Genomic DNA, 136008 nt, shown 5'->3' with positions numbered 1-136008 from the left:
TGCAAATATCTAACCGGCCAATCATGTGGCAGCAGCTCCATACCTGATATCATGCAGACATGGGTCAGGAGCTCCAGTTAATGTTCAGATCAGAATGGGGACATGACGTGGTCTAAGTAATTGTGACAGTGGCCCGCGAATATAAAGAATGTTTCCAGCACCACAAAGAATTCAGGCAATACTTTGTCTCATTTGTTTTGTGGAATCCTGGCCCATTTGACTTTCCAAGTCTGGAAACTGTCCTCCGGAGCCATTATCTGACATACCCTGGTTTAAGATTATACCTCAATACTGGACATTTGTCCTGAAATGCAAGGTGCAGCTGTCCTCTAAACAAAAGTGTAAAACTAAATGTGAAACGTATTAAATTTCACTTAAGAGTTCAGTAGCATAGACGTAACTGCGTCAGGTCCAATTCATCGACTTCCTTCCCCATAACTTCTGACGGAAACTCCCATCTGTGTGCAGCCAGGCTGCAGTGCGCTCCAAGGTGCACTGCAGTGTGCTCCAGGCTGCAGTGTGCTCCAAGGTGCACTGCAGTGTGCTCCAGGTTGCAGTGCGCTCCAAGGTGCACTGCAGTGTGCTCCAGGCTGCAGTGTGCTCCAAGGTGCACTTCTGATGAACTGTGATCTTAAACGCCAAAAGAAGGGCTGGATGGGAATTAGGTCACATTAACTGGTGCCATCGTACCGACTTAAAGAGATTAATCAGACTGATATTTATTATTCCCTTAGATATTTGCACTCTGAGTGTATGATTTCTTTCATGTCCTAATTTCTTAAATTCCAAAAAAGATTAAATCTGAAAAGAAAAAAAAAGAGTTTAACTTGCTCATTAAAATACCCTTCTATCTACATAAGCAGTTTAGGTCTCACTGAAAACCAAGACACTGGTTGTATTAAGGCAATAAAAGGAAATGATGTTCAAATGATTTTCACGTTGGTGTAAAACTACTTGTGTTCAGAAACTTAGCAGCACAACAGCAGTAACCCGATGAACCTCTGATATTAGTAGCAGTGATATTTCTGCCTGACAATTTACATGAAGATGTAGTAATGTAAGGGAAAGACAACAGAGCCAGCTGTCACGACACGCACGCTGCGGGGCATGTTGAAAGGGGCAAAGTGAAAATCTATAAAATCTAAAGGGAAAAAGTATAAAATCTATTTCTTTTGGAGGGACAACATAATTTGATTAAAAAGTTGATTGGAGAGGGGGAAACATATAAGGAAGTGCAGCAAACTATAGGAGGCTCAGCTAAAATGATGTGAAATGTTTTGAAATGGCAACATAAACCCAGAACATGTGGGGGAAAAAAACGGGTAACTACTGTGGATCAGTAAGACTGGCAAAGATTCAAGCAGTCATGACCTCCAGAAAGATCAAAGATGATCTAAAATCACCCGTAAGTACCGTTACAGTCAGAAGACGTTAGATCGAAGCTAAGCTATCAGCAAGAAGCTCTTGCAAAGCATCATTGCTGAAAAACGGGCATGTGCAGGATTGGTTAAAATTTACAAATGACACGCCGATTGGTCGACAGTGGAATGGCATAACATTCTGTTCTGACTGATGAGAGTAAAATAGTTCTTTTTGGTCTTAGTGGCCATCCACAGTACATCAGGTTTCCCCCCCGGCTACTGAATTTAAGCCACAGTACTCTGTGAAGACTGTGGCACAAGGTGGCACAAAAATCATGGTATCAGGTTGTTTTTTAAGCAACAGTGTTGGGCCCATTTATCGCATACCAGAGATCATGGATCAGTTTGCATAGTTCAAAATACTTGAAGAGATTATGTTGCCGTAAGTCAAAGAGGAAACACCCCTGAAATGTGTTTCAACAAGACGACCACAAACAGGAGCGACATTTTGGTTCCAGACAAAACTGGTTGACATAACCCCAGACAGAAGCCACTTCTTTATAATTCAGTTAATCCCCTGCATATTTCTTACATATCCAATGAATTTGGTTTCCATTAACACACAAAATTCACATTTCTCTAACTTGATAAAGAGACTAGAAGCTTTGGTGAAATGGCTTTCATTACCAAATGAATAGGTCAATACAGAGAATTAGAGAGTACCTCTGAAGGTACTCACGCAGAAGCTCATTGATGAATGCCTGAAGCTCCAAAGGTACAATAGCAAGGCCATAAGGCATCACCACATATCCATAATGGCCACTTTTGATATAAACAGTGGTGTTCCACTCATTCCCCTCACAGATCTGTATCAGATTCATTTCTCTTATCTAATTTTATGAAGTACTTAGATAAGTCAAGGCAAGTTTATTTATAGCACAAGTAATTGTTTTCATTCAAACACATTTCAGTTAAAAACATAAAATGAAAGTTTTTTTTAACAATAAAACCATTAATTAATTGTCTGACAACAGTTATCATTGTGTATTTGCTTTCTTTCAGGAGCAAAACAAGACGATTAGTTGAAAGGACACATCTTTGGAGAAGGGATCATGTAAACATTTTAAAATGAACCCAAAGCCTGCTACTTCTCCTTTAGTCACACTACAGCCACTACACTCCGTGAGGCAGAGCCTTATAGCAGACAGAGGCAGGAAAGTGGGTGGCGTTCGCAGAGGAGGTGACCTCTGGGTAGCCCTCGGATCCGCTCTCGTGCAGTGGGAGGGGAGAAAAAAGGCAGCGGGTGTGTTTTTCTTTTCCGCTGCTCCAGCAGCTGAGAGGTTCTCGAGGGCAGTGCAGACTCTGTCTCTCTACAGCCCGCAGTGTGTCGGAGCAGCGGCAGACATGAATGACATCAAGCTGGCCCTGCTGGGCAGCGAGGGAGCCGGGAAATCAGGTGAGGGCAGGGCGGGAAGAGGACATGCTGGGGGTTGTAGCTCTTCTGCTTTCGTTTGCTTCTTTGCGTCGGTCGGGCTGGTGAGTGTGGGGAAGGTATGTTTGACGTTAAGCAAGTATTTATAGTAAATAAAATACCTGCCTAACTAACACCAGTATTTATTAACACTGGGATGAGGGAGAAAGCTATTAGAATTATACTCATATGATGATGTATCCACTGTGCGGACTGAGGACCATCTCCTTGCCTTAACAAGTGAGTTGGGACAGTGGGTTTGTGAGAGGAAAGTGAGAGGAAATAAATAGGAAATTAGCATTACATATAGCATTTTAGCTCTGCCTGGTAAATCCAGTCCGCAGGGCTATGTTTGTTATTACATGGAGGTGGAAGCTTCTCTCAGGAGGAATGAAAAGTGAAGCACTGGAGCAAGGTGGATGAGATAGCGACGGACTCTGGTCTGCCCTGCCAAGATTGAAGCTGGAGTTCACCAGCTGCAGGGGGACCCAAGGCAAGGGGGGGGGGAGCGGTGGCAGGCATATGGAACGGAAGAGCTTGGGGTGGGGGGCTCTTCAGTGTAATGAAACCTGAGACCTGGCCCGTGCTGGATATTGTATACAGTGGAAGCAGCAAGCTTACATATGAGGGCAAGGAGAGTCTGAAAGACACAAAAGCACAGAAAATAAACGATCTCATACGACAGTCACACCTTAGCGACCATCTGAGAGTTAACGCTGTATGTGTATTGATATGTGCAAAACAAATTCCTTGCACATACTGTACTTGGTGAAATAACGCTAGTTGTGATTCCGGTTCTTGCCAGCCATCCTTGTGAGGTTCCTGACCAAGCGGTTCATCGGCGAGTACGCCTCTAATGCCAGTGAGTGGCGCCGTTTCCTAGCATGACCTCACACACACTCACACCCTTCTCGACTCCCTTCTATAGGCAGCAATAAATCAGGCACCAGACCTCCCTCACAATCTTACACTTAGCACTGACAGAGTCTCCTCCTCACTGGGATTCCACAAGGGGCTAAAATGGTGGCAATGCCATGTGACTTTCTGAGACTGCAAACAGTCGGCCTGCTGTTTACGCCTCCTTGTTAGGAAAGGCGAAGGGATACAACCCAGATGTTACATTGTCCAGAACCGTGCATAATTTCAAATTACTCCGCTTGTGGCTGATTTCCTCAAAGACGGTAATTTGCTCCAACAGAACAGTCATACCATGGATTTTTGGGGCTTGCGGTAATCAGGGGCTCTATATTACAACCTTATGTGCGAACTGGCATTCTCCACTTTGGTGCAGTGCTCATAAACACCTGTTGACTTTCATCCATCAAATAAATTAACTCCAGTACGTGTTCCCCATTAAACCTCACCTCTGACGTGTTTTGTTTACATTTCTCTTGCAGGTTCCTTATACCATAAAAGGTTCTCCATCGATGGCCGACAATTGAATCTGGAAGTTTTTGATCCGTGTTCTGAAGTACATGCTCATACATCATCTTTGTTAATATGACATAAGTGGTCTCTCGAATCTGATACTTATTAAATGGTGCATGTTTGTAGGGTGCTGTAGGATGCTAGAACGGTTCTGTACAGCTGGGTCTCCATCTCATGGTGCCAGGGGGGTGGCGGTAAACTGTCACATGACCTTTCCAGCTAGCGCCTGCAGAAATCCATATGGAAAATAGGTGTTTGATTGGGTGGGTTTTATGAGATTACACTGAATCCTGGTGACCTATTGCTCACTCTTTTGAAGACTGAGGAGTATTGCTTAACTTACTCAGATTCCAGGGAATTCCCAGTCTTTTTTTGCCATAAGACATTACCAGAAAGCAAATCCTTGTCCTTATTTGCTGAGATGTAGGAGAATATACAGTAATAGCAGTTCTACTGCAAATGTCTAAAAATGTGGGTGAACGGAGCTTGTTTTGAGTGTGGCAGGTTATTTTGCCATCATGAAGGGCAGAAAGTGTCCCATTTGAGGGGGGGGGGGGTTAGGTTCCACTCAGTCAGATAGGACAGTGTTATTACCTATTGTTGCTCCCCCCTCCTCTCTGCTTAGGCCGTGCAGAGCAGGTGCATCACGGAGGAACCGGTGGAGTGGGCCGACGGCTTCATCGTGGTGTACGACATTAGTGACCGCCTGTCCTTCCTCAATGCCCATAGCGCACTTTGTCAGATCAAAGAGGCTCGTGCCGAGAACTGCAAATGGTAAGCCACACCCCCGCGGCCCTGTGACCCCTACAACTCCAGGAAGTGTCTAATAAAAGCAGGCTTCTGCCGGGATGTGTACACACTGCTGCTGGGAACACAAAAATCACCCAATTCGGGCAAGAAAATGACCACAGCACCAACTGGGCATTATGATACTCCTAGCAAACTCATACACCAATGTGGATCTTTAAGGATCAGTCACAGTGCCTGCTTGCTGGTCCCCTCAACATCACTCACACCTTTGCTTGTAATATTCTTTTATTTTTGCACTGCAAGGGAATGCTCACAATTTTCGTTGTACCCTTATATAATGACAATAAAGTTTCTGATTCTGAGAAAGCCTCTTTGTACACATCTCTGGCAGAAGTAATGGGTCACTGCAGCAGTGATGTTCAATGAATGAGGGAAATCCCCCGACTCGGGGTTCACCTGCTCTCGCCTGTTTCAGTGAGATGGAGGTGCCTGTTTGCCTGGTGGGGAACAAGCAGGATCTGTGCCATGCCCGGCAGGTGAGCAAGGAGGAGGGCCTCTCCCTGGCCCAGGAGAACAAGTGCTTCTTCCAGGAGGTCTCTGCAGCTGAAGACCACCAGGAGATCTCGAACCTCTTCGCCAAGCTTATCCGCAGTGTGATGGAATACCTGAAACGCCGGGCCGACCGGCGCCGCTACAGTGGGTCCAAGTCCATGGCAAAACTGATCAACAATGTCTTTGGGAAGAGGAGGAAGTCAGTCTGAGGCTGATAGGCGTGAGTGATGGTGAGGGGACCAGCAAGCAGGCACTGTGGCTGATCCTTAAAGATCCACATGTTCTCTACTGTCCTGTGCCCTGCAGACACTCATGACAAAGACCCAAAGACGCCAGATTTACAGATTTCTTATAGTGCTTCCTGATTTATTGTAGTAGCCAGTCCAGCTGCAAACGGCAACATTCTGTGCCAGTCTGCTTAGCTATTTTCATATGGCACTTTGACATAACTATAAGGATAACTAGCAGTAACGGAGGTTTTTCGAAATCACGGCACCGGTTCTCTTCTTACAAGATGCTTCACCAACTAACCTGCTGTGGAGCAGGCCAGCTTTCAGGGTCACATATCTCAAACAGTGCTTGGACCAATCGAAGAGAAGAAGTCAGTATATTTCCTGATGTAACAAACAGGCTTGATGTCCACAGGCAGAGATGCACACCAGACAGTTCTGCGTTTCAAGCCCTTTCACTACGATAGTAACAAGATTTAACAATCATAGTGAAAGAGATAATCTCTGCTGTAACAAGATATAGGTTCTGCTTTTTGGTCTTCCAGATTACGGGCAAATTTTAATTAATATTTATTTTTTTAAGCAAATGATGAACTTCACATTCAATAACTGGTGTTGAATGGAAACAGTGCAATTATTAATAAAGATGTATATAAATGCATAATCTAAAAATCAACTGGGGTGCCTCATCCCACATAGTCCATTGCCTAATCCACACTTTACAGGATATCTGGGTGAAAATTGGCAACCCTACTTTCCTTGTGCGCGTTTCTGACTTTCGGTGTCTAGCCCAAAGACCCGCAACCCGTGACCTAATATTTACCTGCAACTGTATTTACAAAATATCCCGATTGGGCGGGAAAACCGCAGACCTGGCAACTCTGCAAGACTTGCATCTACTGTTTTCAGTGCAGCAAAGCTAGACGTTTATTGGACAGGCTTCAAAATGTCATTTCCAGGGAAGCTCAGCACCCCTAATGGGCAGCGGGCAGGCCAGGATGCATGGAGATTGGAGGAACTGTCAAAATGGATGGACCTCTTTTTTGACTGATAAGAGTTTTGAAATTATAGTTTCGGCATCAGAGCATTTCATGCTTAAGTGAAATTAATGGATTGCCCGTCATGTGTATGTATGTACCCTGTGATAGATAAGTGTTATTGGGTCAATGATGAACGCAGAGGAATGCTGTACAACGTCTTGTTTATTCTGTATACACTAGGGGGCGCAATATCATCACTTTCTGTTATTACGTATTACTTTAGCCCTGTAACATATCACAACAGATACTGCAGGCATCTCAACCAGGGAGTATTTCGGCCTTCTGCCCTAGGCTGCTTGGGAAAGGTCTGTACTTGTAAAAGGTTGGATAAACTAAGGCTATGAAAACATGACAGTCATATGTCTCATGAAGTCCTGTGTTCCTTCAATCAGCTGATGCTTCTGTGAATTGGGTACATCATTCATTGAAGAAGATAGTCTTCCTTGTGCCTTATTAATGGGAGACTTGTGGGGGGGGGGGGATGTGTGGCTCTCTGGGTTTAGACTCTGCGTCTGCAATTGTAAAGTCTCAGATTCAGATCCTGGGGCTGGCAGAGTGATGTCACTGCTGGACCCTTGAGCCTTAACCCAAATAGCTCTAGGGACACTGGCTGAATCTGCTGCCCGATCCTCTCATGTATGTCGCTTTAGACGAAAGTGTGAATAAATGAGAACATAGTATAGTGTGAGAGGTTTGGCTGCAGCTTTCTTGTTTGGCCACCAGACGGAGACACAGTCCTTCCTCATCACCGCTTTGAGTTTTGTTTCAGTTCCTTCTCTGCATGTGTGATGGGTTGTGATGAATTAAACCTGCGTTCTCCCTTGTTCTACGTTGATCCATTTGCTGTTTGCCAAGGAGGAGTGCGGCTGCAGGTACGTTAATGTTTGCTTCCACACTGGAGCAGCCGCTCCGATGTCAGTGTCTAGACAAAGATATGGAAAGCCGCTGCAGACAGGGTGCACTAGACCCGTTACGCTTGTTAGTGCTCGATTCCCGTGGTTTCCCTCTGGTTTGCCGCTGCCCCACCCCACCACTGTCTGGGAAGCCTTTCCCGTAGCTTGTGGATGAGGCCGTTGATTTCTTCGGAGACCTGGCATCCGGCTTATGACACCAATGTCTCGATGTCAGCATAGTAAGACATGCTCAGAAAACACGCAAAAGCGCTATTAAGAGACAATCGCTTTATTATGTGCAACTGCCAGAGAATGTTAGTAGGGGCACAGATAAGGGAAGCCATCAGTACACACATCTAACACAAGGATTAGAAACACATCAAAGCAGGGAAACACTACACATTCGACACGTCACAATAACGTGACACGCTTACATTCACTGACAGAATTACACATCATGGACATTATTTTCACGAGTATTTATACTATTTATAAATAGGGAGAAAGTATTAAACACACTTACTTAAATTTATTTAATACTTACAAAAGCCTTTGTTGGTAATAACAGCTTCAAGACGCCTCCTGTATGGAGAAACTAGCTGCATGCATTGCTCAGGTGTGATTTTGGCCCATTCTTCCAAAACAAGCCCAGGGTAACCCAACAGGGCAAACATCTACTCCCATCAATGCATAACATCGCCTTCGTTAGGGCAGGAGAAAAACCTTGTGACTAGCAGCTGAAGGGTTGATCTATAGAGGCAGCTGAAGTTTATGGAACACATTGCAAGAATGACACTCATGCAAGATTTGATCTTAACGTCGGACTGCTCTAAGCAAAGGGTTAATGTTCCCTGGGAATATTACTGTCCCCTGGGAAGACCGAGTAGATAAGATGGAGTAGGCTCATGATTGCAAGAAGGCTAAATACCTCAAACTGGTACAGGAAAGTAGAAGGCATGGGTGGAAGGCCTGCTCTGAGCCTGTTGAGGTGGGCTACAGGGGCGTTTCAGGGCAGTAGTGCTTATTGCATCTACTGCAGAAACATAATAAAGTGATGGTGGGTCAATAATGCATTTTTACCCTTCCGGGTGTATCCTGGCCATTTGCTCTATGCTCCTGTGACTTTGCATTCCTTCAGCCCTGGTCAAAATGAGTAGTTATAAGATGAATTAATTAAGGCAATACATACATGACAGGCATATGTACCATTAACTCATTAGTTCTGCAGCAGTTACTTATTGACACCTCTCTGTGGCAAGTTTACATTCTCAAAAAGCAGGTAATCTTCAATTGTGCCTTGCCAGTTTGAGGGAATTTTAGCTGCAGCTCTCTTTTCTGATAAGCTTTGAGTTTTGTTGGCTTCTTGACTAAACCCGTGTTTGTTAGAGATTCAACCTGTTTTCCTCCCTATATAAATTCTACCCTAATTGATGTAGTTGTAGTCTTGAATTGAGTAAGTGTTTTGTGAGATTACCCTTCAGTCAAAGCCCCTAAGATTTAAAGTTTATCGGTTTCATCATTCCCGAGAGTCAGTCCTGCTCCGCTATTGAGTCTATATTGCCGTAGTCCTTCCAGTGATAGTTCATTATTGAAACTCTCTCCATTATGGGTTTCTTCTCTTTCATAGTTAAGGATCTCAGTATAACATCAGTTCAGAGCAGGGACATCAGAAGCATTTTGAATGTGGAGGAGACACACTGGCATAAAACTAATATTTTATGTTAAATGTGGGGGGGGGGGGGTCCAAATGAATAATGATGAAATGTGAGGGGGACACGTCCCTCTCAGACTTAATGGTGGCGACGTCCATGGTTCAGAGATAAGAAGACAGGCTGATTGATAAATGATGTGATTTCTCTTCTCGGCTCATTCTCACAAGTCACACAGCAGACGGTCTTGTGTCTATTTTTTTTACTTTTGCTGAACTTCCTCCTTTCTCAATAAGACACATCATAGCTCCTTCGTGCATCCTGTCAGTGCAGCCTGCTCAACAACCACTTCTGTAATAAAACACAACTGCATTTTATAACATTATGCAGAAAAACAAACACAACACAACAGAGCATATGAAGTTGCCCCTTCCCTCAGTTAAATTTTATGCAAACAGTTTATGAAACAATTCAACTTGGAAATATACATTCACACACACAAGCACATGCACAGACAAAAAAGTATGTAAGCAGTACAAACTTGTGCACTCCCCAGGACAAAATTGCATAATGTAACGTTTGCATAATTTGCATCACAGTATGAAAAATGTTTTTTTTTTCCACCGTTTCATATTTTCTCAGGTAAGTATGAGAGGGCATAATAAAAAAAAAAAAAGCATTATCTTCCTCGAGATCCGAACCAATCAAAATGCAGTTTCATTTTGATAAACCAATGAAACTGAAAGAATAGATATTTAAACACATCTGCGCGCAATATTTTGTGTAGTATTTACAATGGCACACAGTTGGTCTGTTTCTCATAATAAATTCAAAATAATTTTCACTGTTAGCCTCTTTACATTGGAGAAGTTACTGGAAGCAGATTTTTTGTGTCCCTGCATTCAAACATGGAATATACTTTTGTCTATGTTATTCTTTGTCATTCCAGGCTTTTTGTTTTGCTTTCTCTTTGCAAAAAAGCGTCCGTGCACCTGTTTTCGTGTACTGAAAACCATTTTCCCAGCATTGGCTTGGATATCTTTGCTGCTGTTTGATGGAAAATATTTTTCATGCGTATGTACTGACTGGGAAGGAGAATATGTCCCTATGGACACTGATACTCTGCAAAAGTGGTGCAAACCACATGATACAAATATAACATCAAATGAAGAAAAGAGGCTTCTCATTAAAAAGTATTACAATATTTCTCAGGTAAGAACTGCACTTAAATGTTGGTACCTTGTAGGTTGTAATGCATGTAGTTCCTTGCATGTAAGCACTATTCTCTGGCATTATTAGTCTGTCTAGTATGTCATGCTGTTGTGAACCATCAGTAAGAATTTCATGTTGATGTTTTCTTTTTTGTAACTCAGACCTTAGCCTTTGTCACTCTTATTATCATCTTGGTGGGAGCATCTATCTGGAAGACACGAAAGTGCTGCAAAGACAACACCCAGCCCGACACCAGTGAAATCACTTCTCTCACAGATAAACAAAAGGTGGAAGAAACCATTGTTAACATCATAAACTCACTGAATGAGAAGTACAGACCACAATTATCAACCAATACAACCCAAGCATAATGACCCACATTTTTTGCTAACTCGGATGCAGCTTAGCATTTCCTTTTGTCTTATTTGTTTGTATGTGGCAAATACGTGATTCAGATTTTTAGTGCAACATGATTGATGTTAGCGAGTAATATGTACAAAATATGAAAGTTGCCTTTTAAGCATTGCGTTTGCTTTTTGTAAGGTTTAATATCCCTGAAATTCTGCAGAATTAAACGCTGTGTGGAATCAACCTGTCTCATCAAGGCCAGAGAGTCATGTATGATATAATGGTCTTTCATATTCTCTCTTCACTCACTTATATGATTTAACTTGCTTTAAATTGTATTTTTATCTAGCAAAACTTTACTTTTCTCTGATATTTTCACATTCACGTTTTCAGTGTGTACTACATGTGTACTTTTTTCATGAATGTCTAAAATTCATTCAAAGCATGCTGTTGTATGAAATTGAATCTTCAAGATCATCTAAACACAAAATCACCTCTCCTGTTCTGTCCTCACACTTTTGTAGCACCTTACAAGACTAGACAGATAGCTAACATCACAAGAAGAATGAAGGAAGCCAATTCTTCATTTGCACTGGCTTTACTTCTACCGTGGCAATGTCCAACAACAGTTTTTCTTCAGCAATATGCATATACTGTTTTTTTTTACTTGTAAAACTGAAGAGAAACACATTTAGAACCCCATAAATTCATTCATATTGGGGCTATTATTGCAAAATTATTTGAAAATGTGTATGGTGAGCTGTGTGACTGTATCTCAGTCCGTGTGCGTAATCAGATTTGTAAATGTGTAATTTGTAAATTAGTAGTGGGATTAGCTAATCTGTACAGGAATCTGTAAATGTGTATTCAGAATCTGTGTGCGTAATGAGATTCATATGCATAATGAGATTTGCGAGTGTATTGATGTTTGTACCAAGCCTTCAAAACCTCCACATGCATTTGCAGATCCGCCACGGCAGAAGTGCAGCAAAAATCACATGTAATAAGACAGCCAATTGAGAGGTATATAGAACTCTGGACTCCCAGAACCACTACCAGCCATCAAAGCCTTAAGTTTTCTTTTCAAAACTGAGAATGAGAGTTATATACTTTGACTTTTTAGCCATTAATACATATGTACCATGGAAGGACTGGGACGAAAGAAAAAATCGACCCAAGCATTTTAGCCCAGACCGGCCCACCACATATGATCACACACACCACCCATCTTTGCGCTCCCTTGAATATGTATACCAACCGTGCATCTCCTTAAAACTACTAAAGCCATGCAATGAGTTAGTGAGAATCAGTGAGAGTGGACATATTAAATACGTTCAAAAAGTGTCATTTATTAATACAATAAAAATGTATACACCACAGTGATGAATCGAAAGTACTATTGAATCCTACTGAAACGTCCTACGGTTTGGTACTACGAACACAATGAAACCATTTTCTCATGTTGTAGAGGCTCATCCCTGGAAACCGTCGGAGAGCTAACAGGGTCAGGCCTGTTGTGGGTCGGGGCTGGTGTGGTGCTGAGGTGTCGCCCGTTGCATGGCAGCACTTGGGTCCCAGTTTGAGGTGACCCATCCCAGTAGGCACATGGAATGTCTTTTCTCTTCAAGATGACCATCTTCCTCTGCTGTCGGGGCATCTTCGCAAACTCCACATTTCTGCGGCGGTCACTGAGGTATGCAGACCGGGAAGTGGCCAAACGGATCAGCTCCTCCCGATGGTGTCTGATATTACTCCTTTCAAAAAGCGTACCATGAGACTGAGACTGAGGCACTCCTTGGGTGTATTGTCTGTTGTCTCAGTGTATGCTCCTACTGCGGTGAATGATGTCTCATAGAGGGAGACATTTTACATGCAACTTCACTTGGTGGTTGAAGCGTGCCCTTGCAGTCACACTCCTCTGGTCATGGGTGACTTCATTAACTGACTGGGAACGTATACACCTCAGAAGTGGTGCAAACTACATGGTACAAATGATGGTACAGAAAAGATGCTTCGCACTCAGAAATATTACATGTATTCTCAGGTAAGACCTGCACTTAAAGTCAGGCTGTTTTTTAGTCATTGTGATGAAGATGAAGACCTTCAGATGAAGATGGCTTACAGGGGTGAACATTTTGGCTAAAATATTTTCCTGACCCTTTCGCTATCCAACTCTCTGTCTGGCTGGGTAAAATCCTCCAAGACCATCACCAACAGCATTCCTTCCTGATTTTTCCTGAGAACCAATTATCTGAAGAAAAAAAAAACGCAATTTCATTTTCAGAAACCAATGAGTTTAAAAGAATAGATATTTAAGCACAAATGTACTTCGCACTTCTGCCCTCATCCTTTTTGTGTGGTATTTTAGAAGATGCCACAAGAATAGCTTACGGAGCTGAGAGATGAACGTGGTTCTCACCAGACTCCATTTGTACCATCAGCATCTCGATACTGGAGTGGTTACTGGGGCAGACATTTTGTGTCCCTGCACCTGATCAGACATATTTTTGAAAATGTGCCCTGCCTCACTTACCTGGCATGTAAACATAGTCCCTGACCTAAGATATTAAACTTTAAAGTTTAATACACTTGTTTATTAGGGATGCATAATACAGCTATGTCATATAATATAGTCATATAACCAGAACTACACACTGCAGCTACTGCTGTGTCACGTCCAAGAATGTGCCAAGAAGGGATATTACAGAATAAATCAATCAGCTTGTCTTCTTAGTATTGAACAAAGGTAATGTTGAGATCCTTAGTTAGGGTTGGAAACAAGGCCAAGAAAGTAACTAACCACCATTGGACGGACTTGAGAAATGCAAGCCCCAAGACCAGAGCAGGTCTGGGAATATGAAACAGATAAACTTTACTGAAGGAGATACAGAAAGATACTTGCTGAAGATAATCACACAAAGACTCTAGATTGCGCAAAGATTGAGCAGAGACTAGGGTAGAATTTATATAGGGAAACAGTTTGACAAGGAAGCTGCCACTTATCTTCTCACATTGTTTATCCTCTGATTGATGTGGCACATGTGAAGATAAACTTCTCAGCTGCATTCTCAGACTGTAACACCACTGTTTGTGCAACTGGCCAGAGACGTACAGTAGGTATTGACTTGTTTCAGTAGGAAAAGAAAACATGCCTGCTTATACATTATTTCATGGGATTTTGCTCGTCACAGCATCCTTGAGGAGGTTGTCTCTAGTAACGGTCCCCAACTGATATCTTTCCAGACTTTGCAAATGAGTACAACTTCATGCATCATCGGCATCATGCATCACTGAGCTACACAACAGCCCACGGGGCTTGGAAATGCAGGAGAAGAACACTAAATGGGATGGCCAGCAGGGGGTGCTGGCCAAACTGGAAATAACACATGGAACAGAGCCAGACGGGCACCAACCCTGACAAGCACGTATTGTCAAAGGACTATGGGGTCTGAAGGAAGACCAGAGAATGAGAATCAGGTTAATTTGGTCCAGTATGTTCACATGTATAGGGAATTTGTTTCTGGTTGTCAATACTCACATACATACAGTATACATACATACTGGCCAAAGGTTTAGGCATGTTACAAAGCTAATTCATGGCTGTCGGAGGATCAGCTCACACACCAATATCCTACCCATGGACAGAGGGATATTTAGCTTGAATTTCTCCCAGCTATTATAGGGGCTGCTGAGATAATAATAAAGTCTACGCACAGTACATAAGATATATATGTAAAATCAATATGAATTTCACAATCTGAACTGATTAATTTCTTCTTATTTGTCTTCTGGCATGTTGAATAGACAGATACTGTAAGCCCTAGACCCCCAAGGGGTCTACAGGATGTGGCATAAACCACAGACATGCATGCTGCTTGACACGAGGAATCATGCTGTACTGAAAATGTATATGAAGATGACCCGGTTAATGTATGACATTTACATTACATTTATTTTTTAGCATGTACCACATTCAGCTACAGTACCCAGCAAACTGGAAAGCAAATATGAGCACAAGCTGCTTCAGAATAAACAAAAATGTCAGTAAATGTTAGTAACTCAAAGTATTGATTCTCAATTAGAAAGGAAACCTTTTCATGTACTTCAGTCCCAGTGGCTTTGAGCTGCTCATAACAATTGTTTTGTTTTATTGTTTTGTTATTTTTCAGCATTTCAGGGATGGCTTATTTCAGTGGTATTTTAAGTCCCGTAACATTTAAACACATGTGTACTCTGCACACAACCTTTTTCTCAGAATTTTTAAATTCCACAAGAATGGCTTAGTTAAGCATTAATCTTGGTTCTCATGATTCAAACTTAATTTTTACTGTAAGCCTCTTGATACAGGAGAGGTTCCTTGAAGCTCCTGGATGGAATTTAGCATTTTCAGTTGCACCCATCGCCATTCCAGCCTTCATATTATTGGTTCTCATGCTAAACACAGGCAACTGTCGTCAAACAATTCAGTTTCTTCAATTCACCATTTGCATGGGCAACTGTGCTGTTGATTGATGGAAAATATTTGTCATGTGAGCTTACTGGGTATAAGTGAATGTGCCCATGTACAAAAGTGCATTTCTCAGAAATGGGGCAAACCGCATTTTGCAAATAAATCTTTGATGTTTCATTCTCAGGGCTAGACTGAAATTAAAACTCAACCTTGTCCTTTTGCCCAAACAGGCCCAGCACACATTTGTCAAATAGCCCCCAAAATATATTTTGCCAAGTGGAAGTTCCCCTACAATGCATTTAGATGCAAGACAACCCATGAGATCTGCATGAGACTTGATACCTGTGAATCACTTTGGGTAAAACAAATAAAGAAGCTGCTTGCATTTTCATTAGTGATGTATTTTGGACCCCCTCTAGCCACCACAATAAAATTTTGCGAGCAGGAGCTCCCCCATGGTGAATTTTGGCACCCCTGAGATTTACGTGACATGGCAAAATGATCTGGAAACCTTGAGACTTGACACCTGTGCACCACCTTGTGTAAAAAAGGATGTAGAACCTGCCATCCCACAAACTCATCCCCCCCCTTGGGAAGATGCTGGTTCTGAGGGTGATATGCAGCAAATAGCAGCTCGGATTATCAGGCCTTCTTTGACACCTAGGAAGGTGACCCTTCTGGGGACCCCATTGTTCTGCTGGGTAACTGATTGGCTGAAGTATCGTCACACCTGGGTTTGAACAGCTGACCTAAAGGTTATCCCAGAAACCTGCACACGCACCGGCCCTTTGCGGATAAGACTGGCCACCCCTGTAATGAAGTGTGAGCAGTTTGGCTGTAGCTTTCTTGGTGGATCACCAGAGGGCACCATAGTCTTCATCATCACTTTTTTGAGTTTTGCCATGGCTTACTGTGATCAGTCTTCAGTAAGTGTTTCTGTATCTATTTATTGCTGGTTTTGGGTTTTATTTCTTTGCAAAGAACCACATTACTGAACTTCCCCGGTTCTCAGTGAGGAACCACATTGTTCCTTTGTGTTTGTATGTTTCCAAGACACAAACTTCTGTGCTTCTGTGCTGAAATGGCTGTTGAATAAGATGCATTGAAAGGATATAAAAACACGCGCTTATATTAAGACAGAAAAAGGGTGTAAGTATTATGAATCGATATACTCCAATGGACAAACCTGTATTATGGAATTTTTCCAATGACATGATTTATACTCTCAAAGGACAAGAGTATTAAGCAAGAAAGTTACATATTTCAAGTGTGGATCTACGTATATAGCAGGGCTGGGCAGCCATATCGACAAAGGGCTGGTGTGTAACCTGTAGGTCAGCTGTTCAAACCCAGGAGTGAGGACTCTTCAGCCTCTAATTAGTAATCTAATCAGGGGCCTGCAGGAAAGACCCACATACACAGCGGTCCTTCACAGGTAAGGGTTACAGGATAGCTGTGGGAGGGCACTTTTCAGAAATGCCCTGAGGGAGGGGGGGGCACTTTTCTGAAATCTGAGAACCAATCATCTGAAAAAATGAAGCTGTAACTAACACCCCTTCATTTTCAGAAACTAATAAGTCTGAAACAGTAAATATTTCTGTGTATTTTGCACATACCTTTGAGTGGTATTTAAGATGCCAAACAACTTGTTAATTTGGGTGAGAGAAGTACTTCCTTCGCATAGTGTGAACCTGATTTATATGATTAGCATCATGATACTGGAGCGTTTACTGGAGACAGATTTTGTGTGTCCCTGCCATCCTCCCTGGAATATTATATTTTTAGTTGCAGTCGCTGTCATTCCAGGATTTACATTATTTATACTTATGCCGGACAAGCGGGAATGCAGATGTGGTGCGACATTTCTCACGCCTGGCATGCCTTCTTGCCCTGTGTTCTCTGTGGTGTGGTGCTAACGAGCCACACCTGTTCCTCGTTTAACCCTTCTTCTTGTTTCAGTCCTCGTGTGGATGATCCCAGGTGCCCCTCGTTTGCTCCTCATCTGTGGTGTATATAGTGCCTCCTCATCCTGAGCTCCCCAGACTGGTCATTGTATTGTTACACATGTGTTACTTCAACAGTGACTCCTAACACAAACCTCAGACAGATGGCCACATACATCTACCAAAGTGCATATTCTTCTTGAAGGAACCTGCAGTGTATTTGCTGGGATTTGTGCTTTGGGATGGGGGCATTTATTATCTTTGTCAGGTAAATCTGTCAGGCATGTAAGGTCCATAGATTATCATCCTACTAAAATCAAGGTTATGGCCTAAACAAGACAATGTTATGTACCTTGGCAGTGAAACCTGGGATATTCCAGCTACTGTAGCTCAACAAGTAGAGACTTGGACTGGCAGTGCAAATGCTGTGAGTTTGCATGCCAGGGAGCACACGTAAACAGTAAACCTTTGTTGTGATGTAAGTTGCTTTGGAGAATATTTTCAATAGATAAATCCGTCCGGGGAGTTTTCAGATAAAACCTGTTGACCAAAAGCATTAAGGCAACACAGAAACTCCTCTGTGCAGCAGCAGGAAGCCCACAGAAAGTCTGCTCCACATCATCTCTACTTCCGGTTCCCATTTGCCTTTTCATAAGAAACAATAAGATATTGTTTTATTTTGAAATCATTAGTTATTTTCCATTTGTGGAAGAGAGCCCTTTTCCTCCTGACTTTATTCTTAATTTCCTTAGTAAACCACCTTGGTTGCAGTTTCCTAGATTTAGTTTTGCTGGAAACAGGTATGAAGTCTTGCAACTTGCAACAATGTGCTTCTAATAAAATCCCCATGCCTCTTCAACCATTTTGCTATTTAACTCCATCAAGGTTACAGTTTCTAGTTTCAGTCTCATACCATTAAAGTTAGCCTTCCTAACATTGTATACTTTTGTTTTGGACTTTGCTCTTCGGACACTAAAATTAACCTGAAATTTAACCACGTTATGATCACTACCGTCCAATGGTTCTAAAACCTCTAATTGTCCAATCCTATCCTGGTTATTAGAGAAAACAAGATCAAGAATGGCTTCTCCCCTGGTAGAAGTATTAACAAACTGAGTAAAAAAACAATCCTGTTCTAATTCCACCATCTCAAGTTCATTTACGGAAGAGCCAGAGACTGTGTCCCACTGCATCTCAGGTAAATTAAAATCATCCATAACCACTACATCATTTTTATTACTCAAAATCCCGATATCATATAACATTCTGCTTTCCTCTGCAGCTACATTAGGTGATCTATAGCAAACATTGACAATTAGGCCATTTGAGTTTTTAGCATCTAGTTTTATCCATACAGCTTCTGTACTTTTATTTTTATCAGTGAGCTCCCCTGCCTGCAAGTTTTCTTTTACGTATACTGCAACACCACCTCCCTTCCTGTCTATCCGGTCTCTACGGAACAACGTATAACCATCCATATTGTATTCTACACCATCATCGTCACTCATCCGTGTTTCAGTTATTCCTATAATGTCATAAGTGTCTGATGAAATGAAAGCCTCTAAATCATGAATTTTGTTCCTAATACTCCTAGCATTTAGATACAAAGGGTAGGCCTTTTACAGGGCCCACTTTAATTGGGGCTTTCCGTCTCTCCCCGCCTATATTCATAACTAACCTCCCTGCTCCCCCCCCCCCTCGGTCCCTAGTTTAAACATTCCTCAACTACTCTATAAATACGCCTCCCCAACGCACTGGTTCCCCTCTGGTTCAAATGCAACCCATCCGGCTTGAACAGGTCCCACCTGTTCCAGAAGGTCCTCCAATGCCCCATAAACCTAAACCCCTCTTTCCTACACCATCCTTTTAGCCACGCATTTAATCTCATTATCTCAGCTAACTTAGCCTGACTTGCACGTGGCACGGGAAGTTTTCCAGAGAATACCACCGTGGATGTTCTGCTTCTAAGCTTATCCGCGACTTCTATAAACTTATCCTGCAGAACAGCCCTCCTGCCCTTTCCTATGTCGTTGGTGCCAACATGCACCACGACCTCTGGATCCACCCCAGCTGGGGGCCAAAAGCCTGTCCACACGATTCGGAAGGTCCCCTACCTGGGCACCAGGCAGGCAAGACACCGTACGGGACCCTCTATCACGGGTACACACATAACTATCTACACCTCTAATAATTGAATCCCCTACTACCACAAGCTCCCTCCTGGGGGTTGGTTGGCTCCTTGGTGCCCAAGGGCCCTCCTGCCTCCCCAGTCTCTTCTGGCTCTAAAGCTGGAAGCACCTGTAAGCACTTAGGCCATCGTCACTTCAGGTGATGCTGCCTCTGTGAACTGTGTACGCCCTTTTCTACGTCAATCTGCCTCAAAATCTGATCACTTCCAAAATGTCACCCAAACAATGTGTCTGCAAAGTTTGAAAAATATTTGTAACATAATTTTAACATAATCTGTAACATTATCATAAGTGATCTGCCATAGGAAAATGTTTTCCCACGGCCGATATTTATGCAGTCTTCAAAGTCAGTTATGTAATGTCTAATTGTTCTAATGTTTAATAATTTCGAAGTCATATTCCAGATATAAACTAATAATTATACAGACAAGGACAAATTTGTTGGTACCCTTCCTCAAACACATTATCTCGGAAATAACTTGAAACTGACAGTTTATGGCATTCTTTATTGTTTAATCCATATTTAACACAAATCAGACTTTGCTTTTAATTATTCATTCAGCTGAATATTTTATATAATTAATCAAATGCAAATGGAATGGACAAAAACAATGGTGCCCTTAATTTAATATTTCGTGGCACCACCTTCTGCAGCAATCGCTGTCAACAAGCGATCTCTGTACTTCACAATGAGTCACCTGCATTTTCCAAGAAGGGATGATAGTCTGAGCCACATACTCAGCCTGCTGAGCTATACAGCAGTCCAGGTAACAGGGAAACACATTAGGGACTTAGGCACACTGGGGCTGAAGGGCAAGAGACAGGGAAGAGGACAGGATGGCCAGCGACACCTGCTGGCCAAACAGGAAGGAGACACGAAGGGCAGAGTCTGAGGGGTGCTAACCCTGACATTTAGCACTGTTTTTGTCAACTGTTCTGCAGTATTTCAGGGACATTAAACATACATGAATGCATAGATGTAACAATTAAAAGGAAACAAACTTAATGTTTTTTGCATTATAAAATTTAGAAACACAACTGTGTAATAATTATAAATGCAACAAAATCAAAGTAACATGTCAAATGAAAACTTGTCTTCTGGCATGTTGAATGGATATAAAAATTACCAGACCACACAATGCCTACAGAACATGACATACACAAATAACATACTGTTTGCATACTGCTCATTAACAAATCATGCTGTACAAAACAATCTAAATGAGCATCATCTAGTTAAAATAGAACATTTATATTACATTTATCAATTTAGCAGAGTACCAAGTTCATACATAATACACAGCAACTGGAATGCAAAAAAGAAGACAGGCAATGCTTAGCTGGGTCAGAATATTAATAAAATTGTGGTTAATGTCGGTATCGCAAAGTTCTGATTCCCAGCTGCAGAGTGACACCTTTTGATGTATTTAAAATCCAGGGACTCAGGGCTGCTCACAATCAGGGGTATCATGTTGAGTTGACATCAGCAGGGTTGGGCTGACCTTCAGATACTGCCATATCTTGCAGATTAATAGTGCCAGCAACACGACACAAAGACAGCCTAAGGATGCGATCTGAGGCACAAAAAAATTAAAAATACACCAACAGGGAATGTTTACTGATGGTTGACAGTGGCCTGAAATAGTAGAGTCTTTGTATGATGCCAAAGAATAGTCTGTATATGTGCACAGTATTCACTTAAAGTATAATCTAACATACATGGTACATGCTGGGCAAATGGTGCAGTGAGAGTCATGATGGAGTTAATACATGACAAGCCGTGTCTCACCCAGGCAGCCCCCAGTTACGGACAAGATTCGTTCACTAAATATGTCTTTAAGTCGAATTTGTGGTGAGTCAGTACATAATAATAATAACAACAACAATAATAACAACAACAATAATAATAATTATTATATAATTAAATTACTACACGAGTATTGGCGGTAATGTTTATAAATGATCAAAGAATTTTACAAGTATCATATATTGGACAATTAAATAGGTAACTGGTGCAACTGTTGAAAAGGTTCTGCAATCGATAAAAATTGCGTCTCTGCAATTTTGGCCACTAGTTTACATTTTTAAACGCGTGGCTGCGGAGGCGAAGAGCTGCACGACACGAAGCGATTAATAAAGCCTCACTGGGCATGGCCGTATGGAGCAGCATCACGGCCCGAGGGTAGAAGCACCTCTCCGTTGTAGCTATAAGCTCGTGGAGGCTAAAGAGGCAGATATTGAAATGCGCTGAGCCCTTGACATTTTCGATGGTGCGGGTGTCCTGCAGGGAGGACAGAGCTGACCGGAGCAGCGCTCAGATTCTCTGCAGGGCTGTGCGCTCCTGATCCTCGCAGGTGCCAAACCAGCATGTCATGTTTAATGACAGGATACTTTCTACAGTAATTTACCTGTATGTGTATGTTTATGTGTAGCTCTTACCTGAGAATATGCTAAATAGTTCCGAGTCTTAGTCATCAGTTCCGTGGAATTATATCCATCTTCTGGACGTGGTTCACACCATTTCTGATAACTTTTGTCCATGAAGACATAGGGTCCTTCCCAGTCCGTACATGCACAAGACACATATCTTCCGTCATATAACAACACGATCGTCCACGCAAATGGAAGATAAAAGCTTTGAATTGTACAACCAAGATCTCCTTTGCTTGTTTTAAGTGTGAGTATGAGTAATATGAAGGCTGGAACGATAAAGATTAAACATGTTAATGCTACATTCAAATCCTTTCCATTGCAGGGACACAAAAACTCTTCCTCGAGTAACCTCTCCAGTATCACGAGGCTAATAATAAAAGTCAAGTGTCCATACTTAGTAAAAAGTACCGTTTTCAGGTCCTTAATCCAATTGTGAGGCATTGCTAATACCAGAGAAAAGGTATGTGTAGATGTGTAAAGTACACAGTTGCTTAAATATCTATTCTTTCACAATCATTGGTTTGTAAAATAAGAGGGTTTTACTTTCGGTTGCATTTTTTCAGACGATTGGTTCTCAAAATCTGTCAGGGTAATATCTTAAGTACTCCCACCCATTTAACTTTGCAGCTTAGTAAACTTATTCTGGTAGTGCAGAATTTTGTCAACGCAACTTTTATATTATATACAGTGCCACCGACTTTGGCCAACTGACTGGCGTGAGATTTTCAGTTCGAGACAAATTTTCACACTCATTTACATGTATGTTTCAGTTTTATTCATTGCCCGACCTTTGTGTGCATTGTCCAACATCTATGCGTTTCAGCGTTGAGTGTCATCGGTGGATGTTTCCGTGTTTGTCCTTGTAAGGAAGAGTGTTCTTTTCTCTTAGAACTAAACCACCTTGTCTTTATTCACTGCACTGATGCCTCGTCTGCTCGATATTACAATATGATTATATTCTGTAATTTACATAGGTGAGTATATAATAACAATTATATTATAACAATTGTTTTATTTTATTTGTTTTATTATTTTTCAGCATTTCAGGGATGGCTTATTTCAGTGATATTTTAAGTCTCGTAACATTTAAACACATGTGTACTCTGTACACAACCTTTTTCTTAAATTTGTAAAATTCCGCAAGAATGGCTTAGTTAAGCATTAATCTTGGTTCTCATGATTCAAACTTAATTTTTACTGTAAGCCTCTTGATACAGGTGAGGTTCCTTGAAGCTCCTGGATGGAATTTAGCATTTTCAGTTGCGCCCATCGCCATTCCAGCCTTCATATTATTGGTTCTCATGCTAAACACAGGCAACTGTCAAACAATTCAGTTTCTTTAATTCACCATTTGCATGGGTAACTGTGCTGTTGATTGATGGAAAATATTTGTCATGTGGGCTTCCTGGGTATAAGTGAATGTGCCCATGTACAAAAGTGCATTTCTCAGAAATGGGGCAAACCGCATTTCGCAAATAAATCTTTGATGTTTCATTCTCAGGGCTAGACTGAAATTAAAACTCAACCCTGTACTTTTGCCCAAACAGGCCCAGCACACATTTGTCAAATTGCCCCCAAAATATATTTTGCCATGTGGAAGCTCCCCTACAATGCATTCAGATGCAAGACAACCCATGAGATCTGCGTGAGACTTGATACCTGTGAATCACTTTGGGTAAAACAAATAAAGAAGCTGCTAGCATTTTCATTACTGATGTATTTTGGACCCCCTCTAGCCCCCACAATAAAATTTTGCAAGCAGGAGCTCCCCCATGGTGAATTTTGGCACCCCTGAGATTTACGTGACATAGCAAAATGATCTGGAAACCTTGAGACTTGACACCTGTGCACCACCTTGTGTAAGAAAGGATGTAGAACCTGCCATCCCACAAACTCATACCCCCCCCCCCCGGGAAGATGCTGGTTCTGAGGGTGATATGCAGCAAATAGCAGCTCGGAGTTTCAGGCCTTCTTTGACACCTAGGAAGGTGACCTTTCTGGGGACACCATTGTTCTGCTGGGTAACTGATTGGCTGAAGTATCGTCACACCTGGGTTTGAACAGCTGACATAAAGTTTATCCCAGAAACCTGCACATGCACCGGCCCTTTGCGGATAAGACTGGCCACCCCTGTAATGAAGTGTGAGCAGTTTGGCTGTAGCTTTCTTGGTGGATCACCAGAGGGCGCCATAGTCTTCATCATCACTTTTTTGAGTTTTGCCATGGTTTACTGTGAACATCTGTTACTGTACCAGTTTTCTTCCCTATACAAATTCTGTCCTGTTCTGTTTCCTTTAATCAGTCTTCAGTAAGTGTTTCTGTATCTATTTATTGCTGGTTTTGGGCTTTATTTCTTTGCAAAGAACCACATTACTGAACTTCCCCGGTTCTCAGTGAGGAACCACATTGTTCCTTTGTGTTTGTATGTTTCCAAGACACAAACTTCTGTGCTTCTGTGCTGAAATGGCTGTTGAATAAGATGCATTGAAAGGATATAAAAACACACGCTTATATTAGGACCGAAAAAGGGTGTAAGTATTATGATTCGATATACTCCAATGGACAAAACTGTATTATGGAATTTTTCCAATGACATGATTTATACTCTCAAAGGACAAGAGTATTAAGCAAGAAAGTTACATATTTCAAGTGTGGATCTACGTATATAGCAGGGGTGGGCAGTCATATCGACAAAGGGCTGGTGTGTAACCTGTAGGTCAGCTGTTCAAACCCAGGAGTGAGGACTCTTCAGCTTCTAATTAGTAACCTAATCAGGGGCCTGCAGGAAAGACCCACATACACAGCGGTCCTTCACAGGTAAGGGTTACAGGATAGCTGTGGGAGGGCACTTTTCAGAAATGCCCTGAGGGAGGGGGGGGCACTTTTCTGAAATCTGAGAACCAATCATCTGAAAAAATGAAGCTGTAACTAACACCCCTTCATTTCCAGAAACTAATAAGTCTGAAACAGTAAATATTTCTGTGTATTTTGCACATACCTTTGAGTGGTATTTAAGATGCCAAACAACTTGTTAAGTTGGGTGAGAGAAGTACTTCCTTCGCATAGTGTGAACCTGATTTATATGATTAGCATCATGATACTGGAGCGTTTACTGGAGACAGATTTTGTGTGTCCCTGCCATCCTCCCTGGAATATTATATTTATATTTGCAGTCACTATTCACTCCAGCATTAACATTATTTATACTTATACCGGACAAGCGGGAATGCAGATGTGGTGCGACATTTCTCACGCCTGGCATGCCTTCTTGCCCTGTGTTCTCTGTGGTGTGGTGCTAACGAGCCACACCTGTTCCTCGTTTAACCCTTCTTCTTGTTTCAGTCCTCGTGTGGATGATCCCAGGTGCCCCTCGTTTGCTCCTCATCTGTGGTGTATATAGTGCCTCCTCATCCTGAGCTCCCCAGACTGGTCATTGTATTGTTACACATGTGTTACTTCAACAGTGACTCCTAACACAAACCTCAGACAGATGGCTACATACATCTACCAAAGTGCATGTTCTTCTTGAAGGAACCTGCAGTGTATTTGCTGGGATTTGTGCTTTGGGATGGGGGCATTTATTATCTTTGTCAGGTGAATCTGTCAGGCATGTAAGGTCCATAGATTATCATCCTACTAAAATCAAGGTTATGGCCTAAACAAGACAATGTTATGTACCTTGGCAGTGAAACCTGGGATATTCCAGCTACTGTAGCTCAACAAGTAGAGACTTGGACTGGCAGTGCAAATGCTGTGAGTTTGCATGCCAGGGAGCACACGTAAACAGTAAACCTTTGTTCTGATGTAAGTTGCTTTGGAAAATACCACCAGGCAGGCAAGACACCGTACGAGACCCTCTATCACAAATGTACACATAACTATCTATACCTCTAATAACTGAATCTCCTACTACCACAACCTCCCTCCTCCTGGGGGGGTAGGCGGCTTGCCCAAGGGCCCACCTGCCTCCCCAGTCTCTTCCAGCTCTAAAGCTGGAAGCACCTGAAAGCAGTTAGACACCATCACTTCAGGTGATGCTGCCTCTGTGAACTGTGTACGCCCTTTTCTACGTCAATCTGCCTCAATGTGCATTGTGTCTGCAAAGTTTGAAAAGTATTTTGATGATCTAACACAAAACATAAGTTTGCAAAGCACAACTAACATTTCTGGGCATGTCCAAATCCATGTTGGTATTTTGATGGCCGTATTAGAATGAATTCACGGACGATTACGTCACCCACGTATATGGAATTAATCCTTTTACTGTAATATTCTGGGAGATCGTAATTGTGGATTAATTCTGATCGTGTGGAGACTGATCGTCCTGAAGATCAATCGTCCAGGATTCACCCGGAATGTCATTGAACATGTTATTCTTTGCCGATCCCCTGCAAACCCTGTCCTGCCATAAAGAACTTGGGCTCATAAAAGAAGCCAGGATGTTTATCCTGGTTTTCGGGAGACAGGAGGGGGTCGGTATACGGCACCTTAAAATTGCCTCCGGGGGGGGAGGGGGGGGGGTAGAATAGGAAAGCACGACACCAGGACGCATATTTTGTTATCACAAGCAGCATCACTCGGACAAAAGGGGGGGTTGGATAACACCTTGCCTGGGGGGAAGGGGTGAGCCTGGCCAGCTCGTCCCCTGCCCACACGCAGCACCCAATTTAGTATAAAGGATGGGGAAAACTCAGTACTGACCGGAGCTCAGCCGTGGGATAGAGCGCGCATCGCCCGGCATTTCTCGGGACTCACGTGTTGGTCTCCTGCCAGGACTGAAAAGGGCTCCCCAGTCCGTGTGTGAAGGTGGGTGATGAGGGCACGTCCGAGTGTAAATAGTTTAGCAGCTGCTTTTGTGCTCGATTGATTATGGGGATTAATTATCACCGCTTGTGATAATAGTTCGCCTTACCTATATTTTTATTGTTGCTTTCTATATATATATATATATATATATATATTCATATGATTCATGCTATTCCATATCTGTTGTGGTACAAGATTATTTTGCATTGTTTCAATTGATATATTGATATTGATTTTAATGCGAGGTTGTCTTGTATCACTTGTATTAAAGTATTTTTTTGAGTGAACCTAAGCGTGCCTGTTTGTTCCTTCGAGAGCCCTATATCCCTCTCTCATCCAATTTTAAGACATTTTGGCGTCGTCGGCAGGATTTGAGAGGAAAAAGATATAGGACTAAGGAACAAACATGTTTAGGAGAAAGATAGCAGCGCCCGAGCCTGAAGTCCTCCCTGAGTGGGATGAGACGCAGTTTGCCGCGTTAGCTCAGGAGATCAGGAAAGGTGGAGGGCCTGTTGATTCCTGGACTGCAGCGTTGAGAAAAGCCGAGCCTGAGCAGGTATTGTCGTGCCTCAGAAAGGTTCCGGTTGTAAAGGATCCCGTGCGTGCTCTACAGAGACGCCTATGGATCGTGTTGGCTGCATACAGAATGCAGTATGAGCGCGCAGACCAAGCTGAAAGGGAGAAAGAGGGACAAATGAGAGAGTTAACGGAGACATTATTTCGGATGACCCTGGCACAGGGTCAGGTGGATATTTTACACCAACGCTTGCAACAAGTAACGGGGGTTGCAGAGCGAGCGGCGATGCAGGTAAAAAAGCCAATGCTAGGAAAAAACGGACACCGTGCCGCGGAAAATCAGAGCGTTTGTAGCTACTGCAACTGCTGCTAATTGGGATCCCGAGCGGAGGGATGGCAAGATCTGGGACTCGGACGTTGATGATGATATTGACGTCTGGAACCCAGATAAAGTTGTGGATCCTGATCGGGGATCTATTACTGATCGCCCTCCGTTAACGACTTCTGCACTCCCTATTTCGCAGAGAAGGGAGGTGCAAGATCCTGCTGGTCAGAGACCACGGCAGTCTGAAACCCTTATAGAGGATTTCACACAGAAGGAGATCAGCGATATACGGAGGGCAGATGAAGCAGCGACCAGGAGAACCATTGGATAAATGGTTGGTCAGGCTGTATGATCAGGGTGCGGCACAAATATCCATAGATCACATGGATTGTCACCATTTTTGTGATTTAAGCGTCGATGCTGTAGTGCGGTCTCAATGTCGTGAGCACAGGCATCCACCGATAGACGGGAGAGGCAGTGACACTACCCTCCTGAGCCTTATGGGCAACGGGGTGAACCAGCGGTACCCCGATGAAAGCAGCTGGCCGGAAAAATCAGGCCAGTGGCAAACTTTGTCGGAAGCGTTCGCTAGAATGCGAGAGCTAACTATGAGGGCGGGTGTGTATACCGGGCATGTGGATGCGCTGGATGATTTATCATTAACTATACTAACCCGGAATTCTCTCATTAAAACAGCACCCACTCAGTATAAAGCAGCAGTGATGTCGTTGTTGTTGAGTATGGTAGGGGAAAGAATAGGAGAGGTGGCGGTCAGGCTGAGAGAACTGGGAGATCTTGGGGAGTGGGATAAACCTGACCGGGTTGATGTGGATAGGCGACCCAGGGAACGTATCCCATACAATAATGACGGACTTCGTAGGAATGAACTGTGGACTTTATTGCGACAGGCCGGCATTCCTCGCGCAGATATTGATGGGAAGCCCACTAGCGAATTACAGCAGTTGTGTCAGCGGAAGGGGCTGCTGAAAGGGAAACAGGCTAGAGCTGCTGCGGTCTTTTCATCTGGAATGCAGGGTGAAAGGTGGCAGAAACATGACACTTCTTCCTCCTCAGACGCTTCAGAATCTGAGAGGGAAGGGGGAGAGCCAGAATTGGGCATTGGTATGCAGTGGTGGATTTGGCAAATGCGTTCTTTACAATTCCTATTCCCGAGGACAGACAGGATCAATTTGCATTTACTTGGGGGGGGGGGCGGCAGTATACTTTTACTCGCTTGCCCCAAGGCTATTTGCATAGCCCCTTATGTCACAGGATTGTAGCCGAACACCTAGACTCGTTACCTCGTCATCCTGGGGTGCAGATTTCCCACTATATTGATGACATCATGATTCAGGGAGAAACAGAGGAGGTGGTTCAGGAGGAATTGGATCAAATGATGGCTCATATGAGAGGGAAAGGATGGGAAATGAATCCCACCAAAGTCCAAGGGCCAGGTATGATTGTGAAATTTCTGGGTATACAGTGGAATAAAGGGGAAAAGGAAATTTTGCCAAAAGTCAAGCAAAAAATTATGGAATTTGCCATGCCGGGGGATCTGAACAACAAATTGCTTTTCAGCTAGCTCAGAAAGCTATACAGCAGGCTGTGAGCTTAGCTAAGGTGCAGGACGGACCAGTAGAATTGCAAGTCACTGCGTCTGATATGTATGCTAATTGGAGTCTGTGGCAGAAACAGGGGAGGCAGCGTCGCCCCCTGGGGTTTTGGTCAAGGAAACTCCCTGACCCTGGGGCTAGGCATACTCCATTCGAAAAACAACTTTTGGCATGCTATTGGGCATTATTAGAGACGAAGCAGCTGACAATAGGACATGATGTGCTATTGAGACCCCGGATTCCTATTATGACATGGGCGAGCAGTAATCCTAAAACCCATCGGATTGGTGGAGCACAGGAAGCAAGCAAGTGGAAATGGTATGTAGCTGATAGGGCTAAGCCTGGCCCCTCTGGGGTGTCAGCCTTACATGAGCAAGTGGCAGATGTTCCAGAGAGAGAGGAGGAAATGGTGGTGTTAACACCATCGGAGGAGTCCCCTACATCGTGGAAAAGTAGGCAGTGGGTGGAGTTGCGAGCAGTAGTGATGGTTCTGGAGTAGGAGGGACTGAGTGATTGTCATTTGTATACTAATTCATGGTCAGTAGCGAATGGTATGGCTGTTTGGATGCCTGCATGGAGGAATCAGAATTGGAAGATTAGGGCCAAGGAGGTTTGGGGTAGGGAGTTGTGGGAGCGAATCTGGGAACAAGTAAAAAGGGTAAGGACGCAGGTATCGCATGTAGATGCACACACCTCAAACCAGTCTGTTGAGGCATTATATAATGGTACTGTAGATGCCCAGACTCGAATAACCCCGGTACAGGTCCATCCAACCATGGGATTGTCTGCCGCTCAGTGGGCGCATGGGAAAAGTGGCCACTTAGGAGCAGCAGCAACATATGAATGGGCAATATAGAGAGGGATATAGGGCTCTCGAAGGAACAAACAGGCACGCTTAGGTTCACTCAAAAAAAAACACTTTAATACAAATAATACAAGATAACCTCGCATTAAAATCAATATCAATATATCAATTGAAACAATGCAAAATAATCTTGTACCACAAATAATGTACCACAACAGATATGGAATAGCATGAATCATACGAATATATATATATATATATATATATAGAAAGCAGAAATAAAAATATAGGTATCAATATATCAATTGAAACAATGAAACAATGCAAAATAATCTTGTACCACAACAGATATGGAATAGCATGAATCATATGAATATATATATATATATAGAAAGCAACAATAAAAATATAGGTAAGGCGAACTATTATCACAAGCGGTGATAATTAATCCCCATTATCAATCGAACACAAAAGCAGCTGCTAAACTATTTACACTCGGACGTGTCCTCATCACCCACCTTCACACATGGACTGGGGAGCCCTTTTCAGTCCTGGCAGGAGACCAACACGTGAGTCCCGAGAAATGCCGGGCGATGCGCGCTCTATCCCACGGCTGAGCTCCGGTCAGTACTGAGTTTTCCCCGTCCTTTATACTAAATTGGGTGCTGCGTGTGGGCAGGGGACGAGCTGGCCAGGCTCTCCCCTTCCCCCCAGGCAAGGTATTATCCAATTCCCCCTTTTGTCCGAGTGATGCTGCTTGTGATAATAAAATATGCGTCCTGGTGTCGTGCTTTCCTATTCTACCCCCCCCCCCCCCCGGAGGCAATTTTAAGGTGCCGTATACCGACCCCCTCCTGTCTCCCGGAAACCAGGATAATGTTGGAGTTAGACTCCACCGAGTCTGTTGATGAGGAAAAGATGCACTCTGGAGGTGAAGGATAGTTGCACGTCAGCTCTCTTTATTCTCAGCACAGATTGCAATCCGGGAGCCACCCTCAGATGCACAAAAGTACACACCAAGGGAAGCTGTCTCTCTATGGTCAGTGTCTGGTTTTTATAAGCCAAACAGGGCGTCTGCCTTCTTGTTGGTACCATTCCAGGTTCAAAACTATTGTTTTGAAAGTTCTGGCGTTAGTCCCCACTCTCTTCCTTTTCTCTTATCTTGTTATGTTCCAATTCCGCAGCATCAGCTTAATGTCACCCTGACCCTATCCGTGTGCCTTCGGCTTTCCGAAATTTACTGGCATTACGAGGCGGCCCAGCGCCCCCCTTCTCTTCCCTGCCTATGTTCCAGTTTGTTCCCATTTCTCCGGGTGACAAAGTTTAGCACAGGGCCTAGCTGCCCTCAATAAACATCCTGGCTTCTTTTATGAGCCCAAGTTCTTTATGGCAGGACAGGGTTTGCAGGGGATCGGCAAAGAATAACATGTTCAATGACATTCCGGGTGAATCATGGACGATTGATCTTCAGGACGATCAGTCTCCACACGATCAGAATTAATCCACAATTACGATCTCCCAGAATATTACAGTAAAAGGATTAATTTATTGTTTAATCCATATTTAACACAAATCAGACTTTGCTTTTAATTATTCATTCAGCTGAATATTTTATATAATTAATCAAATGCAAATGGCATGGACAAAAACAATGGTGCCCTTAATTTAATATTTTGTGGCACCACCTTCTGCAGCAATCGCTGTCAACAAGCGATCTCTGTACTTCACAATGAGTCTGCATTTTCCAAGAAGGGATGATAGTCTGAGCCACATACTCAGCCTACTGAGCTATACAGCAGTCCAGGTAACAGGGAAACACACTAGGGACTTAGGCACACTGGGGCTGAAGGGCAAGAGACAGGGAAGAGGACAGGATGGCCAGCGACACCTGCTGGCCAAACAGGAAGGAGACTTGAAGGGCAGAGTGGGATGGGCGCTGACCCTGACATTTTTGTCAACTGTTCTGCAGTATTTCAGGAACATTAATCAAACTTGAATGCATAAATGCAACAATTAAAAGGCAAACTGAATGTTTTGTGCATTGTAAAATTTAGAAATACAACTGTGTAATAATTATAAATTCTAGAAAATCAAAGTAACATGTCGAATGAAAACTTGTCTTCTGGCATGTTGAATGGATATAAAAATTACCAGACCACACAATGCCTACAGAACATGACATACACAAATAACATACGGTTTGAATACTGCTCACTAACAAATCATGCTGTACAAAAGAATCTAAAAGAACATCTAGTTAAAAGAGAACATTTATATTACATTTATCAGTTTAGCAGAGTACCAGGTTCATGCACAAAACACAGCAACTGCAATGCAAATAAGAAGACAGGCAATGCTTAGCTGGGTCAGAATATTAATAAAATTGTGGTTAATGTCGGTACCACAAAGTTCTGATTACCGGCTGCAGAGTGACACCTTTTGATGTATTTAAAATCCATTGGTGCTCATTGGGGCATTAGTGGTATCGTGGTGGGAGTAGCATCAGCAGGGTCGGACTGGGAGTTCTGTTTTTCAGAGCAGGTACAGTGGCTCATCTTGTAGATAGATAGTACCAGAATCACGACAGAAAGACAGCCTAAGGATGCGATCTGAGGCACAAAAAAGAAAAAAAATCCACCAACAGGGAATGTTTACTGATGGTTGACAGTGGCCTGAAATAGTAGAAAGTATTTCTATGATGCCAAAGAATAATCTGTATATGTGCGCGCTATTCACATAAAGTATAATGTAACATATATGGTACATGCTGTTTGTTCGTTATTCCGAATCACTGCAGTTAGCCCGAATTTTTAATATAACCGGCTTTATGGCAGTCCGTTCGTAAGTGCGGCTTATCCGTAAGTTACCCCGGGGGTTGTCAGTACACTAGTGGCCAAAATTGTATAACCACCTAGAATTCTGGCATTACGTTTAAAAAATACTGCACGAATACTGGCGGTAATGTTTACAAACGATCAGAGTTTTACAAATATCATATATTGGATAATTAAATAAGTAACTGGTGCAACTGTTGAAAAGGTTCTGCAATCGATAAAAATTGTGTCTCCGCAATTTTGGCCACTAGTTTACATCTTTAAACGCTTGGCTGCGGAGGCGAAGAGCTGCACGACAAGAAGCGATTAATAAAGCCTCACTTGGCTTATGTGGTTTATGTGTAGCTCTTACCTGAGAATATGCAAAATATTCCTGAGTCTTAAGCCTCAGTTCCGTGGAATTATATCCATCTTCAGGACGTGGTTCACACCATTTCTGATTACTGTTGTCCATGAAGACATACAGTCCTTTCCAGTCCGTACATGCACAAGACACATATCTTCCATCATATAACAACACGATCGCCCACGCAAATGGAAGATAAAAGCTTTGAATTGTACAATGTTCAATTATAAAAGTTTTGATTGTATTACAACATTTACTTGAAGAAGTTTCGCATTTACTACCACATTTAATTGGACAAGTTTTACATATTTTACATTGAATTGTACAAGTTTCGCTTGTTTTAAGCGTGAGTACGAATAATAATGCGGCTGGAAATAAAAAGATAAAACTTGTTAATAATGAATTCAAATAATTTCCATTGCAGGGACACAAAAACTCTATCTCAAGTAACTTCTCCAGTATCACGAGGCTAACAATAAAAGTAAAGCTTGGATACTCAGTAAAAAGTACCGTTTTCAGATCCTTAATCCAATTTAGAGCCATCGCCAATACCAGAGAAAAAGGTATGCGTAGATGTGTAAAGTACACATTTGCTTAAATATGTATTCTTTCACAATCATTGGTTTATGAAAATGAAAGGGTTTTACTTTTGGTTGCATTTTTTCAGACGATTGGTTCTCAAAATCTGTCAGGGTAATATCTCAAGTGCTCCCACCCACACTAATTAATCAACATGCTTAAACATAACTTTAAACATTAAACTTTCTAGCTTAATAAACTTGTTATGTGGTAATGAAGAATTTTGTTATTGCAACTTTTACATTATATACAGTGCCACCGACTTCGGCCAGCTGACTGGCGTGAGATTTTCAATTCGAGACATATTTGCACACTCATTTAAATGTATGTTAAAGTTTTATTAACTTGTAAGTTAATAACCGTAGGGTTTGCAAACTACCCCCAACGCTTTTGATGGAGCTAATTTTAGTTCTATAATTGAATAATACACATTTGCCGTAAGATTCCTTACATGAGCGTGAGAGTGTGAAAGCGTGAGTGTCACGTCAGATGCGTGAGTTGGCTACCCTGCATGCCCAACCTTTGTGCGCTTCACTCTCCGGCGTCCAGCCTCCATGCGTTTCCGCGTTGGGTGTCATCGGTGGATGTTTGGTGTCCGTGTTTGTTCTTGTCTGATACAAGTGACGACCACACACTCACACTGCCCACGATGCCCGTTGCCCCACTTACTCCTAACACACACAGTAGGCACACACACACGTACCTGCTATATACAATGATTGACATTTAATATTACACATGACTTTACAATACAGCATAATGCTCCCAGGGTCCTCACCACCGGTCCTGGCAGTGGCTGCTCTGAGTCGGCCAGGGCTGGTACAGAGCCAGGCGGTCGTGGTGCAGCACGACATCCGCACCCTGTCCACCACTTCGGAGATCCATTCCAGCACCCCTCCAGTGGCTGTTGAGCTACAATAATGGTCTTATTGTAATGCTTTCTTTCTAAGGTGATTTATGTTTCTGGGAAATGGTGTGATTCTGCAGCATCACTTTACCTAAACATAATGACGTCTCCAACTATCTCCGAGTGAGCAGAGGTCCATATTTGGTAATTAGAAATAAACAGCATTATTTCACTTTAGTGGTGATGGCCAAAATGACACTTCCTGAGCTGTTTGCTCAGATATCTCGCCCGACTAGATGGTCTCTGTTCAAAAAAGGGATCAAAGCATTCCCCAAAGCAAGCCAGGAGCGCCATCCAGTGGGCTCAAAAAATACTGCAAATGGATCAAGTAGCATTGTTTTGGTCATCTCCACACTTTAGTAATGAAGAGTGGTCAGAAAGTTCTTTTTTAGTTTTAGTTAAAGAAAAATAATCACCCTAGACCTTACGGGTATATTACCTGTCTTAGAAAATTCTGACTTTAGGTGTCTTGCGAACTCTGCAGTGAGACAAGTTGGGACTCCCTGGGATTCATCCATCCATCCATCCATCATCGGCCGCTTATCCAGGGCTAAATCAAAGAGGCAGCAATCTAAGCAGGGATGCCTAGACCTCCATTTCACTAGCCAGCTCCTCCAGCTCTAATCTCTCTATGACTTTATTGGACTTGGGGCCCATGAGGATTTCAGCAGAGTCACGGTTGTAACTCCATGTGACTCCCGGTTCAGTGAGGGCTGTACAATGTCGTTGCCTGGTGACCATATTAGTAGAACATAGATAATGTACCATTGCACTGTGTACATAATTATTATGCAAATGTGTATTTTGCAGATTTTAAAATTTGTTCAATAGACACATTTTAAGCAATACCAATTCATTCATTGCAACAACAGTAAATGTTATATACAGAAAGACTCAGATTTGTATGTTATAAGAGGAAAATATAATTGTTCAAAAACATAGGTGTGCACATTCATTATGTAACTGAAAAATACAATACAAATACTTTTACTGGCCAATATAGCTGCCCTTCTTTTCTAACACTTGCATTAGCCTGTTATCCATTGATTCTGGCTGTTTTTGTACGTCACTGTGCCTAAGTTCTAATGAAGCATCCAACAGCTTCCTATGAGCTCTTCAGTGATGTGTACGGCTTTACTTGTCTGTAGATCTCCCTCTTTATGCAGGTCCGCAGGTTCTCTATTGGCTTCACATCAGGTGAGCAGGGGGGCCGAGTTATCATTTCGCTGTCTTTGAACCCTTTGCTGGCCAGCCAATCTCTGCTGTACTTCCATGCATGAGATGGAGCAAATTGTCTTGCATCAGTATCATGGACTTTTTGAACAATGCTGTCTTCTTCTGGTGCCACTGCTTGAGGAAGGTATCTTCCAGGAACTTGCACTGGTGTCTGGATTTCATTTTCAAGCCATCTTCCACCCGAAATGGTCCAACTAATTCACTGCTGATAATTCCAGCCCATATCATCATCCCTCCCCCACCTTGGTGCGTGATGCCGGTCAGCAATCCAGCCATGGGCTCACCCATCAGGTCCATCCAGGGTCACTCTCATCTCATCCGTTCACAAAACCTTTGAAAAATCCATCTTCATATATTTCTTTCCCAATTCTCGATGCTTTTGCTTATGATTTTTATTTAAAGGGGGCTGTTTTTCTGCCTTTCTGACCCTGCCAATCATGCTAGGCTCTTTGTGCCTAGTGCTTCTGCAGAGTAACGGAGGTTTGGAGTTCTGAAAGGAATAGCATTTAAGCCATAGCAAACTTTTCTGTCTCACTAAGCTTCAGTGCTACCCAACAATCTCCCTTACTCCTGGGCTATTGCTCAGCCTTTGAAATCTCAAACACTATTTTGGTTTCAGTTTCATCCCATGTCCAACCCCTGTATGTCCTTTATTCATTTAAAATACATATAATTTTTTTTTTGTCAATTATTTAAATTCTCCATTGACATACAATTCGTATGAAATTCATGTTTTGTTAATTTTATTTCCGTGCACAATTCTTTGAATGAACTAAAATGAATTATGGCCAGTGGTTCCACATAACTAGAATGAATTTTGAAAAGGAAAGGTTCTCTTCCAGTTGATGCATTCACCTTCTGTCCCGGAACATAACATAGCTCAGTTAATCTCACTGAATTTTTTTCAAGTCTAATTAAACCAACTGAATGTGCAGAGATCATCCATCTCTTTCATTAGAATAATATAAAAGCAACATATATATTTTTAAGAAATAGCAAGCAATAAACATGCATTTCCTACTAAAGCCATATGTTATCCTGTACAGTAAAATGTAAAGTTCATGTAAGTTTTGTATTTTTCCTGTAGGCTTTTCCCTTGAGTGCCTTACATGTCAAGTGCATGAATGTGCCCAAAACCATACAGGATAAAACATGGACTTGTAGTGAACATATTCAAACATCATGCATCAGATATAATTGAAATATGTATTGTATTTTTGCCCATCAAACTCAGCATGGTTCACATAAGGCTATCAAGCTAGTATCATGGTTCAGTCCGATGGAGGGGTGACATCGCGAATGGGACCTACGAACTGTATCATCGTGGGTGCAGCCTTCAGTGCCGCCCGACACAGGCCAATGTGGACAACAGACTCATTAATGGACTTTGTCTTGATCCTTATTCACAGTTCACGTCTAGCTTTTAGCAAGCAGGCCCACCCTTTCCTGTATTGCGTAATGTCAGCATGTCAAGGCTGTCAGCAGCTTGTTGACCTTGGACTCCCAGCATTTTTTGTTCTCCATATTTGGGAGTTTTTGGTTCCACCCCTCCATTGTCATCTCACTTTCTTTATTTAATTTCTTTCATTCCTTTTTCCTGTTCTGTATTATTCTCTCTAATGATGTTTAATCACAACACATCCATGTAAAGTGCCTTGGGACGACTGTTGTGAAAGGTGCTATATCAAAAAAAAATAATGAATTGAATTGAAAAATGAGGATGATGCTTGATAGCCTTATATGAACCATGCTGTTTTTCATATGGGTAAAAAAACAAAGCAATGTAAGTAATTAAGTGAGTGAAGAGAGAATATGAAAGATCCTTTTTGTCCTTCTTGTCCGATCCTCTCGTGTGTCACGCCCCCTCATTATCCCCATGTGGAATCTCTAAGTTCACCATCTGTTCTGCATTTCCTGCCTTCAGTCTTATGTACTTAGTCTGCGGACTTAGTTTCCCCAGTCTTGTCACTGAAGTGTATACCGTGTTGTGCTCTACTCGCATTAAAACCCCTTTGTTTTGTATCTCTGTGTGCCTGACCCTGATTTCCCCGCTTCCTGTTCACTCGTCCTGCACATGGTCATCACACCTATAACATCTTTTATACATCCGAGTCAGTTGCACTCAGCACTGTTTTTAATGCTGCAGAATTTCAGGGACACAAAAAAAAAACATAAATGCAATGTTTAAAAGGTAAGTTTAATGTTTTGTACACCAAATTTAGGAACAGAAATGCCAGAAAGTCAAAGTAATACATCTGAGATGAAAAACTGCCAATGAAGTTCTACCAGGAACGTTTCTCTTTTGCTATATCCAGCAGTACTGGTTCCCAGAATAAACAGGGAAGTATAAAAGAAACATTAAATCGGTATAAAAGAAAGAAATTAAAGAAAGATTCAATTTTTACATTTCATCTGATTTTTCTTCTTGCATGATGAATCGATCATGTCCCACACCCCAGGGTGTATACAGGATGTGCCTTAAACCAAGCAACTTATACATACTGTTTGTTAACAGATATTTATGTTGTACTAAGCAATCTAAATGAGCATCATCTGGTAAATATATAACATGTTCATGCAGTTATTTGTTTAGCAGAGAAGCACGTTTATACACAGTACTCAGCAACTGGAAAGCAAAGAGGTTCATGGTTGGGTCGTACTGGTTGATGCTGGTTGAAGGTGTTCCACTTTCACTGGGTCTTTAATTTTAACAGTAACTGTTTCCGTTTCATTGCACTGGGTGGAGTCATGTCTGTTATTATAGATGCATGTTCCCGCCAAAATGATAATAATAAATAAGACAAAGGCTGCAAGCTGGGTCACAAAAAAGAAACACACACCAGTAAGATATTCTTACTCATGGCTGACAACAGCATGACACACAAACAAGACTCTTAAAAATGTCAGAGAATTGTGTTTACATGCCGAGAACTACAGGCATTACTACCTACAAGGTGCTGACTATTAAGTGCAGTACTTACCTGAGAGTACATGAAAATATTTTGAGTGAATTCCAACTTTTCTGTATTTGATGTTATATTCGTATCAGGTGGTTTGCACCACTTTTGTACAGTATTAGTGTCCATGGGCACATACACTCCATTCCAGGTAGTGAATCCACATGAAAGATATTTCCCATCAAACAGCAGCACATTTATCCACGCCATTCCTGGAAAAATTAATTTGAGAAAGCAGGAAAAGCTGCAATGCAGCTCGGATTCTTTGAAAAGCAAGATTAAAGCGAAGAAGGGAATGCCAAAGAATATTCCAGCAAAAAGTCTATTCCAAAACCAACTGCAGGGACACAGAAATTCTGCTTCCAGTAACCTCTCCAGTATCAAGAGGCAAGCAGCTAAAATTAAATTTTTTCTTAAAATGTTGCTAACAGAAATTAAGGACTGAACCCAATCTGATGCCATTATAAATCCACACAAAATGTTTTGTGCTTAGCAGTGGTGTGGCCATAAATTTATAACTGGGTGGACTTTTGTGAAATGGGTGGAGTTTTATTCTCTCAAATCTCATTGTGAATAGTTTTTGCCCCCTTTCCTACATTTTTGTATATAATTTTTAATTGGTCATTTACAAAACCTCAAATATCCAATAAAACTGTATGATTCAGACTTTAATTAACATCAATAATTTGTTCAACTATACATTGGTTTGTGTGTGTGTGTGTGTGTGTGTGTGTGTGTGTGTGTTTGTGTGTGTGCACGAGAGAGAGAGAGAGAGAGAGAGAGAGAGAGAGATTCAACGAGTGCAGAAATGCTATTCAACTTTGAATATAAGGAAGTAGAATTAAAATGGAATTGATTTCACACAAGTTTATATATACAGTGTAAGTGCAGCTTTAGCAAAACAGAGTAGTATTTCAATATGAATTACACAGCACATAAACATAAACAGCATACACTGACTCCGCCCACCGCAAGCCCTTCAAAACAGTCATACAAGTAACCCTGTCACAACCCTCTCCATAAGACAACCCACCAACACTCACAAGGAAAGCTACTGCATGCAGACTCACAAATGGTACCACACATAAACAGTCAAATATCTAAAACCTACCCTTGCATACCCTATTCATGCTGAAGCCTGAGGAGAAGCCATAGTAGTTCCTAGCCTGGTCATATTGTCCCTCCTGATCTTTTTTGCAGGACTTCATAAGTTAAAGCTACTTGGATGTGGAGCAGAGTAATATAAAAGTGTAGATAGGAGGAGGGAAGGCAGCGTAGAAAGGCATGGCCACATCAGGAGGAGAGGAAGGAGTGAACAAGGGACTATACTGCAGACACCAAACATGTAACAGTAGTCCTTTCATGTGGTCCAATGGGGAGAACCAACACACACTGCAACAAAGACACCAGGGGAGCATGGTAAGGGTAGTTACACACAGCTCTGGCAAAAATTAAGAGACCACTCTATGTTTTTACAAATCTCTACATTTTTAATATCCCGGTTGAATCTTGGTTCTGCTGGCAGAAGGTTACACTGTGAGGCAGGCTGCTTCCAAGCTCAGAGTTTCTAAGACAGCAGTACACAAGAACAACATGAAGCGGGAGATACTGGCAGTAACTAATAACCAGCCAGGTAAAGGGCAGAAGCAACTTTCTAATGCCAGAGATGACCGTCAACTTATCCGGCAGTGCTTCATAAATCGGAGGATGACCTCAAGCGACCTTCAAAAAGAATGAGACAAATTAAGTGGTGTGAAGTGCACTGCTAGGACAATTCATAACAGACCCCTAGAAGCAGGACTATAGTCCCATTAAGCAAGGAAGAAGCCCTTCGTCAATGCGATGCAGGGAAGAGCCAGACTGGGGTTTGCAAAAAAATGTATATTTTACTCAAGCACACACCCATAAACTGAAAAATGAGTGGAACTGAAAATTTTACCATGGTAGCTTAATTTTTTCCAGAGCTGTGTATGCACATTAGGGCTGGGGGTGATAAGGTACTTATAGGATGGCCAGTGACCTCTGCTGGCCAAACAGGGACATGACGGGCTGACAAGGCAAGCCCTGACAGGCATGGCTCTATTAGATCTGCAGTGGTCATTCTCCTTAGCCTGTAGTCCTTTGAGAGTATGCACTATGAAGCTGTAGTCCTTTGAGAGTATGGACTATGAAGCTGTAGTCCTTTGAGAGTACGGACTATGAAGCTGTAGTCCTTTGAGAGTATGGACTATGAAGCTGTAGTCTTTTGAGAGTATGGACTATGAAGCTGTAGTACTTTGAAATTATCCACTTTGAAGCTGTATTCCTTTGAGAGTATGCACTATGAAGCTGTAGTACTTAGCAAACTCTGGAATAGTCTCAATTGAGGGATCATTGTCAGAGACAGCCTCCTCAAGGATTCTGTGAAATGCAAAATTCAGAGGTGCGTCGTCTCAGTTTATCTTGTGAAATAGTGCATGACGACCACGTGGGTTTATTTTATTGTCCGCATCTACATGAAGCTTCCCCAGGATTTCTCTGTGTAGTGCCAGAATCATGGGTCCATGTCTTTCTAAGGGCTGATTGTCAGTCAATGTCAGTGCAGCTCTAATCTGCCCAAAAGACATAAATTCTTTGAGCACAGATGTTTCTCCAGCCAGCTGGATTGTTGCCAGCAGCCATGACACAGTAGCATCAATAGAAAAAAAGATCCACGAACACTGAAGCAGCAAACTTTGTGAAGACCAACACTTGTATCATTCTCCAAACTTTTGGGCACGACTGTACGCACTCAAAGCACTTCATGACGGTGGAGGTGAGTGCGAGTGGGCAGCAGTCATTAAGGCAACTCATATTTGGTTTCTTTGGGACAGGGATGACGGTGGTCCTCTTGAAGCATGTTTGGACTTTAGACAGGAGCAGAGAGAGGGTAAAGATGTCTGTAATAACCTCTGCCAGTTCGTGAACGCATGCTTTGAGAGCACAACCTGGGATATTATCCGATCCAGGAGCTTTCTCTATGGTTACTTTTTATGAAGTATGTACGCATGTCTGCCTGATATTTTTGAAAAGGGCAATGTACTCATTAAAATAAGTTTCTTGGGAGTTTGCCCAGCCAGTCTACATGTGTTTTGTGGACTGGGAAAATGCATATGATCGTGTCCCGGGGGGGGTACTTCAGGAGTATGGGGTACGGGTCCGTTGGTACGGGGCATCAGGTGTGAGAGGCGGCGGGGATGAGGATAAGCACCTCTAAACCTGAGGTCATGGTTCTCAGGTCAGAAAAGGGGGCCCCGGGGAGAGGGAGGTCTGGGCATCCTTGCTTTCACTGCTGCCCTTTGGACCCGAACCCGGATGAGTGGTAGATAACAGATGGATGGATGGATGATTTTGGGAAGAATAAAATAATCAGTAGATAAACAATAGGTATCCAACTGCTATTGCCATAAAAATGTCAATATAATAGTGCATGGGTCTGCAGTCTTATCCAGAAAGGGCCGCTGTGTATGGGGGGGGTTTGCTGAAACTCCCCAATTGGATTACTAATTAGAGGATTGATTGGCTGAAGTATCCTCCCACCTGGGTTTGATCAACTGACATAAAGGTTACCCCAGAAACCTGCACACGCACACCGGCCCTTTGCGGATAAGATTGGCCACCCCTGTAATGAAGTGTGAGCAGTTTGGCTGTAGCTTTCTTGGTGGATCACCAGAGGGCGCCATAGTCTTCATCATCACTTTTTTGAGTTTTGCCATGGTTTACTGTGAACATCTGTTACTGTACCAGTTTTCTTCCCTATACAAATTCTGTCCTGTTCTGTTTCCTTTAATCAGTCTTCAGTAAGTGTTTCTGTATTTTTATTGCTGGTTTTGGGCTTTATTTCTTTGCAAAGAACCACATTACTGAACTTCCCCGGTTCTCAGTGAGGAACCACATTGCTCCTTTGTGTTTGTATGTTTCCAAGACATAAACTTTTATGCTTTTGTGTAGAAGTGGCTGTTGAGCTGCATTGACACAATATACAAACACAGACACATATTAACACAAAAAAGGATATAAGTATTATGATTCGATATACTCCACTGGACAAAACTGTATTTTGGAATTTTTGCAATGACATGATTTATATTCTCAAAAGACAGCAATATTAAGCAAGAAAGTTACATATTTCAAGTGTGGATCTATGTATATAGCAGGGCTGGGCAGCCATATCGACAAAGGGCTGGTGTGTAACCTGTAGGTCAGCAGTTCAAACCCAGGAGTGAGGACTCTTCAGCTTCTAATTAATAACCTAATCAGGGGCCTGCAGCAAAGACCCACATACGCAGCGGCCCTTTAAGACTGGCTACCCCTGGTTTATAGGACAGCTGAGCTGTGGGAGGGCACTTTTGAGAAACGCCCTGGGGGGGGGGGGGGGGGGGGGTTGGCACTTTTCTGAAATCTGAGAACCAATCATCTGAAAAAATGAAGCTGTAACTAACACCCCTTCATTTTCAGAAACTAATAAGTCTGAAACAGTAAATATTTCTGTGTATTTTGCACATACCTTTGAGTGGTATTTAAGATGCCAAACAACTTGTTAAGTTGGGTGAGAGAAGTACTTCCTTCTCATAGTGTGAGCCTGATTTATATAATTAGCATCATGATCCTGGAGAGTTTACTGGAGACAGATTTTGTGTGTCCCTGCCATCCTCCCTGGAATCAAATATTTTTAGCTGCAGTCGCTTTTATTCCAGCATTAACATTATTTATACTTATGCCGGACAAGTGTGAATGCAGTTGTGGTGCGATATTACAGCGTCTTTATCTCCCACTTGCATGGGTGACTATTGTTTTCATCGACGGAAAATATTTTGCTTGCGCATTTACATATTGGGAAGGAGTTTATGTGCCCATTAGCCAAGGTACTTCTCAGAAATGGTGTAAACCGTGGAATTCAACAGAGGAAAATATTAAACAATTCATGACTAAAAATCAAGATTTGTACTTTACATCTCAGGTAAGAACTACATCGTAGTTTGTAGGATTAAGGTTGTAATGCCTGTAGTTCATTGATTTCAGTGTGATTCGCACATACACACATACACACATACACACTATTCTTTGGTGTCATTTCTCTGCTTCTGTTGGTATGTTTTCTTTCTTTGTGCTTCAGGGCATCGGCTACGCCTGTGCTTTCGCTATCCCTGTGTTACTTATCTACCGGATAGCAAAATATCAGTGTCAAAAGGTATGTCTCTACCCAGAACTATTCCGCACCGCATAATGCTCCATTAATTACATTAATTGCTTACTACAGCTTTTACCCATTCCATTTAAAATAAAGTTACTGAGTGACTGGAATCAAAGTATGTGAAAACCTGTCACTTTGCAGCTGGAAGTCAACACTTTGCATTACCAACACTAAAGAATATTTTGGGCTAATTCTAAACCAGCATTGCATTTTGTGGCTTATTTGCTTTCTGTGAACTGTGCATGAATGTCTTCCTATGCCAAGTAAATCAAATAATTTTGATGTCTGTTAACTGGATTATGCAGATTTATATTTAGATAGTCTAATACAGTATGATTTATTTTAGTGGGACTTTCCAAATTTCATATTGATTCATGTATTCAGTGATCACAGAAAATCTTGAGAAGCACATTACTTTATTCATTTATTTAAATATATATATATATATATATATATATATATATATATATATATATATATATATATATATATATATATATATATATATAGACACACACAGTGCTAACAGAAAGTCTTGGGATGCTTGCTTTATATATGTCACATTAGAGACACCAGTCATTTTAAATAAAATATTCATTTCAAGTAGTAATAAATTGAAACTCAAATTGTTTTCTGAGAAGTACCTTGGCTAATGGGCACATAAACTCCTTCCCAATATGTAAATGCGCAAGCAAAATATTTTTTTTTATATTTTATATATATATATATATATATATATATATATATATATATAGACACACACAGTGCTAACAGAAAGTCTTGGGATGCTTGCTTTATATATGTCACATTAGAGACACCAGTCATTTTAAATAAAATATTCATTTCAAGTAGTAATAAATTGAAACTCAAATTGTAGCTCTAAATTAGCCGTTCGGAGTTACGAAGTTTATTGATAAGCACTCACTGGGTTTTTTTTTAATTAGTGACACCTTTGCAATAAATGCAGGGCACACTCACTTATATATATATATATATATATATATATATATATATATATATATATATATATATGGGACACTAATTAATATATATATATATATATATATATATATATATATATATATATAATAATTATATATATATATATATATATATATATATATATATATATAAGCCATAGTTTTAAGTAATTAGTATTTCAAGTCTCAATCAATTGAAACCCAGATTATAATTCTGAAACTGTTCTGAGTTAAAAAGTTCATTGACAAGCAGTCTCTTTGGATGCTTTGTAATTAGTGACAACTTTGCAATAACATAAAACATTTGTGTTTAGTGCCCCTTTGGGAGCCAATGACTACAAATGTAAATAACAGCAAAATGGCCAAGACTAAAGTGAAACTTTTGTTATGAACCCAAAGAATTCACAACATTATTGCAGAACTGAGCAAGCAACTCAAGACATTCTGTGTATTTTGTTCCTGATTTATTCTGGGAACCAGTACCACTGGATATAGAAGAATTATGTTCTTGACGATACCTGCTTTTGCAATTATTCATATACATCACTTTGACTTTCTGACATTTATAATCACAAAGTTGTATTTCAGAATGTTCCACTGCACAAAGCATTAAACTTTTAAACTTTTTTTTAACTTTTTAATTGCTGCATTTATGTGAATTAATTTTCTTCACCCACTTGTCCTAAACAGTGTTTTGGGGATCCGGAGACCACCACTGAAGGACCGAATACCAGGCAGGTCCAGGGCTTAACAAGCACAGCCACAGACAGGTTGGCACCTGGAATAATACTTACTGTGTGTTCGAATGATGGTGGGGGGAGGTGGTGGTAGACGGAGCGGAGTTGCCCAAGAGGAAACTCCAACATGCGGTGAGAACATGGAAACTCCATGCTGGGGCAGAGATTCAGACTCTACTCACCAGAGCTGTAAGATGACCACAGTAACCCCCATGCCACCACTCAGCTTTCCCCCTTTATATTGAATGTGTCTGAAATTCTGCAGACCAGTTGACAATTAAAACCAAGTATTGGGGTTTTTCATACTCTCTCTTTTTCACTGAAATGAAAACACAGTTCATTATCTAGCTGAAAACACGTGCATTTATTCTTATATTATTTTCACATACACTTTTCAATGTCCACTGTGCAGCCTGCTTTTTCCAAGGATGTCTGAAATCTTTCAAATCATTTATTTGAAGGACCAACTCCACGCCTTTCTCCGATGCATCCCATGGGCAAAGTGAACAGCTGTTATTCTCCAGCACAGAGTTAGAAAATGTCCATAGACAGATTAATCGACTGTGGCAGATACAGGAAGACATCAGAAATAACCTAGAGATAGCCAAAGTCGAGATGACTGAGCGTATAGAGAACATCAGCAGACTTCAGGCCCCAACATCAGCATATGGCCAGCTACAAGGCAATGTACCAGAGTCTCCTGAAGACCTACTGTCCCAGGTCTGACCCATCCAGTCCCAGGATGTGGAAGGCCAATCAGAGAGCAGGTACCGACACGTGGCCTCACACTGTAAACACTCTGCCTGCGGGTGACATGCGTCAGTTACCCATCACCTTTCCCTCACCAGACCCCCAACCCACTCCCTGCTGAATATTGCAGCCAGACCTCCCCACCAGCATGGCAACTGCAGCAACAGTGAGGAAATATTACTGAGGCCCATCTCCAACTATTCCACATCCCCACAGCAAAGATCTTGTCCACTGAGGATAAACAATCTGCTGTCCCCTGATAGTATACAGATGTTGAAGTTCTTGTATACCATTTCAATAGCCGACTCCTACCTGCATTGTCCCACACTGTATTCAGACACTACGGAAACCTTCATTGAGGATTGGACAGCAACACCAGCTTGCTCTGAAGAGGATTGCTAGTATCATGGACTTACCCAATGTGAACTCCAACGACCCGTCAGCCTTTGAGAATTTTGCCCTCCAAGTACTATAACTGGATGTTTAAGGCATTAGGCCCTGCAGGGGGTGTTCAGTTTGAGTGGGGCCCTCAAGTAGCTTGCCAACAGGCAGAATTTCCCCGCTATTCAGGTTTTTCAAGCTGACATCAAAGGTCACATGACATGTAAGTCAAACACACTTGTCTCAGACAAGAATTCACAATTTCAAATTAAAAAATGTGTTACACACCTTCAAAATCTAAAACTAAAAACAATTTTACTACTAATAATAATCTTATAACAATAATTATAATAATCATTTTTAAGATATATATTTTTATGAAAATGTTGCCCCTTTAAAGTTGTGTCCCAGTATTTTTGTCAACCCCATAAGATTTATACAAAATCGTGATTTAATCAGGAATAAAAGGATCAGCTACATCCTAAGGCACCATGCTTCACTTCCTGGTTTCAAACATGAAGGGAATATGGCTCAAGCACTGCCTTAACGCCGTCAGCTGGCTGTCAATTCCATCGCTGAGACGTCACCTCTGCCAGATGGATTTTTTCTGTTAGATTCATCAAATTATGTTCAGAATGAATTTAAAAATGAGTTTTCGTCAATAAACATTTCTGTTGTATACCTTCTGTGTGTTATTTGTTTTATGTGTCGCATTGGCGGAATGCATTATTTTCATGGATGTCCATTACTTCAAAAAACTAGAATCAGTTCAGCAAAAGAAATGGGATTTTTTTTAATTCAGCACCTTCAAAATACCCTAAATCCATTCAAGAAACCTTGGCACCTGAATTTTTTTTTTGTAGACCTGTGTAATTATTGATCATTTCATATCATTTGAAAGATAAAACATTATGAAGTGCTTTACTATATTACCCAGCCCTAGGTAAGGGGGTGTGTGTGCTGATCACAGCGCAATGCCGCACCCACCACATGACAAAGCACCTCAGGGGTGAGAACCTGCATGGAGCCGTGCAGCCGTGCAGCCATGCAGCGGGTGATACCTCAACACCACACTCGTCCGAATGTAATTGCATGCATCTGAACTTTTAGAAACTTTAAATTGCTAAGATACCTGTGCCTAAGATATTTAAAAGACTAGACAAACGAAGATCACCATCAGCTGCTGGTGTCCCTATTGCAAATTTTTTTTTGACTGACAAAATGGCAGAGTAAACATCGGCCTCATGTGAACAGTGACATGGGCCGAAATCTACATTATGCTACATCGACCAGGTACCACTTACTACATGCCTGATTTCTCAGAGTAGCAGAAGTTTGAGTCACAGTGCCAGGGAAGCTACAACCGGACCATGCTGAGCAAATGCAACATACCCCAACTTCACACCCCCAATGAACGCAGCTATGCCCCATTTGAGAACTATTGAGAGGAAACCTTCCAAAGATCTGAAGCTGGCTGAAGCCAGTAAAGGAGAAATACAGAAGCTGGTCCCATCCAGTGCAGTGGTACTAAGATCGAAATAGCACAAAGCAGGAAGCAAGTCCTAGTTTCTTCCTCATCACTTATTCCATCACAATGGTAAAACTCATGTGGTGTTTGGTGGTGTCTTTCATCTTCCATGTCAGGCCAAGTCAGACAGTGTTGAACCATACTTAGCTCATAAGACTGATGCCCCAGCGTCCACTCTTGGTCTTTCTTGGAATTGTCCATCAGGCACAGTGCATATACAAGGTATTAACCAGCTAGTATGACTCTCTAGGTTTCATTCTTCCTTCCGTGACTTGAGTGAAAATTCTGGTGGGACTGTATATGTTTTACCACAGAATTTCATCACCATATATTCTCACGCTATATTTTCCCCAGATAAGCAACGTTGGTAAAACAGGCCTCCTCCATTGTCCGCAAAAGGGAGTTTTGTTGCTGAGGGTTGTGTTCACCTGCCAACGTCCAAGCAGAAAAATATATCTTCAATAAGATACAGAAAAGGTGAATATGGAGGGAGTATAGCATGGAGAAGGCTGGGTGGTTCTGGAACCAGGCTTGAATTCCTGCTGCATGGTGAATTATGGAAGTCAAAGTAAAAGGAGGTGACTTGGACTGCACACGTTAACCTGCCTCTCTCATGGCCAAGCCGTGATGATGACATGGTCAACTAGTGCCGCCTGAATCTTATTGCGTTGGGTTAGCCCTTCCTCCTGCTCTTCCTCTTCCTCTAAGTCTCTGGGAAATGGATGGAACAGCATTTCACTGCACAGTGGAACAATGTATGTTTGATTTTGTGATAAAAAAATATGTAATTGTCACATGTAAATGACCCTTACACACATTCTGCCACTGACTTAAGTGCATTTAAATGTGTTTTTTGCTATGCACTTTGGAGGGCTGTATTGAATCATGCCTCTACATGCACGAATGCAATAATGCAGTGTTGAGAAAGCCAAACATGTAACAAAAAAGGCCTTTTATAATTCAATTTTAACTAATCACCAATTTCTGATATGAGGAATTCTATTTTAAATACAGCCACAAGCAGCGATTAACAGGGTCCAAGCACTATGGCCTGAACAGACACTTTGGCCATTTAACATCATAATGTTCCATTAGAATGTCTGTAAATGAATGTGTATTAAGTATGGAAGCACTTTGTATGTATGGCTTTATAATATTATATTACAGTATAAGGGCGTATGGACTATGGGCACTGCAGCATAGCCATAAGCCCGATCGAACCCTGTGTTTACCTCAGTGTATGTCAGAAGAACAAATGAATGAAGAAATCCGATTATATATGTAACCCTTACATTCTTCCCACTGTACCATCCAGCTATTTGAAAGGATCAATGGTTTCCCTACTTCTGGTTATTCACGAGAATGAATATAAAAGAAAATCACTTTCGGTTTCTGCTTATTGTTACTTCAAGGCAAAAAGTATACAAGCCACAGTTTCAGGGGTAACATGCTACAAGCCCAGCCACAGTCACTCCCTATACCTGATGCAGGTCACAGATGGAGCAAACACCACCCCTCTAGAATGACACTTAAATAAGGGCCAGAGAAAAGGGGCAGCCGAGGTGGGGGACGTCCAAGAGGGTTCCAAAGCACGTACCGTACACACTAGATGCATGTAGACCAAAAAAACACTTGGAAGTTCATTACACAAAATCACAAATTACAATAGTTAAATCATTACACATTCACACGAGTCAAAGTGGATATTCACTGCATAACCAAAGAATGAAACCAGGGTGAAACCAGGATGACCACCACAGTTCCCTCCCAGGCCCCAAACCCAGCTGACTAATAACAAAAAGAAACCCACCAACATAAAAAATAACTATACTTTTGGAAGTGGTGTCGGACATCAGAAGGCACAGTATAAAAGCAAGTACAGTCTCAGCAAACCACCAGCCGATATAAGATAAAAGGAACAAAACAGAGGTCATATGGAGTTCCTCACTTCAAAACTCCAGTTAGGCTCCAGATCACTTAACAGCCTCCTATTCTGTCGCCTTATTCTCCTGTACAGAGTGCAATAGACTGTGTTTTTCACAGCTGGGGATTATCTCCTCCATGATTATACAACTTCATGCTAGGGCGCTGGACTAGGAAGCTGGAAATTCCAAGTTCTTAGTCAAAACTTTCAACTGGAGCACCCCCCACAGTCGGAGTTGAAAACTGCAATTACAGCTCTGGTCAGAAGTTTACATACACAAATCAGGGGCATGAATGTGATATTAATTTTGGGCTTTTAATAATTTATTTGAACCATTCTTTTTCCAGGGTGGAATGATTATATAACAGGCTAGAACTGGGGTATGTTTCAGAAAGCAGGATTTCTTGCTTAGCTGGATAACTTATCAGATTTAAGGTAGTCTGGGCTACATGTAGGTGAATGAAGATAAAGGGCATTTAAACCGGGATACCTTAAATCTGACAAGTAGTCAAGCGAAGCATAAATACTGCTTTTTGAAACAGGTCCATGTTATTGTTAAATGGCTTTCCAACATGTCGTCCTCAAGACGACAATCGCAGCTCTGACTTCCAACTTATGAAGTAAATGGAACCTCAGCACAAAATCCATTGTTTTTCACTGTCAGCCAGCACACGAACAACTGAGCGATAGTTTCTTAGGGGTGTGTTTTCTGCGAAAATCTCACTTCAAACATAAAGGAAATACTTGTTGGTGCTATATACACTACTACCTGTCAGATGACACATGAGCTACCAGATACTGTAACCCACTAACTGGGAACCAGCAAGAATAATCACTCCCACCTATCACATGTGATCAGAAAAGTGAGGTGAAAATTTTGTCGAGTTGGTCCATCAATATAAAACAGCTATAACAGCTGCCACTCTCCTGGGGGGGCTTTCCACAAGATTGTGGACTGTGTCTGTGGGAATTTATGCCTATTCATCCAGAAGAGCATTTGTGAGGTCAGGCACTGATGTTGGACATCAAGGCCTGGCTCACAATCTCCATTCTAGTTCATCCCAAGTGTGTTTGATGGGGTTGAGGTCAGGGCTCTGTGTGGGTCAACCAAGTTGTTCCACACCAAATTTACACATGCATGTGTTTATGGACCTTGATGTGCACTGGGCACAGTCATGATAGAACAGAAAGGACCTTCCTCAAACTGTTTCCACAAAGCGCAGAATTGTCCTAAATGTCCTGGTATGCTGAAGCATTAACAATGGCTTGGTGGAACAATTACATCTGGCTACACACCTTAAGGAGATGAAGCTGGTGGTCAAGGTGCAGGAGCATGAAAATGGTGCAGATATGCAGACACCTCCTAAACCATCCAGTACCAATATGTTGGATTCTGCCCCTTCTGTCACATCAGGGCTTGATGTAAGAACATCAGTCTTTTTCCACCTTTTAGGGGATCTGGGGTTGATGCTTATTTAGCTGCTTTTAAGTGAATTCCCGCTGCTCTGAAATGACTATCCGAAGTTTGGCCTTTGTCGTTACATAGCAAGGCTTGGGAAACTGGCTCTGCACTGTCAACTGAGCAGAGTTTGGAATACGCCACATATGCTACGCGCATATGAATTAGTCCCTGAACTTGCTAAGAGAAACCAAGGGGAAACCAAGGGGAGTTCACGAGAGAAAACTTTTTTGTTCTTTTTGAGAAGAGATGTGTTGCAAGTAAGGTGACCACTGTTGATGAACTGAAAGAGCTAACTCTGTTGGAGGAATTAAGAACTATTTACTGGAATGTATTGTGGCATACTTGAATTTACAGGAAGTAAGCTCTCTGTCTGAAGCAGCAACTTTAGCCGATGAGTTCGTCTTGACCCACGTGAGTGTATTTTTTCTCTCGGGAAATACACCGTTTGAGGCAAACCTGCTCTCGAAACGTTCATTTAAGAGTCCTCAATGAAATCTAAATCCCCTTTGATGCACCTCAGGCATGTTTTTATTGCGATAAGTCCAGCCATTAATTGCAGATTGCCCCCAGTTATTAGCTAAAGCTGCCTAGAGGGCATCTAAAGAAGTGTTCTGTCATTTTTTTCCTACCTGACAAAAACTGCTACAGTACATGTGCAAATCGGTCACATGTTTACAATATCTGAAAATTGTTGCTGCCCTTGTAAAAAATATGTCATTGTCATGGGAATATGGAGTCTTAAATAACTTATAATAACGAGAAAACGCGTTAAGTAAAAACTTTAATTTCATGGCCTATTGGGGCTTCCTTACTTGCATGCGTGGTTTAACCCTAATGTTATTCATATTTTTTTTATTATTTGTGTTTATTATAAACAATGAAGGTGATTGATAATATACTGTTTGCATTTACACAGACTCAAAATTTTGTACATTTGGAACCAGATTTTATTATTGAACTAGATGGTACATGTGTGTTTGTTTTGCCTGTTGAGACTACTTAAAATTCTGGTGTTTGTTTTAATTTAAGAAAAAATGTCTATGTTGGGGAAAGCGCCCGGCGTTTCCACCCCAACTCCACCTTTTATTGAGACAACACACTTTATAGTTTTTACTTGCAAGGGTACCCACACTCTCTGCAATGCAAACTACAGCAGAATGTGTTACAAAGGGTGGTTCCCCTTGACTCCTTTATTTATAGTCAGTGGGAGGCGCAAGAGTCATGCAGAATAGGGAGGTGAGAGAAAGTTCTGGTTTTGCTAAGGTGGGAATGCTATTATTAATATAATCTAAAGTATGAGGCTAGGGGAAAACAAAATAATGTATATACATATTTACATTCATTGCTGATTATACAGGAGTGATAACAAAATGATTTTGTGATAACAGTTTCTTCAACCTAACAGTCCCTCCTGTTTATCATGACAGTATGATCAGAAACATCAGTATTGTACAAGTTGCAAAAGCATTTCCAGTACAACCGTCATTTAGATCACATCATCATCATCCTAACTGTGGAGTACAGAAAACCATCAGGAGTCGTTCCTCCTGTTTATCATAGAAAAACATCTAATTCCGTTACTTCAGGTCCGAGCCCTGCACGGGTGCTTTCGGCTCAGCCGTCATTATGAATTACATGTCTTCTTCATCGCTATCGCTGGAAACAGGCTCTGTCTCCATATTCTGAGTAAGGGAGAGAAACATTGTACTGTGTGTCCGAAAAGCAGCATTAAGAGCTTGATTAATAAACATTTTCAAACATGGTATAACAGTTATAAAAAAAAAAAAACAAAAGGTAGGCACATTTTCATCAGTATGGACCACCATGTTCCTGTAACAAACCAGTCCAGCCAGGAGGACTGCGGTTGACTGTCCATGGTCATCACTTTTTGTAAGTCACGGAGGCGGTCGAGGGCAATTGTCATATTAGGTGAGTGCACGTTGTCAGGAATGTAAGTGCAGCACGTTTGACTCAAGAGGACACATACTCCTCCTTGTGCAGCTGTCAGTAGGTCTAATGCCATACGGTTCTGGATAACCATCTGTCTGGTTATGTCCAATTGTTCGTTTTGTTGTTGATCAATTAGTATCGAACTATTTATGAAAAGACCTAGTCTATAATTTAGAGTTTCTACTCGCAGCATGAGCTTTCCGACTCCTGCCCAGGGGAATAGGGACAGCGCAACTTTACTGCCTGTTCCCCACAGTTAATGTTCAGGGGGTACGTCTGTTCCCCACAAACTGTCATGGGGTTGTATTGATATCGAACGCTTCCTCCTGCTTCTGATGGAAACCTTACTTCCCTGTGCTATCAGGAAGGTGTGATCTGAAACAAAAATAGGAGCGCACACTCCAAACCAGTTCGGTGGTAGGACAAAGTATGCACGAAGTCCGCATAACCAAGCCACTCCGTCCACCCAATAAGTTCCATTACTGGGCCCCAAGAACGAGACAGGAGAGCCGTACATGCTGCTAACGAAGGTCGTGTCACAATTTGTGGTATTGCCTCCGATCCACCTAGTGCCATTATTCTGTTTGTAGCAGACTGAATGATTATATGTGGTTGGGTCTTGATATATTAGGACAGAAAAGGGGAATGATACATTGGTTTTAGTTACGGTGAAATCCACCCAAAAGTCTTTTTTTGGCCGTTTTGGAACCCAGGGTCATCTGGGTATATTCCTGTGGCATCTTGCACAACAGTTTTTACGGTTATATTACCTGACCCATTAGTGGTGATATTAACATAGTCTCCATCTACGGAAAATATAAGTGAAACAATACTTTGGTACCCTATACCTGCAAAAGATGCGGCACATTTGGCCTGGGACATATTCATGGGTTTTCCATATACAGTGGGTCCTTCACTATGAGTAGGCATCACAGAACAAACATAGCAATTCGTCACATTTTTTGCTGTTACAGTGTCATGTACATATCGATACCAGTAGTTCTTCATGAACGGGTGTGAGTGGTCAGCAGGCAACGGGCGCAGATGGAAGTCGTCATGGGTCCATCGGCGTAGGTGCTGCAATGGAGCTGGTGGGAGCAAGGACAACCATACAAGTCCAACAACAAGAATGACCCCTAGAGTCACCTTACCACATCCCCACCCTATCAGAGCCATCCTAATAGAGTGCAGTTCAGTTGTTTTCTTCACCGGGTTGAGACAGCAGCACCCTATTGGTTACTGTGCCTTTGTAGCGGACTTCCACTGCTACTCTGTCGCTGAGGCCTCTGATAAGGGCTTGATGGGTTTACAGTGACTTTTGTGTATCCAGGAAGGTCGTTCTGCTATTTTCACAGCTGTTGGTGTTGTGAGGAGGACTTGATAAGGACCGTCCCACCGGGGTGTGCTCCACTCCTTCCGCAACAGGACCTTGACCAGGATCCAATCCCCTGGCTGCAAGTTATCCTGTTGGTTAGAAACAGAATTTACTGGCAGACTACTGGGGCTATGTTTTTGTTGTGATGATAGCAACTTTCGCATCCAATTAGCCAACGTATTTTCTCTGTCCGCTTTCCCTATATCACTCATTTCGGTTGCTAGGGGAAACGGCCTTCCGTACACTATCTCAAAAGGTGTTAATCCTGCAGGAATGGGAGTTATTCTCATCCACAATTTTACTAGAGACAAACATTCTGGCCACGGCCTTTTTGTCTCTTCCATTGTTTTTCTGAGCCTTGTTTTAATAGTGCCGTTAGTTCTCTCCACTAAGCCTGCACTCTGAGGGTGATACGCACAATGATTCTTAAGCGTAAAACCTAATGCTTGTGAACAAAGGGACATGGTCTGATTTACAAAATGAGTCATGGCTTATAATATGAGGTATGCCATAAGTAGGGAAATAATGGCCTACCAAACATTTTGCAACAGTCATTGCATCACAGTGCTTTACAGGGTATATTTCTACCCACTTAGAAAAGGTGTCTATAATGACTAGACAGTACTTCTTCCCTTGTGACCAAGATAATTCAATAAAATCCATATGTACAACTTGAAATGGGTACTCAGCTACAGGGAACTGGCCACGTTTTGGTCTCATGTTACCCTGTGCATTATGTTTACAGCAAATTAAGCATGTTCTACAAAATTGCTTTGCATAATCAGAAAAATTTATAGCATAAAAGTATTGCTGGATAATATGTACCATCCCTCCTGTTGAGACATGAGTATTTCCATGGCTCACTAAGGCAGCTGTTTTGTATAAATTTTTTGGTAGGATGGGCTTGTCATTCATATAGTAAACTTTCCCTTGCTGTATTGCTCCTCTCTTGATCCAACTCTGTATTTCTGTTTTAGGAGCATGAATCTGTGCATCACACAGCACATCACTATCTATGAAAAGAATGTCTGCCACTGATAAGGTGGGCTGTTTCAGGGCCGCTTCTTTGGCAGTTTTATCTGCAAAGTTGTTTCCTTTAGCTATTGTGGAAGCATCGGTTTGGTGTGCTTTACATTTGCACAGTGCAAGGCGAGTCGGTAATTGTATAACATCTAATAATCTAAGTAGTAAGTTTGTGTGAGTTAGAGACGTTCCCTGCGATGTTTTAAAACCTCTATTTTTCCACACTCTTGCATGGTGATGAACAGCTCCAAACACATATTGACTATCAGTGTATATAGTAAGTGACTTATTTTTGAATAGCTCGCATGCCCTAATTACAGCATAGAGTTCAGCCGCTTGTGCTGAACAAGCAGGTGGGAGTGCATTGGCCTCTAACACTTCAGTGGACATAACTACAGCATACCCGACCTTATTTTTTCCCCATATAATTTTTTGATGCTGATTCATCTACATAAACAACCATTGAATCTGATATTGGGGTCTGTAAAATATCTGCTCTGGGTTTTGTTTGCTCTTCCACAACTGCTTTGCACGAATGTGGCTCTCCATCTTCCGTTGTCGGAAGAAGGGTGCTAGGGTTGAGAGGACCACATCGCTGTATAGTAATGTTTGACTGTGAAAGCAGGAGTGAGACTAAGGTCAGATGTCTAGCATGTGTGAGGAACGGAAGCGGTGTCTGCAGTAAAACTAATGAAACTGAATGTGGCACCTTCAAGGTGAGTGGGTGACACAACACTAATTCTGCTGATAATTTTACTGCTTCTGCAGCAGCTGTACATGCTTGCAAACATTTTGGAAAACCAGCTGCTACTGCATCTAATCGTTTAGAATAGAATGCTAGTGGTCTTTCCTTTGTCCCGAACGGCTGTGTTAATACCGCTTTCATATAACCTTGATTAGCATCAACACATAAGGTAAATGGTTGTTGATAATCTGGTAAGGCAAGTATCACATTTGTTTGTAGCATCATTTTTAAGTTTGTGAATGCCAATTCTCCTTCTTTTGTCCACTGAATTTTATCTTTTAAGGCCATGTCTTTCCCATAAATTAAGGTTTGCAGAGGTTGAACGAGTGCGGCATAATCAGGTAGCCATTCTCTGCAATAATTACAAAGTCCTAAGAAGGACATCATTTGCTGTTTAGTCTTTGGCTTTGGTGCCTCTTGTATTGCCTGTTTTCTAGTTTCTAATAATGATCGACCTTGTTGGGAGAGTTTATGTCCAAGATATATAACTTCCTCCCTGCAATATTGTAATTTTTGTTTTGATGCTTTATGTCCTGTATCATATAAATGCTGTAACACCAACAGTGTGGCTTCCTTACAATGCTGTTTTGTATCTGAAGCAATTAATATATCATCTACATACAGTAGCACTTGACTATGGGATGGTATTTTACAGGTACTCATAGAATATCTAAGGGCCATGGTATATACATGTGGACTTTCTGAAAACCCTTGAGGGAGTCTAGTATATGTGTATTTTTTTCCCTTATAGGTGAAACCAAATAAATGTTGAGAATCAGGGTGCAATGGTACTGAGAAAAATGCATTACTGAGATCAACTACTGAGAAGTAACTTTTATCAGGGGTTAATGAGTTGAGCAATAAGTGTGGGTTGGGCACGTCTGGTGCTGCGTGTTGCACTATGTTATTAACTGGTCTTAAATCCTGCACCATGCGCCATTTCCCTGTATGTCCCTTCTGGACGGGGAAGATAGGAGTATTGCAAGTGGCCTCAGGAGCCTCTCGCAATATTCCTGATGCCAACATATCCTGCACTACAGGGGCTATACCTTTCTCTGCCTCAGGTTTTAATGGGTATTGTCTAACTACCGGACGGTGTTCTGATTTCACAATTACTTTGTATGGTGGGAACCCCTTTACCAGTCCTACATCAGTGGGGGAGGACGACCACAACCCTTCCGGGAGGCGATCTAGATCTGGATATGATCCCACCTCCAGAACAGAAAAAATTTGTCAGGTTGGGTCCTGCAAGTGTGTGGTGAGAGTGGTTTGAACTCTCCATCCCAAAGGAAACCGCCACACATTGTGTTTTTTGTCATAGCTCCAACATGAGCCAGGTAGTCATTGGTAGTCATTGTAACTGTGCATGGAATCTTGTAAGAACATCTCTACATCCCTCCACTGCATCTGAGGTGGTTTTGATAGAGATACGTGTGGTGTTTCCCTTCTGAACACAGCCTGTTGTTTATTAGATAAGATGACTGAGGCAGCAGAAAAGCCAGTAGTGGAGTTAACATACAAATGTTGTAAGGTGATACAAGTGTCTTGGAGGGCATGAAACGTTTTGTCATAGGCATAATCTGGTCCTGGGGTGCCTTTGTACCACATAGTGACGTGTAAGGCATCGTCAGGCATGAACTGGGTTTGTTTAGGGGACTGCTTTTCTCTAGTTTTTCGCAACAATTCTCGTGTCTGTGCAGTTCCCCCTAGGTCCAGTGACCAATAATATTGTGGTGCTCCGGTTCCTTGCACAACATAGGCTTCCTCATTTATAATTGCTTTCATGCCAGAGTTTGTGGCAAGTACACTAATGCCCATCTGTACCATAAGGTCACGGCCTAACAGATTGACAGGGCAAGAAGGGCTTATTAACACTTGTGCTTGACATTCAATCCCAGTTTCCTTATCTTTTACTGCAACTGGGTTTGTTAGCTGATGACTGTCTGTTTGGCCTCCTGCTGTTTTTATATTTATGACAGATGAGGAGTATGTGACTTCAGGAGGACTGGAGGTTAGGACAGTCCTACAGGCTCCAGTATCACACAGGCATTCGTATACTTTGCCATTTATGATTAATTTCCGACTTGGCAAAGTTCCCCACTGCCTTTCTGCTAATAGCTGATATACTGCTTGCAAATCTATTTCCTCATCCAGGAGGTCTTGTAAGGTAACCTCCGTTTCTTCCCTTAAAATGACCTCTGTTTCACCTCGGATAGTGTCGGCAACAGGGGTCTCCGAGGAGGGTCATCGGTCATTTTCGGTGGAGTTTGGATTAAATGGTTGCTTCCCTGACCTGCAGTCCCTGCTTAAGTGTCCAGGTTTCCCGTATGTCCAACACTCTGTTTCCTGTGAAAACCCTCCTGTTTGTTTATTTCTAAATCTTCCTCGGCCTCTAAATCTTCCTCTTCCTCTACCTCTGAATCCCCCGCGTCCCCGAGGGTTCGTTTGCACTAGTGCTACCACGTCAGAGGCGCTGAATATTGTATCTGTCTTTTGCTGTTTCTGCACTTTCTGTGCGTGTTGGGCATATTCTAAGGCTTGTTGGACTGAGCCAGTATTCTGATGTACCCAATGTTTGTCGAGATATTTTCGCAATTCAGGCTTTAGGCCTGCGACAAAAGCTCGTTTTAATTGTTGCTGATACACTCCTCCGTCTTCCTTGTTGTGAGGAATTCCTGAATTTCCCCTGAACACCACTCGCATCCTATCCATAAAATCCTCAGGTTCCTCTCCATCTTTTTGTTTGCACTGCGCTATTCGCCCATAATCTGCACGTCTCACGAAGACTGTGTCTATCCTCGCTCGCAGCTGTTGTAATGCTTGTATGAGTTCCTGCGAGTTATGTGCTAAGGGCTGATTATTGGCACCGTGTCCAGTGAAGTCGCCTGCCACACGTCCCCATTTATGGGTAAACAACTGTCTTAGGCATCGGTACATTTCCCTGCCGTTCAAATGAAAACTACTTTGTAATTTTAGGATGGCAGTCCAAAACTCGGGTACCCCTTCTTCAACCGGGGGTATTCCTTTTAAAGCCGCTGTTCTATCCTCAGCGGTCCAGGGTCTATATACTAACATAGTTTCGGGTCCTGCATTATTTGGCCCTCGATTTGGGTTTGCCACTTCTACGAGGGGACACTGCCATTCTACCTCCTCTTGTTCTGTGTTATTTTTTGGATGCCATTGTACTTTAGCTGTGGCCAAATCTTTTACAGGATATAGAGAGGGATCAGACCCTCGAGTTAACATGCGAGATGGTTCCACCCCCCCCTTTACTTCTTGTCTATCTGTGGCTGGAACCAGCGCCGGTGCAGGCACCGGAATTTGTGGGGGCGGTGGAGGAGCTGGAGGGGCAGAAGGTCTTGCTGCTGTTTCTTCGTCTAGTGTGATTAAAGCCGCCTGCAGTTTTTTCTCCTTATTTCCCTTTTTCTGTTGTCTCTTATTATCTCTTAGTTTACTCTGTTCTAACCATGCATCAGAGAGAACGTATTCCTTTTTTCTATCTTGGCCTTTTTTATTATTGGTAGTCTGTAACATCTCCAGTTTTAAGTTTCCCTGTAACTTTAATATGTCTGGAGTATGGAGTTTTCCTTCAAACCCATGTTTTTTCCTCCATCTCTGACTACTTATTTGTCCTGATCCTGGTTTATATCCTTCCATAAACTTCTCATCTCCCTCTAGTTTGATTTGTTTACTCTGATTTTTTCCCATTGTTACCTTTTATTGAATACACTACAAAACATAAAAAATCCTAAAAGCAAGTCCCTGGCATGAGACCTCAGGAGGACACCAACACGGCCTTCTACTGCTCACTATTAGAGCAGCGGTGTTAGTTTTCAGGGATGAAACCCATCCTTTATCCTTCAGTCACCAGTATGTTGTTGCTTTTAGGGTGGATCGTGTAGGTTAGTCTAAAACCTGTAAGGACACATCCACATAGAACGCCGTACACTCTCTCCCACAACGCCTACTTTCGCTCCCGCTTAATTTCGGCTAAGCTTAACCACATGCATGCCTTGGCCACCTACTCACTTAGGTGCCGTATGTTTCACTTGGCCACCTATTCACTTAGGCGCCTTGTTTCTCACCTATGTAGTGTGCTCTCTGTTCCGTCACCGAGGTCCTTCAGACATCACCAGACGTCGAGCGCAGTTCTAACCACCGGCCTGATGACGAATTCACATCACAGGTCTTTCTTGCACCCGACTTCGAGTGGCTGTCGACAGACTTCGGTGTCGCTTCTCTCGGCGTACTGGAGACGTCTTCGGGGTTCCTCGGATCCGGCTCGAAGGACCAAATTCTATGTTGGGGAAAGCGCCCGGCGTTTCCACCCCAACTCCACCTTTTATTGAGACAACACACTTTATAGTTTTTACTTGCAAGGGTACCCACACTCTCTGCAATGCAAACTACAGCAGAATGTGTTACAAAGGGTGGTTCCCCTTGACTCCTTTATTTATAGTCAGTGGGAGGCGCAAGAGTCATGCAGAATAGGGAGGTGAGAGAAAGTTCTGGTTTTGCTAAGGTGGGAATACTATTATTAATATAATCTAAAGTATGAGGCTAGGGGAAAACAAAATAATGTATATACATATTTACATTCATTGCTGATCATACAGGAGTGATAACAAAATGATTTTGTGATAACAGTTTCTTCAACCTAACAGTCTACATTTCTGTTTTACCCCATACTAAACTTGTTTGACATTACATTCTTACCCTGGTATTGCATTTCTTTATTAAAAGAAAAAAAAACAATGCTACCACACTGTGAACTATACATCAGGGCTATTCAACACTGGACCTCAATTCCAAATCCAGGTGTTTCAGTTCTCCTATACTGTATAGGTAGGTAGTTTAATGATTACTGATTCTGATTGCCTGGAGGCTTCACATCCAGCTCGCAGGGAAAGGCTGTAGCATGTGCAAGGCTCCGAGCGTGAGTTGCATAGCCCTGCTATAGATTCTAGCAGCATAAAACTACATGTAAGAGAATGCTACCCCACTGAAAACTGTAGGTGACAGTTTCTTACTCTAACGTTAATGGACGTTTATTTTCACATTTGACATTATTAACAATGCTTTTTGGCAATGTTAGCATGATAAGATTATTATCTGAACATTCTTTTATCCTAATTAATGTATGAGGCAGCTTTTAATTTGCAGGATCCGGGCCACTGTAAATAGGGGATGCCGTTTCAACAGAATCCTGTAGAGGGCACTGTGTGTGCTAAATCTGCGATTCTCAACCTGTGGGTCCCGAGCCTGAAAGTGCCTCGAGCCAGAGTTGGAAACGTAAGCATTTTAAAACCAGCAAACTCCTTTGCTGATCCACGATCGGATTTCCCAGCCCCAATACCAGAATCAAGCCCTGCTTCTTTATAGGACTGTGCTTGTTATGAATGTCTGATAACTAGCTAATCGCTTGTTAGAAAGCTAACTTAGATTACTGCAAAATATTTACTGTTTGGCACTTTAGGTTCACCTGTTTTCTGAAAGAAACTTGTCAGCAGTTGCCTGCCCTCTTTTAACTTTCCTTCTCGCTCTCCTGAAGTCCTGATCTTAGTTTCGGTTTCATTTTTGATTCAGAATTGGTGAAACCCACTGACTTCATACGTTAATTACAATATTGATTTCTGCACCGGAGGATCAAACCCTTTTTGCTTTTGAGGCGGATGAGGGGGCATGGAGGGGGCATGGGGCAGGAAGCAGACAGACAAACAGACGAAGGAAACAACGCAGAACTTATCATATAAGTCATAATTTAGTCCTATAATAACAAAGAGTATTAAAATTAGAAACCAAAATCTAATTATTTCCTAGCCTTTTCCTAGCCCCATCCAGACAGGGCCCTGGTTAGTCCGGTCCACCCTTACCCATGGTCTGATGAGGCGAATACAAAGTGCATAGTGTACAGCAGGTACGGCACTGTAAGAAACACTGAAATGAGCCTGACCCGCATTGGGTTTGTACCTGAAAAACAGCCGGCAACATGGCATTTTGAGAAATCAATTAAAATAAGAAGCCAGAACTCCTATAGGAATTTGGAGGGTTTACTCATCTTGGGTAAATGGCAAATGTACAGTGAAATATCTTTAAATAATAATAATATCTGAGAAATCAAACACGATATACAACTTAGATTTCAAATTAGAAATCTAATTTCTAGAAATCTAAAATTCATTTTATTTAAAAGAACACTAAAATGTGAGATTCAACGGCCATGTGTCTCTATCTTCGGTACCAAAACATTTGAATTATTAATATTATGTTATTTAAATGAAATTCTGAAAACCTTGTAGCCTTAGATTTAGCGTACACAGTGCCCTCTAAAGGATTCTGTGGAAACAGCATTCCCTGTGCACAGATCGTACGAATAAAAGGCTGGCAAATGAGTAAACTTCTTTTGTTATGAGTGCTATTGTGATATATATGTGTATATACCATAAATGCGCTGTACGTCCTCGAACACACAACAATAAAATTCTTCATATCACCGCTGGGTATCCCCGTGGGCATTGCAGTGATAGAGTCTGGGGTGGGCTTTGATCCAGGCAGTTCCTGAGGGTGTGGCGGCTGGGTTCTTCAGCTTCATAACCTTCATGGAGATCTTGCTGCGTAACCTGAACTCTCCTGAGAGGCAGCTGCCCAAACTGACTTTTATTCTCCTGCATCGTGATTGGGCTGGTGTTCCTGGACTGAGAGTGACATCTAGTGGTACTTTATCCACAGATTAAACTCTGAGCTCAGTGTCACTGTCAGATGCTTACAGTAGGTATGAAATATTTTTTTATCTGAAACTGAAAATTAGTTGTAGTTTGCACCAGATTACACAGCTCAGTACTTCCTGTTTTCGCCAGTTCAGTATCCATTTCCGTCATTTTATGTTTTATTTTTCACATTTAAGAGATGTTATGTTCTACGGAGCCTATCCCAGGAAACACAGAGTATGATGCAGAGGCAACATCTAGGGTGCTGGTTCACGGCAGAACACATTTCATGCAATTAACCTCAATGCAGGAGGAAACGGAGAATATGCAAACAGCGTGTAGACAGTCTTACCCAATACAGTACGCAGTATTAGGAAGCGGAAGCAGGTAAAAATACTTTGCAAACAAACTAACAAGTGAACAGAACATTGTACTCCCCCTGTGGTGCTTATGTAAAAGATGGTAATTAATCTGCATCCAGCAGCAGAACTGGTAGTTTATTTAGGGCAAACAGCAAATATCGCAACCTCTAGTTAGTAGAAACTTCAGGGAATCATCACAGGGAGGTGACGAGGAGCAGACTCAGCTGGCTCCTGCAGCATAGTTAGAAATCGTTCCCAGTCTTTGGTTTCTGATTGGCTGTTGCCTGGATGAACTTTAGCGCTGTTTCTATAAAAAGAGTAGCCTGCTAATGGTAATGCCCGCTCTCCTGGCGCCAGGGGCGCTGTAAAGGAGGGGTAAACGATGACGATTCTCGGGGCCCATGACTGAGAGGGGGCCCAGAGAAGCCCCCAATAAATGTGTTGGGGGCCCTGTCAAGATTCTTTTCATGGGGCCCAAAATCCTTAGCAGCGCCCCTGCCTGGCACCTTCTGCTTTATGCTCATTAAATCCTCAATCTTTAACCCACCAGATTTTAAATTACTGGTAGCACTTTGCTTGATGGGCACAACTACAGTATTATGATATCATTAATGAGTTCACTAAGTGTTAGTTACACACTGATTTCATGTTATTTCATCATTAATGAATGAATCTTGACGTTTTATGGCAAGCAGTTACTGTATTTGCTACTATATCTGTTAATTCTGTAAACTTTTGTGAACTACTGCAGGAAGTACGGAAGGAACAAGTAATGAATAACACCAGTGAAATACTGATCTCGTGTTTGTTCATCATTAATGAACCGTGACGTATCTTTTATGTCAAGTAGCATCTATATTTGTTCATGATTTGTACTTCAGTAGTAACTGAGTTATTACTAAGTATTTGTGCCCTGTCAAGTAAAGAATTACTAAATAATTTCATGTCTTATCTCATTTCTGATGCAGTTGCGAGAATTCTCACATTAAATATTCAGTTGATGGTGGCATTTTACAGTTCAGTCAGCAAATAGCTTGAGTCTGTAAGTTTGAGCCGTGACTGAGACTAATAACCGTTTAATTATGAGAAGAAAAAAAAACACACACATACTGAAATCCTGGTATAGTCAGATTTACTGGCGCTTGACGCTGTGGTGACATTAGACTGTTTTCTGGTACTTCAGGTTGTGTGCCGTCAGTCAGGTTCAGTGAGTATGGTCCTATTTCCTTTACACGTGTACTTTAATATGGAACGTCGTTTATTCCCTGTCAGCCTCAGTCTATTTTGTACCACATAATAATTTCACTCTCATGTACTAGGACTTTTTAAATCTAATAATAATCTTAATTTATATATCTATTAAATGTATCTTACAGTATCAGGGATACTGAAAGGATCCCATAAATGATATCCCAAGTAAAGTACGAGACCATATGTACTTTTTTTCTTGTCTAGAAAGTTTCTAAAGGAGTTTCCCATGTTGTTTACACCCCATTGGAGAACGGACGGCCGTGACGATTCTCTTTTCTGTATTCGGTTAATTGAAACGGAACTTTAAACGTCCTGCAGTAAAGTGCCATGATTCATGTATAATACGTGTATGCATATTATGTATAGGCGACCTATCAAAACAAAATTTTAATACACATATTAACGGCATTAATGATGTAAATGCTAGCGAAGGGATAGATAATGGATTGGCAAAAAACGACCCCGATAACCATTATGAATATGATTGTTTTGTAGGATGCATGTGGGTTCCTCATATTCAGGAGAATCTGGCTCATCTTTCCCATGTGTTCAGTGTTGAAGATGTAACACTACCTGAGTACATACTGCTTTACCATGATTATTAGTATAGGTATAACAATGTGACACACCACAGGTATTAGTATTGACACTAAGACAGTGTTTCCTTGCACGACTGCAGAGCAGCGCACAGGCTGCGCTGCACCATCACAGCTCCACAACTCCTTTGTCATCTTCGCTCTAACTAGGATTTTCACAGGGAACTCGTGAGAGCGCTGCTGTGATTGGCTGTCTCGCCGAGTATGACGCTCGCACGGACCAATGGGGAGCTGCCACACTGTGGTTACGTTGGGAGGCCCCAGTGAAGAACGTTGTCGTGGGTGCGCAGGCTTCCCTCTTCCTTACAGCGGCGTTGTGTGCTGTTCGGGGCCTGAGCCCGGTTCACGTTACTCAGACAGGGCGGAGGAGTAAGTCAGAGAGTGCAGCAGCGTTTGATATCTTTAGCTGGTTCACCGTAGTTAGATCCGTGTAGCGTGACACCATTCCGCACAGCGATGTTTAAATTGCTTCTCTCAGTAGTTCTTCTTGGGGCTGTCCAGGCCAGCGACGTGCTAGAATTTACCGATAACGATTTTGAAAGCAAAATCTCAGACCACGAACTTATCCTTGTGGAGTTCTTTGCACCGTGGTGAGTGATCTTGCTTTATTCGGCAGTCGAGGAGGTATAGCTCCGTCAGTGTCCATGGCCGTTTCCCGTTTGATATTTGCTCGCAAACCCGAGGCATGGAAGGGCTTTCGTTTCCTTCTCTAGAAGCGGCAGCCGTATTGTCATTTGGTATGATAGGAGTAGATGGTCTGCTGTCCTTTTTGTTGTGATGCTGAACTAAATGTTACTTCATTGAATTTCTACACTTAAAATGTTCAACATTAACAAGTGCACTGGTTGTGTATTATCATTTAAAGGGTGCAAATTAGCTGGCTAGGCGTCTAGTGCCAGTTTTAACTTTGAAATGAGGAATGATTCTGCAGTAATCGCAGAACTGCTATCCGTGGAAACTCATGTTTGGAGTAAATTAGCTTCATAGCGAGCTACTTGCCAGGTTTTTCAGTTTCGTTCTTCTAGACGAACTGGTGTGTAGTTCTCTTTAATGTAACTTTTTGCAGGCACAGAAGCTGCAAAAAATGTTCTCAGATGGTTTTCAAATTTATTTAAAGCGGATGAATGTTGCTAAGGAAGTAGAGGGGTTTGGCATCTCATCTGTTGTCATGCTCTGATTGGGTGGCTGGATTTTGGTGTCCCTATTTGATTGGTTGGAAGTGCTTCGTCTGCAATAGCGGCAACAAACCAGTAGCGCAATGTGTACTTAGTTAATTTTAGATTTTTAAATTTAGAGATTCATTTTGAAATACAACTACTTAATATTTAGTACCAGTGTGTTGTGCGGGCGTCACTGCTTTTAATACAGTGGTGCTCAATTTAAAAGGAAATGTACCTAATAGATTACTTAAAACTAAAAGAAAACATAAATGACAACCATGTTTGACTTTGAATTGAGAAGGTACCGAAATAAGTTTATTTTCTAGAATTCCTGTTGCATACAAAGTCACTGGTTTCTGTGGTACTGTGCTACTTGTGATTTGGCGCCTGAAGTCCGGAGTCCATTCAGCTGATCTGTTGCACATACCAGTCCACATATGACGGATCCAGTAACTGCTATGTGCTTTGTCACACTTTACTGTGTAAACTGATGTGTGCTGAATGTTTGCCTTTCCTGTAGGTGTGGCCACTGTAAACGACTTGCCCCAGAATATGAGGCTGCAGCGACGCGTCTTAAAGGGATTGTCCCACTGGCTAAGGTACAGAACGGTGTGTCGGAGTTATGAACTGGCTGTTCAAAAAGTGCTCTGGGAGTGAACTTGAGCCTGTGTGCTTCCCTCAGGTGGACTGCACAGCTAGTAGCAATGTGTGCGGTAAGTATGGTGTCAGCGGGTATCCCACGCTGAAGATCTTCAGGGACGGAGAAGACTCCGGGGCTTATGACGGACCGAGAACCGCAGGTACTTAAAACGAAGGACTTCAGCACATGTAACGCTGTAGTCTGGTCTTTGGCTTGTGGTTGGCCTGTTCTGAGAATTGCTCCCTCCTTTCCTCCAGATGGAATTGTGAGCCATCTGAAGAAGCAAGCCGGCCCAGCCTCCGTGGAGATCAAGACGGTGGCGGAGTTCGAGAATTATGTCAATGATCGCGATGCCAGTGTTGTGGGTGCGTGTTGAGGAATCCTGAAAAGGGTGGCAATTTAGCTTTTCCCTCCTTACATTTTTTAAACTAAGTCAGGTGTTTCATGCAAAACTGTCTGAAGAATCTGTCTTTATTGAAAGCAGCCACACCTGATAAATGCAAGTATTGTCTGGCAGACCAGCGTGAATCAAAAAAAGACTTCATGACTTTGCCCCCCAGGCTTCTTCTCGGACACCGCTAGTCCTGCCCAGGCGGAGTTCCTGAAGGCGGCTGGGGCCCTGAGGGAGTCCTATCGCTTTGCACACACCAACAATGAGGAGCTGCTGAGGAAACACAACGTTGATGCTGAGTAGGTTCCTCGACGTGCTGTGTGACTGGATACCCCAACTTCTGAGGCAGGGAAAGGCTGGGGGGGGGAGGGAGTAGTGTTGTCGCAAAACCAAAATAACCAGTACTGCAACGGTGCCAATGCCAAACATTAACTATTGTTCATGGTAAATTATGCAAGTTATGCAGCCACTGATTTTCGGGAATTGTTGTTCTTTAATAAATGAAGCCTCACTTCACTCGAGCACATTGCCTGATATTGCCAAGCTTCGCAGTGTGATGGCTGATTTCATTCAGTTACAAGGTGAAGGGTAATACGTTCTACACTCATAAAGGACATATCCGTCCCCGACTGTTGTGCACTTTGGCTTTATCGTTATTAAAAATGCGCACTGGAGGGGTGGGGCACTGCGTGTGAGGAGAGTATTGGCCGGGAGGAGATCAGCATGGATGCGATTCGTAATATGGATTTTGAAAAGGTGGTACTTTGACTAATAGTAGGAAAAAACACGTGAGCACACAACTATTAGATAAGTTTGATCACAGAATAAATGCATCATTGCTCTCCACAGTAAACAAAAGAATTAAGATGGTAAACTGATGTGTCCACGAATGTTGGAGTAGTTTCTTTTGCTTTCTTCTGTTCATCTGCTCAAACACAGTAAACAAACTTCCCGTGCAGCGAATTATGTTTGATATGTAACTGCTTAAAATGCAGCGTAGCATAATAACCGGTAGGGACAGATGCTAGTTTGATGTTAATATAGCCTGCTTGCTGTAGTGTTAGATCTTGCTAAATTGTATGATCCCTTACATAAATCACTGACTTGAAGCTAGATAGATCATATTTAACTAGCTGAAGTTTTAGCAGCTTCTTGTCTTTTATGTGGAGCACTTGGAACAGATAAATAAAATTTGCTAATTTGGTGGAACTATATGCTATACAACGTAATGTATGCAATTCTGACATAATGAATAATTTGTTCAGTGCCCAGATTCTCTGCAAATCTCTGTAGACTGAACTCTTAATGAAAAGTGTGTTTTGTTTTCAGGGGTGTCGTTCTCTTCCGGCCAAAGCGTCTCAGCAGTAAATTTGAGGAGACCGACGTGCCCTATAACGAGGAAAAGTTCACCAGCTCCAAAATCAAGAGATTCATTCAGGATAACATGTGAGCATATTCTCCCTAAGCTGTGATGGCATAAAACCTAACTACTATAACAGCTGGTGCATCAACGTTGACGGGACTCTTTCCATTTTCCCGATTTCCAGTTTCGGAATTTGCCCCCACCTGACTGATGACAACAAGGACCAGCTGAAGGGGAAAGATCTGATGGTGGCCTACTATGATGTGGACTATGAGAAGAACCCCAAAGGCTCCAACTATTGGAGAAACAGGTACTGACTAGTGATTGGTTTCAGAAATGAGGCGCATGCTTTGAGGATCAATGAGGGTCATGACTTCCTCTTTCTATAGAGTGATGAAGGTGGCCAAGAGCTTCCTAGACCAGGGGAAGAAGCTGACCTTCGCTGTGGCCAACAAGAACAGCTTCAGCCATGACTTATCGGAGTTGGGGCTGGATTCCAGCACTGGGGAGGTTCCTGTGGTGGGCATCCGGACTGCCAAAGGGGATAAATACGTCATGCAGGAGGAGTTCTCGTGGGTTTCTTATTTTTTTTCCCCCCATTATTGATTTGAGATGTGTATATATTCATTTGTTTGACTAAAATGAAAGCCAGACTGGTTTGTACACAATGCTCGCTTCACCAATGGAGAATAGACACTTGGTCCCAGAGCGTTTAAATGATGTGTGCTGGTACTTCTTTGGCAGACGTGATGGGAAAGCACTGGAGCGGTTTCTCCAGGATTACTTTGATGGAAATCTGAAGCGTTACCTCAAGTCTGAGCCAATCCCTGAAAGCAATGATGGACCAGTAAAGGTAAACTGGGACAGTATTATAGAGTTGGCGTAGGAGAAGTTCTAATGCGAAAGCGCTTCCTTGGCCTCTTCTCTAACACTTCTGCACTGCTCGCTGTAGGTTTTAGTGGCCGAGAATTTTGACCAAATCGTGAATGCTGATGACAAAGATGTCCTGATCGAGTTCTACGCGCCCTGGTGTGGTCACTGCAAGAGTCTGGAGCCCAAGTATAAGGAGCTGGGTGAGAAGGTAAGCCTAAGGAAATGAGGGAAACGTGAGCAAGTGTAGCAATGGTGAAGAAAGATCTAGCCTTTCAAATTTAACGATTAGCCAGGGATGGGAGAATGGGAAGGACTTCAGGAATGTGTGACCTGATTGAAATCACGGGAGAGGCCTGCAATGTAGTGTCTCACCTCTGAAACCAGGAGTCTATGCCCCAGGTCTATGATTGTGGAGTTTGCATGTTCTCCCTGTATCATTGTGGGGTTTTCTCTGGTTCATCCACACAATCCAAAAATACAGGTGAATTGGAATTGCCAGGTGCCAGTAGGTGTGAATGTTTGTGTGTACTCTGCTATAAGTTGGTGCCCCCCATCCTGGGATATTCCCCGCAGACCCCCACAGCCCTCCATAGGACAGGCAGGTATAGATGTATGGATTTGTAGGGTATACCTTTCAAATGTTAAATTACCCCTCGTCCCCCACTTGTCCCAGCTTGCCAAGGACCCCAGTATTGTCATAGCCAAGATGGATGCCACTGCCAATGACGTGCCATCACCTTACGAAGTCAGAGGGTAAGGAATCTGAGCTGGTCGTCTTTGTGTCATTGAGGGTTAAATGAGTGCTTAAAGATGTGCTGCTGTCTAAGCTCGCATGTCTACACACTGGCTGATCTGCTTCTTGCTCGTGTTTCAGGTTCCCCACAATATACTTCTCTCCTGCTGGACAGAAGCAGAATCCAAAGAGATACGAGGTCTGTGCGCCGGCAGTTTTGGTGCTGCATGCGGTTCATCCGGCCCTGTAATGGCATGTCTTCCTTACGGTCTGACCGCTGCTCTGTCCTCCAGGGTGGCCGTGAAGTCGACGACTTCATCTCCTATCTGAAGAAGGAGGCCCGCAATCCTCCTGTGGTTGAGGAAGATGAGAAGAAGTCCAAGAAGAAGAAGAAGAAGAGCGAGTTGTAGATGGCCGTTCGAAACAGCTGTGGAAGGGAAGCGTGGAGAAGGAGGAGGAGGAGAGATTTGCAATCATTAGCGTCCTGCAGAACAGCCCGATCCAAGTCACACTGGTGTCCCCGTTCCAGACGAGCTGCTCCGGGACCACTGTGAGGGCCAGAACATAGCCGTCATCGGCTCCGATGGGACCACGGTCTGTCGGGATCAGTTCCCCTTTCTTCTGTCTCTTAGACAGTCGCACTTTGAGGTCCTTTCCAGATTGTTTTTGTTTTGTGGAGGGTTACTCGTTTTTTATTCTTTAATTCCTTAATTTTGTTTTCTGCCCTTTGGTACCACTGTTTTATTTTGTACATTTGGACAAATCGAATAAAGGCCCAAATTACCAAGGTGACTTGTTGTTCATGAAGGTATATTTCACAAATTGTCAAACCAAGCTTATTTCACCCGCAAGGTGTTCGTGACACTTATGATCTTCTTTTAGCATTATTTAGTAGATATTGGTGTATAACCACTTAGAATAAATGCCATTTAGAAGCCACAGAGTTAAGCAAACTATGTCTAACTGTGTCTGGTAAATGAGGCAGGCAGCCATGGCAAAAAGGTAGGTGCTATACTGTTTAATGGCCTTTAGGGGGTGCTATTGTGGCCAGCTTCAGCCCCCCCCCCCCCCCCCCCCCCTTGACCTCAACCAGGATAAATGGTGAGACACTCAGTGTTCGCAATATCTACACACGGTGTCTTGCAAGTAAGCTGTGGTGTGAGATTGAAATAGATTTAAAAACAAAATTGACCTTTGAAATATTATTATTAAGATGGGAAAGTAGAAGGATTTTGTTTTACTCCAGCGTGCCACTATTCTTAATGTTCATTTGATTAAGTAAATGACCAGCAGATGATAATCGCAGTAAATGCACTAGCATGCAACGGGGTCGCCAGGGGCTGCAGTCAGACCTTATTACCAACCCTGTGAAATCCCAGCAGTGAGCATTAATAGGCCTAAAAGCAATAGCATTACAGAGGACTCTGCCGTAGGTCACCTATCATGAAGAGTACGGCGGCTTATAAATGCCTTCGTTGGTAGATTGGGCTACAAACAATTTGGCTGTTGCCAATCAAGCAATAATTGTTTCTGATTCTTGTTTTTAATTATCTGTTGGTATTTGGGACTCCTGTTTTTTTCATCATACTCTGCAGTAATTTATATTGAATTAGATCCCGGTTATGTTCCTGGGTTTATCACCCCTACACTGTACATATCCTCCCTTTCCAGGTCAGTCCAAGCATCAACTCAATTGATCCACAGGTCCATTCTCCCGGGAGACAAACCTCATCTTAATGTAGAGAGAGCAGATAGAGGGACATTCTACGCCTCCCCCTTTTCCCTTCCTAAAGCCCCTCCCACCCTTGCTCATTGGCTACCAGACAGGACTGGTCCCGCTCCCTCCCAGCTTGCTCCTCCCTCCCCCTTCTTCATGCTGATTATTTATAGTAATCCACTGTGAGAGGCACCTATCACTGTAAAGTGCTCCTGCGCTCACAGCTCTCTGTGGTCCTCCATCCTCTGTCTCCGTGGTGATCGATCCCTCATTCTGCTCATCGTGTCTGCAGTCCAGACAGCACCTGCATTCCAGCACCAAGGTAGGTCAGCCCAGGCAGGAAATATCAGCAATCAGTCTTCAGCTGTAGTTTTCTGGCACAAAAAAATGTGAACTTCATTACATCAGCAGGTCTAGAAATAATCTCAGACTTTTTAAAATCAGCCCTTTTATCATCTTTAAAAAATGGAAAGTAAAATATGCTTTGTAACATCTAATGCCAATTCCTCAGTCCTTTCTGTTAGCTGTTCCCCTCAGATAGCTGTTAATTGGCTTTAACAATTTATTTTTAAGTTAATTTATTTTTTAGGAATACTGTGGCAGACTCTTCTAATCTAACTTGCAAACATTTTGCTTAGAACTATTAAATCAGGCATAAATGTGTTAATTGTCAACCTGCATAATGTATGAAATGTAATGAAATAACAAATCTGTGTGACGGGAACTAATACACTGTCAGAAAATAGAGTACAGCCATGGTGTAGTTTTGTTCCCCAAAGTACAAACAACAGTAATGTGCCCCCCAATTGTACAAAATTTATCCTCAGAATCCATTTCTGTAACTTAAAAGGTACATTTACCGACAGCTAGGGTAGAACCGGCAGACCCAGTAAGGGAGGGGGGCAGCCCCAGTGACACGTAATTGTACCCTCAAAGGTACAAATCGATACGTTTTATTTTCCTGACGGTGTAGTACAGAATCAGTCATGTCACATATACTCAACACCTTACTAGGAGAACATCCCAGTACAAAAAGGAAAGCATGCACAGCTTATTGGATGTACTGGGAGGTGAGCTGTAGTTTACTGGTGTTGCTTCCAGTGCTGGGCCACAGGTGGTGCAGGTGAGCTGCTTGGAAAATAAGCAGGAATCGGGGCTCACCGTATAGAGCCAGGAATCAGAGGGGCTGTGGTGTCAGACGGCAGCAGGTAGGAAGGATCCTCAGTAACGTGACTAGTGGACTGAACCAGTGTCTAAAGATGCTCTAAGACAGCGCCCCCTGGAGTAGATAGGCAGAATTGTTCACGATGTTTTTCAGCTTTGACACCATCCTCTTTTCCGTCACCACCTCGAGTACCCTGTATGACCCAGGGACACATCCTCGGCATCCCACTACACACATCAGAAAGAGCAGAGCCTCCTCAGAAAGCAGAGTCTGCTCTGGCCTTTCCTGTAAAGCGCCACTGTGCCGTTCACCCAACCCTGTCTGCTCTTCAGGTGGAGCCCCAGAGCCTTGTAGGTCTGCACCACCTTCTCTTCCTCCCCCTGGATGGTTGCTGGTTTGAGGGCCTCTTTGTCATGTTAGAAGTCCACCACCAGCCCCTTTGTCTTGTTGATGTTGAGCTGATGGAAATGACTCTCATGTTTCCAGGCCTGTTTCTGCTTTCTCTCTCTCTCTTTCTCTCTCTCTCTCTCTCTCTCTCTTGTTTAAATGTGTGATAGTAACAGGACAAGCTATTGACAGGCAAGCCGATTCTTCAGAGGGAAGGACCCTGATCCTCTGTCGGTCTCCAGTGTGTGTGAAGTTCCTCAGAGGGTCTTGGAAGATGACTGCCGTGGTAGACAAGCACAATTCTCAGTTTAACTGTGGCTGCCCTTAATTTTATAATAACTTAATGTCAAGCAGAATTACTGGACTCTCAATTTTACCTATTATGTGTGGATTCACAATTTGTTTGTCTTAATGCTGACATATTGGCATTGTTAAACTGTCTGTCTGCACCCAGTGTGGGTCTTTCCGCCTCGTATCGGAGGAGGAGCAGAATCTGAGAGCCAAGTTAGAGCATCTTACAGTCAAGGACCATGGACCTGTGTTTGGGCCCTGCAAGAAGCTACCAGATCACACAGTGCAGAAGGTAGGAATCCTTGCCTGGCCAGGCTTTGCATTAGCCCCAACTATTAGCTGCCAACCAGTGTCTGTCTCTCGTTAATGCCATCTGTTAGCTGTAGCTGCCACCTACTAGCTGCCTCTCGTTAGCCACCATCCTTAAGCTGCCTCTTGCTATCTGTCTTTTGTTAGATGTCTCCTCATAACAGCCACCTGTTAATCACTGACCATTAGCTATCTCTTGTTAGCCGCCAATTATTAGCCACCACCCATTAGCCACCACCTGTTAGTGACTGAAGGCTAATGGGCTAGCTGCTAACTTCCTTCTGTGTCCTTGCAAGGCGAAGGATGAGTTAAACGAGACAAATGAGAAGCGAGCACTGGCTGTAAAGGAGCTGCGTACCGCCATCGGGGAGAGGGCCGACGAGGATGAGGTGGCGCGGGGCGTGCAGAGCCGATTTGGCGAGCAGTCTGACACAATGTTGCTGAGATTCATTCGTGCACGGAAGTACGACGTGGGCCGTGCCTACGAGCTCATGAAAGGTAAGGGAGGGGGGCTAGAGGGAGTGTGGTGACTCTAAGTGAATGGTCCTGATTGTGCTCTGGAAATGGGCTCCTGTCCCACTCCTAACAAGACTCATTTGACAGGCCGCGTTATGTCGCGTCCCATCTGCCTCCCAACTGTCTCCTCTAGTCTGTTAATTGGGTTCTCCAAGAGAGTCTAAGGCTTTATAGGAGTTATGACAAAGGGATCCTTTGTATGCAAAAGATCGAGCTGCTTCAGCAGAGTGGGGGAGAGAGTGGGGAGGCGTGGGATTCTCACACAGGACGGGTAGTGAGTGCCGGAGTGTTTGGGTCACGGCCTGGAAGTGCTGAGACTTGGAGCATGCACGGGGGATCCAGGCCAAATGTAGGGTGGGGTGCATCTGAGGGCGCTCTCTCTGGGGCTAATTGGGGCCGAAAGCTAAGACAGCGGCATCGTTGTTTTCCCAGCCGTGAGAAATGCTGTGGGAAGCTAATGGACTGAGCCTTAGCGCAGATATAACTGAGGTCACGGCAAGAAAACAGCTGATGAGCTTTACGCTCGGTCTGTGAGCAACACAGAAGAGGATGAGGCATTTTTAGTACTTTACCTTCATTACTTTTTTGAAAATGTATCCTGGGGATTGAGTGAGTTTGTTGTTGGGTTGTACGTGGTATGAGTGTCATGGAACGGAGGGAGAAGTTAACACATTTTAATTAACCTCAGAGTGTGCAGGCAATATTAGAAAGTTTATTTACACCAATTCCCTTGGCCCCAAAAGAGGCAGCCACACGTATCTGGCTCCGTATGGGATGCGGCGTAAGAGCAGCTGTTGTCAGTCGTGGATGCGCTCTCTGTCCCTGTCCTTGCAGGCTATGTGCGTTTTAGGCAGCAGTACCCTGAGCTCTTTGAGAACCTGACCCCCGAGGCTGTGCGTAGCACCATCGAGGCCGGTTATCCCAGCATCCTGCCCAGCAGGGACAAACATGGCCGAGTGGTGCTGCTGTTCAACATTGAGAACTGGGACTATGAGGAGATCACCTTTGATGAGGTAACTGTGCCTTTAAAGAGCACTGTGAGTGTGTCTGTATTTGGTCTTATTACTTCTGATTATGTCACTGACAGTGTGTGTCATTTATTACTGTTTATATTGGACTACTTTCATATGTGTTAATCTAGGTACACTGAATAGATTCGGTTGTAACAGCCATGGCTGGTATCTACGATCCATCCATCCATGATCCATCAATCCATGGTCCAAAATTACTTATCTAGTCCTTGTGGAAACAAGCTGATGATGAGATTTAAAAAAGAGTTTTCCCCTACTCTGACTAGTCTCTATTTAATCATTTTTATTTAATTAATAATTCAATCTGTGTGGAGATCGAACTTATTTCAAATTATATTTAATTTAAAATTGAAATAACTATTATTATGGCAAAAAAATCAGTGTGATCTTATTTCTTCATTCTGCTTTTAAATGAGCAGAATCATAATTAATAAAGAAACTATCTCTGCTGAGTGTTAATAATATCAATAAAAGGTTATTCATCAAGTTGACTCACCTCGTCGACCGCACATGCCCAGATCCTGCGTGCCTACTGCGTCATCCTGGAGAAGCTGCTGGAGAATGAGGAAACCCAGATCAACGGTTTCTGCATGATCGAGAACTTCAAGGGCTTCACCATGCAACAGGCCGCAGGCATCAAGCCCACGGACCTCAGGAAGATGGTGGACATGTTGCAGGTGACTGAAGAGCTCCTCCTAGCTGTTCACAGGGGTTTGTTGGCGTTGGCCAAGATGACCAACTACATTTCTTCCTGTGGTGTGAACAGGACTCGTTCCCTGCCCGTTTCAAGACTGTTCATTTCATCCATCAGCCCTGGTACTTCACCACCACCTACAACGGAGCAAAGCCTTTCATGAAGAGCAAGCTGCTGGACAGGGTAAGCAGAGAGAAGACCATGTGGTTGGGATGAGGCTTTGGGCGGCTTTGACCAGTACAGTTTTCCTGACTCCACCCCTTGTGTTTCCAGGTCCATATTCATGGGGATGATCTGGAAGACTACTTCAAGGAGTTTGATGTTGAGATCCTTCCTGCAGAGTTTGACGGGCAGGCGCCCAGATATGATGGCAAGGCCACAGCAAGGCTGCTCTTCGATTCTGAGGACACTGCCCTTTAACTCTCGATTCCTGACCTTGGTCCCACATTGCATATACTGGATAGTCAAGGAATATACCTATAAGCTAATTTTCGTAGAGGATATTTTAAAGAATAGAAGAAGCCATGTTAAAGAAAAAAAAGCAGAGAGAGAGAGAGAATGAGTCCAGGCCAGTTCCTTCATCTTGACAGCCCCACCCATCACCACTTCCCTTTGTACAGCTATATTTTTCATGAAACATGGTGACCTTCATAATCACATCATGCTCAACATTAACCCACTGCAGCACCCATGGAGTTGAAGGTTAAGGACCTTGGTCAAGAGCCAGGCTTAGACCAGCAGCCTTCTAATCACAGGCACAGAAGCTTAGCCCACTGACTTTTACATATATAAACCGTGAAGGTGAGGACCTTCAGCTCAGAACAATGTAATCTTGGAAACAAATCCAGCTCCCAAAGCCCGGTTAAGCCGTAAACAGTGACTCTGATCATGAGACCAGTCATATGACCATGCTATGTGGTACATCTGTGCTGTGTTTGACACGACACCCTACGTTTGATAATCCTGCCTTAAATTCAGCACACCTATTTCCCAATCTCTGTGTTTCAGTTCTGTTAGGAAGGCAATGCTGTACTGCACAAACATGGGACTAAAGACCAAAAACAGATCTTGGTATCGGAGGAAGAGCAAATGGGTGCTTATAAAAAGTCTTTAATTATGATACATTTTGTCTGGTGCAAGTTGCAGTTTGGCCTGAACTCTACAGAAGCGAAGCATGCAGGAGTATATCCATGCAGAACAATGGAGCACAGCTTAGGACAAGTTAGGCTGAAACATCTGTGTCTGCTTCCGTAGCGTCCTGCATGCACCTGTATAAGAGGGAATACCACTGACTGGACTGAGACTTCAGACTTTTTAATGTGCTTGGCACCACAATGTAGTTTGCAGTGCAGGTAATTCAAATGTCATTTTGAAAATTTCACTGATATTTTGTGGAGCATTATTTGGTAGTTTTGATGTAAGTACACTGTAGTGTATTTGTTTAATTATATTAACAATAAAAGCTATTGGAGAAGATGGGGCAAGTGAGGAGAGAAAGGTCATACAGGTAATTAGGTCCAAGGAAGCGGAAATGCTGTAAGTGACGTCAGACGCCGGAGACTTGGCGGAAAATCTGAATGAACAGTGAGGACAGCGAGGGGAATTTGGAATCTCTTCAGGAATACATCGACTGGTACGTCGACGTTATAGTCATGAAGAAGAACGCAAATGCATCTTCTCTAGCCAAAAGCGAAACACCGTCCTCCAAAAGATTTCGCCCGGCTGACTCCCCCGGAACAGCATCGCCGACTGGTAAAGACTTTGCTGATATCCTGAATTCAATCGGCAAGCGATTGTCCAGCTTCGACGCGATGTTGTCTCTGGTCGAGAATCTACATCAGGAATTCAAATCCCTGAGGGAATCTTTGGAATTCAGCCAGCAGCAGGTGGAAACACTCGCTGCTGAAAACGCCTCACTGCGGGACTTGGTTAAGTCTCTAACTGAACATGTGACCCATCTAAATGAAGAAAATAAAAAATATGAGAATGTCATCGATCTCCAGGCCCGTAGCAGGAGAGAACCTGATGTTTTCAGGCATCCTGAAATTTGCCGAAGAGGATGCAGAAGTTACTGTTAGAACCTGTATCAAGACCCACCTGAAGCTTTCGGAGGACACTGTGAAAAACATCTGCGTTGAAAGAGTCCATCGGCTGGGAGCCAGGAGGCCTGGTGCGCTGAGACCGCGTCCTATTGTGGCCAAATTTGGATATTTTAAGCAGAAGGAGCAGGTGAAGAGCCGCGGCAGGGAGCTGAAAGGACTTTGGCGTAAACGACCTGTTCCCCAAAGAGATCCTGGAGCGGCACAAGTTCTGTTCCCAATCCGACGCAACTTTATTCAGAAGGGCTCCCGAGCTGTCATCGCCTTAGACCGGCTCTACTAGGATGGGCAGCTCTACCGCGACCCCAGTACCACTCCCTGCTTATATTAACGCCAGTCCAGATAAGAACCCGTTATATTTTTCTTCTTTCCTCTAACCCTCTTCCATTAACATCTCTCTATGTTATACATGTCAATCTGCTAATTTAACGTGATGTCATATGAAATACATTACCGTCAGTCTACGCAGCGCTAGTGCTAACAATTATTCCGTTTCTCTCATCTCCTCACTTATACACTTACCAGCTTGCCCCTTTGTATGCCTTTCTCACTTCTCCCTTCTTTCACTGCACCGACGTTATTTTATTACAAGAGACTTGTATTATTTTCTTGTATTATATTATTACAAGAGACACAGCTACAGCTACATAGGAACTTAAAACACCTGATTTTCCTAATGCGTTCTCAGCCTGCTATAACCCTGAGCAAAGAGGGGTAGCAATTTTAATACATAAAAATGTTAATTTCACAGTACTCAACACCTTTTCTGGGTGGGGGCTGCAATACTCCCTGCGTTGGTCCTCCTGGAGCTCCCATGCCCTGGGGGGCCTCTGGATGTCTGGGGTCCGGGTCTGCTTCATGTCCTGGGGGGTGGGGCTGTGGCTCCCCACACACACTACTGGATATTTACACGGAGAAACCTTTTGAACACCAGCGCGCTCACACACACAGGTGTACAAACAGGTACTCACAGACACACACTGTCTTGATTAGCTGTTGCTTCTAAACATGTTCATTGTGATTCGTACAGATGTTGGTTATTGTTTTCTCTCTTCAGTAGGTATTGAAGCAGATTGTTTTTTTTTTGTTCTCCCTCTCTCTCTATCCCCCTTCTTCCCATTTTTCTTCCTTCTTTCCCCCTCTCTCTCCCTCTCCTTCTCATGAGGAATTAAATAAGAATACATAAACAGAAATAAAGCAGTCCTCCGCAGGGTGGTGGAAGGAAAAAAGATATATATCCAAGTGTCACACAGTTACTCTAGTTTAGCACGGCAGGGGAAATGTGTACAGGCAAAAGTAACAGGAACAAGAAAGATACCAAAGATTATGGCCACAAATCACAGGACAAGTAGGACAGAACTGTTTACAAAAAAATAATTTATTCTTCAACAGAACTGTACTTTTAATACTCACAACACACACAAAAACATTCTGTTCAACAAAAAATACACGAGTGAGCTGTAATGCACCTACTCCAGAACGTCAAGTTACATTTTTACAAGTGAGCGAGTGAGCCTTCCTTACTTACACGTCGGTGGATTCTTCAAAGCAAATCAAGTCGGACAGGATACTGAAAGCACAAAGACGGACGGGCGGAAATTTCCGGAAGCTGACAGCCCGGCTCTTTCCCTTTAAAAACCTGGCCATTTTATTTCCTTCGTTACCAGTGACACTTTGATGATTTGTAATGTGCCACACTCACATTGAGTCAGTCGGCTAACCTTAATGGACAACAGTGTGATAAAGCCACACACGATGTAAGGGGCATTTCACCCCCCGCTGAAAATTAAAAATTATAACAACAATAATAGTAACAACAACAACGATTTAAACAGCTTTAAGTCATAACTAACTATCACTCATTCTTAGTCATCTATTACACATCTGATATGTTCTGATCTGGAGGCTTCACAGTGACGCCTTCCCACCTCCTGTGACACCCCCATACATGGACCACTGCCCTGTGTTCTTTGTCTTGTGCTTGGCCCCTCGTTACCATTCACTGAGGATTAACCGAAGGTCCCAAACAAACATCAGCCAAGTGCATGTACAGACACTGTACAGTCACATACTCACACTGACTCTACATACATTCAATAAATCAATTTAAAAACCTTAAAAATGATACAAAATAATAATTATAACAATTAATCTGTTTAATTACATTTGGCCTTGTCTTATCCAGAGATAACCATTCCGAACCTGCAACAGTGTGGAAAGTCTAGAAAAGCAATAAGTAGCTGAGCAGGGCCTGGTGAAGCAGGCCAATTTCACTGCATCTCAAGAAGTTTTTTTTTTTCCCAGCTCTTTCTGCAGCAGTGGTCCAATTCCATCTGTCAGCCTTTTGCTTAGCAGATTGGACTTTTCTACTTGCAGTACAATGACTCTATTGGCATTTCAATGCTATAAGATGACACTTTGGTGTTAAAGCCTGTAATAGGTCAGTGGAGATTGTGCAGTGCTGAGCACTGGTCTTCCATCAGCTTATGCAGGTAGTCTTTGTTGATGAAGACCTGTTCCACTCAGGTAGATGACGCTTTTGCTCCCTCTCTGTACTTCTGTGAGTGAGGCTGGCCAGCAGGGGGATCTTTCTACACTTGTATAAGCAGCAGAGGGAATTCTCCATATCTGTGAAATTATGGAACACCGGCCTCCTAACCAGCAGAGGGAGCCATTACTAAAAGTACATAAGGCTGGATGATGGGACTTGTTGTTCAGTTGCCGCTTCAGAAGATGCCCAGAAAAAGGGGGTAACGGCTAGGAAAGCCTGATTTTCCTCACAACTCGCCAAGGATTCAAAATAATTGTAAGCTGTCATATGTAGTAAGATTCACACTACGTTTTGCAAACATCATTGGTGAGCAGGAAATCTTAACGTTTCCAGTTACAGGGCAAACTCATGATGGTAAACCAAATTAAAGTTGAAACACGTTACAGTGATTCATTGAACGTTCTAAAAGCTCAATCACATAAAGGTGGGCAAGACTGAAGGAGAACTGACGTTGTAAGACCACAGAATGCTTATCTGGTCTACACTGGGAGTATATAGCAGGGAGACTTATGTTTACCCCACAGCTGGGAACTAACAAAAAGAGCACAATGCTCTAGTTTCCCAGGAATTCCTTCTCATGATACAAAAGCTATGTAGCTGTCTGCCGAAAAAAAAACCCGCAGCACAGAAAGACGCCCTCTTGTGATTCGGCCGAGAGCCGAGAACACGCCGTGGACTTTGGCTTGAATACCGCACTGGCACAGACTGGAGCGTGGAATGCTGAGGTTTGGTGTTGTCAATCCACACCGCATTGAGAAAGAGAACATGTACACGATGGATGATGGAAATGGCAACCTAAAAGCTGGAAATGGTAACCAAACAGAGGGGAATTCTGGGAAGGGAGCAAGCCCCTTTAGGTCATCCAGTGCTCCTCAGACTGCATTCTCATTTTACTCCATTTGACTAGAGTGCTGAGACACACGGGAGCACAGCCAGGCCGGGCTTCGAAACATCACTTGCTGTACACTAATATATAAACACTACCAGGGAGGGATCACATGGGATATCAGTATTACTTTTTCCACCTACAGACACTGAGATCTTCACAATGCAGCATGGACCAGAGGTCTGCACTCACTCCGAGCTCAACCAGGGACATACAGGCACTCAGGGCTTCCAAAAGTACAGTACAGATCATACATCTGAGTATACCAGGAGCTCGTCACAATGCAGGGCAGACCAGGGACCTGCAGAAACTCAGGGCTGAAGTTCTGTGGCTCTCCTTTTGGTCATGGATAGAACCTTGCTCAGCTAGAGAATGGCTTCCAAAGCAGAAATGCCCACTTCACGAGGAGACGAGGACTGACGGTGTAAAGTGCCGAGGAATTATACAGGTAACCTGTCATTTGGCCTCAAGTGAAGACATGGTTGCTTTGAGGAAACGTTGAGTATCGGGCTTCTAAGAGAGCTGCGTTTCTTACTGGTGGTCTGGACGCGATCTTCCACAGTTACGCCTCACCACCATTTCAGTGAGCACTCCTGAGATAAGGCCCATCAAGAGAAGAGATAACCGTTCAGAGAAGGCGGCCGAGGTCTGGACTGAACTGTGGAAGAAGTATGCATCTCAACACGCCGGAACATGCAGGAAGTCGAAACATCACCTGAATATGTTCTTGCGTACTAGTCAACACTTCTTCAGCATTTTATCCAGAGCGTACGTCCATGATGTACCACATGTCCTCGGCCTTATAGAGAGGGTAAGACAGCGGGAGGCTCAGTTGGTGCAAGTGTCAGGGGACCAGAGTCCTAATCCTGACATCCCAAAAACATTGCTTGACTTTCTTTGGGAAAAGGGGGCCAAAAACCTGGAGGTAAAACAGTGAAAAGCAAAGCCAGACACTTCCTTCATTCCATTTACCACGATTTCAGATGGGCACACCATCGGTATCCTTCTCCAGATTACTCAGCGAACACTAGCAGCTGAGAAAGAGTGCAAGGATCCCAGAAGAGAAAAAGCGTTCCTGGTGATCAGTGAAGTGAACTGGCTGTATCTTGAGAGAAGTCCATGGTGTGAGTGGGACACAGGAGCAGTGTGGAGGAGGGAGGAGGACTGCGTCTTAAACCTTCTCTTCTGTCTCCTCTGGGCAGTTGTCCCTGCTCTGGCATGGCGTTTTGTTTCGCTCCCATTGGCAGATTGCGTTGGCATAGCTCACGATGACCTTATCCATCCAGGTGAGGGGCTGCGGAAAGAGTACGGCCCCCTCAAAGAAGCCCAGGTGGCCCCCGTGCAGCGTCAGGACAAACATCACGTTGGACTTCTTATCTGTGAGGGTGGAAAGATGGTCATGTGTCAACATGGGAAAAACTAATAATCCTTATCCTCTGCTTTGAGAATGAGTCACGTCCGAGTTTGTTGCGGTTGCATATATGCTGGAGGCCAGCTGAGAATCAGTGACTGAGACAAGACCGTAAGCAGGGCTCTGTGGCCAGTGGAGATGCGAGCGAGGCAGTATGGCGCGGTTCAGTGATGCGTCAGTACGAAGCCATGACAGCTGCTGTCTCAGCAACCAGAACCACCTGGCGTCAACAGCGAAAGGCCCTCACCATAATACCGCACAGCGGCTGACAGTTGGGCCGGGATTAAACCTGGGTGGGTCTGTAAGAAGCTCATCGCTGCACGTTTTCTTAAATAGGCTTAGATATTTACGATATTGTGACCGCAACAATGATACAGCCATGACTGCAGTGTCCTACCTAAAGAGCACCACTAGAGGGAGCATTCAGCCATACTGACCATTGTGCAATATTAATATTCTATTATTATCTAGCGCTTAATAAGGATCAGTTTGTAATACATATTATACATATAACAATAATTATAATGCATTAAATACGTAATTCTAATAATTCCCAAGACAAAACAATTCACATTCAATAGTGAAAAATAAACTTAAATGTATTTTAAAAAATATTTATTTCCATTAATCTGAAAGGGTGGGCCCAGCTGTCAATCGGGGTGGGCCTGGGTCTTCAAGATCCACCGATGACACCACATTACCTGAGAGTGTGTGCGGGATGGTCAACAATGACTGGTGAACCAGGGGGTCGTCTTCAGAATTTACTAGCAGGAGGGGAACATTGACCTGAAACAGAGCACGCCAAATGCCTGGTTACCATCATATCACCTTCTTAGTAGAAAATGCGTTTTTGGTTTCTAAAATAAACATTCAACAACTGATCAAACTGATCATTTCAAGCAGATACTGAAGTAGGTACTCGTTACTCGTATCGAATATTCGTTCCGTTTACAGTAAATGATTGCCAGAGAATGAGGCTTCAAATGTAACATACGGTCAGCGGATGAGAAAAAGATCGACTTACATTATGGACGTAATGTACACAGCTCTCCTTTTCATAATACTCCTTCAGTGAGCTATGCCCGTGGAACTTTCTAGGAAACCAAAACGGAAAGGAAACGTTGGAAGTGTCAGAAAAAAGCGTTTTTGTCAAGCTAGAAGAAATCATAAGATGCCACATGCAGAGAGACGCCAGCAGGTGTTACCTCATGATGTTGTCATCGATCTGCATCAGGGAGGTGGCCGTAAACAGCCGACTGAGGTCCACCATCTTGGAGTTCCCACCAAATAAGCTCTTCCTGGAAGACACACGGGAGATGGACATTTATTCATGTTTAACGAGGATTCGTGTTGCTGCCTCTGAGCATTACAGTACATCTCCTCTACAGGCCGGCGGCAGCTGGGACGCTACCTGTGCGACAGGATGATCTTCTTCATGTTATCCGCCATAAGGAAGTTGTAGAACCTCCTGAAGTGGTCCCACTGGAGGAAGGTCTCCTGGGCCCTGAGTCACACAAAGAGACGGAACACTCAGCAGACGAGGTGACAGTCTGCATTCTCCTCCGTGGCCACAAGAAGCGCTATAGAGAATTTCGCTTCAGATGGAAAAGCGGACAAAATGCCTCTTGAACAAAAATCTAGGATGACTTGTGATCGAACGCTACAGCTGATGAAAAATGGCCACCTGACCCTTCGGTCCGGGGGGCACCCAACACACATTCCAGCGGCGGGCGGCTCACCTGAGGGCACTATAGCCCTGGCACACGCTGACGCAGCACAGCACCCTCTCCTGGTTGCTTGGGTTTTCTCCCAGGAACTTGCACACAATGTTGCCACCCAGGCTGAAGCCCACCACTATAAGTTGGGTGTGGGGGTAGGCCTTTTTAATGTAGCCCACCATGGCTGAGAACTCCCACGTACAGCCTGAAACGACAGTCAGCTGTCAAACTCCTACTAGTACAAACCAGTTCTACAGTGAGTCACTTATCTACATATAAATGCCTTACTCCATGCCAAAGGAGTAACTTCATTTCCAACAACTTTAACATCCATCTACACAAACATTGCCCTGATGCATTGCCCAGGGGTGTGTGATTCTTACTCGCCATTTGATGCGCATTACTTATTTACAAATTGAAGGCATGCACACCGTTTAATTGGTACCAAAATGGGGTACAGGAATGAAAAAGTAAAGCTGCCAAGTACATCTGAGTCAGTACAGGGAATCAGTCAAGAGTATCTATGACCCACTTACTGCTAGCAAACTACCGGGAATTGTTTTGCTGACGGTCATACATTTAAATGAACGACGTGCAGTATCGCAGGTTCATATCCTCACCGTAGGTGAACATACGAGGGGAGGTGAGCTCAATGTCAGGCAGGGCTCCCAGATGGTTAAGGACGGCGCACCTATAGCCCTGCTTCTGTGAGTAATCCACGAAGGTGCGGATATAATGCTTCTCACTGTGGTTTCCGATTCCAGGACATATGACCGTGGTGACATCATCTGGAAAGACATATTAGGTTGTCTAGGATTACAGAACGGAATCTCCTGAATCACTTGCGCCAGGTACGACGAGGTGGAACACTTGACAAGGTGGAACATTTTCACGCGTCGATTTAAAATAGACGTGAGTCGGCTAGACTGACACGTACTTTACCAGAAAATCATAAAAGTACATAAAATCGTACTAGTGAAATGAAAAACATTTTTCATACATCCAGTTTGGTGATCCCCCAGTGGTTCGAAAAGGTCAAAGGTGGCAGTGGCCCCGTCTGGCATGGGTAGAAACTTTCGGTGTCCGTGAGGATGTGGAGAACTGACCCGACCAAGCTTCCCATACAGGGCCGTCTGTAAGTGGCCACTTTTACCCCAGAGAAGGGGAGGAACGTACCTGGGATAAAAACAGAGGCATTTAGGTAAATTACCGGAAATAGTAAACAGACAATAGGCTGTTGGATGTACAAACAGTGTACGTCGTCGACATAAACGTGCTAAAAGATCCTCTCTGTCCCTCTAACCCATCTACTGCTTATGCTGCTCAGAGACTCCGCCACCTGCTGCTCCGGAGGACACATTTCCTTTCAGGGTAGGTCATGGCGGGGCATTCTAATGTGGACAGTGCAGCTAAGCATGACCTTGAGTCCGGATCTGGTGCTCGAAATCCTCGATGGTGACCTTGTTAGCGGGCTGGCAGCAGAAACGTTTTTTTGCTGTGCGGCTCACTACTGCCCACGGAAAACCGCTTCATGTGGTCCATCACAGTTTCATCACGCAAATTGAGTAGGAGTACAGTCTCGCTTAACATAAATGGCACAAAATGTGCAAGGACAGGACTGAATAGTGAGGTGGTACAGAGGCCTTGCGCCCTGCTTTTCTCATTTATACGCATACATTTAAACCAAAGGGTCAACCATTTGTGTATCTGTGTGTCCCCAACCATCATGGTGCCTTGTGTTAAAGCACATCAGCTCTCATTCTCAAGCAAGTTTCAGCCACCAGTTCCTGAGCTGTACTACCAAGGCAGCCAATAAGATTCCTAACTCGTCTTAGAACAACTGCAGTCCAGCAGATAACACACTCAAACAACCCTGTTCTAAGGCTCAACGTCAACCATTTCAAACAATAAACACTATCATTCATGTTGGTTTGGACTAGATATCTGGAGCTTAGAACACCGTTAAACCCTGTAGTTACACAGTTTCACCTCCCAGAATTAAGCCACCAGTCTGGGCACTAAGATAAGAATGACAACTATATCCAGAACATGACTCACTGCACAAATTAAGGATCAGCCTTAAAACACAGAAAGAACCAACCAGAGATTCGAATTCTGTTTAGTGACAGAGATGACGACAATATAATCAGCTCTTTAAATAAGTTCTTAAGAGGTTTCAGGGTGAACCCGGATTCCAGAGGCTTCCAAGAAATAGTACTCCAACAGCACACTAAAGATAGACGTTTTACGCACAAGCCAGGGTGTGTATGTGAGCGGTGCTGTTCCGCAGGGGACTTTGGCATCTAAAGCATTGATGGAATCGAGGTAGTTTAATCATCCCCTTGGGGATGATGGGTATTTTTTATGTATCCCAACTTGCTTTCCACAAGAGACACAAGCACACATATATACAGGTGAGAGCTGGAACGAGGCCTTTCTCGAGGGTCCAATAGTCATGTGATTACTCTGCCAACCACGGGGTTCAAAATCCACAACCTTGATGACAACAGATCCCTAACCTTCCTTAGCTATAGTCTGCCAGTGGTTACAACAGACCAGTATATTTTGTAGCACCTCCAGGGGTGGAGGGACCCGCGGTTAGATACAGAACAAGGCTAAAATCTCATACTAGACATATCTATTGCCAGATGTTTATAAACGATAGACACTGTTCTAGGTTTTCACTTCTAGCCTGTCAATCTGGGATATTCTGGTCTGAGAAGGTGACCGTGAAGCAGCCGTTTTAGAGCAGAGCACTTAGCAACACACAGTGTTAACAACACAGCTGGCTCAGCAACGAACAAACCCGCAGTTGCCACCTGGGGTCCTGCTACAAACCTTCCAGTTACATAACACAGGTGAGCAAAGCCAGACAGAATCATTAGCAGTCACATGGAAGGCGACAGACAGCTTCAAGAGAGACAAGCCATCTGCACTGGGGATTGCAGGGACTGTACTGCCAAGCCTCAGGACAGCATTGCCCACAGAGTTAAAGCGTGTGGTGGCAGCGCCCAGAAAATCAGTGTGATTATTAAAGAGAGCTACACTGCTAATCCTGTGAAGGAGTGAGTATTAAAATGCAAGCATTCAGGGCCAGAAGCGTTACGGCGCTAATCCGGGGAATGGAAGGGTCCAGAAAGCTACAGCGCCACAGTTCCAAGCTAATGTTGTGCTGCTAGTTTAGAAATGAACCATGCAGGCAGTTCTTACTCCTTGGTGAGCAAGGGACAGGACTTGAGCAGGAAGCGATTCAGCGGCGTGTCCTGGTAGTTGATGGCGGGCGGAGCAGTGGGGCTCTTCAGGTTCAGGCAGCGCACGATGATATACAGAACTGTAGCTACGGCGGCCAGCTTCATCCCATCGAACATGGCCGGCATCTCTGGGGCCAGAGTCTGGACCTCTGCCTCGTGGGCACTCATGGTGGTTCTGAGTCAGAGCAGGAAGGAGATGAAACGCAGAACACAGCTGTGTGAAGGGGGCAAGACATTAAACCACAAAGACGACAAGAGTTTCATCCAGAGGATCACAGACATGTTATCCAGTTTCTGCAATAAAACAAACCATAACAGCTCAGCTTACCTTGCTGGTATCTTTTAGTTTGTGAAAAGTGAAACTGATCCTTCCAACAATCTGCAGCGTCACAGTGATGCAGCAAATTCTAGGGGGAAAAAAAGTAAAAATGAAGAATCTCTGACACCTCTGGTTCTAGTGCACTCAACGTCTCATGATAGCAGCTGACAGACACGAGCAGCAGGGCTTTGAAACGCCTTGCAGGCTGCTTATATGCTCATGCTGACCAGAGCGGCTACATACACCTGGTGTTTGGGTTTGCCTGTAGTCACTATACCAAGCTCTACCCATTTTTATAGCGCAGAACACAGGTGGGAAGCAAACAGAGTACATGAATACCTGGGAAGTCATTCATTCTCCCTTATTCTGTGGCAGAATGGCCACTTTCTACAAAGACAGCTCTACTACATGCAGTTAAACATGTACTTAACACATTTGTGGTATCAATTACCACAGTTTAAACTTGATACACTGAATTTTATATATAATACTACCAGGATATATAATACCACTCGCTGTTGTGCGACATGTGCCCGGCAGTCACGTGGCAATATGTAATGTGCGAAAATCTAGTCGCATGACAATCATAAACAAAGCTGACTTCATATCTTAATTTAATGCTTTGTTTGAACTTTTTTAAGAGACAGTAACAATTTAAATTCAAAATGCACTAATCACCGTCTGTATGATTTATCCTAATTCAATTACATGAATAAAGGACGAATTAAAAAAAAAAAAACACATAAAGGATTGAAGCCACTGCAAAATGCGGATATGATATGAAAACTAACAAGGAAAATGCTCTTTTATGTACTTTTCCGAAAAACAGCGTGATCAAAAGGGAGCTAAACTACATTTCCCAGTGACCATGCAGCGTTTATTGTAAAAATCATAAACACATTTTTTTCACCATTTTCAAGAATATTCTTGAAATAAATACAAATTTCTTCTGTAAATAGCTTTCATCTGTACACCTTTACTAGGGCTCTCCTATAACTTGCCGTTCCAAAGGAAAATGGCACAAAATGGTCGTGAAATATGTCTGGCAAAATACAAACGTGTTGTTATTCTGTAGCATCAAAAAGTCACTGTGTAGCATTAAATGACAAAGTTGACCTGCCCAGCCTATAAAGTATCGATTTAAACTAAATGTTTTGCTTGTGTGCCGCAGGATCCAAAACAAGCGGATAATAAGCCACAATGCAAAGGCAGCATCTGTACAACACAGGAAATAACACAATAACATAAAAACTACTCATTTCATTATTATTATCATTATTATTATTATTATTGTTATTATTATTAATAATAATAATAAAATAAAAGGCTCCGGACCCCCGCGAAGAATAATAAAAATATAAACGCCTCCTTTGGTAAATGTACAGTCACATCTACCGATCTAAATACGGTGTGTCAGTCTCACAGTGACACAGTACAGAGGGTGTAATATAAGGGAGAGAAGCCCGCGGGATGCGCCTGTCTGCTGGGGGTGCAGCCTGCGGCGGGGGCCGCTATGGCAGAACGGCGCAGTCAGGCAGCAAAACGGTGTTGTGTGGAGCATTTCGAGAAGATACGTCCATAAATGACAACCCAGCTAAACAGATACAGGTAACATTTCCGATGTAAAAAGCGGGTGAAAAACGCCCAGACAATAAATGGCGACCAGCTAAGCCACCAGACAGGATGCTTTCAAACATGGACAAAACATTTCACCATTGGAAGCCGGAAATCCGATCAATCTGCGTCACACTGCCATGTTATTATCATGTTATATTACATTAATCCCAAATTACACATCACTATGAAGAAGTGCCGTTTATACGGCAAAAGGCGCTATCTGCGCGATTGACCTTATATCGCGAAATGCAGTGAGAAAGCAATCTGCATCCTTCACAACAACGTTACAAGCAGCGTACATACCAGTCACTTTCCCCGGGACTGACTCGTAGTTCCCTCGCTAACTAGTCTGTCCATGTAGGTCTCTTCCATTTATTTATCACTCCAGTCTTTCTAGCACTTTCCTCCCTGCGCGCAGACAGTGAAGCGCTTAGCAACGCGGCCTCTCCCCAGCCCAGGATGAACTCATTTGCATATCCCTCTCCTCATTGGCTCACTCTCCACACTGCATACTTAGAGGGCGGTCCCTCGGTACTGATCGCCCCGCCTACTTCCGGTATTGCGCTGTCGCTAGACAGATGACCGGGACAGTAGATTGTTTGTTTGTGTGTATAGGGGATTATTTTAGTCCAGAACTTGCAGTGCAGATGACTTCATATCCAGGTTTTCATTTCATTCCACGTGGACCGCGGAACATTCACGTGGGCAAGTCAAACATAACAAGGGTGCCCTAAAAAGGAGATGGGGGAGTTAGGACGATTCCAATGACTGACAGGGGTCCTAAGTATTTAGAACATAATCGGATCGGTCTGGGTTGGGGGCTCCGTATGATATGCTTCGGGCCCAAGATCTCTAGCGGTGTCCCTGGATATAACTTTTTGTTTCCAAAACGCAGATATAATTCAGAATTTTATTAGTAAAAATGTATCGGCTTACATTAAATTATTTATCATAGTGTTTATCATAGTATTTCATAGTATGATGCGCGGGTGCCCTCCCCTCCCACCTCCGGTCCATAAGTGGGCACTCCTGTTTTCTCATGACTGCCGGGGTTGAGCCCCGCTCTTCCTTTATGGATATCATGCTTAATAATGTCTGTCAGTTGGATGATTCTGCAGCTCGTTTTACTTCGTATTACAGCTCTCCAGTTTGCGTGATGCCTTTTCTTCCTGGTTTTATTTTATTTTAATTGACCTTTTATTTCTTGGTGCTGATGTGGATTATGAATTTCCCGTGTGTTCCCCAGAAATTGCTGGTTGCGGTTTAATTCTCTGGATTCATATCTTGGTATTGAAGGACTTTTTAGCGGTTTGAATAGATTTTGTTGTCAACATTAATTCTTTATGTTAGATACATGCAACGTTGTTTTCTTTTTGTATCACTCTTTTTAAAATGAGAATTTGTGTCACTCTATTCAAGACCTTTTGAAGATCTTTACATTAAATGATGAGCTTACAATTGTTTTTTTCCACAGTTTTTGCTCGGTTTAGAATTCAAAGAAACCTAGATTTTTTACATTTGTAAAACGGCATCACATGTTTTGTCCACATGGGGGCGACAGACTACATGTTTTTGTGCATACACATATTGTTTGTTTATAGGATAACAGATGTGAAAGAGATTTTATTTATTCAGTCCATCCATCGTCAATACTACTTATCCAATGCAGGAATGTAATCATTTTATCAATTCATGAAACAAGGGGAACCAATCTACAAAAACGCAAAATCCATCCAACAAAAAATATTCGGTCATTTGATATTCATACTCACCTTGCTAGCGAAAATGGAAAGCAATATACATCCATCGCAAAATTCAAGAGACCAGCTTTGGAGAGATGAAATATCCTCATTACTGGTATCACGATGAGGTCAATCAACTATTGTTGTTGTTTATGGAGGGAAATTCTGAATGTATGACGTCACTTTATCTTGCGATCGAAGCGATTGTGGTCTCCACTTAATGTCCGGATACGCATAGTCTACTTTTTATCACAAGGCACCATCCTGCGTCAGAATTCGCCGTATTTACACAATTAAGATACTTTGACGGCCCAACCGGACATATCATGCACTAACACTTTGCAGATTATGTAAAACTTGTTGTCACCAAAACATTTCTCACCACCCCGCGACAAGATAGCCATGAGCTATACTGGAGTATGGCATCAGTTTACCGGTCTAATAATAGTTTACTGTTACACGAGTGAGCGTGGATTATTAAAATAATAACAATAACTATTACACAGTTTTTGTATTTGTGAATACAAATAGGACTCGTTTGCTCCCCACATCGCATACGACCGCACACTAAACGCAAGTATCAGATTCTTCTATAGAAAAATCTAGAAAAGAAATTAGATATCATGCTAACATGAACTGTAATGTATGTATTTACCGCATGAAAGCGTACAAAAGAAAGTTTTGGTGCTGTATGGTTCAGCATGGTTGAGAATTCAGAGACTGATGGAAACACAAGCGAGAGCTGCCCGGGATTCAGGGAAACAAGTTTATTTTTATTTATCATTTTTCTGAAATTTGACACTTTAAATGTATAATTATGCTCTTTCCGTTGGAGATAACATGTTTTGTATTTGTACAAAAAAGTACAAAAAAAATATTTCATTACTTCATATAACCACTCATAACCAAATTTAACTATAATAGTTTTATTGCATATAAGTATAATACGTATATATACGAGTTATATCCCCTTAATAAACATTAACACCATACTAAAACGCATTAGAGTTTAACTCTCCGACAACACCCCCACAGCAAAGTCGCTCAACGTGCCGCACTTTACGAAGCGTGTGCAGGCTGCCGGCCTTTATAATGCGGGAAAGGCGCTGTAATTGGCTGGGGCCGCATGCACACGTGTTGCAGATCATGCTAATGTGATACCCGCCTCTCCGCTTTCAGTCTCAGTCGGAGACCAAACACTCAGCAAGTCTCTCGGAGCCGTTCGCTGTACGGAGCGAAAGCAGCTGAACCGCAAACGACCCATCATGTGGAAGCGCCGCCTGACAGTCTCCTGCCCCATCGTACTACTCCATATACTGATGGTGGCTGTTTGCGCGGTGTTCGGTAAGTCCGCTTTTGACTTTGTGAATCATCGTAGTACATTTTACACGCAGGGAATGTTGTAACTTGTTTTATTGCTTCAGGTTGCTCGTAAGACTCGCGGTTTAAAGTCGATTGAATCTCTGATCTACTTATCCATTGTCGCTGGTTAGTGCACAGTGCAGTTGTTCACGTCGAGTCCATAGAAGTTCAGTGCAGCAGATCGGCACCAAGTGAGAAACCTGAACCTAATTTCTGCTGACAGCGGAGTTTTAAAGCGATCGCACTTAGGCAAACTCTAGCGTCGCGGGGGGTCACTTTAATCCCCTCCTCACCCCCCACCCGGGATTGGCGTTTTCTGGTGTAAAATGCACTGTCCCAGGGGGCCCGAAACACGTGCCGGTGCTGAGAGTAATAACACCCCTTCTCCGGTGCTCTGTGTGCGGTGCATGTTCCGGGCGCCGATCTCTGTATTGCAGGTAATCAGATTGTAGGGCTTTTTGCTTCACTCCCCTCGGGCACCCAAACGGAGGATCTCCGAGCGCTTGTGCCGCCTTTTCGTTCGCGGCGTTTCGTCACCCGCAGCCCCCTCGAAACGGTAAAACGGGGAGAGGAGAGTATCAGGCATCTGAACGGCTTCCACAGACGCAGCGCTCCGATTAGTAACCAAACCGCTGTCATTTCCCACAAGAGCAAGAGGAACAGTGGTTCCTGCTTCAGATCTATGGAGTGGTTGAGGAATCCCCCCCGCTTGCCCTGTGTGGTTTTAAAGACTCGATCAGATACTGGGTTTTGCTTTCATTCCCCATTAATCATATCCTCACTCCGGGAGCTGTGCGGGTTGGTTTTGTGGAGTACAGTGAATGGCTCCATGGCCGTGGGCCCGGCCTCCAGGGCCGAGGCGGACAATCGGCCACCAAGGGGCCCAATAAAACAGACAGACAGGCTTGATGCGCATAGCCAGCGCTACCATCTGTTTTGCCGCAGACAGCCAGCGATTTCAATGAATTAGACGGCATATGTCTGTCATATGCAGTGGCCGTGCGTTATTTTTACAGATTAAGGAGATTACACTGCACTCCAGTCCCGGAAACCAGCTCTGCCCTACCATGGGCCCGCCTTAGGTTTCCTGTCAATCCGTCATTAATAGGACTTTAGTATAAGAGATTGTGAAATGTAGTACATTAAATGCACTGAGTGTTACTCATTAACATGCCCAGGCAGCTGCATGTAATGAATGGACACACCAGTCATACTAGGTGGATTTGAACAGTGTCCTCTCCTGCTTAATCTGCTGACATAAAGACAGGTTTTAGATCGGATGAACAAACTACACCCACTTGTTTTGGGTGTTGCTCTTGAATCACACAGGATCCGCTTTGCTCGTTGTTCTTCTGAGGATGGTGTGTGTGTTCTCTCTCCGGGGCTGTACTCCGGACCTGCCGCTTCCTCTGGCCCTGCCTCTCTGGGTGTTTTGCCATGCCGCCGCTGGAGTTTGCTCATGTTATTTTTAACTTTATATATATATATATAATGTGTATGTGAACTTTCAAACTGCGGTCAGAGGCACAGCTAGACCCAGACTCAGAGGGTCAGAGCTTTGCCGATTGGCCTTGCTGGAGGCATGTTTTCCGGGAGACTGCCGAAGTCTGGGCGCGAAAACGGCGAGCGAGAACCGGCCCTGTTTCTGGGTGTTCCTCAAGGCTGTGCGGTTTGGATCTGAAAACGTGCGCCATGTGCTGCCCGAACGTGTAAAGGACACCCCGAAGAACACGGTGGCATTTCTGTCACCAGCGCGTGGGCACAAAAAAACGCGGCACCCTACCTCTCGGGAGGCTCCAGAGTCTGCGGATCTCCGATTGTTTTGTGCACTTCCTGCACGATCTTATCTGGTGTCAAAAATGCAATTTCTTGGGAGGAAATGGAACTTAACGCTTCAGCTAAGGTTTATTTATAGCTGTTTCTCCACACTTGAGTTTGCAGAGATTACTGAGGTTTACACGGTCTTTTCTGGGATGCCGGGCTGCTCCTCGCTGGGGCCACATCGCCCTAAGCGTGCGGGAGGTTTCGCTAGCGGTTCTGCCGTTCCGTGTGGTTGTGGGATGCGTGGGCAGACGTCGATGGCTCCCGACTCGAGCTTCCGGGTGAGGGTTGGCTCCCACGTGCACCCCAACATACAGTGGTCTCCGTGGGTGTGTCTCCTGCCACATGAGCCCGGTATCCATGGTTCCCTGTGCCTGCGGAAGTTTGCTGTAACCTACATCTATGTGTTGGCCTCGTTCCGTGTTTGTTTTCTGGTTTTTGTTTGTTTTTGTGTCAGAATGAAGGAGGTTAGGGTTAAGCTTATTTTTGTCCTCTCCCGCAAGTCAGTTTTGGCGTTTGGAGGTCTTTTGCATCTCGATATAGAGAATAATAAACACAGTTCGCTCCTTTTTTCCCTCCTCTTCCTTCTATGTCCTGTGGGCCTCACAGGGGCAGTTCCTCCCAGCTGGCTGTCTACGACAGATAACTGACCTTCAATGCCATTTTAAACTTGATTTTATCTATAATTAAGCTCTGCCTAAAAGCTGGATTTAGTTGATGATGTCATTACCCTTAGTAATTTACTAAGTGTAATCAAATCTTAAGTAATTTTATCACCCATGTCACTATAACTGAAATGTTGTCAGGCTCCTACATTTGTTTGCTAATTGTTTATGCTCCACGGCTAGACAAAATGGCAGCACGAAGAGATTTTTTTTTGTCCTGTAAAATGCTGAGCTTTTGCCCCAGGCTGCTCTGTCCACCCGCCTTGAACATTGTGTCCTGCTCCTGCGGACGACTCCTGGGTGGGGTAGCGGGAGGATGTGTCTTCCAACGGCTGCCTGGGGAGAACCGTCCAGAAGCTCGCTGTTCCTTTGCTGTGACGTGCACTAAACTCCGGTCACCAGGGAATGCAAGCCTTTTTTTTAATTAATTTTTTTTATTTTTTCCTGCCCCTTTCCAAATAGGAAATCCGTTTCTCGTTAACAAAGCTCTTAATTTCCTGGGATAGCGCTCTTCTGCTCAAGTGCCGAGTTCTGCTCAGTCTGCCAGCATCGGTTAGCATCACCGAGCGAGTCGTGGATCGTGCTAATCATGAACCCCCCCGCCCCCGGAACATCAGCTTACCTCGTGATAATTTCCCTCTTCCTATTTTCTCTTTTGTCTGCATCACGACCTGCGTTGAGTAACCGGAACAGAAAACGGGTGGATGTTATTCGGTTCTTGGGTTTTATGGGGTATTTTTCCCCATCTGTGTGCTACAGTCATGTAAACGGTTTCGCTTGGAACAGTTGTGTTTTTAAAGTATCGTTTTACATGCTGTGGGGAAGACTTCAGCAGCAGCCCGGGACTCGCATGCTGTGTTGGCTCCTGTTCGTGGGTGGAGAGACCCAGGGGAGCCTGATTGCAGTGAGACAGGTGGTGTTGAGACCGTCACACATACTCGAGCTTAAACATCACGTTTGGGAATCGAGCTTCAGTTTATTGGCTGCTTGGCTCAAAGGCTGCTGACCGCTTCCCATCAAACCCGGGAAGGAGATTAACACGCCCAGCCTTGGCTTGCTGTTCTTTTTGCAAAACGGGGGATATTTACTCTTGTTGGATGTACAATTTGATGTGTCCTGATAGTTGCATATCTTAGCTTGGAGGACTTCATACTAACAGACTTTCAGGGTCAAGAATGTGCACAGTCCATTAGTACATAAAGGGGGGGAGTTTGTTATGACTAACTCTCCCTTCCTGGTCCGTCCCACAGCGCAGCCAATCACAGGCCGGCCTCTCCCAACTGGCAGCATTACATCAGCACTGGATTGGGTCATGCTTCCGAACTGTGCAGAACCCTATAGGCTGATGGCGTTTAAGTTGGCATGATTTAAATGTTGCATTATGGGGAAAATTTGTGTTTTTCCAGTTTTGCACGTGGAGCAGCTGCCAAAGCTTTTCCCAGCTGTTCAGCTTGTGGAAAAAAAGGAACAGATGGTTCTGGAAGCTTCAACAAAATCTGTTAATTTGGTTACACCCCCTCCCTCCCCCCCCCCCACCAGCCACAGGAGTGACGGCGAATGAATGAAATGATGCATTGTGATATGGACAAATGATCCTTAAGATGCCTAGCGCTGTCCCCAAAAAGGGGCTGCTCTTCCCCAAGTGCTTCCCCAGCTTCCGTGCATTAAGCCGGCCCTGACAATGCGGGGGAGTTAATTTATTGAGACTCAGGCTTGAGTAAAACGGTGAAACAGATTAGTACAGTGAAACCTTATACTTGACACGAGGCGCAAAGGGCCGGTGCGTGTGCAGGTTTTTGGGGTAACCTTTAGGTCAGCTGTTCAAACCCAGGTGTGAGGACTCTTCAGCCAATCAGTCCTCTGTTTGCTGATCTAATTAAGGAGTTGCAGTGAAAATTCAGACAGCGGCCTTTTCTGGATAAGATTGCCCACCCTTGCCTTAAAGCATCCTTTGTGTACAAATCTATCCCACCCGTTAGTTTGTTTATCCTTGCTGTCTGAAATGATGCTGCCGTTATTGCAGTCACTCTGATATGACTCATTAGAGTAGACGGTTCATTCGTGCCTTTTTCTTGGCTGCTGATTCCCGCTTTACAATAGGGAATCGCACTGGAGTGTTTGTCGCCTTGCAGCGGCTGGTGGCATAATGCTGCCCTTTTAGCGGCGGCCCGGGCCTGTCTGTGTGAGGCCCGCCAGGCGGCATCTGCGTGTGGCAGGCTCCCGGGCAGCACGTGACCGACATGTCCCCCCCCCCAACCACAATGCCGGCTTGTGCTGCCCGTCCTGTCGGCCTCCGCCTTCAGTATGTGTGGCTTCCGTGGCGATGCATCCCTCATGCCACATGTGCGCCGCTTGGTGCGCCCCCTGCAGGTGAATACTGTGAGGTGAACCTGTGCCGCAATGGCGGGACCTGCGTCGCTCGACGGGGCAGCCCCTCCTTCTTCTGCGTCTGTCCCGACGGCTTTGGCGGGGAGACTTGCAACACCACGGAGATCGGTAATGCCCCCCCCCCCTCGAGGGCCGTGAGTGTGCGTGTTCCGTAATGTCAGTGAATGCCGCCGTCTTCTCATTACCTATGACTGTGTCCCCTTGGAAACTTCTGCCGTCCTGATGTCTAGTCCCCCCCCTCCTGCCCCCAGGGCCCTGCAATCCCAACCCCTGCAAGCATGGTGGCATCTGCGAGGTCACCAACGGCGTCCGACGAGGGGATGTCTTCAGTGAATATGTCTGCAAGTGTCAAGAAGGTTTCCAGGGAATTCATTGCCAGAAAAGTAAGTTCATTTTTTCAAACCCTACTTTTTATCCATTTATTTTATTAATTTTGTTCATAGGGGGCTGTGATGTCAACCATAAATCCAGGGCGTCTGTCATTCTTGAAATCCTCTTGGGTCGTTGAATGACGTTTAATATCAGGTGTTTCTGCCTCCGTGATGTGTGGGCAGATATGGTCTGTCAGAATGGATATTTCCAGGTGACGTCTCCCACAGAGACAACATTCAGTCGCTAATCTGACTCTTGGTGGTGGTGGTGGTGGGGGGGGGTAGTGGATCTGTTCCTGGTTAGCAGAGGTGAGCTTTTCCCCTTTTGATAAGACTGGCGCTGGTGTTTAGCTGGGAGCCGGTGTGCGGCTTTGTCCTGAGAGAGAAGCTGATCGGCCGTCCCTCTGCCTGCCCTGGTCGGTGTTTGCAGGCCTCGGCGGCTCGCTGATGAGGTCGTCTGCTTACCTCCCCGCTTTCTGATCGATCCTCTGCTCTGTGATGGACATTTACTCTGACTCAGGAAGATGGCAGCTCTCTTGGTAGCGCTGACTCTTGGGCCTCGAGAGCGCTGTGAACGGCAGAGCTAGTAGAGTGTGTGTGTGTGTGTGTGTGTGTGTGTGTGTGTGTGTGTGTGTGTGTGTGTGTGTGTGTGTGTGTGTGTGTTTGGGGGGGGGGGGGTTGGCTCTTTCATCACAGCTCTCTGCAGACCCTGTATGCTTTAAGTTGGCACCTTAATATAGCTCTAAGTGGTCCATCCCAGCAAATGATTTGTTCTCTTTTAAGCTGATTGAATATCACCATATATGGTGTATTGGCAAGGTGTGGGCTGGCACGGCCAGGAGACCCCAGTCCTCTCGGTGGGGTGCTAATGAATGGGTGGGTGTGTTCGGATAAGGTGAGTGTGCTTTTACATCAGCCAGACCCTCAGCGAGTCCCTGCGTGCAGCTGCCAGTGTGGGACACTGCAGTCGTTTGGCTGAATCGTCGTCCGCGTTTCGGATTCCTGCTGATTTGGACATCCCAAAAAAAAAAATAAAAATCTCCCGGGACATTCCTTCGCTTGTTCCGTGTGCTTATGCTTCAGCTAGACGTGACGGCACGCTCAGCTGAAACGCGGATCGTGAGACCGGTCTTGACGGAGGAAAGCAGGCCACCCAGTGATGCATGAGGGACTAGCAGGGTAATTAGCAAGACAGTGCAAAGGCGTATTTTGTGCTTGAAACGCTGAATCCATTTAAGACTTTGAAATAACGTGGTTAAACTTTTTGCATAGATCCCTGTACCGCTCATAGCCCCGAGCTCAGGATGTGGTCCAAATGGACCAACTCGGACTGGTTAATGTTCCCACTGATTGAACTTGACCGAATCTTTGTTCCATCTGGTCCGTCACCCCATAACTCATTTGGGCTCGACGAGGGCGGGCAGGGCGTTGATGGAGGAGTGCAATTTTTCAGCTGCATTAAACCAGATTATTTTTAGTTTGCTAATAAAGAACCATTCTCCTTTTATTTGATCTGCATAATTCATATTCATCAATTATTTGTCGTCTATGATGTGGGTAAGAATGACGTGATTAATGTAGTGATGAACATGCTGTGATTCATTTATGGAACAAATTTGTGTTTCCTAGAACCATTTCACCATTCACCCACCTTTCGTTTCAAACATGATCAAGAATATAGAATCTCTCCACATATATATATATATATATATAATTTTTTTTTTTTTTTTTTTTTTTTAAGGGTGTAAATAACACCTTCGGCTTAACGGCTTCATTATTAACTTCATTATTAAATCAAAGCGAAACAAGGTGAAGCAAAAACTCCAGTGTGGCCAGAAATACTGGAACAGTTATAAAGCCTCCGGGCTTAAGGGTGGTTTTCTGTCAGGTGCTGGTGGCCCAGTTTCTGTGTTTACTCTCCTCGCCTTCTGCGTCTGGGTTTTTGGGGACGCTGACGCCCACGCTGGCCCTACCTCTGCTCAGGTTTGAGCGACTGCGCCGGCCGGCCCTGTGAGAACGGAGGAGTGTGTCGGACCCTCAACGGGATCCCCAGCTGCCACTGCCCCTCCCCCCACGTGGGCAAATACTGTCAGTTCCGTAAGTATCGTCCCGCCTCGCATCCAGCTTTCTGCCGGCCGTGTGACTCCCATTCCAGGATCACCAGGGGCCCCTGTCGGCTGGATGTCCTCCCCACAGGATGCATCTCCCTGCTGGGGATGGAGAAAGGGGGAATCGCCGAGTCCCAGATCTCCGCCTCCTCGGTGCACTATGGCATTCTGGGACTGCAGCGCTGGGGCCCTGAGCTTGCTCGCCTCAACAACAAAGGCCTTGTCAACGCGTGGACTGCAGCCTCTTATGATAAGAGTCCCTGGATTGAGGTGAGGTGCCTGCCTCGTGGATACCCCCGTCTTGGAGGGGTGGGAGTTGGGGGGGGGGCAGGCTGCAGAAGAACCCAGGGGTGGGATTATCCCGCTGTCATTTTCTGTCATCTGCTTTTAATCCATTTCCCGTGGGTTTAAACCAGGCAGCGCCTGACCGATTTAATCCCACCTGCCATGTATCTTGAAGTTTAATTTCTGCCGTGATGAAAACGGGCAGCCGCTATTGGCCGCTTGGGACTTGGTGGGTGTCCACTTTGCAATCGAACGGCGGCCGTCTGCCAGTCCGGCACGGGAACCCTGACCGCCCACCTCTGCTCGTGTTGCGGCCGCAGGTCAACCTGCGGAGGAAGATGCGGCTGACGGGCATCATCACCCAGGGTGCCAGTCGCATGGGCACAGCCGAGTTCATCAAAGCGTTCAAGGTGGCCTCCAGTCTGGATGGCAGAACCTACACCATATACCAACTCGAGGGACAGCTAAAAGATCACGTGAGGAAGGCGGCAGCTTTAATGATAAAAGCCCCCCCCCCCCCCCCCCCCCCCCAAACTACTACGGCAGATTTCCCTGGAGCCTGTTGCCAGGTAGATTCATTAGCAATGACTCTCCCTCTGCGTTAGGTGTTTACAGGGAATGTAGATAACGATGGGATCAAGACGAACCTGTTTGACCCGCCCATCCTGGCCCAGTACCTGCGCATCCTGCCCGTGGTGTGTCGCCGGGCCTGCACCCTCCGCATGGAGTTCGTCGGCTGCGAGCTGAATGGTAACATCCTAGCCATGTGACCTATCATGTGATCGTCGCCGAGGCTTTTCAGCATGGCTGCTGGTCTTGCGTGATGCGGTGGTGCGAATTGCAGTTTATTATCCATTCACCTCGCTTGTAATCTTTTTTTTTTTCCTGTTTTTCTGCATATAATGGCGGCAGTTGGCCATTTTATTTGTAGAAGAGAATGGAAAAAGAGAAGGTATTAGGTGAGGCTTTCCAATAGAGAGCCTGGCTGACGTTGCTTAAGGGCAGAGCAGAGCTGATTGGCAGGAGGGCCACGGCCTTGACCTATAGGAACCCTGTCCTTCGTCTTCCTTTGTGGGGAGGGGGGGGGGTAAAAGGAGTTGTCTTTTGGGGGGGTATAGGGGTAACTTGTGTCGCCCAATGTGAGAAGTTGTTCATGTCTACCATTGTCGGTGCTACTTGCCACCAACTTGGTTCTGAATGGGGGTGAGGGAGCTTTAACTATATACACACGTCCCATTGAACTGTAGTTTCAGTTTTTATTTGCTATTGTCAGTGGAATAGCAATCAGGCCCGTGGAGCTGCGTCCCGGGTGGGTAACGGTGACCTTGCAGTGCCGTGACCAGAAGCCCATTAGCTGCCCGCAGCTCTGCCCATCGCGCCGCGCGCTAATCTGCACGCTCCGCTTCTTCGCTGGTCCTGCATCTGCTCACCCCGCGGCCTCCTGCACGCCTCTCGTTCTCCTCCCCTAACGGTACCTCTGCAACCGTGGCAGGCTGCTCCGAGCCCCTGGGCGTGAAGTCGCTGCTGATCCCAGACAATCAGCTGACGGCCTCCAGCGTCTACCGTACCTGGGGCATCGAGGCCTTCACTTGGTACCCCTACTACGCCAGGCTGGACAGGCAGGGCAAGACAAACGCCTGGACCGCTGCCACCAACAGCCGCTCTGAGTGGCTCCAGGTAGAGCCTGTCGCTGAAAGCTAAAGGGGCAGAACTGGGCTCACGTTATGCCAGGCGGACTTTTGTGGCGTGAACTGGCCCAATTTTGCTCTACTGTAATGCTCTCCCCTGCCTCTGGGGGGCGCTATATTTACATACCCTCAGCCTTGTCTCTGGATCACAGCTTCTTGATTTTTTTTGTCCTTTCCCCCTCACTGGAACAGGTGGACCTGGAGAACCCTAAACGGATCTCGGGCATTATTACCCAAGGGGCTAAAGATTTTGGAGTTGTGCAGTTTGTGTCTGCCTTTAAAGTGGCGTACAGTAAAGACGGCCTGACGTGGTCTGTGATGGAGGACCCAGAGACCAAAACTGACAAGGTCAGTGTGACCGACTGAGTAGAACCAGACATCACTACCGATTTTTTTTCCGGACTCAATTCTGATTTGCAAGGTCAGAATGTAATTTAAAATAACTTTTTAACATTTAAAAAGTCATTTTTGATTTTCCAATTCAATTTGATTTCAACATAGTTTCGATTTAGGGATTTTTCAGTTTTGTTGAATAGAAAAGATGCTCAGGGAACTAATGCTGTACACTGTACAATGAAAACTCTTTCTGGCCATTACTAATAATGTGCATTTGGAATTGAGCCCAAAGTTGCTGCATTAATGAACTTTTTTTTTTATCAAACACGACCAATAGGTTGCAGATGGGCGTTCGTCTTGTTAAACGCAGATCTCCAAAATCATTTATTTTCACAGCATTTCACCTCCATCTTGTAGACTGTTAAAAAAAAAAAAGAAAATGTATTCAAAAATCGATCACAGGATTTTATGAATCAATATTGGGTTATGCAAATGAAGATTAATTTAAATCAGAATCGATTTTTGTAATCCCAGTCCCCCTGCTATGTGTAAACCGCAACCTTGCTTGCCTTCTCAAGGTGGCTTTGCGTTTTTGCTTTAGCCCATTTCCCTGCGCGTATAGTGACTGCCGTTTCTCTCCCCTAGGTCTTCCCAGGCAACAGCGACAATAATACTCATAAGAAGAACGTTTTCGAGCCGACAATCTGGGCCCGCTTTGTACGCGTCCTCCCCTGGACGTGGCATGAGCGCATTACCCTTCGCCTGGAGCTCCTCGGCTGTGACGAGTAGTGCCCCGGGTGCTTGGCCACGCCCCCTTTCCCTTGCCTCGCCCACCCACTCATGCACACGCACACCTCGTTCACAGCCACCCGGTCCAGCATTATGTCTCTCTGACGCCCTCTGCTGTTTGCTAGCTTCACTTCGGTGGACCTCTACTTGCCCTCTGTAACTATGATACGATATTGTAATTCGTGGTGTAAATAAGCATGTGGTGCGTACTGGTGTCACGTTAATGTTTTGTGCTGCGTGGACCTGACCCGGCCCTGATCACCTGTAGCCTGTAGGAGGACCAACGTCCTCTGTGTTTGTGGTGAGGTTTAAGTAACTTTTTGCGGCACTATTTACAGAGATATATGGAGTTTAGTGGTATTAGTATAGGATGTCTGCGATGGGCTGGCCCCCCATCCTGGGTTGTTCCCTGCCTCGTGCCCATTGCTTCCGGGATAGGCTCCGGACCCCCCGCGACCCAGTAGGATAAGCGGTTTAGAAAATGGATGGATGGATAGTATAGGATGTCAGGTTTCGCTGGTGTTTTGGTCAGCCTGTGAGCACGGTTAAGTTAACCATTAACACAGTAAGTAAGTAGAAGGCAGGACAACAGTGTAGAATCTTCAGGAGCGACAGACGTCGCAATAACAGCCTCCCGAAACCTGAATGACACCTTCTGGATCCTGTCCCTTCAGCTGAGGAGATGGGCAATCCTGTTTTTTTCTTTTTGGTTTTCCGTTTTAACGAACTGCAAGGTCTGTTTATCCAGTGCAGAGATCCAGAACGGCGTCGCGGCGTGGCTGAGCTTGTGTTTTCATTGGTGCCGGGACGTGGAATGTTGGCAGGCCGTACCCGTGGGAGTCGCTCCTCTCGGTGGTGTGTTAGCTGCCTTTCTGGGCGAAGTTCAGAGGTGTGTTAAGGGTCTGTTCACTGAAAGCTGGACTTGGTTAGTTTATAATTTTCATGAAGTCCATTTTTTTTCCCCCTGACCTATTAAAAGCAGGAATTTTTAAAAGGAATACTTGATATTTCAGAGAGATCCAGGCTGTAGCCCAGTCTGGAATGTGGCAGTTTTTCACCAGGCAAGTGTTTAGAAACCAGAGAAGAATCTTAGCAGTGACTCAAAGGACATTTGTGTTCTGGCTGAATTGTGCATTTTTTCCCCTTCTCTGCTTGCTAATGCATTCCAAACTCTCCTGCTTGATGACACTGCAGGAAGTGGACCGCCGTGCCCTTCTGTTTCCCTGGGGCTGTCAGGCCCCCAGTCGCTTGGCCTCCCATTGGCTGGTAGACAGGCTGCAGCCGGTCGGGGACAGGAAGTTTGTGCCAGGACCTGAACTTGTGGGATCACCAGTAAAATGGGGCCAAAGGTGCTGGGCTTGTGCACTGTGGCACTGGTGTCTTCCGGCTGGAGACTCCCTGTGTCCCAGGGATGGATCTGCCAATCCGTGGGTGGCGAGCAGGGACAGAGCGGCCAGCAGAGTGGAGGAGCCTCTCGTGGGCCGGGAGCAGTTGGGCTGCCTCCCAAACGTTTGTACCCGCAGGCCGAGGGCGCACATGTAGTCTCATCCGCTGTAAAAGAATCGAAGATGTACAGATAGACATGGCGATCGTCTTTGAAGGCATGCCACCAACACACTAACTCTTCTGTTTTGGTTCGTCTCCTGCTGTCCTGTTTTGTTCTGTTCATCAAGATGTTTATCTGCTTTTTTTTTTTTTTTTTTTTTTTAAATGCAAATTTATTGTTAGTTTACTGAGGTTTTTCCCCTCTTGAATTTCTGAATAAAGTTGAATTTTTGTTTAACTGTTTTTTGTTTGTTTTTCGTTTGTTAAACACCTTGCTTGTTTTCACCAGACCCCAATGAGCCACGGGAGGGTGTTGTGGGGCTGCCGACAAGCTCATGAATGGCTTCATTATCCTCCCTGAGGACGGGCTCGGGGACGTCTCCGACTCACTGACAGACCGGAAGCATCAAACGCGCGGTGTCAGATGAGCACATGGAGGCTGGGGGGGTGGGTGGGGGGGGGGGTTGTAGAATTCCCTGCTGATCTGCTTTGGTTACGTCCAGCGTAATTGCTACTTATCTGCCAGTGCACTTTCTTTTGTCTTTTTTCTATCAGGTAACCCGTTTTACTGAGGAAAACTCATTGTGTTCAAACTACAGGCGAGCAGAGATGCAAAGACAAAAGTCTCTTTGTTTACATTAGGTACTGAATGTATCTTAATCTAGGTACCGGTGCTCGTATTAACGTGTGTTATGCGTGCAGAAGCCTCCTTCAAATCCTCATTACCCTTCCTTGTGTGCTGACCGGTTCATAGCTGTCCTCAAGCTTGTGTGTGGTGAGATTCTTCTGTTTATTTTATATAGTGCCTTTTCACAAAATTGTCACCCCAAAGCACTTTACATGGGTGTGTTGTGGTACATTATAACATCATTAAGCGAAACATTACAAATAGGTAGATTTACTTTATTATCCTCATAGGGAAATTTTGATTTGGACTCACCAAAGCTGGACCCACCAAAACGAGTAGAAACACCCAGTCCCTCATGTGAAAGACATCAGACAAAAGACGAGCAAATAACTAAGCAAATAAAAGTAAATAAATTGACGAATGGATAAAAGAGTAAGTTACAAATGGTAGTAAATTTTAAAAATATCATGCCCATTATTTTTTGTTTGTCATTTAAGGCTATTGTTCCAAAAGCTGATAGATGGAGTTGCAGGAACGAAGGAGATCTTGAAATGGTCCAGTTTACGCCAGTGGACTCCATGCCTTCTGCCCGACTCATACTGGGAGTAGAGAATGTGGGAGGGGTCACTGAGGATCCTCTCTACCCATCCCAAAAAGAGGGGAAAGGAATGGCAAAGAAATGAGAGAAAGAAAACCAGATAACAGGAGAAGAAGAACTAAAACCTCCCAAGTAAGGAGAAAAAAAAACAACCGGGCATGCTAACATTATACAAAATTAAAAAGGGGGCTTGCTTGCTAAAAGCGAGGTGTGAACTGTGGTCAAGGGCAAAGCCAAAGTCCATCGATGAGTCAGCTCCTCACAGCAGCCTGTGTGGGGGGTCGAACTGAAGGCAACGTGCTGCATGTCACGGTTCGCAGTGCTATGTTCTCATCCTTCCCATCTTAAAGGCCTTCCGGTCCCCGTTGGGATCCGTATTTTTTTTCCCTGCTGCAGTTCGATCTGCACCACATGCAGCATCCCCACTGCCCCTCTGAGTGAGGAGACCGAATTTCCATTTCAAGAGGCTCGCTGGGCAAATGCATAAAGTAATACAGAGCGTGCACTGTGTGTGTATATCATGTTAAATATAAGTAAATGACCAATTTAACAACTTCAATCCAACCAGCCCCCATATATTTCACACTCCACAGTCTCAGAACTGAAATAATTCTTCACCAGGTTTAACTGTGAAGGAAATACATATTTTAACATCCTGACTCTTACCTCCTCTCGTTGGTGGTCTTTATGTTTTATGGGTGACCAGTGTTTCAGAAGGGCAGTCTAAGTATCATACTGTACCAAGGAGTCCATGTGTGGAAGTATCTGTGCTATGAATGTATATCAACGCAGAACTAAGGTTTCAAGGTGACAGGCTCCCGGCGAGTGGTGCAGAGGTGGGCAGAATTAGCATAGTTAGCATGAATAGCACAGCCACATGCTGCTCCTTGAAAGCAGCAACACTCAGATAAGAATGTGAGCCGGCACATGGATATTTATCATTTTAAATTACATTTATTGGGTCTCTGGATCTAGCAAACCAATCAGAGTTGAAGGAGCATGAGTCACAGAGAGATCTCAGAATAGAACCAGCGCTTTTTCGGTTCGAGAGGAGGCAGATGCCGTGCTTTGGGTGCCATAAGGATGCCACCTGGTTGGCTGCTAGCAGCACTTCCCATTGAGCGCAGGCCCTGGGGGGGGGGTTGCATCTCCCAGCTGACTGGGGGATCCCACGTGGCCCCTGTGGAGGAGCTTGGGTCTGATCTGCCAATCATGCTACCATTGTGACCCTCACCAGGGTGAGGATGTGATGCAGACGAGGACAGCGTGTTCAATAAACCACTATAGTCAGACGGATGGTCAAAAAGCTTGCCAGTAACATTGAAAGAATTTGGTTACACCCAGGTATATACTGTATACAGCTAAAATTGGAAGGGGGGGGCTCATGGGTGCAGTTGATACTCTGGGGATAGTGTTGTACCGCAATCAGTGCAATGGCTCCCTTCATATGAAGGGGGACTTAAAACAATCTGTATATGGGTCAAACCCCAGAGAAATGTATTACTTTGATGCGGATGCAGTAATGAGCAGTAATGTGTCTCTAGTTTAGCTCTTTAGATATCAAGTGTGTCCCATTGCTTTCACAAAATCCTCACACACTTGAGCCCTTCGCATGCACTTTGCACACTTTGCGTTTTATGTCGCAATGTCATGTGTAGCATCTCAGTTCCCTTAGGTGGGATAAACGGGACGAAGCTACAAACCTTTTTCCTTTCTCACGTCATAGAAGCCTGCTTGGTTCTTATTGTAGATCATAATGCTACAACAACACTGTATCTGCCAAGATGTAGCACATGGGCTCTTTACTTTGTGTCGGGGGACTGTAAAGACACTTCAAAAAAAAAAAATCTAAACGGTGGACGTAATTAAATAATTAAGGGAGGATGTTGGTACAGAAGCTTGATCTGTCTGTAAGTGAGTTTGACACGCCTGAGGTAATCACTGGGAATTATACAGGATTCCTGCAGGTAGCTAACTAATTATTTATTAGCATCTCAGGCAGCCCTGTAGGCTCTGCAGACAGCAGTCATAGCATGTGACATGTGACCTGAAGTGGTCTTGGCAGAGACCATGTAGCCAGATGGGAGGGGTGTGGCAGGCAGTCAAGTCTAAAGCGACTGATCTGAGTGGGAACTGAAGGGAAGAAAATATTTCCTCTGCTTCAGGCATGTGCTGTTATAAAAATACCAACTTGGGCAACAGTGCTGAAGTTCGCCTTTTGCTTTTTGGTACTGGAGTGGTACATCACACACCACCCCTGTCACCAGGCCTGCATCAAGAGGCCTAAATCGCCTATTTCTCCCGCCGCGCTTGTCTGTGGGTCCTTCTGTGCCAAGGCTATGGTGATGTCCCAAATTCCAAACACCCAGCTGAAATTTCTGTGTAGTTATCGCTCAGTTTTCATTATACCAAAACAATCCATGCTGTGCAGGATTTCCTGTCGTCTGCAGTTTTGCATATGGTACGGTGCATACGTATTCAACAGTGAACAATGCTCGCCACAACGGCGTGAAAAAAATGGTATAATATCTAGTATACACATTTGTAGAGAATGCAGATATGTACAGTCTAGCTGTTGACAATTTCTAAATAAATAAATACGTTTACAAATGGGGCAGCATGGTGGTGCAGTGGTTAGCACTGTTGCCTCACACCTGTGGGACCCGGGTTCGAGTCTCCGCCTGGGTTATATGTGTGTGGAGTTTGCATGTTCTCCCCATGTCGTCGTGGGGTTTCCTCCAGGTACTCCGGTTTTCCTCCACAGTCCAAAGACATGCTGAGGCTAATTGGACTTGCTAAATGTGTGTGAGTAACTGGTGTGTGAGTGTGCCCTGTGATCCTGGGTTGTTCCATGCCTTGTGCCTTTCATTACAAATGGAGTGCTATGAGCTTCTGTAAAACTTCCCAGTGACGAACTTCTTAGACCGGCAGTCTGCACTACTATCATTGACGGCTAGAGGTCTCCCCGTTCCCTCAACTGGGCAGAAGTTTGACGGCCTGCCAGAAATTTCGTTCCGCTCGGTGGATATTGGTTAACGGGCCAGGGCAGGGTGACGCCCTCTCGGCTGCTTTCGAACTCAACATTGGCTCAAAGTGACGCCAATCAAAGCGACACGCCTTCGACAGTCAGCGCTCCTCAAATGGGGTTAGAGCGCAAACGCGCCGCTGGTGTGTCTCGGAGTGAGGAAGCGGACGAGCGCGAGGAAAGTCATCTGCTTGTGTAAGTATGCGGTCTCAGTTTTAGTTCTGTCATAATTGGCTCCTTTGTAGATAAATTAGATTTCCCTGGGAATCACTTAGCATGAATGATTGTTCCGTTTTCTCTGCACACCATTGCGTACTTTAAGCAGATAATTAATGCAGCTGTCACAATTAATTAGACATTTATAATAAGCGATTGAAGTTAGTCAGCTCAGTTACTGAGCGTTTACCCATGCATGAAGGAGACAGATAAGCGTCGCTTTGATTTTCTCATTGGGTTCTCAGATGACAGCCATCACTGTTTATGAGCGATTTTAATGTTTATTTGGGTCTCGAACACATCCGGTCACTCAGTTCAACCAATGCTGCGAGCAAACTATGCAGGCTGCTGATTCTGCTCCTTGACCTCTCATAACATTTACGCAGTTTTGTCTTTCCAATAAAAAAAAAAAATAATAACGTTTACATGCAAATACTGACTAGATATTTTTAGCCCGTCGCCCACTTCAGGCGTAATGGAAAGAAGCTCTGTATCGAAACCCCCAATAAGGAACTGTGCTAGGTCAATATTAACTTCCTAATTACGCTCATGGAAGTGATGCAAGTTGGCAACATGTATTTAAAACCTTAGTTATTGAGCTTGGTATTGTTTTCTTTTCGGATTAAACAGACTGTCATTACCTCATTAGCCGAATGACAAGTTTAAGAGCTTTGCCTAAATCATATAAAAACACCGGTTTACAAAGTGTGACATAGATGTCATAGTGCACACGCTAGGTGGCAGTGTGGAATGTTGAAGAACCTACAGTATCTTTAATTAAGAAACTTGATCCTTGTGCAACTGCTCTTATATCGTCTTTAAGCCATGTATTCATTACATCCATCCAACTCGAAACCACTTTTCCTGGTGAGGATTTTGGAGCATTTAGTTACATGTTTCACTAAAGTATCTCCATCTGTTTAAGTGGAAAATGTTGGAGGGAAAGCAGTTCATATACAGTGGCTCAGTGGGTAGCCTTGTCGCAGCACTCCTCTGGGGTTGGGAGTGTGGAATCCCGCCTCTGTCCAGGTCATGGGATCACCCCACGTCGTCTGGATTTCCTCCGTGGTCTCCAGTTTCCTGCCGTAGTCCAAAGACATGCACTTCGGCTAATTACTGTATTTAACTTTCTCAGCGTGTGTGTGTGACTGTGTATGCAGGTGCCTCATGAAGGTCTAGCATCCCATCCAGAATGTATCCAGCTGTGCCCTGTTGTGCCTGGGTTGGACCCTCCCTACTCGGGAGGAACACTGGATGGATTGATGGATGTTTATCATTTATAGTAGGATGAAAAGTTGTGTTTTTACGGGTTTGTACAGATGTTGTTGTAATGTAGTTGCGTTAGACTGACGTTATAAGTTTTCTGAATGCGGTTTGACAGGTCTGTCATGTGGGAGCAGAAGTCTGTCATTAGTTCAACCTCCATCTTGATTAGAGTTCACCTGATACCAAACACATTTCAGCTCCAGGAAACAAACCAAGTGTATCACCCCTAATCTCCCAGCCCGAGTTAATGCCCCCCAAGCTTAGGCCTGGGTGTGGGCTCTACTACCTTTCTCAGCATCCAGGTATTTATTTTTAATTTTTTTGGTTTCTTGTGGTCTTTATATTTCTGTCGTTTTGGGATGGAGGAGGAAATCCATGCATCTTCTGAGAAGCAGCCGCTCAGTGGCTCAGTGTACGCCACATCACTCGCATTACAGTCCCTTGCTTGCTAATTCCAGGGCATGGATTCCTTGATCCCCGACACCATGGCTGTCATAAAGGTTAGATAGTTACACGATAACTGCACAACTTTTTGTTTTGGGCGATAAAATTCCAACAGCGCGTGGCCTGTTGACCCCAAGCAGCCAATCATGCTGTGTGTCTGCTAATCTCACGCAGCTGTCCCGCGTTCTGTTGCAGTCGTCGCTGCAGCGGTGCGATAAATGAGGTTCATTCGCTACAGCAATGAGGCCTTCCGAAATGCACTTTCCATATTTTCCCAGATATTTCCTTTACCCTTGTAGTTTGAGTGCTTGCTGAAAGGAGAAAATATGGTTAACCACTGCATGACAGTGACTTTCAACTGACCAGTGAAATCCTTCTCCTCAGTCTCCATTTCTGTGTCAACAGAAAGCGTGGTTCCCTCTCGGAGAGGGAATAGCAGCAGGCTATTGTGCTGTGAGGATATATTTCTCACATAACCCTCCCGCTTAAAATTAACAGGAAAGGAAACACTTGGCAAATATTTTTCCAGAAAGGCTGAGTGTTTTAGCATCTTACAGTTGAGTTTATACTTCTTGGATGGTGTATATCCTGGCAGTACCAACTCGAGAAGGATCGATGATCCTTAAGCTGTTATGGAGGCACTTATGATGCAAGATGTGCTTGTCTTCATTTCCTAGTCAGCTAGACTGTCGTTTGGGGTGTAAATGTTTGTTCATCATTTTAATAGTCTGTCGGGGGTCCTTGATTCGTACATCTGCTGGACAGGTCACCTTCTGTTTGCTTCAATCTTTCATCACCTCAGTGACGGAGATGAGTTATTTTTGGCAGCTGTGTAGCTCGATGTTCTGTCCCGAGAGTGGCTGTGAGGCCCCCCCCGAGTCCCAGCTGCATTGGGGGAGGCACCGGGTCAGTCTGTGACTGCGGAGCTGCCTTCCCACCCACTGCTGATCCCACATATCTAACCTTCCTTTGGATGTGGTTTGCTTGCAGCTTCAGCAGATTTGCTTTCCCTAATTCACTGTGGTGGAGTGTTAAAGGACAAGATGGACTCTGGTCTTGGGCCTGCACAAGTAAGTAACTTGAACTTTAATGTGTTTTTTCCTTGCAGGAGGTGTTTCCTGAACTGTGACACCTCTACCATAGATGTTGGGTCACGGCAAGGTTTAGGTAAAGCTATGCAAACCATCTTGGAGGCTGTCGCCATCGTCTCGATCATCCTGGGGGAAATTGGGGTTGTGTAGATCACCTACTTCTAGTGTTCATAGGGAGTTTTCAGTGCCCCTAGTCACCCCGGTGTCGTGTCGGTGGTGCTCTGGCATGCAATGGCACAGCCGGACAGCAAGGGTCCGCACAGAGGGCTGTGATGCCCGCACCCCATCGTCCTGGGAGCCGGCGTGCCACTGCCACCTTCTTCATTGGCTCTGAGGAGGATGAGCACACAGGCCCGGGGGACAGCGGAATGAGGACTGACGCGGAGCTGCCAGAGGACAACGATGAGGGAGACTCTGTGAGCACGCCGCTGGCGGGAAGGGGGCGTCAGGCCACGGCGGCCGCTCCTTTGCGTTATGCTGTTCGTCTGAACCCGCTGCATGCCAAACGGAAGTAAAAATTGAAGGGGGGTTGGGAATAATGTCATTTAGCGTAGACGACTAAAAGGAGCTTTGGCTGAAATGTTCTTAGTTCTAAAAATAACTGGAGATATTAACAAGGCCACGTTCGCTTTTATATCCGAGCGAGGCTCTGCAGCAGATTGGAATCCGTGCGTTAGAGTCAGGGGGACCGGCTTCGGCGGAGCAGCCTAGCGCAAGTGGCGGGATGAGCGGTTTCAAAGGATACGCCTTGCACTCGGTGTCCCCCCAGCCTCCCGAGAGGCAAATCGTGGTGGGGATCTGCTCCATGATGAAGAAGTCCAGATCCAAGCCCATGACCCAGATCCTGGAGCGACTCTGCAAGTTCGAGTACATCACGGTGGTCATCTTCCCCGAGGAGGTGATCCTGAATGAGTCGGTGGAGCAGTGGCCGTTCTGCGACTGTCTCATCTCCTTCCACTCCAAAGGTAGCTCCTTGAGGTCATGCTCATGGTCGTGGGGTCAGCGGTGCCCGGCTGCCCAGCTTTTACCCACGTTTCATCTCTAGTGTGCTTAACACTTGGGTAGCCTCGTGACCTTTATGTGTTGGGGTTTATGGAAAAGGCCAGTGTTTAATTTCACTGCGCTTGTTGTAAGATGTACATTTGCACTTGTTTCTGTGTGATTTCAGGGTTTCCTCTAGACAAGGCAGTGAGTTACGCCAAGCTGAGAAACCCACTTCTTATCAATGACTTGAACATGCAATATTTCATACAAGACAGGTGAGTCACACCTGCATTGTAATCTAGTGGTGTTCTGGTCCAGAATATTCTGTAAAAAAAGGAGTAGATTAGGAATCGCTCACATACCTTCTTACTTTGCCTGTAACATGCACTTACCTTCTGTTTTGAATTTTGGCTAATTATTGGAAAGTTATTTAAATTAACCGTATCTTGTACAATGAGAGGAATATTGTTACTGTTTTGATCCTACCTTCACCAGTCTACCCATCCTCTTCTAAGAGGCGAATTTCCATGATGTGTGTTTTTCAGGAGGGAGGTGTATCGGATCTTGAGGGAGGAGGGCATCGACTTGCCTCGTTACGCTGTGCTGAACCGGGACCCCGACAGACCGGAGGGTGGGTGGTGGGGGGGCAGGTTCTCGTCAGTCAGCAGTCCTAGTCAGGGTTTCATTCTGTGACAGAAAATGTGTGCAGCAAATTGGGCTCAGGTCCCACATGAGTTTCTTCTGCCTCTGTAAGAGTATCCAGGTTTATGTGCTCTGTGTGACGACAAACATACTAAATAATGAAAGAGCAGAGCCAAGTCTGGTGTCCCTCTGTCCTCTGAGCCTGTGCCAGCAGACTGCATGAGCTGTCCGAGTCTCAGAGTCTTGTTTAATTTGGCGTTTGGCTGAGAGACTGTGTCTTCTCAGAGTGCAGCCTGGTGGAGGGTGAGGACCACGTGGAGGTCAACGGAGAGGTCTTCCAGAAACCCTTTGTGGAAAAGCCAGTCTGTGCCGAAGACCACAATGTGTACATCTACTACCCTACCTCTGCCGGCGGGGGTAGCCAGCGCCTCTTCCGGAAGGTTATATATCTCTCTCTGTCTCTCTCTCTCTCTATCTCTCTCCCTCCTTTCTGTGCCGTCTGCATCCCATGAGGAAATGTGTCATGGTGATTTCTGTGACAGCTATACTGCGATTGCGGAAATGGAGTCCCTTAAGACGGCCTCAAGGCAGGGAAGAGGTCTGGTGTTATATTTAATCTCCCCTTCGAGTAGCAGTCGCTTTGAGGAAAAACATGTCTTCAGAGTACTGATGGTAGCGAGGTGCTCGCTCGCTAATCAGGACAGCATAGTCACTATGGCGACGCAAGCAACTGTTTTCCAAGCACGCGAGAAGACTGTAGGTTCTTCTCTTCGCTTGAAAAGGGCTTAATGATGGATTTAAAAAGTTTCTCATATATTTACACAGTTATCTAGGGATTAGCTGAACCATTTGCAACTGTGTAAAGAGCTCTGAGGGTAAATTCCAAGTCTGCTTCTGTCCAGCTACTTGCATTACATGACAAGCCCTAATCTAAAAGCAGGCATGTAGCCTGGTGAAGAACTGCAGCTTGACAGAGCCCTGGCACTCCCTCACAGATTGGCAGCCGTAGCAGTGTCTACTCGCCAGAGAGCAGCGTCCGCAAGACGGGATCGTACATCTACGAAGAGTTCATGCCCACCGATGGCACAGATGTCAAGGTACTTTCTGGGGGCGAGCACGCAGCTTCACCTTGATGCTATGCTGGTCATGTTCTGGGGGCGAGCACGCATCTTTGCCTTGATGCACATTGTGACACACTTTGGGTGTGCGCTCGGGTATAGGTGTACACAGTGAGCCCTGACTACGCCCACGCTGAGGCACGGAAGTCACCTGCCCTGGATGGCAAGGTAGAGCGCGACAGCGAAGGCAAAGAGGTCCGTTACCCCGTGATGCTGACCGCCATGGAGAAGTTGGTGGCTCGCAAGGTCTGTCTGGCATTCAAGGTGAGTCTTGCTGTCAGCCGTGGATCTTGTGTCCCTTTAGCGCGTAGCACCGTTTATCTTCCATGTTTGTAGCTGGCGATTTTATGGCGAAGCGGGCTATGACTGACCCTTCTACTCTCCAGCAAACCGTGTGTGGGTTCGACCTTCTTCGGGCAAACGGCCACTCCTTTGTCTGCGACGTCAATGGCTTCAGCTTCGTGAAGAACTCCATGAAGTACTATGATGACTGTGCCAAAATCCTGGGGTACGTGAAGCGGGCAGGCATGCGTAAATTCCAAAGCCGGCTTATCCGTGCACGACACCCACACGGGGCAGACAGTCACGGCCCTTGGGTCATTTCAGGAACATCGTGATGCGTGAGCTGGCCCCGCAGTTTCACATCCCTTGGTCCATCCCGACTGAAGCTGAAGACATTCCCATCGTTCCCACCACCTCTGGAACCATGTAGGTCATGCGGCACATCTCCCCAGCATTCCGAAAATGATCCATATCTATTGTCAGTTGCAGGCAGCGTAATGATCCCTAAGTAGTGCTTTAATACTCTGCTTAGCACGGCAAGCAAAGGGACCTACAAAGAAAATCTTAACAACGGTTAAGGGAAAAGGAAATTTCCCATCCACGCTTCAGTTGTATTCATAGTTCACCAAAACGCTCACTTTGTCAAATGAAGCAAGTGCTTTTAACCTTCTGCGCTGTGCAGAGATGCTGCCCAGATTTTCGAACGCTGATCTGTTCCCTGCTACAGGATGGAGTTGCGCTGTGTGATCGCGGTAATACGACACGGCGACCGGACGCCAAAGCAGAAGATGAAGATGGAAGTGAGGAACCCAATGTGAGTTTGAAGTGTCCCGAGCATTTAGGCGGGATTCCCTTGGAGGGAATCGGCAGCAATCATCTTAAGCTTTCTTAATTAAAGCAGCTCTGTATTACTTAGAACAGCATTTTGACTGAATGTGTGTGGAGTTCTTCTGTGTTTACGCGAGTTTCCTCAGGGAACTCCGGTTTACTCCAGCAGCCCAAAAGCATTGGTTTTGGTGAATTGGTCCTTCTCAGTTGACCGTAGTGTGAGTGTGTGCCCTGCGATGCATTGCCGTCCTGATATGTCGATTCATGCATCCACTTTATATTTGCAAGATCTCTTTAGTATAGCCCTTAATAATCGCTCAATCAATCAGTCTTCTGTTTGCTCTCCTCGGTTTGTCTCCTCAGGTTCTTTGATTTGTTTGAGAAATACGGAGGCTACAAGACGGGCAAGCTGAAACTGAAGAAGCCGAAACAGCTGCAGGTGACCCTGACTCGTCACTGGCGCCCCCAGGGCGGCTCATTCCGACTGGGAAAGCTTTACGAAGACGACAGTGCTTTAATCTCTCCGTTCCTGTGGACCGCCCCATCAGGAGCTGTTGGACATCGCCCGGCAGCTGCTGGCAGAACTGGGCCAACACAACGACTGTGAGATTGAGGAGAAGAAGTCCAAGCTGGAGCAGCTGAGGACGGTTCTGGAGATGTGAGTAGCTGTTAGGTGGTGTTGAGTGTACACAGTGTAGTATTTGTATTGTTGGCAGCACTGAGCTGTGATCTTTTTCAGACAGTTAGTGTACAGTATGTGTTAATGAATTATGTTTACACAATGCACAAGCTCTCTCCTTCGCTCTGCTGCTCCGTTTCTTTGGTTGGACTTCCTCCCAGGCCTGTTTTAGAACATCCACTATATTATTTTGTCTTCATTCAATGTTCCCTACAGGCAAGATCAGATTTTCAAAATTTTATCCTCTTCCTGTTCCATGACGCTTCGGGCTTAAATCCTATGTCTGCTTCCACAGCTCGACCTGTTAGTACTAGTTTAACTAGCCTGTCTCCTTCTCGAATGTCTTAATGTACTCAAACCACGGCAGTCTGAGGGACTATCCTTCAGCAGCCTTTGGTGACAAGATGGTGACCCCTGTCTCTGGATGAATATCTCTGATCGCCTGAGGCGTCTCTGCCTCCCAGCCACTGTCTCTCTCCTCCCAGGCCGTGACTGACTGTTGTACATCTCCCTCCCTCCTCTCTCCTTGTCTCTCTCTCTCCCTCTCTCCTGCTCTCTCTCTGAAGGGAATCCAGTGTGAATGACTACCAGTGCGCACTTCTTACGCCTGTTGTTTTTGACAGGAGTAAAAGGTTTTCTCTTCTTTATTACTGGTTCTCTAACAAGCGCAACCGAATTAACGTCCAGTTGCCACTGCACCCCTACTGACATTGTAACTGCAGACCTCTACTTTCAAGCCTGGATCTCCCCAGAGACCTGCCTGTTTGGGAGTGCTGTCCATCCCTGTCTCTCGGCTTGGTCGTGCAGCTGTCCTGACTGTGCGTTTTCTGCCCGCATCCACCTGGGACATGTCACAATGTGTTCACATGTACCGGGAGTGCACAGATGTTTTTGACTGCAAAAAGAATGCCCAGCCCATATATGGTAAAAACAGAATGCCGTGCTTTAAGCAGGTGATACCGCGATGGGACATATTGGTGTTATCTTTCACGAGTGCTACTGGCGGATAATTAGGTTTGGGTTCATGTGGCACGTGAGACAGTTTTGGATGGTGTTCAGAAAGGTCATAGTGACATCTGCTCTCTGGGACATCAACAGGACTTAGCGCCTGCAAGAGCCAGGGGGCGACTCAGATGGGGAGTGGCGAGATGTGGCATTTAAGGGGCGAGATGTGGCATTTAAGGGGCGAGATGTGGCATTTAAGGTGGGGAATTTGGTGAGATGTGGCATTTAAGGTGGGGAATATGGCGAGATGTGGAGAAAGATATGCAGTTTCAGTTCAGTTGCTTTGTAATAGACATTGAAACTGAAATGGGCATTTTTACGGGCATTCCTCAGTCGCTTGGCAGTGTAGGCTGGTTTTGCAGTCGCTTTGGGTGCAGATAAATGACAAATGAATTTCAAATGTTAAGGTAAGAATATATTGAGTTCTGAACATTCCATCCTCTCTTTCCAGGTATGGCCATTTCTCAGGAATCAACCGGAAAGTACAGCTCACCTACCTGCCACATGGGCAACCCAAAACCTCCAGTGAGGAGGAAGGTAAAATGTGAATATCTCTGAGTACGGATTTAATTCCGGAACAGTAACCTGTGCCAAACCTACACCGTGACAACTAATATTAGGAAAAAATCACCTCGCGTTATTTGACGTTCTTGCGATGAATATTACAAGTCTTTTAAAACAAGACATTTAAAATCTTTGTAAAATTTCCACACTGTCTATGAGTGAGTCCAACGGCAAGAATGAAAATGATTGTCTTTATTTAACAGACTCTATTGGTAGATAACAATTTCCATTTGGCTATTGTTTAATAAATATCGAAGTACTTCAATTATTTGTGACAAATATTTCATCGTTTTTCAAATATCATTCAGCCCTATTCAATAACCACATCTTAAACTAAATAGTTATACACAATAAATATAATTTAAATGTGTGTGTATATGAGTGCATGTTATTAATTATCATCTGATTATTATGTCCTGTATTATGTTGTAAGATCATGTGGCTACGAGTGAGGGCTAGCCTTTGTTTTAGCAGCAATTATCTTTGTATACAGGAATTATGGAAAGTAAGTTAAACTAAAGAGCACTATCTGAGATGCTGTGTCTTCCTTCCACCATATTGCCAAGTAATTGAGAAGTCAGATTTTAATTGATGTTTTTTTTGGGTAAAAACGAGAGAATAAGGAGGAGGGAGAAAAACAAACAGTACAGTTACATGTATATTTTGTACACAGCAGACTCTAGGAAATGAAATAGTAACATGACAGGGTTCCACTATGAGTTGCAGTGCGAATAGTATGAGTGACAAAGTTTGAGTTCCGTCCTGAGTTGTATGGGGGGGGTAGAGGCTGAGCTGGCTCCCACTCAGACAGAAGTTTGGCCTTATGTGCGTCTGCTCCCTCCAGACTGCCGAAAAGAGGATCCCTCACTGCTGCTGGTGCTGAAGTGGGGCGGCGAGCTGACCCCAGCGGGCCGGGTGCAGGCTGAGGAGCTGGGCAGGGCTTTCCGCTGCATGTACCCCGGAGGACAAGGTAGCATGCTGGACATGCAGCAGCACCTGCTCTCCCAGTGCAGTCCATCCTCCATCCTCATCCTCTTCTTAATGCCACTGCATTCATGCTCTCTTCCTCTGCGTTTCTCTTTAATTCTGATATTCTCCCCGTCCTGGTACAAAATCTGAGAGTCTCTCTCCATTTCTGTCAGTCACACTGTCCTGATATTTATTATACAGACGCTCCTCTACTGCTTACGAACTTTCAGACATACGAATGAAGAGGACTGTAAGTACTACTTCTGGCCGCTACTCCCGCCGCGCAGCAGCGTAGCGTGCGTACTCCCAGCATCCTAGTTCTTTGTACTTGCGTGTACACTTAAAATGATTTCAAGTTACAAACGGCCGTTCAGAACGTATCTCATTCGTAAGTAGAGGAGCGTCTGTATTTTCTATTCTTGGTATTCAAAACTGTACGATTACTAATTTGTAAAAGCTGTATGTACTGAGATTATTATTATTATTATGATCATTATTATTATTTAATAATAATAATAATAATAATAGTAATAATAGTAATTAATAATATTATAGCACCCATTCATTATTGTTACCCTATCAGTCAGTCAGGGCTGTGGCGATCCCGGGAGGTAACAGGCGAATCCACTGTGCCAGTTCATTTCAGCTTGTCAGAAGGAACCAATCGATCTACTTGCAGATTGCTTTCTAAAAATGACTTTTCCATTTTCCACTCCCATATAAATAGATGTTGAGCCCGTAAACAGGACATTCGTCTCGGTGTGGCATCGAGCCAATAAGGGACGTCCTCCAGAGAGGAGCTTCAGACTTCAATCACGCGCCGGGCAGCCGAAGAAGGCGCCCAAATGCCTCGGCTACTAACGGCTATAGTAAATAAACCATAAGTACAGCAGCAGCCGTGCCAAGGTCTATTTTCTGAATGACATGTGCTGCTCCTTCCTTGTCCTTTTCCATTTCCATCATCTATCTGTGGCGTCACTGCTCCTCTTGTGGTGGGGAGGACTCACTGCATTCAGGATCACCTGGAATTTCTGTATTAATTTTTCTCCTGTGTGCATGAGTAATGTAGGAATATCAACTAATTTACCATTACACTTGCAATGGTGAACCAGTTATTTCTTCAGTGGGAAGTGCAAATTTGTGTTATATTTTGTTAATATGCTAAACAAGGCTACAAACTTTTAAAGGGACTTAAAATGCATATGTTCTGCATGTGTAATTTTTAATAGCTGCTTTACTTGCCAGCTTCCTGCCCAAGCACTCATGTGACCAGACACCTATGCTCATCCTGTTTTCAGCTAAATGAACTGTTTAAACTGTACCTCCCAATTGCAAGTGTTCTGTTAATTGTCTTCTGCATTTCGTTAACCAGATGGTAGTCGCAGGTCCCTGGGTTGTGAATCCCCTATTGGCTGTGGTAAGAAGGATTATGGACCCCCCCCCCACCTGCTTGCTGCACTAAACTCACTCCTTGCGTTGGCCCTAACATATTTAATATCTCCCCAATTCTGAGTGTTTTCAGCCACATTCATCATCATTAAATGCACACAGAACCAAAAAAAGACTCCAGGTACCGCCATTCAGAACAAGGCGATTGGAAACTCCTACAAAATCCATGATTGATAAAAGGGAAATGCAACCGGTGTCTGTTGGTGGTCAGGAAGTTCCATGGTTAGGATTAGCTAGCGCTATTTTTTTTTGTTGCAGGGTTAGCTGGTAGTAACTGCTGATGCAGAATTCCAGTTAGTTTCTCCAGTCCTCGTCTTGGAGAGCTGGAGATCTGGGGGTGTTTCCGGGTGAGAGGTGGTTTGCGGAGAAACTATGGCAGTAACTGCCGTTGACAGACCGATGATACGATTTGCAGGTCTGGGGTCCGAGTCCCGTTGAGGCCCAGGGGCTTCTGGGCAGGTGACATATCAGCGGAATGTGGGCCGGTTCCTTTGTCACTACATAGTAGGGCTGGGCAATATGGCAAAATTTTTAATCACAATAATTATTTTTCATATCAGTCGATATTGATCATTATCACAATATCATCTGAGTCTTTGGCTCCTCGGTATTCCTCTTATACTGATTCAGAACATGGAAAAAGGCAGCAAATTGAACTGCAAACTGAAATTTAATTTTAATAAATAAATCGTACAACAGGTGGTGCATAGTGGTGCAGTGGTTAGCACTGTTGCCTCACACCTGTGGGACCCGGGTTCGAGTCTCCGCCTGGGTCACATGTTTGTGGAGTTTGCAGGTTCTTCCCATGTCATTGTGGGGTTTCTCCAAGTACTCCATGGGTGGATGGAAGTCGTACAACAATAAGCTTTTTTTTTTTTGTAGGCCGTACCACTAGAAAAATGCAGGCAGAGGTTTGTTGCTGTTTTCTTTTCACCTGACTGTCCCGTTTGACATTTACTAGGAGAGCTGCCTCCCATCCCATAATACAAAGTAAAACGCTGTGTCTAGTGTTTTTTGAACTAGTACGGGGTGTGATTTGTTCCATATTTCTTCAGATTGAAAGTGGAGATTGCTGTTGTCAAATTGCTGTTGCCTCTGCCTGGTGGTGTGTATATCCTGTATGTTTTGCTACACAGCAATGCTTCTAGTCTTAGTTGGCAGATGTTTAGCAGCGTTTACAGTACACAGCACCAGTCTGCCGCTTGTCGGACTTTAAACTGCGAAAAGCACCAGTCTCATTTCCTTGTTTATCCACAATATCTCTTTTATTAAAAGATGTCTTGTCTGCAGAGCTGTTGCTTTCTCGTCTAAGATGATGTCCAGCTTTATCAACCTTGGCGTGCATTGGTTGGGCGTAGGTTGTCGTTCTTTAAAGACTGCCGTATGATTGGTTAGAATTGCGTTCAATCCTGTCATGCGATAGGCTGATATGTGCTCCGAAGCAATGTTCCTTATTGATAGCTGATCAAAGTATTTCCTCATTTTCTTCCCGATTAAACTTTATATGACGATACGCTGATATATGGATTATATTGCCCAGCCCTACTGCAGAGTTCGCTTAGAATGGCAAGGCTGTGAATTATGACAGAATGTTCTAAAATTAGGGAGTGGGGATGCATGCTTTTCATTTGAATTCTGCTGTGGCGGATTAATCCTATTGATGTAATACTAATGTTTGCTTAGTTCTGTCATGAAGAAGAACCTTTGCCCCAAAATGGTGCCTTTAACCTTTTGGAAAAGGTCTATGACCCCTTTCAGGAATGTTTATTTTGTAACAATATGATCATTTCAATGTTTCAACTGCTTCATCATTATAGTTTTTGTTCGGTGTTATTTGGGACATGAGATTTAGTATCCGAAAGTTTCCAGTTACGGGGTTGCAGCCTGTTCTGTTGTACATGGAAGGTCTAGAAACTTCTCTTTTAAATTTACATTGAACTCCTGAAGTGGTCCATGCTTGAATGAATTTTGTGTCTGAAAATATTTTACATAAATATTTTTTGTACTGTCATTGACCTAAAAATCTTCCCTTTTACTCGCTGTCCTTCGAAGGGGTCATTGGTGTTATGAGGTTTCATTTACAGGGTGGAGTCACTGGGGGGCTCCCGCTGGTGCTTCTCCAGCCAGCAAACCTTATCTCTCCTGGTTCTCAGATCACATCGTAATGTGTAACCCCTGCCGCGCTGGTGCTGCTGTGAGATTGCATAGGCTTGGAGGTGCCTGGCCTGCGTCCCCGGTTCTGGTACAACTGACGCTGTCCGGTCTCCTCTAGGGGACTACGCTGGCTTTCCTGGCTGTGGACTCCTCCGCCTGCACAGCACCTACCGGCACGACCTCAAGATCTACGCCTCCGATGAGGGAAGAGTTCAGATGACGGCGGCCGCCTTCGCCAAGGTCAGAACAGGCCCGCGGTGCTCAGGCCAACCCATAATGCAGCGCTACATAGATTAGATTAGTTTAGATGAACCTCCTTTTTAGGGCATTGTGGTGGCACAGTGATCAGAACAGTTACCTCCCACTTCTGGTGTCCATCCCCGGCTGTGTGTGTGTGGAGTTGGCGTGTTCTTCCCATGTTACATTTTGGGATTTCCTCTGGTTTCCCCACACAGTCCAAAAACATGCTGAGGTTAATTGGAATTGACAGATTGTCCATAGGTGTGAATCTGTGTGTAACCCATGATATATGATATGATATATGATATATGATATGATATGATATGATATATGATATGATATATATATATAAAAACCTGTTATTTTGGGCAAAGTTAGTTTTCTTAAAATCTGTGACAGCGAGCCTATAGAAATGAATGGGGTGTCCCATAAAAATATAGATGCTTTGTTTACACCCTGAGAAGGGTTGGCGCCCCGTCCTGAGTTGTTATTGACTTTCTCAGTGTAAATAACTCGAGCAGATGCACAAAGTGTCTTTTAGCTTGCGTGTGTCCTGGTTGTGTATTTCCACATAGCCTGTGTGTGCTTATGTTGTTGCGTACATGTGTATGGTTACATGCTGCATGTGGGTGACAGGGCCTGCTGGCCCTGGAGGGGGAGCTCACGCCCATCCTGGTGCAGATGGTGAAGAGCGCTAACATGAACGGGCTCCTGGACAGCGACAGCGACCCCCTGACCGGCTGCCAGCGGCGCGTCAAGGCCCGTCTGCACGAGATCATGCAGCAGGACAAGGACTTCAGCGAGGACGACTTCAACTGGGTAACCCGACCTGCTCCATCGGCAGGTCCAAAGCTGGCCGCGATTCTCAAGCACTTACCTCTGTTTGAAGACAAATTGTAAACCCGGTGATATAAAAGCCGTGTCTCTGCTCATAATTCCCACGAAGCCTCTAGTGGTTTTGAAGGTGAATTACAGGCCATTATAATTTAATTGCTCTTCAGTTGTTTTTTTTTGTAAAAACTTGCCTTTAATTATTTGCGAGTTGATGCATGATTTTATGAAAAGATCGTTCATTGCCTGCGTAACGTTAGTACTTCTGCTCACCTGGCCAGTCATTGCTTTTTTTGTGTAAGCATCCGATTTATGACCTGTGTATTTTTACCCAGCCAATAAACACCTCTGTTGTTCTGTTGGTAAGCATGACCTGTATGTGATGCTCAGTGTGTCTTGCTGTGGCTCTGTGTACAGCTCGCCCCGACTAGCAGCCCCTCCTTGGTTAACTCCATGAAGGTGGTGGGGAACCCCGTGAAGACTTGCGACAAGGTCTACGCCCTTATCCAGAGCCTGACCTCCCAGATCCGCAGAAGACTGGAGGACCCCAAATCCGCAGGTCTGCCCCTCGACGTTCCCGACGCTCACACAGGCAAATTCTAAATGCTCAGCCAGACCCAGCTGACTCAGACACGCCCCCTACAGACCTGCAGCTGTACCACAGCGAGACCCTGGAGCTGATGCTTCAGCGCTGGTCCAAGCTGGAGCGGGACTTCCGGACAAAAAGCGGCCGCTATGAGATCAGCAAGATCCCGGACATCTACGACTGCGTGAAGTACGATGTGCAGCACAACAGCTCACTGGGCTTGGAGGACATGCAGGAGCTGTTCTGTCTGTCCCGGGCCCTGGCTGACATAATCATCCCTCAGGTGAATCCCTGCGTTTGGGCCCCCCCCTGTTCTCACCCAGCCCCCGCTTCCTTGGCTCGCTCTCGGTGGCCTCACTCATCGCTCGTCACTCGTCACACCAGGAATACGGCATTCACAAAGACGAGAAGCTGGACATCGCCTATGCCTACTGCCTCCCGCTGGTGAAGAAGATCCAGCTGGACCTGCAGAGGACTCATGAGGATGAGTCGGTCAACAAGCTGCACCCGCTGTGAGTCCGCGCCCTACGCCGTGAAGAGCGCCGCCCTGCTGTCGCTGCGTTGGCGATGCGCATTGTCAGCATGACTCTGGGGGGGCATTCAGCACTTCGCTCTGCAGATGTACCTGCGCTACATGGCCGTGTTTCGGGACAGGTATTCCCGTGGGGTGATGTCGCCGGGACGGCACGTTCGCACGAGGCTGTACTTCACCAGCGAGAGTCACGTCCATTCCCTCCTCAGCATCTTCCGCTACGGAGGCCTGCTTGACGTAAGCTCAGGGGGCGTATTTGGTAGAAGCTTTTACCTGAAGCAGCATACATTTTTATTTGAGAAACCAAGGTCACAGTCCCTGGAGGTTTTGGAGGCTAAGGGCCTGACTCTGCAGACCCAGAGATTTGAACCAGCAACCTTGTAATCACAGTATCGTAATCTGTTTGTGCTAATTTTATGTTCTAAGTTAATAAAAAAAAAGTTAAGTGCTGGAGGTTCACACCACTAAATCATCACTAAATTTGTCCACTAGATGGTGCCATTGCCAGGTGTGTTTTGCCTCTCTTCGGACTTTGCTCGTGTCTTGAACAGGAGGAGAAGGACCAACAGTGGAAGAGGGCCATGGATTACCTGAGTGCAGTCTCAGAACTGAACTACATGACCCAGATCGTCATTATGCTATATGAGGACAACAACAAGGTATGTTTCCTCACTGCCGTCTCTCCTGCGGAGCAGCTTTGTGGTGCTACTGAGGAATGTGCTTCTTGTAGGACCCCTTCTCTGAAGAGCGCTTTCATGTGGAGCTACACTTCAGTCCCGGAGTGAAGGGCTGCGAGGATGAAGAGAATGTCCCAATGGGCTCCGGTTTCCGCCCCGCCTCTGCCGAGGTGGGTGTGGCCTTGGGTCTCGGAAATCGGGACGTGGCTGGTGATGGGTGGCTGACCCAGGCCTGCCGCTCTCTTCCTCCTGCTCCAGAAGAAGACTGACCCTGGCAGCCTGGAGGACTTGTCGCGCGACGAGCCGGATCGCGCCATGCTGCTCTCCGAACCGGCCGCTGTCCGGAGACGCTCGCCGCTCATTCGCAACCGCAAGGCCGGCTCTGTGGAGGTACTGGGGCGTGGCCGGGGCAGGTTGGGGTACCCCATCACAGTCCGTCCATGATTGAGTCATAGAATCATCATAATGTAGCTACAGCCACTCCTCTTTTAGCAACCGAGTTCCACTCCAGTGACCAGATCTTTAAGTGAAGTGAAACTCCAATTGGTCTAGGTGTGACCATGCTTATGACTTTGCTTCAGTCTTCCAAACTCAATTTCTTTTGTCAGTTATGAAGTGGATTTATCTAACAACCTTTCGTACTTGAAAGATTTCTCTCACTCCATTGTGCGTTGGTGTCAGGCATGTGAAGTTTGGTTCTAAGTGCGTGCATTTGGTTGTAAAATGATTTTTTTTTTTTTTATTACCATCGTATTTGCGAATGGTCGCTAGATGAGGTAGTCGCTATACAAGGAGTGGTTGTACTTGTATTGGTAAAGCAGAAGTTGCCGGTTGACTTGTTCCCCTGCGCTGACCTTTGCCCTGTCTCCCTAGGTGCTTTCGGATGCCTCCTCCAAGGCTAGCAGCTTCAGGTTCTTTCCATCCTGCTCCCAGCACCCCCCGGAGATAAAGCAGAGTGGATTAGGTCGGTGTCACCTTTCCTGCTCTCGGTGTCACACTCCTCTCAGTTAATGATCCTGTCCAAGGTCACAGGAAGTCGACTTCCGAGGGTCCTGTGACCTATGAGGAAAACATTGGCTCCCGGCGCGGAGGGTGGAAGGTCAGATGGCGGCCTGCCCCCCCCTTGGCAACAACACCCTGTCCAGCGTTCCATCCAGCTGCTGTGGAAATATGTCGAGACTGTAACGGAAATAGATCCAAGCAAAGGCATTTGAACAGCTTGACATTGCGTAGCAGCCTGCTAACACAAGCGTGATATTTATAATTCACGTCATTTTAACAAGTTGCAAAATTTATTTAAAAATGCTAGCGTGTGCCAAGGAAAGTGTTTTGTTCGCAGAGGGCAGGCAGGCATGACGTTAGGGGAGCAGTGTATTCATAAGCGTGTGCTCGGCCGTTGGGTGGGGTGTACTGTAGGGAAGTTATTAAATTTAGCTGTCACGGCCCCCCACCAGGACAAATGCTCTGTGTCAGCAGTATGTGAAGATGCGCTCAAGGCTAAAGTCATGTGCTACAGGGTGTTTTAGCACGTTTTACTCCATGGCATGTGCATGCACTGTTTCTGCAGTTTTTGCAAGTCATCTGTTGTTGCGATTGCGTAACTTTGTGGCACTGCAGCCAGGGCCCAGAGGACTGCTGTGGCTCCACCCGGTTGGGCACAACTGGATGCATTGCGGCTCAGAAACCTGCGACGTTTTCTGAATAACTGCATGATCTGTGGTGGTAACTAACACCCCCCCCCCGCCCCGTGGTTCTTCTGCACAGGCCCCCAATGCACTGGAATCTTTAGCACCACCGTCCTGGGGGGCTCCTCCAGCGCCCCTGACCTGCGAGACTACGCTTGCACACACTGCAAAAAACTCTTCTCTGGCAACCAGGGCCACGAGGACGGTAGGTGTCCTTGATCTCTGAATCCTGTTGCTGTGGAAATGGAAGAGACTGTCGCCTTGGCGACATGTTTCCGTAGCAGCTGTGAATTGCCAGTGTAATTAATTGCCATGGGAAGGATGCGGTGGTGTGAGTGTCAGAGAGCTCCTCCCTCAAAAACTCACCTGTAGCACTGTCTGCTCTATATGGTCACCTGTGTCTCTCAGGAACAGAGGAACCTACAAAGGCAACAGATCTCCCCTGGGTGGCCGAAGATGACCCCTGTTTGATAGTGCAGATCTGAAACACCCTAAAAGTATTAAAAAATTGTTACCTCATTTTTTATATTAAGCTCTGATATAAACAGAAACCTGTCATAGCTTTTACTTTTAATAACTCGTAATTTTTTTGGCATTCCACAGTTGTTAACTAATTATTTTTTAATTGAGCTACAGTGAAACCAGCTGTATGTTATTAAGGTAACCTGGCTGCACATGTTTTCTACGGAGCCATCTTTCCCCTTTATGCGCCTTCATTAGCTACACTTATGGATACAGCCACCAGGGGGCCCTAAATACCTATTTTGTCTAACTATTTTGCTAACCATTTAGTGGATGTGTTTATTTACAGCGTGCTTAACCTTGGAAAGCTAAAATGAACAACCGCTGAGGTTATAACTTGCTTTTTGTGGCAGTATGCGGAAAGCAGCGTGTGAAAGCGGGGAAGCCGTAGCTGGCTGGGAGAGAACCTCACTGCTGTTAGTTAGCCACCTGATACTGACATCGGTGCCTGGCTGCTTTTTGGCCCAGATGATAACATGCGTGACTTTATTCTGTAAAGACCAAATGGGGGCATTAGGAAGAAATGACTTTAAGCATCCTATAATTTATTATCATCCACCCTTTCAGAATTCATTTATCAACCTCCGTGAGGCCGCCTCTGTGTATTTCGTCGATACTCCTGTGACTGAGAGTTCCGGTAGCTTTTTTTTTTTTTTATTATTTTTTATTTCACTTGTTTTTTTTCTGACAGTGTTTGGGATAAAGGAGCCTTGAGTCCTTTGCAGAACTTTTTGTTTTTCTTGCAGTGTTTTTGTGGTTTGAAGTCTTTCTCCAAAGAAACAAGTGATTTAGGAACTGATGTTAGGTACTAGTCCCGATAAAGTTACAGTAGGTCAGAGGACAGAGATCCACTTACCTGCTTTAATAGTTCGAGTACTGACAAGAAAAATGCTATTTGAACTGTCACTGTGGGCCGGTCACCATTAAATCCTTCTAACCTGGTTCCTTCTAAGCTTATCGACTTCCTGCTTGAGTCTGTAAATTGGACTCCTACCCCCTGTGTGTGTGCCTCTCCACAGCCCCTGCAGGCAGCTGCATTGTGGCCGAGATGGCAGCAGTAATGACCTTTATTTATTTTATTTTATTTATTTATTTTATTTATTTATTTATTTATATTCCCTTCCTGCTACCGGAGCGATTATCAGTGGCATATGCAAAGCACCTTGCTGATGATATTTGCCTCTTTCACATGCGTGTTCCCAGTTTTCCTTGCATGTCCCGGGGAAACATACACATGCTTTTCTTAGCGTGGCTCTGGATTTTCATCTCCACATCTCTTCCTAACATCTCTACCTGTCTATCTGCTCACTGGCTTTCTAAAGCAGACCTCACACCTTCTTAATTGTATTTGTGTGTGTGTGTGTGTGTGTATGTGTGTGTGTCTGGGAGTCTTGTTCACACCCTCCCCTGATGGTCACTAACAGCTGCTTTTTGTTAATTCCATTTGCGTTGCTTCTCCAGACAGAAATTGACGTTCCCATGGAGACGTTGCATTTTCGTTAAGTGTGTTTTGATAAATATTTCTTAATTAAAATATAAATGCTGGAAGTGGGTGATAGACACTCTCAGCTACTCCCCGCTAATAGTGAATTAGTGAGACTGAATTGTTGCGTGTTGGTTGATTTACCTTTTAATTACTTTTGTTTAATCCCTTTGTTCACATTATGCGTGCATGTTATGCAGTGTTAAGTTGCTGTGAAGATGCAAAATCAATTTGTCCATCATACCTGAGCAAGGAGGTACAAGTGATGGAAAGGTGTTAGTCAATGGAATCTTCTCCATTGGTCATATATTAGATGTAGAGAAATGTAGATGTAGGGAAATGTATATGCTATAACATGCTGGTTATCTGTCAATCCCTTCAGACTGAGCGCAAACGGAAAGTTCCTGAAATCCCAGTATGGACTGGATTTCTGTGTGCTGCCAGTCTTTGCGTAGGTTTAACCCATTGTGACCCGATAAAGAGACAAATGAGAAACCAATTGGTGATGAACAGCAGGAGATTCTCCCATTCAGTGCGGATTTGAAGTCTCATTACTCCCATCAGCCCTTCTGCACCAGTACAGCGATGGAGAAAGTGGGAACCCGATGATCACGCACTGGGCACATTTCCATTACACACTCTGATGACACTTGTACAGTGAAGGTGGCACTTTGGCACTGAACTAACGGCTGTTTTATTTATACGGCTGCCTCCAAAGAACTGGGTAGCCAGGGGATGCGAGCTCAAAATCTGTTGCCTTGGCAACAAGCTGTCTAACTGTACCGGGGTTTCTTGTGCTACTCGTCAGGGTTTGTGGCTCCAAATGCTGCTCCATCAGGAGCTCAGAGGGTAACTGACTGCTGGTCGCAGGGCTGCTCTGCTGCCCCGCCTGGCTAATGGGCTCCATGTGTAGAGCGTGCGTCATATTTGTTCATCATTCGTCCATTGTCTGTCTTTCTGACTCTCTACAAGATGTTGGCTTTTCACCAGCCACTAGACTTTAGATAGTTGCCTGTTCTGTCAGATATGGAGGATATGACAGACATCTCTGGTCAGCAGATTTTTCTTCTGATTGTTTTTTGCTTTGGTGGAGGGAGGATTTTTGTTTTCATGAACGTCATATGATTTTGATAGTTGAGTGCACTAAAAGGAAGTCCTTAGCTGTGTGTGTGGTTATGTATATATTACATTGTGGGGACCAAATTCCCTGGGATTTAATTAAAACCTGTTATTTTGATGATGTGGGGACCATTTTTCTGGTTCCCACAAGGTACAAAAATTGTTACTGCAGTCAAAAAACTAAAAATGTTTAGTCTTGTATTTTGTTTGGTTAATGATGGTTAAGGTTATGGCTGGGTGGAGGTTAAGGGTGTCATTGTTGGGATTAGGGCCTTGCCCATAGAAATGAATGGACAGTCCCCACAAAGATGTGAATACAAACTCTGTGTATTTGTGTGTGTGTGTGTGTGTGTGTGTGTGTGTGCCAGCCCCACTTTCTGTGTGATCTGTGAAGCACAGCATTTGATAGCTGGTTTATAGCTCAGAGAAAATGAACCCTGTACTTTTCCTAAATTCCCTGCAAGCCAATAAACAGAATGCAGGTATCAGCGCTACAGATTATTTTAATGGGAAAGAGAGACTACCTGTTTCAGCTGTGAGCCAAACATGACCTGCAGCCCTAAATGATGATGGCTCTTTGCATTTTTAGTCTGTTCACTATAGCATGACAGTCTTGGCCATGAGGCGTGAGAATCTGCATGCGGGTCTGCTACAGAGAGGTCACGCTGCTACGACCCCGCAGCGGCAGTTAACTAAGGCTTGGCAGGCTTGGAACCAATGCCAGGAGGCACAGGGCTTGTCAGTTTCGAAGTCTTTGGCCTGTGAGTGGAAACCAAAGTATAGAGAAGGCAGTACATGGCTGAGGCAGGGATAAAACTCACAGCGTCTGAGGAGGAAGGCCGCAGCGTTAGCCATCGAAACGCCAGTTTAGTTTGATCTTCGTGTAATGTTTCCCAGACCTTCATTGTTTGCTACAGTGAGTGAGTTCTAGCTTGAGAAGTTCACCCACTCCGAGGTTAAACCACGAAAAATGGGAAAACATCGGGGGCTTTTTCTTCAGTCTCAGGATTGCATTTCGATTTTGTATCGGATGGCTGCCTTTTCATTGCTCTTCAATGGGAATGAGCACTTGTTTGACTGGCAGTGCTGTGTTGCCCATGTCAGCGTCTGGGAGCATGAGACAGGGGTGTTAAATGACGACGGCTTAAATCACGCTTGATAAGCGTGCGTGAGAGGGTGTGCGAGGAGTGATTGATGTGAATGACAAACAAATGACTCGCTTGTACGGTGCTTTCATGCCCATACATTGGCTGGGACATTTATATAAGTGGGCAACTATATAGTTAATGAATGCATAAAATCAATTTGACTGCACCGTAAATACACTATACTGACTGCCTGTCTTCCTGGTTATACATCAACTATCAACTGGTTGCATCTTGCTTGTTGTATCCCTGGTTGTGGAGCTCAGTGCCAGTTCTTATTTACATACCAGAAGCCCTTGGATGTGACCCGAACTCAGCCTTGTTGTTTCTCAAGGTGTCGGGTAAATCCTGGTGTGAAATGTCTGCTGAGATTATGGGTGACCTGTGTGTGAATATGACAGCAGTGCGAGTTACTGGCGGGGGGGGTGTGGGGGGTTCTTAGGTCATTCTGATCTCGCCATGAGTCTCTCCGCTCTGCCACAGGGTTCGAGGGCTGCTCCATGGTTCCCTCCATCTATCCGCTGGAAACGCTGCACAACTCGCTGTCTCTCAAGCAGATGGACGAGTTCCTGACTGCTGTCTGCGAGAGCGGTGGCGACTCTCACACCAAAGCCAGCAAAGGTATCGTCTCAAAACACTCATTTCCATACCGCCCCCCAGCTATTATACCATAGCAATTATGTAAAGAACGTCTTACTGAGTTGAATGTTAAAACATCTGCAAATATGCTGACCTGTAGACGTCTCCTCTTTCTCGCAGCGCTGTCAACCACGTTGGATTCTCAGAGCCAGCCAGCTGCGGACGCCTACATCCCCTAGAAAGGACTGTCCTCCTTGGTCGCACTCTGCTGTGAATCGGACTCCTGTACAGCAGGACCTAGCCAGGCTAATCCTTAGTGGACAGAAGATCACCTGGCCACATCAGTAAAGGCCAAAGTACCTGTCCCGTGGAACTACCGTTTAATTCTGTTGTTGTGTGGAAGTCTTTCCACAGCTAAGGCTTAAACAACAGCTGGTGCTCTCCATCACCGTTTGTCCCCAGTTGTGCTTGCAATCAGTAGGGGACCCTCCAGCTCTCACTCCAGCTTCCCATATCACCCCAGAGTGGCGAGGAGAAGCCCTGGTTAACCAAGTCAGTTATAGCTCAGCCAAGTGCACTGTCGTCTCCAGCTGCATTGCTCCTGCAGTCTACCAGTCAGTGGTAGTCTGTCACACCAGCCACTGTCAGGCTTGAAACACTCAAGAGGCTTCTGGCCCTCTTTCAGCTGTCCTGGACCCCGGTAAGTCATTGGGTTTGTTCTCGGTGTCACTGTGGGGAAGCTGGAGAGAACAGGAACGCTTTACTGGACACCTGATGCAGGAATTAAAGACCAGAGCGATCCACGTGTGAGGGGCTCAGCAGTGGAGAGCACAAGAGCAAGGTAAAAGACAGCGAGTGTTTCCAAACGCTGTCTAACATCATAGAGAAGGAGTGGAAGTAATCCTCTCCTAGGAGTCCTGAGGGGCTCAGCCAATTAACACACTTTTCTGTGGTTCAGTAATTTATGTGGTGGTTTAATCCTGGGCTACACTGTCGGACAGGGGTTTGAGAAAATCTTGCAGATCCAAAACGTGTCAAAGCGCTGATTAATCCCTCACTGAAGCCAATAGTGATTTTGTTTGATAATGAAGCACCTGCATCTCACCCAAGGACTGTGGAACTGAAAGAGGCGAATATCACCTTAAAGATGTTCCACGCTGCGTATCAGGTTCCCCTTGGTTCCTCTGGTAGTATCTCCCATAAGTGCCTCCCCTGATACGCGGTGCCAGCCAATTGCCGCACGCCGCTTGGCCACCTCGCTTTCACCCACACTGTGTACAGAGGGAGGTCCACTGTGGCGATCCTTTGTCCCTGAGGCCTCTTGCTGAAGAGCAGGGATTTCAAATGATCACAGACTGGAACAAAACTGGCAACTGTTGGTAGGAACATCGGGGAGCGGGGGGGATGACGGAACAGCCGAGCACTCAAGCCAACGCTCAGTTTTACTTGGAGATGATGAAGCAGATGGTGACAGCAAGAACTGACCCTTTGTCATGAGAAGGTCTCCTGGATGCGAAAACAATGACTGGAGAAGATTGGAGGAATTCACATTAAACTGTGTAGGGCACCCTGCAGTCTTCCTGATATATATTTCTTAAACATTTAAAAAATACTGTTTTAAATCTAATGTTTATTTCATTATCAACTATCTTTTTTGCGGTGTATCTTTATATTGGTTACTGCTGTTTTTCTGCTTGTGTGCCTATGCATGAGTGCCGTACATTAGTAGCTATAACTGGAGAATAACGTTGTGACCTCAATTTATGTAGAAAATGTTCAATAAATAATCAAAAAGGGATTAAGGCACCCATTTCAGTTCAAGAAAACTGCTGTCTGTAGCCAACACTGTTAACTGCCATATAACAGGAGAAAGACAATAATTCAGTAAATTAAATCAACCAGCTATGAAGGATTCAGCACAAGTCTCAGGTCACCCGGCTGTCAGTGTTGAATCTGAAGAAGAATTTGCAGAGCCAATTATTTAAACTGAGTGCCTGACACTTAATGTAATGTACGCTGGTTGTTTTTTCTTCCTATTTTACCTCTTTTGAGGTTTTATTAAATTGGTTCATGTTCTACCATGGAAATTCTGTATGCACCACGTTAACTAGTAAACACTGCAGCCTTACTAATGAATGTATACATGTTTTGACATGTTATTACTGTTTGCACAGAGGACTGAATTTATCGGCATATTGAATAAATTCTACCTGCTTTTTTCCTGCTTTTAAATAAAGATGTTATTGATATAGTAAACCAGCTCTCTGTTGACTACTGACCTTCCTGTGGCACTATGAGGGCTGCTCCTCTTCTCCCCCCAGTAACACTGCTACTCCTGAGCAGGGGCTCCTCACGTTGCCTGCATGCTAATTACAGCTCATTCAGCTTTAAGAGCGTCAGTCTGTTGCCACAGAGACACGTTTCCCTCTGGACCAGCCTCAACAGACGGACATCGGTGTGATGGCTACAGCCACACAGTAAGACATTAGTTCAGTATTTGTATGCGTTTTCTAATTAAATTGCATTACAGTAATAATTCATAGGTTTTAGTTGTGTTTTGTCTTTTGTGTTAGGTGTAGTGTGTGTGAA

The 136008-nt window shown here is 44.4% G+C and overlaps 6 protein-coding genes and 5 long non-coding RNA genes across 17 annotated transcripts; 7 read left to right on the top strand and 4 right to left on the bottom strand.

Annotated features, from left to right (window-relative positions):
- Nucleotides 1–2660: 2660 nt before the first annotated feature.
- LOC125706851 (ras-related and estrogen-regulated growth inhibitor-like protein) lies at nt 2661–8147 on the top strand. The gene is made up of 5 exons (XM_048973694.1): nt 2661–2817; nt 3638–3694; nt 4230–4303; nt 4886–5034; nt 5486–8147. The coding sequence occupies exons 1-5, from the start codon at nt 2766–2768 to the stop codon at nt 5769–5771; spliced, it is 618 nt and encodes a 205-aa protein (XP_048829651.1). The 5' UTR covers nt 2661–2765; the 3' UTR covers nt 5772–8147.
- Nucleotides 8148–10167: 2020 nt separating this feature from the next.
- On the top strand, nt 10168–11177 carry LOC125706238 (uncharacterized). The gene is made up of 2 exons (XR_007381948.1): nt 10168–10586; nt 10748–11177. It is a non-coding gene; the product is annotated as an uncharacterized LOC125706238 (long non-coding RNA).
- Nucleotides 11178–20005: 8828 nt separating this feature from the next.
- LOC125706616 (uncharacterized) lies at nt 20006–22424 on the bottom strand. Its single transcript, XR_007382030.1, has 2 exons — nt 21956–22424; nt 20006–21090 (listed from the first exon to the last, which is right to left on the bottom strand). It is a non-coding gene; the product is annotated as an uncharacterized LOC125706616 (long non-coding RNA).
- Nucleotides 22425–30953: 8529 nt separating this feature from the next.
- Nucleotides 30954–33835, bottom strand: LOC125706615 (uncharacterized). Its single transcript, XR_007382029.1, has 2 exons — nt 33201–33835; nt 30954–32623 (listed from the first exon to the last, which is right to left on the bottom strand). It is a non-coding gene; the product is annotated as an uncharacterized LOC125706615 (long non-coding RNA).
- Nucleotides 33836–38094: 4259 nt separating this feature from the next.
- Nucleotides 38095–40107, bottom strand: LOC125706207 (uncharacterized). The gene is made up of 3 exons (XR_007381927.1): nt 39985–40107; nt 38898–39567; nt 38095–38730 (listed from the first exon to the last, which is right to left on the bottom strand). It is a non-coding gene; the product is annotated as an uncharacterized LOC125706207 (long non-coding RNA).
- Nucleotides 40108–43365: 3258 nt separating this feature from the next.
- Nucleotides 43366–47239, top strand: LOC125706214 (uncharacterized). 4 transcript variants are annotated; one of them, XR_007381931.1, is made up of 4 exons: nt 43366–43851; nt 44008–44082; nt 45756–45835; nt 46264–47239. It is a non-coding gene; the product is annotated as an uncharacterized LOC125706214 (long non-coding RNA). The 4 variants fall into 4 exon arrangements; XR_007381932.1 differs by lacking the exon at nt 44008–44082; XR_007381930.1 differs by lacking the exon at nt 43366–43851 and having other exon boundaries at nt 43863–44082.
- An 18878-nt stretch (nt 47240–66117) lies between these two features.
- Nucleotides 66118–71808, top strand: LOC125706247 (protein disulfide-isomerase A3-like). Its single transcript, XM_048972834.1, has 13 exons — nt 66118–66446; nt 67537–67615; nt 67699–67816; nt 67914–68021; nt 68217–68346; nt 69377–69493; nt 69595–69720; nt 69800–69982; nt 70155–70263; nt 70363–70491; nt 70957–71036; nt 71158–71215; nt 71310–71808. The coding sequence occupies exons 1-13, from the start codon at nt 66313–66315 to the stop codon at nt 71424–71426; spliced, it is 1488 nt and encodes a 495-aa protein (XP_048828791.1). The 5' UTR covers nt 66118–66312; the 3' UTR covers nt 71427–71808.
- A 2619-nt stretch (nt 71809–74427) lies between these two features.
- On the top strand, nt 74428–79365 carry LOC125706249 (retinaldehyde-binding protein 1-like). The gene is made up of 7 exons (XM_048972835.1): nt 74428–74571; nt 74740–74868; nt 75182–75383; nt 76236–76414; nt 76951–77109; nt 77199–77309; nt 77400–79365. The coding sequence occupies exons 1-7, from the start codon at nt 74560–74562 to the stop codon at nt 77544–77546; spliced, it is 939 nt and encodes a 312-aa protein (XP_048828792.1). The 5' UTR covers nt 74428–74559; the 3' UTR covers nt 77547–79365.
- A 1221-nt stretch (nt 79366–80586) lies between these two features.
- Nucleotides 80587–91430, bottom strand: LOC125706501 (monoacylglycerol lipase ABHD2-like). 2 transcript variants are annotated; one of them, XM_048973224.1, is made up of 11 exons: nt 91282–91430; nt 89371–89449; nt 89002–89256; nt 86792–86967; nt 86412–86579; nt 85813–85996; nt 85485–85577; nt 85279–85371; nt 85098–85167; nt 84775–84859; nt 80587–84039 (listed from the first exon to the last, which is right to left on the bottom strand). In XM_048973224.1, the coding sequence occupies exons 3-11, from the start codon at nt 89208–89210 to the stop codon at nt 83834–83836; spliced, it is 1284 nt and encodes a 427-aa protein (XP_048829181.1). In that variant the 5' UTR covers nt 89211–89256; nt 89371–89449; nt 91282–91430; the 3' UTR covers nt 80587–83833. The 2 variants fall into 2 exon arrangements, with proteins under 2 accessions (XP_048829181.1, XP_048829180.1); XM_048973223.1 differs by having other exon boundaries at nt 89002–89217.
- A 2367-nt stretch (nt 91431–93797) lies between these two features.
- LOC125706110 (lactadherin-like) lies at nt 93798–106316 on the top strand. Its single transcript, XM_048972649.1, has 10 exons — nt 93798–94064; nt 98939–99064; nt 99208–99339; nt 101311–101424; nt 101524–101705; nt 102041–102196; nt 102326–102470; nt 103213–103397; nt 103601–103756; nt 104390–106316. The coding sequence occupies exons 1-10, from the start codon at nt 93986–93988 to the stop codon at nt 104531–104533; spliced, it is 1419 nt and encodes a 472-aa protein (XP_048828606.1). The 5' UTR covers nt 93798–93985; the 3' UTR covers nt 104534–106316.
- Nucleotides 106317–110419: 4103 nt separating this feature from the next.
- Nucleotides 110420–135675, top strand: LOC125705992 (inositol hexakisphosphate and diphosphoinositol-pentakisphosphate kinase 2-like). Of its 3 annotated transcripts, XM_048972404.1 has the most exons (30): nt 110420–110524; nt 113364–113762; nt 114116–114311; nt 114515–114605; nt 114876–114961; nt 115258–115412; nt 115968–116069; nt 116193–116354; nt 116477–116598; nt 116697–116798; nt 117100–117186; nt 117564–117639; nt 117749–117858; nt 118446–118511; nt 119336–119421; nt 120293–120418; nt 121790–121834; nt 124139–124260; nt 124897–125079; nt 125509–125650; nt 125737–125960; nt 126062–126189; nt 126332–126446; nt 126761–126868; nt 126940–127056; nt 127145–127276; nt 127760–127850; nt 128651–128776; nt 133324–133461; nt 133600–135675. In XM_048972404.1, the coding sequence occupies exons 2-30, from the start codon at nt 113619–113621 to the stop codon at nt 133656–133658; spliced, it is 3441 nt and encodes a 1146-aa protein (XP_048828361.1). In that variant the 5' UTR covers nt 110420–110524; nt 113364–113618; the 3' UTR covers nt 133659–135675. The 3 variants fall into 3 exon arrangements, with proteins under 3 accessions (XP_048828361.1, XP_048828363.1, XP_048828364.1); XM_048972406.1 differs by lacking the exon at nt 128651–128776; XM_048972407.1 differs by lacking the exons at nt 118446–118511; nt 121790–121834; nt 128651–128776.
- Nucleotides 135676–136008: the final 333 nt, after the last annotated feature.

Source organism: Brienomyrus brachyistius, chromosome 13, assembly GCF_023856365.1.
Source record: "Brienomyrus brachyistius isolate T26 chromosome 13, BBRACH_0.4, whole genome shotgun sequence".
NCBI classification, from domain to species: Eukaryota; Metazoa; Chordata; class Actinopteri; order Osteoglossiformes; family Mormyridae; genus Brienomyrus; species Brienomyrus brachyistius.
The sequence above is the reverse complement of the archived record's forward strand: the minus strand, read 5'-3'. Positions and strand labels throughout refer to the sequence as shown.

Bases quoted from the DNA above. Each gene is read 5' to 3' on its own strand.
- LOC125706110 (XM_048972649.1), top strand. From the start codon at position 93,986: ATGTGGAAGCGCCGCCTGACAGTCTCCTGCCCCATCGTACTACTCCAT. The intron at 102,197-102,325 runs GTGAGGAAGGCG...CCTCTGCGTTAG, and splicing joins AGGGACAGCTAAAAGATCAC to GTGTTTACAGGGAATGTAGA. The intron at 102,471-103,212 runs GTAACATCCTAG...CAACCGTGGCAG, and splicing joins CGTCGGCTGCGAGCTGAATG to GCTGCTCCGAGCCCCTGGGC.
- LOC125706249 (XM_048972835.1), top strand. The intron at 75,384-76,235 runs GTAAGGGAGGGG...CTGTCCTTGCAG, and splicing joins TGCCTACGAGCTCATGAAAG to GCTATGTGCGTTTTAGGCAG. The intron at 76,415-76,950 runs GTAACTGTGCCT...GCACATGCCCAG, and splicing joins AGGAGATCACCTTTGATGAG to ATCCTGCGTGCCTACTGCGT.
- LOC125706851 (XM_048973694.1), top strand. From the start codon at position 2,766: ATGAATGACATCAAGCTGGCCCTGCTGGGCAGCGAGGGAGCCGGGAAA. The intron at 3,695-4,229 runs GTGAGTGGCGCC...TTTCTCTTGCAG, and splicing joins CGAGTACGCCTCTAATGCCA to GTTCCTTATACCATAAAAGG. The intron at 5,035-5,485 runs GTAAGCCACACC...CGCCTGTTTCAG, and splicing joins CGTGCCGAGAACTGCAAATG to TGAGATGGAGGTGCCTGTTT.
- LOC125706501 (XM_048973224.1), bottom strand. From the start codon at position 89,210: ATGAGTGCCCACGAGGCAGAGGTCCAGACTCTGGCCCCAGAGATGCCG. The intron at 85,578-85,812 runs GTGAGCCGCCCG...TGTGTGACTCAG, and splicing joins CAGGGCTATAGTGCCCTCAG to GGCCCAGGAGACCTTCCTCC. The intron at 84,040-84,774 runs GTAATGTGGTGT...CCACCCTCACAG, and splicing joins CATCCCGCACACACTCTCAG to ATAAGAAGTCCAACGTGATG.
- LOC125706247 (XM_048972834.1), top strand. From the start codon at position 66,313: ATGTTTAAATTGCTTCTCTCAGTAGTTCTTCTTGGGGCTGTCCAGGCC. The intron at 68,022-68,216 runs GTGCGTGTTGAG...TTTGCCCCCCAG, and splicing joins TCGCGATGCCAGTGTTGTGG to GCTTCTTCTCGGACACCGCT. The intron at 68,347-69,376 runs GTAGGTTCCTCG...TTTTGTTTTCAG, and splicing joins AAACACAACGTTGATGCTGA to GGGTGTCGTTCTCTTCCGGC.
- LOC125705992 (XM_048972404.1), top strand. From the start codon at position 113,619: ATGCCCGCACCCCATCGTCCTGGGAGCCGGCGTGCCACTGCCACCTTC. The intron at 113,763-114,115 runs GTGAGCACGCCG...GTGTCCCCCCAG, and splicing joins ACAACGATGAGGGAGACTCT to CCTCCCGAGAGGCAAATCGT. The intron at 116,599-116,696 runs GTACGTGAAGCG...GGGTCATTTCAG, and splicing joins GACTGTGCCAAAATCCTGGG to GAACATCGTGATGCGTGAGC.